The sequence below is a fragment of the Ambystoma mexicanum genome, chromosome 6p (assembly GCF_040938575.1).
Source record: "Ambystoma mexicanum isolate Mex_15411 chromosome 6p, UKY_AmexF1_1, whole genome shotgun sequence".
NCBI lineage: Eukaryota > Metazoa > Chordata > Amphibia > Caudata > Ambystomatidae > Ambystoma > Ambystoma mexicanum.
In genome coordinates, this window is record NC_090935.1 from 892,483,828 (window position 1) to 892,628,006 (window position 144,179).

The window sequence follows — 144,179 nt, forward strand, 5'->3', positions numbered from 1 at the left end:
GGATAAATACAAAAAAACAAATGATCATGGCGAGCCCGAATACATTATGACCCCCAGAAAAAGGATTTTTTACTGAGTTAACCGAATAAATGAGTTAGAGGGTAGACATCATAATTGTATACGGCAAAATAGTGCAAGACATTTAATGACAATGGTTTAGCCAAAGTGTGTCCTTTGATTGTCTAGAAGCATTCTGAGTTCTTTATGTTAATTCTTAGATTTTTGGAAAATGTAGTAGGTTGCGGGGGAGAAGAACAACCCTGACACTAGGTTGTGTGATAAATTTGAGAAACAACAGGTGTCCACAGCTTTGTGGAACACTCCCGTCCCCTGCACACCTATATGCGTTGAATAAACAACCAATATGAAATGTGTCTCTCACATATATTCCAAAATAGAACCAAGAAATAATGGCAAAGGATTCAGTGTTTCTTAAAAAATAATCTGCAATACGGATCTCTTTAGATATATGTAATCATATCAATTTCATAACAATTGTCATGTTTTGCTGGCATGGGGGGCAATTTGTTCCCTGTCCCTGCATTTGTTTCCCAGCCCACCAAAATGCCTCCCCAGACTGCCCAAAGCCGTAGAATAAAAAAAATACTCGTATAACGTTGCAGCTCCTCGCGTAAAAGAACCTGTAAACAAAACAAAAAACCTTAATTACCTGTGTTCAGCCCAGCAAAAGCAAATCATAACTATCACGCTCCGATCACCGCCCCCCTCCCCCCGCCCACCTTTCAAGCCATCCCTGGTGGTCTAGTGACCCTCAATCCCCAGTAAAAACACATTTGCCCCTTACTAGGGGCAGATTTTTATTAAGAATATTAGTGACCATAAAATCACTTAACAGTATAATTATAGGTTTATGGATTTTGGTCGACACCGCCGCCCAAACTGGTTGAAAATCCCCTGCCCCCTGCCCTCAATTTCTTTACATTTTTATACCACCAAAGGTAGATGGTGGGTTGGGGTCAGGCCATATTGGATTGTGTAAGGGGTGGGGAGGTCGGTGGTGGAGCGGCACACAATCTGACATTTAAACAAATTAGGTACAAAAACATTTGGAAAAAATGCAACTAGTACAGGTTCAATTTGAAGACATAGATCCATAATTATGCCAATGGCTAAGATATCTTACACTTTGGTCCAATTAAATGGTTATAATAAATCTTGAATATGATAAATATGTAAGAGCCATGACTGAAAATATGAAACTTCAATGAAAAGAATTACATATTGAGTACAACAATGAACTGAGTGAAAGCATAAAAAAGGAGAGAACTGTGACCATGTTTCTAGGTGGAAACATGTGAATGGAGCTACGAGACCCTGGGGGGGTCTCTACATTCAGAAAGTTAATAGCCAGTATATAAGGTATTCCCGAGGTGTCTACCCTATCCACTTTATCCTTTGCCAGGTACCAGTCTGTAATTCAAGACCTGGTAGAGTTTTGAAGAATGAACAACTCTGCATTAGAAGGCCAAAAGGTCTGTGAGTTTTGTCTTTGATCCCAGTAAAAGGACATTTGGATACACAGTCTGCAGGATGGACTGTGAAAAATACCTACTTGAGCTTGAGGGTATGCAATGAAGTTGTCAGATGAGGAGGTTCAAGGTTGGCAGAGTTATTGTGCAGCTGCCTGCAGAAAGCACCATGGTGGGGTCAGGCTGCTACCATGACAGCGCTGCTTGACTTCAAGTTGGCAGCTGACAATTTATAACTTATATGGCTCACTAGATCTGAAGATGGTGAGTTACTCAGAAGAGCCAATCACTTTGCCACGTACACACAAGGACTTGGGCACATTAAATAACACCCTTCCTTTTTTCAGTTCAAAAGGGGAAGGAAAATACAGGGAGGCTTGGGTAGAAGGCCTAGTATGGGAGTTTGGAAACAAGCGTTGCAGTAAAGAGCGGAGTAAAAGAGGAAGAAGGAGGGCGGAGGGAGTGGAAGGAGAGTAAGACTTAAAGAGAGGTGGATGGGAGAGGAAGGTGAAGATGTGTCAAAAGAAGGGAAAGGAGAGAAGCGTGAAGAGGGGATAACTAGCAAGGGGGAAAGGAGAGAGATGGAAGGTGAGACAAGAGAAGGGAGGAAATTACTTGGAGAACAGTTTGAAAGGTACTGACAAAATTGGTGTAGGAAGATGAGGGCCACAGATGGAGGAACATTTTGGGAGAGGTACTGAAGAAGAAAAGGGAGGTGGAGGAAGGAAGAGGTGCAGAAGGTGGACACTGAAAATAAGGTAAATACTGTGGAAGAAGGCCTGTGTCCGTTAAGAGGTTTGCTATCTGGCGCCTGGTTGTACATCTTAACATAATAACTAGTCCGTTAAAAGTAGAGAGGGGTAGTGGAAAGACGGGGAGGAGTGCAGGACCCTGGGTAAACCAACTTGACCGTGGTTTAACTCTCAACACCAAGATGAGCGGTGCCTCTCTTTGATTTCTGTCCTTGCCGATGCATCACATCATCAGTTTCTGGCCGCTGGAAATGCCTATCTTTGTCTTCAAGTCCAAGAGTGCCAGCACATCTTCAAGCCCAGGACAGACAAATGGTCTTTCTGGCCAGGAGAGCAAACAAATCTTCATGCCTAATAGGGTCAGTGCATCGTCAATCCTAGCAGGATCAACCCATGCTCATATAGAGCACCAGAGGGTGGACTAACTGAACCATTCACACTTGGCAATACAACTCTAGTTGAGTAATATTAGAATACGGAAAGTGGCATGGGAATAAAATCCTCCTGAAGAAAGGGGGCCTCCTCACGGTATTCGGAATGTCAGCAGAGGGAATGTTATGGGTGTGGAATGCGAACAGAAAACACTAGAAGAGAATACAAGGCAAGCAGTACGGTGGTTGTTGTAAGGGTGAGGACAGAGAGAGTTGTTACAGCATAAAGATGAACCAAAAAGAATGTAGTCACACATACTGGCTGTGTCCTGGTTCACTTCCTTAACTGGAGATGAGTTGTGGCAATGACAAAGAGCCTACACTTGACATTGATTGTGGTTGCCCTGGCTGAGCAGGTACAGGGTTAGTTGCGCAGTCGAATGGTGGCTCATTGGGACTCTCCAGGCCTGTATTGGGGATTATCTGGGCTGTGCGCGAGCCTATGAAGACACAGGAAGCCCCCTAGCAGCATAGCTGTGCATGCACACAACAGAACACGCAATCCAAGGACGCATCGTCCGGTGTTGCCAGTTGTTACCTGACAATTTGAGACATGATAAGGAGTTGACCTGTCACTGCGGGCACTGCGCTCTGTGCTGTGCCCGTCCCACATGCAGTGTAGCGACCGAAAGAAACACTTGCACACATAAAGAAGGGAGCATGCCGCAGCACACTTGGCTGTTAATCTTAGAGGGTTTAAAACGGAGATTACAGACATTTGTCCCTGTGAACAAGGTGACAAATACCAAGGGCACGAAAATAGGGAAACAACAGAAACAAATTCAAAGATTATGGCAAATATACCAGTCGCTGGGTTATTCCTAGGTTATTAAATGGAAAGAAAGATTCAAGGAGTATATGTTGGCAGTAAATGGTCCTAATTATTTGAGTAAAAAGAAAGAGGCACTGTTTCATTGTCGAGGTCGGCTGTACAACTACTTTTTTTAACTACCTGAATGCATCGAGATGGGCATCCGACTCAGTTTGATATATGCATAGCCAAGATGGACAAACATTACGAGTTGAAGGGGAATAACATTTTGGCATGTTATCAATTTGCCATCAGACAACAGAAATATTGTGAGACCATTGAGGAGTTTGTTACAGCACTGTGAGGGTTGGCTATAAAATGTTGTTTTGAACATGATCAGAAAGAGTACATTCGGGACAAGTTGGTGATCAACAGGAGACAAGAGAAACGGCCTTCTGACCTGGAGAGGCAGAAAGGTCCCCGCGTCTAATGGGAAGTAGCCCACTCACACTGAAGCAGCTATTTCCCATTAGAGAACCGGCCCTCCGACCTGGATAGCCAGAAAGGTCCCCTTGTCTAATGGAACTAGCCCACTCACACTGAAGCAGCTATTTCCCATTAGAGAATGGCCCTCCGACCTGGAGAGGCAGAAAGGACCCCTCGTCTAATGGGAACAACTAGCCTACTCACACTGAAGCAGCTATTTCCCATTAGAGAAACGGCCCTCTGACCTGGAGAGGCAGAAAGGTCCTCTCGTCTAATGGGAACTAGCCTTCTCAGTGAGAATAATCTAAAACCCATCAGTATGCAGGACTTGACCACTAGGGGTAAAAAGGGCCATTTCTCTAATGGGTACTAGCCTTCTCAATGTGAGTAAGCTAAAACCCATTATTGTGCAGGACTTGACTACTAGGGGTAAAAAGGGCCATTTCTCTAATGGGAACTAGCCTTCTCAGTGTGGGTTGATACTAGCCTACACAGCAAGCTAAAAGCCATTATTCTATGTCAAGACCAGAGGATCGGATTATGCTTTCTTCCTTTACTGAAAATCTCGAGAAGTATAACAAATCCTTTAACAATATAAAACATAAATGAGAACAACTCAGCCAAAACTACATTTCCCATAAAATAACTCCACGGATGTAGTTTGTTCTCTTTATGTCCATGAACTTCCAAGTCACATGTCCTCATTAACCATTCCCATCAGACTCAGTCCTTTACCCTCTCATGTCTTTCTGTGTCCTTCCTCTTTCTTTGCTGCTCGAGCAGCCAGATAAGTGCCTTTTCTGTTTACATGTACTCATAGAGGAATGGTGTGAAGGTCATTAATGTTATTGGTAACTTTATATTTTGTGGCTAGTACCTGATGGAGCGCACGCGCGAATGGGCTTTAGACAGTGTATGGCGGAGCATATCCGCATTTACAAGTATTGTAGGGTTGCGACTGCGACGGGGCTTCGTAGCTCCGGCAGCGCAACTCCATTAGATAGGCAGAGGGGGCACTGTATTCGCAATGACACAGAGGCGCGCCGGGACCTGAGAGGTTCCGGCGCTCTGTGGTCGCTGTTAGGAGCAGTTGAGGAGTCAGAGTGATTTGTTAGTGCGTCGTTTATAAAAACATACGCGTCATTGCCGTTACAGCAGTTTTATGACAATCTGTCATTGATAAGAAATGAAACGCTGCTCAACAGTGGCATCTGGTGGTCAATTGAAATTGGACCACAGAATAGACTGTTTGGGATAATCTGCTAGGAGCAGAAGCAGCAGCCTGAAATCTGTAAGTGCTTAGCACCTCACAACCGGCGCAGACCCAGGAAAACCTGATGAATAACACAAACCCACTAGCTGCAATATAGACAGGAGCAGGCCCAGGACTCCTGCAGATAACTCACCAATTGTAGAATGCATAGCTCCAGTGAACCTGAGGAACCCTACACCAGCAGACAGTGGTCTGCGGCCAATAAGGCTAGAGCAGTACAATGCGTGCTGGGGACAGGTGTGGGGGGCGGGAGCTTGGTGGAGGATCTCATTTCTTTCTCTCAGCGGATGGAAGCCCTGAGAGGTGTGGCCCCAGAGAGGCTTCGTGAGGGGCATAAGGGAAGAAAGAAGGCCCGAAAGTAGGCCCGAAAGTTCTGCAGCAACCTGACCCCCCCGGCTCGCCACGCAGGATCAAAAGTGGCAAAAAGAGAGTGAGGTCTTCGGAGCGGAGGGGCACCGTATTTACGGAAGACGAGTCCTACTCAGAGGACACAGAAATGGAGGAGGAATGGGACGACGCGTCCACAGATAGTTTGCAAGGAGCAGACACATCCCTTTCAAGCCCCCTGGTAGGCGTAAGGCTGTGAAGAAAAGGAAAAGAAGGGACGACGAGGAGATGGAGGAAGTGTTCGACCCTGACTCGCTTGTTCACCCGAGGTTGGCAGAACGGGAGCCACCCGCCAAGATTGGCAATTACATAAAGAGGAGGATAAGGTGCTCCCTATCCAAGTAAGCCAGAAGCAAGCTAAGGGCAGAATGCCCCAGGCCCTGGGTCTCAGATAACATGGCCGAGACGCCAGACGTTGATGAGAAAATGATGACATTTATGGGACGTTATAGCAGGGACATCAGGAGAGGAATTGTTTTCCAGGACAAGCTCCTGGATGTCCTGGGGCCAGTGACCAAGGTCTGGCAGGTGGCGGAGGAGGCCAAGCAACCTGAGCAGAGGATGGACCCGGACATTTTGGCAGGCTGGGCAATGCCAACAACGCAGTGACAACAAAGAGAAGAAGGTCCATCCTGGTAAAGATCGACCCAAAAATGGGGGAGTTGGCCACGGCAGAGTCAAACTCCAACAGTAAAGGGAAGCTGTTTGGAGATACCTTTATTAAAGTGATGGCAAAATTTGCCAGCACCTATGCAGCTATAGACAAGGCACAGGTCGGCTCAAGAGGGTATTCGGCAGCAAGGTTTTCGACAAGGCTGGCAGAGGTAGGGGCCGCTCTGTCAGCTGCTTTTTATCCTTCAATCCCTACGCCAGCAATAGAGGTGAGTAGAAAAATCAGCAGGAAGGCCGACCCAACCCCTTCTTTCAATCGAGAGGAAGGGGCAGGAGTAGAGGCTGGAAACAACAGAGGCCAACAGACTGACACAGGTGAGCATGAATACAGAAACACTCACACACGAGGGAGCAGATGGGACCCCACTAGTAGGTGGGAGAACAGCTCAGTATTCAGAGAAATGGTCAGAGTTGTCAGGAGATACATGGGTCGTAGAAACGGTCTGGGGGTTCAAGCTAGAGTTCTGGTGGGAGCCATTCCAGTGTGTGGAACCGAAACCCATAAGTTTAGCACGCAAGGAGGAAGATCTGTTAGAGAGATCGCAAGTTTAGAGAGGAAAAGAGCGATCGAAAAGGTGCTAGAACCCAGGCAGGGTTTTGTGAGCAACATGTTCCTGTTCAAGGGCAAGAAGAAACACAGACCCGTGATCGATCTGAGGAACCTGAACAGGTTTTTGGTATACAGGCATTTCAAGATGGAGGGCATACATCTACTCAGAGATGTTTTTCAGAGAGAAGACTGGCTAGTCAGGATAGACCTCAAGGATGCGTATCTGACGATTCTAGTGGGGCTAGAGGACCGGAGATTCTTGCAGTTCTGGTGGAGAGAGCAGAGGTGGCAGTTTCGTTGCCTACCATTTGACCTTGCATCGGCCCCTTGGGCATTCACGAAGCTGATGTGTGTAGTGGTAGCTCATCTCAGGGAGAAAGGCTTCAGGCTAATAATTTACTTAATGACTTTTGCCTGATGGGGAAGGACAAGCAGAGGTTAATAGAGCAATCGGAGCAGACAACCCACTTATTACAGGAGTTAGGTTTCCTGATAAACTGGGAGAAGTCAGTGTAGGTTCCGGTTCATACTATCGAATTCCTGGGGTTTGTCGTGGACACGACACCAGCAACACTCAGCCTACCCATGGACAAGATTAATACAATCAAGAAGGAGATCAGGTCGACGATTGTTAAAGTGGAAATATAGCTCAGGGGATTAGCAAGGCTAGCGGCGTCCATCCAAGCATACTTTCCGGGCCTGTTACATTACAGGACACTACAGCGCCTCAAGATTCAACAGCTGAGGAAGGGGTTATCTTACGAACAGAAGGTGCCAATCTCCACGGAGGCCAAACGGAACTGTGGTGGTGGTTCGACCACATGGAGGCTTGGAACGGGAGAGCAATATTTGGCTCTGCCCCGGACCTGGTCATAGAGTCGGATGCCAGCCGCTGGGGCTGGGGAGCTCGGTGTGGAGATCTAACAATGGAGGAAGATGGTCGGGAGAGGAACTAGAGCTTCATATCAATTGCTTGGAACTTCTAGTGGGTTTGTTTGCAGTGAAGTGTTGTATCCAGGGCAGGGTGAACTGTTGTGTACTGCTGAAGGTGGACAACATCTTGGCGGTATGGTACATAAACAGGTTAGGAGGGACAAGGTCCAGACTGTTGGCAGAGATGGCAAAAGACTTCTGGCACATGTGCTTAAGGAACAAAGTCAGCGGCACAGCGGAGTATCTCCCAGGGTTGCAGAATGTAGTCGCGGACTGGAACGCAAGACATCTGAGGGATGCCAGTGACTAGCAGTTATATATACAAACAATAGGTATGCCCCAGTGTGCGTGCGTGGGCAGAGGCAATATACACATTCAAAACAAGGAACCAAAAGAGGTACCCACGCTGGTGACAGTCCTAAATTCTGTCAATTATTTAAGTCAAATCTCCATATTAATACAAGGTGTATGCTTTCGAAAGAAAGTCACAAGAGCAAAAAAACAAAGAAAAAGTCCTAGGAGTACATGCAATAAATGTATTATACAAAACACATTTTTAGAATTTCAGAATGCTTTTTACACAAGTTTAAAAGACATAACAAAAGATGAGAAAAAGACATAAAACAGAACATTCATCATGTATACATCAGTTCACCAAAAGCGGTAAATTCATCAGAAAATGAGATTAGATATTTTTCAGAAAAACAAATTAATGAAAAAAAGGGGGGGCCAACAGGAAAACAATTGTACCTGTGGACTAGATATAACCAGGGTGTATAAAAAATTACCCTGGTTTGGACAGAGCGAAGTCATTCAATCAACTTGGGTCATATGGTTGTCTTGCCATATAATTAACTGCCAACGTGTATGAGAAATCGCAGAGTTGTTCCCATAGTACTTCCAGAAGGGAGGGGAACAAAGCACATGGAAAACACGTTTTGGCAAGCCTAAATAGGCATCAGTAGTTGGAGCCAACTACTGATGCCTATTTAGGCTCAGATTTCTCATACACGTTGGCAGTTAATTATATGGCAAGACAACCATATGACCCAAGTTGATTGAATGACTTCGCTCTGTCCAAACCAGGATAATTTTGTATACACCCTGGTTATATCTAGTCCACAGGTACAATCGTTTTTCTGTTGGGCCCCCCCTTTTTTCATTAATTTAGTTTTCTGAAAAACATCTAATCTCATTTTATGATGAATTTACCGTTTTTGGCGAACTGATGTACACATGATGAATGTTATGTTTTATGTCTTTTTCTCATCTTTTGTTATGTCTTTTAAACTTGTATAAAAAGCATTCTGATATTCTAAAAATGTGTTTTGTATAATAAATTTATTGCATGTACTCCTAGGACTTTTTCGTTGGTTTTTTGCTCTTGTGACTTTCTTTCGAAAGCATACACCTTGTATTAATATGGAGATTTGACTGAAATAATTGACAGAGCGACTAGCAGTTAGACAGGGCAGTCTTCCAGACCTTGATGGCGTTGAAAGGCCTGTGCAATACGGATCTCTTTGCATCCAGGCTGAACAGGCAGTTGGAGAGGCTTTTCAGTTGGAGACCGGATGGAGCAGCGGTGGCGACGGATGCGTTTTTGCAGACATGGGGTCCGGAGAAGGAGTGCGTGTTCCTTCCATTCGCTATGATCCCAAGAACGATAGCGCAGGTCAGGAGGCAACTAGCAACATTGATTTTGGTGACGCCAGACTGAAGGAGCCAGGTGTGGTTTCCGGATCTTCTGGAAATGTTTTGCGAAGACCAGTTAGTGTTACCGCAGTTCAGGGAACTGATTCTGGATCCAGTAGGAGAGTGTCACCCACTGAATCAATAAGGAGAGTTGAGATTGATCGCATGGACGATTTCAGGGACGCCTGGCAGAAGCCAGGCCTACCGGGAGAAGCTGCAAGGTTTATTGAAGAAGCATGGGCACCAGGAAAACATATAGACTGGTGGGGTCAAGGTGGGCCCGCAAGTGTGTGGCATGGCAGATACATCCCAATGCGGCAGATGTCACTCAGATTGTGAACTTTTTGGCAGCGATAGCAGAGCAGGGCGCGTATAGGACAGTGAATACATGTAGATTGGCCATTTCAGCAGGGCACCATGAGATTGATAATGTAGCAGTTGGAAAACATCTGCTGGTATGCAGACTCCTCAGAGGGGTGAGGATGTTGAAACCTCCTTTACCTAGATACACACAGACGTGGGATGTGAATTTGGTATTGAACATGTTCAATAGCTGGCCGGATAATGATAGATTAACAAGGAAAGTATTGTCTGCAAAACTGGCGACTCTGCTATGCCTTATATCATGTAAGAGGGTGTCATATGTCAGGGCTCTGCACATAGACAGGAAGTTGTTTAATCCAGAAGGGGTAACCTTTCGGGTTAACTTAAGTAACTAGACCTCAAAGTGTTTCGCGCTTAACTAATGGTATGCCCAGTAACTCAAATAGCATGAATATAGGAGTTAATTCGTGAAGGTTGGTTTCTAAGTCTGTTGTCCGTTAAGACAGTGTGCCCATTCGTATCTTAGCCTTACTTTCTTAAGAAGTCTTATGTTCAAAAGAATATATAAAGACTGTTACTTTTTCCCAATTTGTGTGGTTTAATTCAAAGTAACAAATTCTTGCATTCAGGTAGTTATACAAGATGAAAGACAAATTGCATGCACAAAGTTCTGATACGTTCAGTTCAAAGTTCTTTTTGCAAAAAAAAAAAATTGTTATGAATCCTGTTACATCACAGGGGAATTCAGTTACGCTTGGTAAATTTGGGTTTCAATAGCTGATAGTCTCTATTGTAGAAAAATAATAGTTGTTGGATTGTGTGTTTTTGATCACTGTTGCTCCACAGTTCGAAATTGCACTCTGTTTGTACCTTGAATGCACAGAAATAGTGATTTAGATTCTTAGCCCTCTGATTCACTGTTACTTCACAGTTAATTCGCAGTCTTTGAGGTTTGCAAGAATTCCATTTGTTACCATCACTTATGTAAATATTCTCATGTTGAGATTGTGCCTTCTTATTCTACTACCCGACATGTGTTTCACCGTCTGTATTCCGACGGTTCCTCAGGGGTATTATGGTAAAAATATTAATACTTGAGAGATATTGCCAGGTTGGCCTTGGTTGGGTTGTGTAATCGGTCTTGTTTGAGTTACTCTTGAGTGGCCTTTATGGTGATTTTGTGATGAAAAGAATAGGTACGAAATGTCGAGATGTCAAAATTCTGTGTGGCTTAATCTCAAACGGTGAGGGAACAAAGATGATTATGTGCGCTGCGGTCCAATTGCCGTCGTTAGCAGGAGAACGAAGACAGGCTTGGATTTGGTGTCATATGTGACGTTCCCAGACCAACCTAAATTATGTCCGGTCAGGTGTTTGAAGAAATAAGAGGAGGTGACAGGTTCTCTCAGACCCGCAAATGTTCAAATGTTTCACAGTTGTTTATAGCTATGAGGAAACCATTTAAGGGTGTTGCGGGGCCAACCTTAGCCAGATGGGTTAGATGGTGCATGACTCAGGCAGGCATTAATTTTATTTATTTATTTATTTATTTGGATTTGTATAGTGCACATCTGCCCAGGGGCATCGTGGCGCTGAAAGCATTCTTACTTGTTACAGGCATACATGGTATAGATATAGATACAGTGCTGAACATATATGCATGTTTATATACAGTTGTGCTTATTTACATACAGTTGTGAAAAAACAGTTAGGAAGGTGGGGTGGAGTTAGTTAAACAGCGTGGTTTTGAGTAGTCTGCGGAAGACATGGTAAGAGTTTCCGTTCCTAAGCGCTGTGGGGAGTGCGTTCCAGTTTTTGGGTGCTAGGTGTTGGAAGCTAGACCCCCCGGCTTTGCTTCTTTTGAATGTGGGTACGTAGGTCTGGTTGGTCATGTGTGACCTTGTGGGTCTAGTGGATGTGTTAAGGGTGATTCTTTCAGAAAGATAGGGCAGAGCCTTGGCTGAAAGGCATCTGTGGGTTATACTGATGTGTACGGAGCGCATTCCATTAGAGGGGCCATGGCATCCAAGGCTTTGAATGCAGGGTTTAGATTGGAGGATATTCTGAAGGCAGCTGACTTGTTGAAGGAGTCGACATTTAAACAATTTTATTTCAGACCTATTGAGGGGATGTCTAAGTTGGTGGTAGTGAAGCTTTGAACAAGCATAATCCGAGCCTCCGGTCTTGACATAGAATACTAATTTTCCATAATAGCGTTATAGAAAGTCAAGATTCTTTTAAAGACACAGAGGCGGAGGATTATCCCCCCAATGTAATCGTTTATTAAATGTATTATCTGTGGAACTGTTGAGTGGAATGGTGGGCGAAGGAAAGGACACATATTGTAATTATTTGCTGGAAGTGATATCGGAATATGTCAACAATTACCCACCCTAAAGCAATATGGTTAAGACATTTTTGTTTGGATTGCGTTGCAGGTACTGAAGGGACGAATGCAGGATCTTGAGGATCACGAGGTGAAGGTTTTGGCGCTGACCGGTTGGGGCGCAGGTTTACAGTTAAGTCGCAGTCAAAGAAGGAGGAAGGACACATTAGGACATGAGAGGATAAAGGACTGTGTCGGATGGGATTGGTTAATGAGGACATGTGACTTGGAAGTTCATGAACATAAAGAGAACAAACTACATCTGTGGAGTTATTTTATGGGAAATGTAGTTTTGGCTGTGTTGTTCTCATTTATGTGTTATTGTTAAAGGATTTGTTCTGCTACTCGAGATTTTCAGTAAAGGAAGAAAGCATAATCCTTCGCCTCTGTGTCTTCAATACTTGGCCACTAGGGGCAAAAGGGCCAATTCTCTAATGATAACCAGCCTACTCACACTGAAGCAGCTATTTCCCATCTGAGAAATGGCCCTAGCAACAAATTGTCTGTTTCTCGGATGGAAACTAGTATCAACCCTTGCAGCATTGCTCCTCCATATCCCACACCCCGTCTATCGTGGCTCATCTGCGCGGGTCCCTAACAGACAGTGGTTATGGACTTTGATGAGATGGGATTGGCAAGGAAGGTCAGGTGGTTAAGGAAGGTCAGGTGGTTATAATTTCAACCAATCAATGACAAAACTACAAAACACTGGAATTTCCGGGAAATTTAGGTTTTTGTTCATGTTTGTATTTTTGTTGTTAATATTTTAATACTGCTCGAGAAGTAAAGAGAAAAGCATTATCCAGGCCTGCGGTCTAGATATGGATTTTGTGTTCATATGCTATCTCACACTCCTGAGTCCTGCTATTTTCTTACGACAGTTCGTTCCGGTCCGGTTGAAAATAAATACAGACCGACAGAAGATGGTCCGCCGTAAGAGTTCTCCCAGAGTCCTATTTCTGTTTTTACTGTTTGTCGTTTCCTAGTACCTACTAAGGCGAGAGCACCCCGATAACAGCGCCCGAAAGTTTACCCTCCCCTACCCCAATCAACAAGAACGAACACGGAACTCAAATTTCGGCTCTACCCCTCTCGGTCGTGCTCTCAGACAATCTTTGTCACGTCACAGTGAGAAGCCCCGCCTCATAGGCGCTAATTCAGCCTCTACTGCTTCGGAATGCGGGTTCTCCTTCTGCTTATTGGCCGGAGAGAAGCAGTGTGTCACTCGGAGCTGTGAGTAGCATGTTTGATAGCCCACTTTCCGACAGCGGACTATGCCTGTCGTCAGTCGTGCTGCAAGGCCGTGTGCCAGTTTCCTGTTCCGGGGGCTTGAGAGGAGGAAGAGAATATTTGTTCAGTTGTTAATGTTCGGCTTCTTTCCTACCCTGGGGTGTTGATATGGAGGAGCGGGATCTCCGTGGAAGCCGCCGCCGCCGCTGCTGCAGAGCTTTGTGAAGGTGGTCGAGTGTAGTGAAGGAGAGCGATGTCAGGCGGGCTCGGGGCTGGATTGCTTTCGGAGTAGGGGAGGGATATAACGGATGGTTGGGTGTTTTCGTAGGGTCTGGGTTGAGGAGAGGCGTTCAGGGGCTCCCGTTTTGTTTGGGGAATCCAAGGTTTACAGTATGATGTTGGCCGTCGTGGTTTGGGGTTGTACTCTTATTGGGTAGCAGTCGGACCCGATAGCTCGGATCGATTGAGGACAGTTAACTGGTTAAGACTCCGTGTTGTCTGGGTTACCAGTATTTTTTGAAAGTGTATACATGTTTTGGATTCATTCTTGGTCCCCTGTATTTCAGTAAACCTACTTGTGGCCGTTTAATAGGAATATCACTGGTGGGCAGGGCATATAAAATGACACATTTGATAGTTTGCGCTTCTGGCTGCTGTTTGGGGTTCGAATTGACGGCAGGTATATTGTACTTTGTCGGCCCAAAATACACCTAGCAGTCTACATAAAATACACCCTTTTCTGACTTGCCCGAGTTACAAAGTTGGTAGACAAATGCTTGCATGCAGCTTTTTTATTTGCAACTCGCTTTGTTTGTTACAGCCCTTAAGCGGTTGATAGCTTGGGTACCGTGAACTTGGATATCACCATGTACAAGTATACTGCTTTGAAGCGGGGTCAACTGTATTATTCCTGTCTGGGATGGGGCGAGTTTAACCGAGGTTCTTATATGATGGAGCCACTAATTCAAGTACTTTATGGTTGAGCCAGGACGTCGTGTTTGGAGCAGGGTTCCGGGGTCGTTATTGGTGTTAATAAGGCCGGCTGGTCTTAGTTTACCTTTTGGGTTTCTGAGTCCTAGTGGCCAATTAATGTGGTACATTAAAGGAGCTGGTTCCAGTTTAGGCTCCGCGATCGTGCCTATGAGGGGCCGATCTACTATACACGATATCCCCGGGCATGCGGCTGTGTTTTCCTGGAGATGGCACTGTTGCTCGATCTCCTCCTCCGGGTTGGGTCTGCTAGTGGGGCGGTTACTGTGGCCTCTGCTTCCCTGCTGTTCGTCGGGGAGTGAGTCACCGGCGGCGGCACGAAGTCTGGCGGCGGTCCCCGCTTGTGCTGTAGTAGCAAGGGATCCTGAAAAGGCGCAGGGTTGGAAATGCCTCACTTTTCAGTGGGTGGCTTCTTCATGTAGCTCTCGTTGCATGGTCGCCTTGTTGTAGGTGCAATGGAGGTTCTCTTGCTGTCCCCTTCAAAAAACGTCCTAGCCCAGTGACTATCAATGGGAAGTTCTAGTGGGACCAGAGTGTCTGTAGGATACCACTGACTGCTGCCCTTTCTCCCGCAGGTGTGACTTTTGGAGCCCGTGTCCGGATGCCTCCCGTCGCCGCTGAGCCCGCCTCACAGCCATGGATCTGAGGACGGCCGTCTTCAACGCGGCCCGCGACGGCAAGTTGCGGCTGTTGGCAAAGCTGCTGGGCAGCAAGACTCCGCCCGAGGTGATGGCGCTGGTGTCTGAGCGCACAGGCGGTGCCACGCCGCTGCTCATGGCTGCGCGCTATGGTCACCTGGACATGGTGCGCTACCTACTGGCGCAGTGCCAGGCCCCCGTGGAGTCTGGCGGGGCGGTTAGCTTCGACGGAGAGACTATTGAGGGGGCCCCGCCGCTCTGGGCAGCCTCGGCCGCCGGACACCTTCCTGTGGTGCAGGCGCTGCTCGAGCACGGCGCCTCAGTCAACAACACCACCCTGACCAACTCTACCCCGCTTCGCGCTGCCTGCTTCGATGGGCATCTGGAGATTGTGAAGTACCTGGTGGAGCACAAGGCCGACCTGGAGGTGGCCAACCGGCACGGCCACACTTGCCTTATGATTTCCTGTTATAAAGGCCACAAGGACATCGCCCAGTACCTCCTGGAGAAGGGGGCCGACGTGAACCGGAAGAGCGTGAAAGGTGAGACCAATTTAACTTTAATTTAGGGAACAAGTGTCCAACTCGGAATACCCATAAGCCTGGAAGTGTTTTTGTGCTGAGGAGTGGCATACGGGTGACATGGATGACAAGTGTGACATGACAGGCAATACAGTAATGACAGTTGCAGGAATGAGGAGACTGAAAACCAGGATGTGAGGTGGAAAACTTTTGGCCACAAGCTTTATTTCAGTACCAGCCATGGTGCAAAAGAAAAACCAGCCATAACATCACATAAGGATAACAATACTATATTTTGAGGACAGAGGGAACAGGTGAGCGGGGGGCCCTAATCCCAATTGGGGGCTGCTCGAGGTTGATCCCCGTTGCCACCCTGAGGGGATGCTGACCGGCGTCTCCCCGGTCCCCCCCAAAATAGGAGATTATGAATTAAGTACAGCCTCTGGCTGCCAGGGTCCAGAAAATATTCCTGGTGAAGATGTCCATGCCTTCAATGGACAGGTGAACCCCGTCACTGCAGAACATGGCCTGGTTGTGTACCGAGATCCCATGTTTAATAAATTTGAGGTCTGAGAAAAGGCAGAAATTGGCCACAGCTTTGTTCAGTTTGCGCCTAGAAATCTCCATGGCTTTGTTGCACTCTTCCCCATGCCAATGTTGGCGTGAGATGATTTCTGACATCATCACTTCTGTTCGAAGTCTTAGCATGTGGGCCAGGGATATGAGGGCGGTGCAGATTTCAGCCAGAAGAAGCTTCCTGCCCAGCTGAGGCAAGTGATTGCCCCCGAGGTGGATGATGAGATACTCAGGGGGGGGGAGCAGGCCCCCAGTAGGCCAGCCAATTTGTCGTGTAGGTCTCCCCAGCGCATGCCTGGCTTGCCCCACCAGTAGGTGATGGTGTCCTGGAAATGCATGCCGTCCTGGGTTTCCTCCAGCCATCTGCTGGCCCTGGTGATGAAAGAGTGACCCACGGGACGGGGGCGGGGGGTAGCCTGTGGTTAGAAAAAATGGGGGGGTGCTATTAGATCAAGTCTTTCCTGATGTATCTTTTGTAAGCCCCCGATTTCCAACCCCCTTTATGGCTTTCTCTTGCAAATCCCCCATCCAGGCTGAAGTGGCTGCTCCTATCCTGAAGGAGTGGGATCCAAACTCAGTAGGATTCCATCCTATAGCTATTATGGTCTTCTTGAGGACAGACCTCACCTGGAATCTACTGAGGGCAGACCCATTTTTGTGTGTGAATAATTGCCCCCCCCCCCCCCCCCGGCTGGGGCGCTTGTTCATGAAGGCCCTGGTGGTGCAGATGGGGCAATATTCTGTTTCCTCGATGCAGTACAGGTGGTTGATCCTCCCTTTTCCTAATTGGTCAGTTTTGGACCCACACAGTTTCACAGCCATGGAGTCCTTCCCCAGGTGGATGTCGCCTATATCCAGCCCTTCCTCTGATCCTGTGTTTTTGGAGGCTATCTCGCTGATCCTGAACGCCCCAAAGTAGTTGAGTGTGAAGGCAGCTCTAAATAGTGAGGTCTCGTAGGCATTGTTGCATACTGCAGGGAGGGTGTCTAGCAGAATTTTTAATTTAGCAAAATTGCGGGGGCGCCTGGTGTCTGTCTTGACCCCTTCCATTTTGGACCAACCCTTGAGAGCATATCTGGTTAGTGCGCCGTGCGTGGGGTCTGGTGCCCCCGCTAATCTAGTGTAATATGAAAACTGCTGCCAGATGGGATGAAGCCCATGCCTTCTTTTTGCTTTGTTTGAAAGCCCACTCCATAAAGTCATTGACATGGCTCTCCTGTATATCCCTGATGTTGGTGACTTTTGTGATGTTTCCAAAATCAGTCAAGCACTTATTGTACATTTTGGCAGTTTTCTGTGCCAGCGCCTTTTTGGCCAGTTCCCCTAGGACACCTTTAGGCTCTCCTGTAGGAGTGTGGTGCCGGGAAAGGCAACCCCCTTTGCCCGGGCCCCGGAGGGGAGGGTAGAGCTGGGAGCGGGCATCTCATGGAAGAGCTGTGACCGGCTGGCTGGCGGGGGCTGCCTTGGATGTGTCCATGATGGCCCAAACTTCTTCTGGAACTGCTGTCCTCCTCTCCTCCTGGCTTCTGCCTGTGGGTTTAGTGCCTTGAAAGTGGAGAACTGAAAACGGGACAGTGTGTCAGCGGCCTTATTATCTTTGCCTGCAATGTGCCGCCCAATTATTCCAATGTTATTTTCCAGGGCGACTTTTGTCATTTCTCTCAACACTTTTAGCACCAGAGGGCAGGAGGCAGCACCCTTGTTTAAAATGTGTACAACCGCCATGTTGTCTGACCATGTGACCAGTTCTGTGTTGGCCAACAAGTCCCTCCATAGGTAGAGTGCCAGCCATGTGGAGAATATCTCTAGCAATGTGATGTTCCTGGTCCAGCCTCTCTGCTGCCAGCAGGGCGGCCAGTGGCCGGCGCACCACTTGTTACCAAAACATACCCCAAAGCCTCTCCTGCCAGCCGCATCCATGAACGGGGACCTTTTGTCTGCCCCATTCATGGGTTTGCGCCATATCACTTGGCCATTGAAATTGTTAAGAAATGATTCCCACATGGTCAGGTCTTGTGTTCTCTCCTTGCCCAATCTGTTGTGGTGGTGTGGCTTTGTAACCCCCCTCATTTTTAGTTCCAGGCTCCTGTGAAAGACCCGGCCTTGGGGGCATGATTCTGGTAGCAAAGTTGAGCTTCCCAACAAGGGACTGTATTTCCCGCAGTGTCGCCTTGTCCCTGCCTGTCATCCGCCTTATTGTCTTTAGAAGGTCCTCTATGTTGTCCCTGGGCAGGCGGAATGACAGGGTGGTGGTGGGTCCTACTGTCTTCGCGGGTGCCAGTGGAACCCCTAAATCCTGCATGGTTTCACTGAATGTTTTTATGGATGAGCTGCATAGGGGAGACCCTGCTGGGCCAGTGAAGAAGAAATCATCCAGGTAGTGTACCATTCTGGCTCTGGGCATGGCCTGTTGGAAAGCCTACTGTAGGAAAGAACTGAACTGTTCAAAATAGGCACACGCGATGGCGCAGCCCATGGGAAGGCATTTTTTAAAGTAGAATTTATTGTCAAAATGGAAGCACAGCCACTGGTAAGTGCTCTTGTGCACGGGCAGCAGCCTGAAAGCTGACTTAATGTCCGCTTTTTGCCATGAGAGCGTGTCTACCTGACAGTTTTTCTAGGTCGACAGCATCTTGCACGCAGCTGTAAGAGACAGCGGCCTCCGTGGCAGGGATGCCGTCATTGAAAGAGCTACCGGGTGGGTGTGATAAATGATGGATCATCCTGAACTCCCCCGGCTCTTTTTTGGGCACAATGCCCGGGGGGAGCATAAAAACTCAGTGAAGGGGGGGGGGGTGTTGGAAGGGGCCCTCAATCCTCCCTAGTTGTAGCTCTTTATCAATTTTTTCGCTTATTATGGTAGCTAGGAATGAGGCAGATTGTAGGTTCTTGGGTATGGTGGGAGATCCCTGGCCCTTGAATGGGATCTGGAAGCCATCTTTAAAGCCCTGAGCCAAGAATGCTCTAGCTGCTGGGTCAGGGTAGTTCTCTAACATTTTTAGCAGTTGGTCAATTTTTATTGGTGAGGCCCCTATTTTATAGCTAGTGCATGTTTTTGCCCTCAGTGACTTTTGGGCTGGGCCTGGAAGGAAAGGCTTTTGTGCAGTTGTTGCTGCTGTGGCCACCATTGCATGTGCTGCATTGGTGCTTGTATCTGCACTCGGTGCCCTTGTTACATGACCCTCTGTTGAAGTACCAGCAGGTCCCCGGTGTGCTTCCTTTGGCCCCCCCGGTGCTGCGGTTACCAGACTGCCCCTCATTATGCCCTGTTTTTTTGGGGCTGTCTTCGGAAGGGGGGTTTGTTTTCGTTAGTATTTATACTGTCTTGTTGAGGCCGGCGCTGGTTATGTTGCCTGTTTCTACCCCTTCTATTATACTGATGCTCGTGGTCTTTGCTGCTCTGGGCGCTCCTAGCTGAGTTTTCTTTTAATACATGAAAAAGATACAATTTAGGGTCTTCCTCCTCCCAGCCCAGGTCAGGGAATCTCTGCATCTCCTTCCTGAACTCTCTATCATAGTTCAGCCAAGACACCCCTCTCCCCCCCCCCCCCCCCAAGGTATTGTGAATCTCCAAAATTCTGTGGTGGTAAGCAATCAGTGCAGTGCCCTCTTCTGGGAATTTTTCTAGAATTATTGTGGATAGGATTTGAAGAGGCCTCCCAATTCTGAATATTCTTCTCCAGTGTGGGCCTCTTTGCTCTCTTTTTCTTCCTCTTTCTTATCCCTTTTTGAAATGCCAAAACCTAATTCTTCATATTCCAATAGGCAAAAAATGTCAATAAATTGCTTTTTCCAATCTTTCTCTTATTAATTTTCCGCTCAATGTGCCATTCAATGGTCTTTTTTAGGCTTCTATTTACACTTTTGCCGGCAGTGCGCCTCCCATATTTAGTCATATGTGGGATTGGAGACAGTACATCATTGCTAGGCCCAACCCATGCTTTAAGGTGGCCCTGGTCATCCTCGCCCCCAGATTCCGACTCTGTCTGTGCTGTCACTCTCGCTGCTGGAGCTGCTCGAGTCATCCCTGTGCCTCTTCTTTTTCCCAGCACCCGAACCCTTGTGCCATTTTAAAAATTGTTCTAGCGTAGGCCCCAAATCATTGCTTTTCACAGTACCTGATTTAGCTTTTCTTTTGGTGCCTGGGTGGGTGTCTGAAGCGGCGGGCATGCTGCGGATGTCAAGGCGCTGCTTCTTCCTGGCCGGCTGCTCCCTTTCTGCTGGCGCCTCCTCGCCGTCGACCTCCTCTTCCAGGGCGCCTGCGTCATCCTCGTTGAGGCTGGTGGATGTGAGCTCTGCCATTCTTTCCTGCACCACGTCCATGCCATGGACTGCTTCCGCTGCTTTGGCCCATTCCAGGAGTAATGTTTCTTTCGGGGATAAGGCGTTGGCCATCTCTTGCCTGTTTGGGTCTCTGCGTGCTGGTTTGTAATGGGCTGTCCTTGTGTTTCACAACTTGCTGTGTGGGTCAGGGTACTCTTTCCCCCCCCCCCCCCATCCCCCTTTTGTAGTTCCCAGGCGAAGAGTACTGGGGCTCTGTATCGTCCTGCTTCCAATGCAGGAGGACAGAAATGCACGCTGCCGCACTGGATTCTGGTGACCCCGCTGCCTTCTGGCCAGCAGTGAGTGCTGGGGCTCTGTGTCTTCCTGCTTCCGATGCAGGTCTGCCGAAATGTGCGCCTCAGAAAATTATGGTGTTCCGGTTGCCCACTGTCCAGCTGTGACTGTTGGGGCTCTGTGGTGTCCTGCTTCTAGTGCAGGAGTTAAGAAATGCAAGTCGCACAAGATTCTGGTGACCCGGCTGCCCTCTGCCCAACTGTAAGTGCTGGGGCTCTGTGTCTGCCTCCTTCCAATGCAGGTCTGCCGAAATATGCGCCTCGGAATTCCGGCTGCCCTCTGTCCAGCTGTTAAAGCCGGCGATCTGTGTAGTCCTGCTTCCCAAGCTGAAACACAGAAATGCACGGCCGCCGCAAATTCTGCTCTGCTCCTTAGCTGCAGGTTGCTTTTGACCTTTGACTCGGTCAGGTTTGGAATGCTGTGGCCTGTCTGTCAGCCCGCAGTCACCCGCTGTATCCTCAAGAAGGTATTTTTAATTTATCTTCGCCGTCGTAGCACGATGTCAGATTAGGACAGGTCTCATACAGCAGTTGTCCAGTTGTACCTTATCGTATGCATGTGCAGCATTGATTTCCTCGCAAAACACTGGCATCAGCCCCCCACTGTTGAAACAATCACCTGGCTGCAGCTGGGCTCTTTCCTCGAAGAAATTCGCTCTGAGTGCAACAGTGTAGCGCAGCGTTAGTTCCTTTAAAATCCCACTTAGATGGGAGGGGCTGGGGAGCTTTCAGCCTTCTCTCCTAGGACAGAACAGCAGCAGTGTGCCTCTCTGTCTTGTTGAAGCCTGCGGGGCTGGGGAGACCCATGCGCTGACGGACCTTCACTGCTGGAAATGTCAATGTCTGCTTTTTCTCCGCTGCCAGGAAAAAATGTCAGCTGGTCCCAGCAAACGGTGCTCCGTCTCGTCCTGGTGCTCCGTGTTGTCCTGCTCTTCCAGAGACCTGCAGCCGTCCTGCTGCTGTTCGTGGCTGACGGGGAGGAAGCATGAGAAGGGCCACCTTGCCCCCGCCAGATAAAGGCAAAATTCGGCCTGGGGGCAAGGCAGCCCTTTCTTTGAACTTCAAAAGGCCCCCGCTCAGCATCCGACAGGATGGGAAGGGGGGCCTTTGAAGTATGGAGGGCAAGGTGACAGGGGGCAGGGACTACCGGTTGTCACCTGCCCTTCTCACCTCACTCTCCTGTGCGGGAGACGCGCTGTCTGGGTTCCTATTGTTAAGGGACCCAGCAGCCCGTCCCCCACCATGTGCATGCTAAGTGGGGCAGCGCCAAAAGGCACTGCCCCACTGGACTTAGCACAAACCCCCCCACCTCCCAGTTTACGTCCCCAGGCCTCCCATCCGGGTGGGCCCGGGTGTATAAGAGTTGTGAAGTTGGCCCACGTGCCCAGCTATGGCAAATGCTGCCCCTGAGCCTTCAATAAAGTATTTATGGCGCTCTCTAAACCCATTATATTTGGTTAACTGTATTGTATGGGGATGCATGCACTGACAATGTATATATCAAATTACTTGCGTTTTTAGTGGTCGAAGCTGTAACTGCGTGGTGTTCGTTATACCAAGTAATGTGATTTCACGTGCCAGATCTACCTTTTATAGCTAGTAACACTTGCTATTGTTGTACACTGGTTTTGTTTTTCAATTTTAATGTGAAATTCATGCCTAAAATATGTAACAGTTCACTTAAAACCTAGGATTGTTTCACCTGTACCCCAACTAGATAACATGTGCAGGGGCGTAACGAAACCTACATTTGGAGGGGGGGGGCAACCCTTCAAATTTTGGGAGAGGCGTTAACTTCAAAGACTGCAGGGAATGGGCAAACTTATTTGTGTCGGGGCATCTAACGCCTTGACGCATTCTAATGAGACTATTCTAGTGCAGATGCAGTGTTAAAAGCAGTTAACTCTCTTAGGTCGGAAATCACCCACTTAAGGGCTGCTGTGAGAATGAGCGGCCTCCTGTCCCGTTTCACTCCCATGGCATGCAAGTACTAACTCCACGTCACTTTCAATTGCTTAAAAATGAATGAAGGTGCTAACCATGACATGCTTTAAGTTAGTAATTGCCGGGCGTTTAACAGCAAAGCCCATGTGCCGTTTAACATCTGTGACCTGCCCTGTTATGTCTGGCCATGGCTCTGTAGTCGGCCAGGCCAAGTAAACCTAGATCAATATTTCAGAGGGTGGAAGCCCGTCAGCCCAATGATGTTTCACCAATGGGTGTCCATGTCCATGATCTAGCCCGCAATCCAAGTTGCCTGATGGGCAACTCTGCAGCGCCCCTGTCCTCTATTCCCTTTTAAAATGTTTTTTTTTTTTTTTAATCCAAACACCATTTACCTGTTTGTGGCTGCAGCGCTGCCTGCCATTAGAACGCCGCCCGCCTCTTTGTTTTCCAGCCACCATGGTAATGGAAGAGGGGCTCCATATGGAGACCTGCCTTCTAACATGATGGCCACCGTGGCGTCCCGCTCAATGAAAGAAAATGCTTTTTCCCTCTTCTTTAAAACCCCAGGTTACCTACCGCTTTTGGTAACCTGTTCCACAGGCTATCCCTAAAAAGCACTTGGGCCCGCTTCCTTTTTTAGAGGAAAAAAGGATTAATGTAATTAATGCAAAAGGGCTAAAATGTGCTCAGTCTGGTGAGGGGTGTGTGTGTGTGTGTGTGTTTACTTGTCATCTAGTATCCTACCACATAGTTCAATTCTCTGTAGTTGTTAGCATATGGAGCATGATGTGGCAGTGGGACAAAAAGGTGGTATCGGGCCTAAGAGTGTCGGGTCCACATTTTCAGAGGACCATACCATTTATGTGGAACGCATTTTTGTGGGGGGGGGGGGGTTCCACTGAACAGATGGCACATTTTCGCCTTGTTCTCCGAGATCCTGAATCTGTGATTACTACGAAGGACATAGGTCAGGTCGAAATCTTTGTGGTAAAACTATTTTCACTCCTGTATGATTAGAAATGTAGTACCATCAGAGAGAAGCGTTCATGTCCTTTGGTTAGGAAGTGATGTGGACAATGAACCCAGGTACGTTTCTGAAGGATTTTCTCCCCTTTCCGTCCACCACCAAAAATGTACAGTTCACAACGAATCCCATTGACGATCCGTATAAACATGGTGTGTACACACCGTCTTGTTAAACTACAATTCTAGTGGTACAATTAATCGTCCTTCGATGACTGACTCCTCAATTGTAAATTCCTTGCATAGGGCTAGTTCTACTGTGGAAAATTAATCTTGAAAACAGCCTTTTTTTCTTGCATCTTAGAATTGTACGGACTGTACATACTTGACATCTTGCTTTGGAAACCTAGTTCTCTGATATTCCAGGAAACTTGCATTGTTGGCCTCTCGTTTGTTGGATGGGTTCACACTCTGCTGTGTGAAGGCTAAGCAGGTTGCTTGGGCGGTCATATGGGGGTTTAATTTGCGCATAAAAGAATGGATTGGGATATATTATGATGCAATTACCAATAAACGGACAATATTCGGTTGATCAAATTATGGGTTGAGAGCACTTCTGGATCTCAATGCCCTTGCCGTGTGTTTTTAAACTTGTATTTTAATCCTAAATCGGGCAATTTAATGTAGTTTTTAGGCTGCTTCTCTGATTTATTATGACAGGAAAATGGTGAGGTCTATTCTAGTGTAGCTGTGCTTGGTGACATGTCTTTACCCATCTCCCTATTTGGACAATGGGCGACTGCGCCATTGTCCAGAGAATGAGGGCATCTGATTCAGGATGAAATAAGATTGTGGGACTTACAATTAGGGAATGGGGACTTGGCATTAGGGAATGGGAACCTATCTGGAGACGTTCCACCCCAGTTCAATAAGAACTCCATAGGCTCCAGATCCACCTTGGATTGTATCTTTCTTTTACACGATCTTCGCTTTCTATGTTTAAACCTCAAGCTGATTGACTATACTCTAGTGACCACTGCCTTTTGGCCCTGGATTTGAAATCACCTATCCGGTTTTTAACGACTAAGCTTACGAATTTACTTGTCTTGTAGTTCGCTAAAATCACAATTTTGACCTTTGTCACTATTGGTTGACAATGAAGGTTGCTGAAAATAACTATTTCCAAAACATTGGGAAATTCTCAGTTCGAAGTGCCCACAAGCATACCGTTGACATGGTCGGTTTAAGTGATTTGCACAACCAAGAAGTTTAGATAAGCATGGTGATTAATTACAAGAAAGAAGCACACACCATGGCGCAAAGTTATGCATGCTTCATAGCGTGACAAAAAGGGTTTGAGCCCCTTTTTTAGGGACTCCTAAAGAGGCTTGCCACTCAAAAGATCTCTCTGGGCACAACTAAATCAAGCATCAACTTGGGAAGATATTTTTTCTTATTTGATTTCGTTGTTTGAAAAAGAATCTAAACAGACAATCATAATCAGCAAATAGTCGGATTGTATTCATATCGATTTCATTTCTGTCCAATGTATTGCAAAATGTAAGCTCTCAAACGCACTGGGCCCTAAAGACCTAGCAAATGCCCCTGTAAAATCGGACATACAGTTATGGTCAGCAATTGTTTGGGGTTTATTTGAAAACAATCTGTCACTTCTCTGCTCCCACCTTGGTGGGGCGCTTTAATTGTTCTTGTCTATAAGCATCGCGACAGAATGCTCCCTGGCATTTTATTTATTCGGCATTTGTATGGCACCTATACACAGGTGTTTTGTGCCACAAGACAAAAAAGGGGCAGGGGTGGGGCATAGGAAAATACAAACAATGACTGTTATATTGGCCTTATAACAATTCTACCATGCAAGAAGAGGTGGTAATTGCAGGGGGGTACAGTGCTGGGAAGGGAGGGGGTGAGGAAGTGCAGGAGAGGTGGGTTCAATGGGGTGAGCAAGTGCTGAGGGGGCCAACAAGGGCAAGTTCCAGGGGAGATAAGGGGAGTGGCAGATAAGTGCAGACATGGTGGAGCAGGATCGGTTTTGGAGCTGTAAAATGGGGATCCACCAGTTTGTAGGTTTCCCAACATTCTTTTATGGGATACGTGTCGCTATGTGAAAATAGTTCACATCGGTGTGTTCGTCATCACTGTCGGTGTGGCTCCTGAAATAGAATATCCCAATTTAGAGTTGCCTGTGAGTCTTATTAAAAAGATGGGGCTGGTCTTGGGAGTAAGGCCGGTGAGGAAGCAGTGGGATCACTGGTTCATGCTAGGGAGAGGGGGAGCAACTCACTGGGCAAGTGCTTCTTAGCTCGATAGCAGGAAGAGTTTCCCACCATTCTTCCTTGTTACATTGGCGGTGGCGTTCCGCGTGTTCTGTAGATGCAGCCCTCTGGGGCTTCTTATGTGTGAAGTCCAGTCCACTCGTGGTTGGGTGATGTTGTTGCATTATGTGGTGAGGCTTTACTGCTTGTCTACATGGGGGCAGCGGATAGCGTGGAAACAACGCTTAATCATGGTATCTGTAGTCTGCATAGGTATGCGTTCGGCAATGTCAAGTCTACCCGTACAGACTATCTTATTAGAGAAAACTGGCTTAATGGTAGTCTTGGTAGACCCCTGACACTTCCTAAAGTAGCAAAAACAGGCTTGGCAGTGTTGGCAGAACCCTGCCACTGCCTACTCTGAGATGGTATATGGGCGGATTCCTGCAGATGGGCATAAATGAAGATTTATAATCTCAGGCTTGTGTATCTGCTTAGATCACATGCTATGCATTGACGTCTAGTGGTAGCTGCAGAGTATTACATTTTTTGTTTTTAAAACTCTAAGGGATGTTGACGGGGAGTGCCAGTAATGCTATACCTAGAGTGATGTCTCCTGTACCCAGGGACCTTCACGTGTCGGTCCCTCAGGTTTTTTTAACAATAATTTGTTTTTAGCCATCATAGTCGGACGCAAGTTGCGGAGTTTCTTCTGGCTAAGGCCGTTACTTACACAAAGCTTACATTTAGACGTTCTTTCTATCCTTTCTGACGGCCGAACACCGCAAGATTTACGGCGATGGCTTTCAAGTACAAGCTCATTCCTCGCCGACAACTCCTCAGTCTCGATGATCTTTAACTGCAGCCTACTTGGGCCACAGCGGGCCTTGGCCCTGCACAGTAGGCATAGTGAGGGGAGGTCATAATTCATCTCACTTAGAGAATGCCTATTTCCCTATTCTTCCTTTTACATCGCCGACCTGCTAACTTTTCATACTATGGAAAACGCACCATTTACATGTTTCCCTTTTTTCCCATGGGAGGACTCGCACAGGTTCTGTAATCTCTACCTTCTTAGGGACCATTCCAAAAAACAGTGCAAGTCCTGCATACTGTTTGGGCCCATGACACTAAAGGACCAGAAAACTTAACGTTATGTCCACCATGCAGGCAGAGTGTGCCTCCAACTATGGCAGCATCAGTGTCCTAAGTGATGCTGAGGGCGGTCTGGACCAGGCGGGCTTTCCTGCGTGCGAGCCCCCGACTCCCAACAGACAGGCCGGTGGTTCTGCTGCAAAGGCACACGGCGACTCAAGCACCCTCACTGCATGCCACACTAAACGCATCCCATGACCGGCAGCGGACTGCGTCGTCCGTTAAGTCACATGTGGGGTCGAAGGGAAGCTCCGAAAAGTCCCTGTCCTCTGGGCCATCACGTTCGTCAAATAATTGCCCCTAAAACAGATGCCTAATTCTGTTTCCGACACGCCAAGCAAGGCAGACAAATCCATCGGGTTCGGCGATCGTGCGTCAAAAGACGTGTCAATGGCCCTTTTTATAATTCAAAAATTAGAACTCATTAAAAAAAAAAAAACCATCCCAGACACTCTCCTCAAATCAAAATCATCAAAAAACTCAATCTTTCGACGTCCCTGTCCTCAAAATCTCCAGTTTCAAAGGATAAAGAGCACTCTGCCCCTAGTGACCCTCTCTCGGGGGCAATGCACCACAAAAAACCCTCTACTTCAGAGGCTTTCCCTACCCGTTTCCAGTTTTATCAAGCTCCACTGAATGGACCCCAGAACAATTTGATAGAGTAATGAGGAGACGGTGTAGTCCAGCATAGTTAACTTTTTGTTTAAATCGACACCCTGATCAACTGTCCAGCCTCCAGGGGCCCTCTCAAGGCAAAGCAGCTAGGAAGCAGCCTGATGCCAAAAGACCCTGCCTAGACACTAGTACTTCTACCTCTCAAAATTTACCTGACAACCTATACTATTTGAACACTTCAGGTTCGCAGGACCCTGGCTCAATAGAAAACCAAGGGGATATAGATGATGCATACCAATATTATGATGTGTATATACATCATTCAACCCCCAGACCATCTTGACCAATCTGTGGCTGATTGATTCCCCTGTGGATAACCAGCTGCGGGATAATTATCTTTTAAAATCGAGACCCAGCAGGCTCAAGTCGACAAGGACTTCATAGAGGACATCCTCTGGGATAAATTTGCGGCACAGTTCATTCCACTGCTCCAATCTGTCCAAAGGCGCATTCAGCCTTCTTTACTTACCCCCAACCCTCGCTCTGAGAAAATGTTCAGACTAACTCCATCAGACCATTGTACATCAGGGGACAACTAATGCCTGACTCTGTGAGCACCACAAGGAAAAGAGTGAAAAGAAAAGCAAAAAAATGTACACACCGGGCAGGAAAGTAGCTTCCTCGGCTGCTTACCAAGTAGGGATAGCCAACAACACTACATTCCTGGCAAGTTATAATTGCCCAAGTGGGACGAGAACTCGCAACAAATGGACTCTGCCTCTGAAGACAGCTTTTAAAAACAGTAGCTGAAGGCAAATTGGCGGCAAGCTGCATCCCGAAAAAAAAAATCTGAACGCAGCAAATAATGCAGGCCGAATAGTCGCTTGGTACCCTCATTAAACTCCATGCATGGCTATGTCTATCAGGTTTCAAACTTGAAATTCAACCCACTCTTTTAAATATGCAGAGCCTAACGTCTTATTTGGAAAAGCGGTCGAGGATGTGCTAAACAGGAATATGACGTCCTCAAATCTCTGGGACGGCTCACAAACAAACCCTTTATGCGGAGAGGTGCATTTAATACATGCGTAGCTGTCCCCTAACTACAACCAAGGCGGGCAAACTTCATCTTGGGGTTCCCCGCAGGGGCAAACTCCCAATAAAATTTTGAAAGGGGCCACAGAAGGTTGCGAAGTAGAGGTAGATCCTCCCCCACCAGAGGCTCTACCCCACCGAAGCAATGAGCACCCGCTCCAGGTCCCATTCCATGCTTCAGTAAGAGGTCACATTTCTCATTTTACACATGCCTGGAGGGATCACGTTAGACAAGTGGGTACTTTCCACCCTGGCAGGAGGCTATTGCGTAAACACCACCCAACCATGTCAAGTCGAAGACAAACCACGCAGGAGGAACAACGCATTCTGCTGGAAGAGGTCAAAGCACTGCTACTAAAGGACGCCATAGAAATCGTCCCGGCAAGGCCAAACAAAGATATCTGTTGAATGTACTGCCTTGTGCCAAAGAAAGACCTTGCAATGCTCAGTCCTAGACCTGCGCCCTGCAAACACCTATGTCAAGCCTCAGAAAATTTGCATGACTACGCTAAAAGAAGTAATCCCACTGCTAAAACAAGGGGACTTCATGGCAACCTTGGACTTGAAAGATGCATACCTTGATATTTCAATGTTCCCAGCGCACAGAAAATTCCTGTGCTTCAAAATAGCAAATCAACACTACCAATTCAAGGTGCTACTCTTTGGCATAGCCTCCACTCCAAGGGTAATCACCAAGGTACGCTGGCACACTTAAGCAGACAATCAATCCCAGTGTACCCATATCTGGACGACTGGCTGATAACCGGGGATTCCCTTCAAATTTGCAAGCCAAATACCCAAAGAACAATCGCCCTTCTGTTCCAATTGGGGTACTCGACAAGAAAAAATAGACTTGTTCCTACAAGCTATCCTAAAAACAGAAGAAAGGTTAGTCTTCCCCTCAAATGAAAGTCCAAAACGGTTGCGCATGAGGCCAATGCAAGAGTGGTTAGATAAGAATTTGTCTCAGGCAAGCGGTCAGTGGGACGGATCTAGTGGTTGTTTTGCTAACCCTAGTACAAGCGCTACACTGGTGGCCAAAGGAAAATCTGTTAAAAGGAAAACTCTTTCACAATCCTCCAGTGCAAGCAATAGTTAGAACAGACTCCTCACTCTCCGGATGGGGAGCCCATTGCCTTCACCACACAGTGCATGTCCTGTGGACACAGATCAAAACCCAAAATCACATCAACCTTATGGAGCTACTAGCGGTACTCCAGGCCCTACAAACCTTTCAGGTACATCTAATAGGTCAAACAGTTCCAGGTTCTCACAGACGGCACCACTGCCATGTTTTACATAAACCAGCAGGGGGTGTTTCCAGGTTAGTACAAAAAATGTGGAAGTGGGCACTCAAGCAGAGCATGTTCCTAGTGTCTCAACAAGTTCAGGGTAACTCGATTCTCTAGCAGACTCTAAGCAGAGATGCCCTATCCGAAGAATACGAGTGGCAGCTCAACCGAGGAATTTATCTCTCTTCCCTCTGGGGCTAGCCTCCTTTAGACTGTTCAGTTTATTTACTTGTAGCGCACCCCATCCAAGGGTATCTGGGCGCTTAAGCTTAGTTACATGGTATGTTACAGCAGTTACAGACAAAAGAATATCAATATTCACAGATAATCCGCTTCAGCGGATGCAGTAGGTTACAGATCACCTAGCAGCCATATGATTAATTGAAGTAACAGAGAAGCAAGCAAGCATATTTACAAGAACAAAACCTTTTTACATGGAAAAATATTTTTTACAAGGATGTAGGAGGTGGTTCTCAATTATAGTTAACAGATGAATATACAATACATTATCTACATGCATGTGCTCCGGTCCTGGTCACTAGATTATGCAGAGAGATGTATAAAACACACAATGTCCAGACTTCGCATCCAGGTTTCCCCCACCCAGATCCAAGGGGAACGCCCTATGGATGAGCTGGTCAGGGAAATTAATCTTTTTGTTTTTTAGCAGTACCCTAAATTCTTCTTTCCCTTTACAATCTGTTTCAGTTAAGGGATTTTGTTCTTCATCTAACAAGTAATTATAGAATATGCCTAAAATTGGATCTTCCCTTTGTGCTTTGATCAGGGGTATCGAAACTGCATTGCACAACAGGCTGTTCAACTACTTTTGGAGATTTTGAGTGTTATTGCATCTACCTGTATGTCACCAAGTAGATGTTTAATAGGAAATAACTCTCCCATCACTGCTCCAATTGATCTGTTTTGTCATTCCCCCTCCTCCTTCTCCTCACCTGGCGTCTTTAAATGGCCTCAGATTTTTCTCCAACGTATTATTACATTATTTTCTGGTCCAATCTATGGCTTGAATCATCTTGCCATGTTTGAAAGGTTTTTTGTTATAGGTGAACATACCTTTTACCTACCAGCAAGGTAAATATTCTACAAAACTATTTCATGCATAATCCGACTCGGTCACTAGAACTATCTCTTTGAGTTTGTTTTCAACTGCGGTAGCTAAGCAGGCATACCAGGGGACATCGCCAGCTTCACGACTGCTACCTACGTATTCTGTGTTTCACTACAATCCTCCACTTATTTTGCGACCGTTGGCACCAAAATTCAGGCTACTGTTCTGGTTGTATGGGTGCTGATGGCAGAGCTCCTCGGCTAAGCAGCCATCTTGCACTGCTCCCCTGTCCCCCGTGTGGTCTTGTCTCATCAGCCATACTCTTGCCTCTAGCCACCACCTCACCAAATCCTTTTGATGCCAGCTTTGTTGTCCCGGGAAACATTGAACACATACTCGGTCCTCGCCAACCTCTTTAGGTGCAATTCTGGAAATCCGCTTCCCCCTACCCCACCCACACCCCCAAAGGTAGTGCCCATGCTCTTCCTCTTCCCTTCAGGGCCTGCGATTTACTGGACGTGATCTCCCAGGTTGGCGTCATTTCGCCTGGATCTTGCTTTTTTTCCAACCTTTGGGATGCACCTTTAAAATGCACATACCGTGAACCGCTCTATTGTTGCAATTGTCTTGTAGCATATTGCTGAATTTTGTCTATCATGTTGCTTTTCATGTCTTCACTTTTTATGTTCCCTTTAAATTGCTTTCCCTTGTTTATTTTACATTTTAATTTTCGGCCAATTCTTCGGTCTTGCTGCTACCTCTCATTTAGTCTTTAGCTATGTTTGTGGCTGCTCCATATTTCAGCCACTAGATATGTTACTGGATTAATCCTGTGCTTGCCACAAACCTTTTATCTCTGCCACCGATCTTTCTGTGATGTGACCTTGCTCGCTATCTCTCAGCTCCTGCAGAATTAAGTGGTAACACATATGTAACGCATTTAACTACTTCCAAATAAGATGCAGCTATAACTTTTTATCCAGTACATATGATAATTCATGCTTTACCTGTCTTCTAGGGGCTTGCTGAGGCACCTTTTTAATGCCAGTTCCTAAAAGCACAGTTCATGTCGGTTTGTATGGCACCGGTTTGGGGAGCCAAGGGAAGCTAGCTCTAGCTGTTGTCAAGCTAACTGTGCTTTTCTGGATGCTCTCCAGGAGCGAAGTAGCTACTAGCTCCCAGCAATTTCAAGCCCTGATCCTCCAACTTTGTAACTATTCTCTGGGCTCCCTCGATCTCAAACGGCAGTTTTCATGGGTAGCCCCAGCAGTATCTTGACCTTAGACATTCAGTTACCTTATCGAGGCCTTCTCCTCCACAGTGTTGGCCATGTCTGGTCTTGGAGCAGGCTTATTTGTGCATTCCTGAAGTGAATCTTGGGTATCTTTCAGGCTATGACCATCAATCTTTCTACTTCATTAGAAGTAGAATCTCCATTGTCAAGACATCGAACTAGATTTTTGCTCTGTTGAAATGAGTTCTGTCAAGATGTAGATAACATTATTTTTTATTTTCACGTATTCCTCCAAGTCTCCATCTGCAATTGACTTTGGGACTCCCCTCAGACGTATGTTCCACTGCAACTTGTTCTCTGAATCATCAGGTCTGCATAGGAAAACCCCTGACAACCCCATGCCCTCCGGCACTGGGTCGGTGCTCCTCATCCGGGCCAGGGGGTTGCATTTAAACTCCCGGCTCCCTCCAATCGCTGAGAGGTAGGCACTCTTCTCTCCAGTGGTGTTTTCTGGTCCGTGCAGTGACCCTTCTGGGGTGGCCCAACTTGTCTGCTCCACGTGGGGGCGGGAAAGTCGTGCAATTCTCAGGCTGGGAGCACAGTTCTCTGGAAACTCCACACTCACCGGGCACACCAAGATGGTAGGCGGGTATGTATCAAAGCCTCTGGGTTGTTCTATGGCTCTCCGAAGGCCACTCTATCCCCATGAGCAATCCAAAATCCTCTACCAGCTGCTTTCTGCGATCTTGTCCACAAGGCCATACTCCAGCCCCTTTTAGCCATACTGTGGAGTGCTTAATGGGGGTCTTAATCAGGGTGGGGGAAGGGGAGCCCTGGCTCTGTAGCTATGGAAAGCCCATCTGCCTCAGTCCTCCGTTAAGCCATGCCTCTGAGATTGGGTATTTTGAATGATTTCTGGCAGTTCCCTTCCACACCTTCTCCCTCTCCCAGCCGCCCCCACTTTTACAGCACTCTCATCCCCGGTTTAAGGCTTATTGATGTGATATGGCATTCAAAACGCACCTGAATTCCCTTGTTTCTAGGCGCAACAAGACAATGAAGACTTAGGGAGGACAAGGCAAACTATCGTACTAGGCCTTGTCATTCGGATCATGCAAGTGCGACAACAAGAGCGCAGGGAGAAGGGGAAATGCAAGCGAGAGGGTTGGGGGGGCCCGAAGTGCGCTCAGGGCAGCTTGGCTCTGAGTAAGTGCAAGGGGCGGAGGGGGGGGGGCGGGTGTAGGGGTTACAGTTGCATGCCCCAAGTGCGCGGTAGGCCAGGAGGCAGTGCAGAGGAAGACTGATCGTAGCGGAGCCTGGTACCCAGTGAGAATGAGGCAACCAGTCAGCGCAAAAGATTGTTACGTTGGCATGGGAGAGAAGGCAGAGGAGAAAAGGAGGGCCTTGAGCTGCCTCCGGACCTTCAGGTGATCTGGCTCAAGTCAGAGAGGGGCAGGAAGGCTATCCCGAGGGAGGCACCTACAGAAAAGGGAAATCTGCACCATTTCCCCACTCAAGCACCCCCCCCCCCCGCACCCGCACCCTCCCCGGCTCCCCTCTGCGTGGAGAAGCGTATGACACTCCAAGTTGGTAGCTGAGCAAAGGGCTCGAGAGGGAAGGTATTTAGGAAAAGAGTTGGATGTAGTACAGGCCTGGCCCCAGGTGGACTTGTGGACGATGTAGAGAGTCTTGCATTTGATCCTTGCAGCCACACGGAAGCCGGTTGGGAGATTTTAGGGCGTGAGAGATTCATCCCTGGGCTTGAGGCCATGGATAAGTCTCACAGTCCTGTTCTGGATTTGTTGCAGGGGGTGGAGTGTAGAGATGGGCAGATTTGAGAAAGAGGCTGTTGGCAGTAGTCCAGCCTAGAGCAAACCAGGGCTCTGGATACACTGAGTTTCTGGGGAAGGAGAGCAAAGGAAGAATACCTCTGAGGAGGTGCAGCTGGAAGTGGGACTTTATGGCAAAGTCCACGATGTGAGGCGTGTGGAGTCAAAGATGATGCCATGGTGTTTTGCCTCACTGGAAGGCGAGGGTAGAGGGCCTAAGGAGGGCAGCCAGAGAGGGGGCAAACGGGAGCAGGGTGTCCAAATGAGAAGGATGTCCGTCTTATTGGCATTAAGGCAAAGATTGTTGGAGGCGCACCAATCCTGAATCTCATTCAGCCATGAATGAGGGAAGAGAGGAGGCTGAAGGAACCCTGAAAGAGAGTGTCATCTGAATAACACAAAGTTAGAAGAGAGGTTGGAGATCTGGTGGGCTAAAGGGGCCAGATGGACATTAAAGTGCTAGGGTGAAAGGTTAGTGCCCTGGAGGACACCACGTGGAGAGAGGTGATGGAGAGAAAGGACACAAGTTGGACCTGGAAAGGATGGTCCAGGAGGAAGGTCTGCCACGCCAAGTCCTCATCCGTGATGCCCAGGTTCACACGGAGTCGGTTGATCATGGTTGCCTTGATTGACCGGGTCGAAAGCAGAGGAAAGGTCTAGGAGCATGAGGAGAGGGAGAGCTGGAGTCTAGTTTAGAGAGCAGTTATTCACAGGTGTTCAGGAGAGCAGTTTCTGTGCCTCTGGCTCTGAAGCCAGACCGATGGTCATGGAGACAGCCAACAGATTCCATGTGGAGAGTAAGCTGGGATATGGCCAGATCTTCCCAGGGGGCTGCACAAGTGAGTGCTCAAGAGAGAAGATCCTGTGGCGAAAGTGATTGCCACCCTCGCTCTAGCTGTGGTCGATTTCTGCAATGTGGCCCTTTGGTGGTTCTGGATGACACTTTCATAAACTTGTCTAGAGACCTCATCAGGTGTTGGAGGATGAAAAAGCAAGAGGGGAAGGGAGAGGTGGCCAAAAGGGGGCCAGGTAGAGGTAGAGGAAGAGAAGAGCGAGGACGGTATGTCCTGAGTTTTAGTGGTGAAATGAGAGGCCAGAGTTGTATAGAGGGACTGGGGCGGAACAGGAGAGGTGGAGGCTGCAATAGGATTGACCAGCTCCTTGCAGATCAATATTTCGGCCATGTTGGAGGCCGCTGAGACGCAGGCTTGGATATGGAACCTCTTCTTGGAGAGGACGGAGAGTCTGTATTGCCTTAGCAGCAGGCCAGTGTCGGAGGATGTGCCTGAAGCCCTCCACGTCCTCTCAGCCACCCTGCACTTGCGTTTCAGGGCAGTGAGGTCGGAGTCGTACCAAGAGTTGCACTTGGCGGTATAGACTTGAGGCAGAATCTCATGACTGGGGCAAGGCTCTCCAGAATGTTGGAGATAGAAAGATAGATGCAGGTTAGAGAGGGCTGTGTCGGTGTGCAAGTCAGCCTTAGGAGGAGCAGAGAATGTGGAGGCAAAGGCATCCACTGACGCTCTCTTCATGGGCCGAATGACCGAGCAGAAAGGTGGCAGTGCTGGGGTAGGCTTTGCTCTGGGGTGGGAGGGCAAGACGTTTAAGTTGAGAGGAGAAAGTGGTCGGTCCAAAAAAGCAGAGTGGTGAGAGGGTGATGTCAGAGTGCATCCAAGGTGACCTGGCCAGGTGGCCTGTAGATGGTGGCCACAGTCGCAGAGAGAGAGCCTGCAAACTAGGCATTCAAAGGGAGGAGTAGGCCTGCGTCAGAATGACAGAAGCAGGCACCCATTCCGGAAATATCCAGGCCACCCCTCCTCCGGGCTGGTTTGTTCTGGTCTTGGAGAGGATGCTGTATCCCTCAGGGAGGAGAGTGTCAAAGCTTGTGACAAAATTGGCCGTGAACCATGTCTTAGTGAGAGCAAGGACATCCAGGTCCAGGTTAAGGACTTGGAGTAGGTGGTAGATGTTAAAGGAATGTTTGACAGCAGAACAAGAGTTTAGTAGCTACATGAAGCAGGTTGCCACATGTGAAAGACTTACAGGGTGGGGTACAGGAGTGAGGTACACCCACCAGAGGCTCCAGAAGGGCCAGAGAGGCAGTAGACTGAGGTGGCCTAAGGGCCAGAGCTAGGGAGGAAGGAGGGGCAGAGGGGTTAGGAGTGGCAGGAGAAGGGAGGGAATTGGTGAGACGGGGGAGATTCATATCAAGGAGATTGCCTGAAGTCCCATTTTCCCATTTAAATAGACATTGATGATGGTCTCGGAGGAATGGAAAAGGGCCATGAGAACCTCCCACCGGGGGCCACCATGAATGGGGGAGGAGAAGGGGGGAACAGAGGCCATATGAGGGGTCCATCGGTCTGGGGAAGGAATGGCAAAGCAGTTGTTTGTTTGGAGAAAGCGCTGATGAGGATATCCGCGATGGGGAGGCCCGAGTTGAAGACCAGGATATCCCTCTTGAACTTTTTCCTTCCAGACATGGTGTGTAGTATAGGAGATGGAGTAGCAGTTTGAGAAGATGGGAGAGATTGAGAGCACCATATTGAGCCACATCATGCATATGGCAGCGGTACGCTATACAAATCGTAGCTAACTTTTTGAAAACTAACTCAAAACGTAACTTCTCAGATTCCCATGGGGATGAGAACAGTGGCTTTAGATATGCTCTCTCCACCACCATGTTTGCAGCCCAAATGGATTGTCCTGATCCCCCACAAAGTGTGGGCTGTGAACCTTTGTAGCTTTCTCCAAAAAATGAACACCTCCCTTCAACACTTAGTCATGCACAGTATTTTGAGTCTTCTCCCTTCCCCTCTGCCCATGCGCTTGCGCAATCTGAATGACACCTGGCCTAGTAAGTTGTCTGTCTTCACTTTGTCCCCCCTCCCTGCCTCGTCACGAACACTTGTGTATAGGCGCGCTACAAATGCCATATATCATATCGTAAGTTAAACCTATGATCTCTCTTCCCCTCTTTCTGCATGCCACAGCGGGCAATGGTTTTCTCTCAATCTTTTTTCTCCCCTGCTGCTTCTGGAATGCTTCAGCCGCTGCTTGCTGCTATTCCCTTCTGATCCATCTCCCCTTCATGGGTGCTTATGCTATAATTGTAACACTTTCACCATGCAAGAGGTTGTATTGGAATTTAGCACCATCTTCTATTACTGTGATCTCCAAGTCTAAGTTCATCAGTGAAGTTAGTAGCACATATTCAGGGCACAAGATTTACAACCGCCACTGACTAGTGATTGATTCTTTGAAAGTTAAAAATGGTGTGCTCTGTCTATAGAATTGAGGTGGCGAGTGATTTCTTTTATGGCTGGCTAGTTGCTTGCAAATTGAATTTGTACCCCGTTGGTATATATAATGTTCAGTCTGCTAAAACTAAACTTACTATTCATAGAATTTGATGAACATTATTTGTATTTTTAAAATAAGGTAAAAGAATGACATGGGGAAGGGGCTTGGAATTCTGCTAGCTCTTAGGATGGAATGCCCTGCCTCGGGTTGGTGCCTCTGGTTGGATTGTCCCCCCCCCCCTGCCCTTTAAAACTTTTTTAGATTCCTATACTAAAGTTCATCAACCTCACAGAAGGGGGAAAAAAGGCTGAGTCTGTCTTGCCAGGATTTATAACTGACTGGCATATGATGGCCCTCCCATATCAATATAGATTTCAACTACCAAATAGTCCCTATATTCACCAAGGAAAGGTGAACACATAAACAAGTTGGGTATAGTGAAGGTACAAATTGCATGTACAACAGTATGTACAGTAGCATTATAGAATTAGTTGATACAATTTTACTTCAATTGTCAATTGACAGTGAGGTAAAGGTTGGAAGGTTTATAATGAATCTGAACCTCTGGCAATTGCTCTAGGCAACCCTCCAGACCGAAAAGGAAATGCCATTTGCAAATTAAGCTTGGTCCCGCCACTTAAGCGGCAATCCAGCCGATGCTGCTTGGTCACATCCCTTCTGCTTGAGACGACCCCAGATGAGTTTACACATCCGGTGTTGGTCTTCTCCCTTTCTGTAATTGCTTGGCAGAGTAAAGAACGATGTTCTGGGGCTGGTTCCCAAAGCAGTGCTAGCGGTAAAGATTCATTCTAAAGGCACGTGATGGCCTAGGTATGCAGGAGAGACTCCTTGAATAGGTGCGTCGTGAGTTCTTTTCTGAATTGTGGGGGCAAGTCTGATGCCGACCGGGATGAGGTTTCGTAGTCTTTGGCGTTGGCAGAGAAGGCTTTGTTTTCTTATTTTTTGCAGTAGTGGATTTTAAATCTGAACCGTCATACTGGGTTTGAAGTTAACGGGAGCTCGGAGCTATTTAGCTCCTTCAAGCCTAGTAGAGCCTGGTTAGCTTGAAGCAAACAGCTACGTTTGGCTCCTAGGGCCAACTGGTGCCTTCCAAACATCTAAATGTGACATTAACTTCGAGTATTTGAGAATGTTAATGAAGAAAATTGGAACACATCAAATACACATCTTAAACCCAATGGTTCGTACAAAGGAGCATCTCTGGTAGCTCCTAGTTCCTCTGCGGTAGCTCCCTGCCTACATGGTGATGCCCGAAACCCAGTAGCTGGTTTAAGCTCCTGATCACTGAATCTCAATTTAGAAGCCTGTCCTGGCATCTGTTGCTGCACTATCTTAGTTTCTTTCAGATAACTGCGTTACTTGAGGGTGGCTGCCTTATGCAGCAAGACCTTAAAATTGATTTGTGGGAGCCTGTGAAGGTCGGTGAGTTCTAGAATGATGCAGTCTTATCTGCATAGGCCCTAGATGAGGCGCGCACAGAGGCGTTGCTAGTGGGGGGGGGGCTTAGGGGACTATAGCCCCGGGTCTTTTGGTTGTAGCCCCGGATAGAAACTCAGGTGCTACAACCAAAATTCTAGCTAGCCCCGAGTCCCACCAGTCCTGACATTAGCTTAGCCCCTGATCTTTTCCCGACCTAGCAACACCCCTGGGCGTGCGGCTGCGTGTAGGACACTTCTCAGGGGCACAAGGGAGGACTGGATGCCTTCGAGGATGGCATTGCCCCCATCCAGGTGCGATAGGACCAGTGCTTGAACGGTGGATCTAAGCTGTCTGGAGGGAGGAAGGGCTTGACTTTCCGCAGAAGGGAGAGCGGATACCAAAGGTTTTCTTAGCTGTGTGTCTTGAAGGAGAGGTGTTTGTCGATGTGGACCCTGAGGTTCTTGGTGCAAAAGGTGAGCTTGGGTGTGAAGCCATCTGTGTTCATGGTTGATGGCTGGGTCTGTTTGTCTGGGTGTCCGATGTTGATGAGGAGTGGATTTCATTCATGAGGAGTTGAGCTACAAGTATGTACTGGACATCCAAGACTGGATCAGCAAGAGGCTGGTTTTGAGCCTGTGAAGTCCTTGAGGAATAGCTGTGCCATTGGTGTACATTGTGTGTGGCTAGGGGGGCTCCCAGCGGCTCAATGTATAGATTGAAGATCATTGGGGGAGAGAAGTAGCATTGGCGATCAAGTCCATCTGAAAAAAGTGCTGGCTGTGGCGGGGTAGGACTTGAACCAGCGAAGGACCAGGTCTCTGATCCCCATGCGCCTATGTAGCGTGTCCCGAGCGCTTGGTGGAATGTTGTCGAAAGCGACTGCAAGGTTGAGTAGAACCAGGACGACAGGAGTTGCTGTGAGGGCATCGTCTACCACCTACATGGATGTTCTCATCTCTGCGCTTCAGTGTCTGAACCTGGATTGGTAGGTTTGGGTTGGTGGTGGTGTTGGTGTGTTGCTGCAATTGCTTGGCTACCACTTTCTTAATCTTACCTATGTTGTTGGGATCCATAGTGTGTTTCTTTAGTAGTTGGGAACCTGTTGATGATCTCAAGGCTGGGAGAGTCTTGAGGATGGATACTAGGAGGATGTTGCCTGTATGCGATTTGGCTTTGAAGGCGGCCAGGGTTTCTACCAGGTCCTCTCTAGGGAGTGTCTTGAAAGTTGCCTAGGGTGTGGAGATTTTGCGAGGAGGGACGTGAGGTGGGTCTGTGTATGCAGAACTGGTGTCTGTGCTGGCAAATCTTGCTGATTTTGTTGATGAAGGTGGTGATGGATTTTTCAATGGATTGTGGAATGGCATGGTTAGGTAGCAGGGTTAGCGCAGTGCTTGACCGCTTTTGAAGAGGGCTCTGCTTTTGTTGTCAATTTCTGCTGTGGTGTTCGGATAGTAGGCCTTGGCTGTGTTGATTAGTTGTCAACCGGTTGCTCGGAGTTCCTTGAGGAGTGCCAGGTCCGATGCAGTCCTGGAGCTGTGCCAGATATCTTGTTTCCTGATGACTCTTTTTGCTGAAGTTGAGTACTTTCATGTACCAGGGTGCGGACTGTTTTGCTTTGCAGGCGCGTTGTTTCAGAAGCGGGTGTCGATCGATGGAGGCTGAGTGGGTGGGGTGGAGTGCTTCAAGTAAGTCGCAGTTCGTTTGAGTATGTTGAGCTCATGTGAGGTGGAGGTTGACGACAGTGGTGTACAGGATGTTGAAAGGCACGGCCAGGTGATAAGACCAGTCAAGCTGGAGATGGGAGCTTTAAAGGAGGGAGGTAGTGCAGTGATTAGGTTGAGGATGTTGCCTTTCTCGAGTGTTGGTTCTTTCGTGTGCTGTGAGGCTGTCGAGGGCCCAGGAGAGTTTCCTTCATCGGTTTGGTGGCCGTGTTGCCTGGGAGGTTGAAGCAATCTAGGAAGTTTTTTGCATGCGTGAGGGACATGGCGGTGGACAGGTCGGCGAAGTCTCAGATGGTGCTGGTTTGGGTTGTCTGTAGTTGCAATGGAAGGTGACTGTCTGGGAGAGCCGAAAATGGCAGGAGAAGACTTTGAAGGAGCCAATGCTATCTATGTCGAGTCTGATGTAGGGCCACAAGGTCTTTGGGATGACTGCGAGGCCTCCGCCTGTCCTGTTCAGCTGGTCTGTGTTGGATGCTGTAGCCATCAGGGACAAGGACGTCTAGGGGGTGGGTGTCGGCTGGGTCTCAGTGATGAAGATGACGTCAAGGTAGTGTATAGTGAAGAAGTTGGCAATGTCTGCTGCATGGGTGATGGCATATGTTGGCGAACATCAAAATCCTTGTTGTGGATGAGGGGGTGCTAATGGGCTTGAGGCTGATGTGAGGTTGCTGCACTGTAGAGTCCATGCCTTAGACGAGCGGCGATGCCATTGGCATTCCCTGGTGATGGTGGGATGGCCTGTGGGGACGAAGATGGAACGCGTCTGTATACGTCCAAATGGGAATTGCCCTTTTCTTGTTATGCCCTTCACTGCGAACGCCGGGCGAGAGACACCCTTGATCTAAAAGCAGGAGGGAAGAGGTGTGGGTGGGGCTTGGGCCACGTGACCTAGATCCACCTGCACCTGCTCATCAACTGCCAGTACATATAGCATAATGTCTTAGTTACATTCCTCATTTGGCTTGACTACCCACTTTTCTTTTTCGAGAAGGCTAATCCATAGGCGACTTCAATATCTTGTTTACCCATTGCATCAGCTATATACCTGCTTTTTTCATTGAGTCAAAACTGGCAACCTTGTTTGTGCTTCCATCCTATTGACAATAAAATGCTCTTTTGGTGCAGTGTTTCAGACTCGTGCTTTGTGCGTGTGGCAAAATTCTTTAAGGCCCTTTAAATCTCTAGTAAGTCACTTGTCACAAGCGTATGTGGTTGAGAACTAAGCTCCAGTCCAGTCATTGCTTTGCATATAGCCGATTTCTGGTGACCATGCTATGTATTTGTGTTGAAGTGAGTAAGTGTTATCACTCCACTGGCAGGTTCTGTGTGCCAACAATGCTGCAACCACCAGCGTGGCACATTTCCTGTGTCACATGTTCCAGGAGGAAGAGCTATGGCTGTCATGTTGACGGATGGTTGAAGTTCAGGATTTCTTGTGTGCACTACAAAACCACGGCACAAAGTGGCCTAGAAGAGGGATTCCAGACCTTGCAGTTAAGGCTTGATGCATGCTCACTATTGGCTTACCAAGCAACTCTCTGTTTCTCCACCAGGATATCCATGTTTGTTGCTTCCAAGAAAGGCGCAAGCCCATGTGCATTTTGGCTTCTGAATGGCTGGGTATTTCTGGCCTTGTGCAGGTGAATCAGCAGGACTATTGGGGGGGGGGGGGGGTGAGTACCAGACTAAGAAAAAAAGTTCTCTTGACAGAGTGCAAGACCTTTGTGCACATTGTTCATTTGGGTTACAGTAAAGATCTCCATGCTGGGGTTTGAACTAGCTCCCAAGATCTCTGTGTGCGAGAATGCAGTATGTGTGGGGTTCGATGGTGAAGCTGGAGGTTGGGTACAAGTGGAATTTGTGTCGGGTAGTTAAGCGCCATGTGTTAGGCAGAAACCTGTGCAGTTCCCTTAGGGACCACTGCAAAAGGCTTAGGACTACAGGTGTTGGCAGTAAACCCCAATTGGTAGCAGTCTGTACCACCCAGATTTACCTTGTAGCTGTGGCTGAGCAGTCAGACTTCCCTCAACAAGAAGAGTTAGACAGTATATAGAGTATACAAAATAGTAGCACAAGCAAACACTGACCAGAGCTTTGGTATAAAAGTATATCATTATTTAAAAACACACTTGTAAAATACACTAACACTAATATGGCAAGCAAGTTCAAACACAGTCACTATCAATATATATACATCCCTGATTACTTATTGAACAAGTCTTAGTTAAAACACCACTTATTTGCAGACAGAGGTGAGTGCTTAACCTAAGATGGCACTCCAATAAGTTAGTTAAAAAGGGAGGGAAAAGGCAGAATTAGGAAAGCACACAATACCAACACTTTTAAAAGAACCACAGCAAGTCAGGAAAGGCAGAGTCTACTGTAGAGCAAGAAAGTGCATAGGCCAGGCCCACTCTTCGAGAGAGCAAGGCAGAATGTGTCCAAGATCACACAGTTGAATTATACTTTAAAAGTCTTTGCAGATAGTGCAAAAAGAGTTGGATCAGTTCAGAGAAAGTTAGTTAACAGGTCCCAGGTCACCCCAGGATAGAGGGTCAAGGATTTACGGGACACCTTGAACAGTCTGTTGCAAGGGAGACCAGGAGGGACACTACCTGAGATGGTGAGAAAGCTCCAGCGGGGGCAGTTGTTCCTGGCAGCTGGTGCAAGTCGGTGCTTCGTCCAGGGGAAGAGAAGATCTCGACGTGGAGGAAAGCTGGAGGTCGTTGCACTGCCAGGGAAGAAACCAGCCGCAGAGTTTCCCGGTTAAAAGGTACTACCCTTTTATTTGTGGTAGTGGTGAAGCTTGGCTATCCGGCCGCCGGGGTATTTGGCACAGGCGATTCTACCACGAGGCAATCCAGGAAGGCGAAAAGGGGGCGGGCTGGTTATCCCCACCAGTTCAAAGGAAGAAGACTCTCCGGGATGAAGATCTTCTCGGTCGTCGGGAAGTGGTGAGGCGGTTCAGCAGGGCTCCACCAGTGGTGTCGTTGCAGGTCGGCTCAGCTTCTCCCTCTTTGGATTCTTTGGTCCTGTGGCGACTTCTCAAGTTCCAGTCCCCAAAGTCCTGCTTTTATGCAGGAAACGCCCATTCATCAGACTAGCTGTCACTCAAACACACTGGGCCAATCACACAAGTGCAACTCAGGGTGCCTAAACCCCCCCCCCCCCCCAACCACACACACACACACACACACACACACACACGCCCCCCCCGTAGACCCAGACAGTGGCACCACGTTTTTGCCCGCCAAAAGTGGAACAAAGGGCTTGGGTTGGAGTTACAGAGGCGAACACAAACGCCATTTTAAAACCAAGTCCTGGCAAAAAGACCCAACCGGGGAATAAATATTAAATAAATAACCCAGCGGTATCTTTAACATTGCACCAAAAAAGTGGTGCGTTGAAAATGGGAAAATCCCATGGAAATATTCCGGTGGAATATTTTGCGTGGTAACCACTGCCACCAGCTAGAAACTTGACGAGGGGGACTGCAGTGCCCCCTCGAAAAACAGACCCAGGGGCACTCTACCCCTACCAGTACTTCCACAATATGATAGTTTGTACTGGTTCTGTTCACAATTTAAGACTAGTAAAGCAAATGGTGAAATGGTGACTTTACATGCCCTGGGAGACAGTAGTCAGTCCCAGGGTATGGAGTCTGTTTGGGGTTCACTATGACATGCCTGTGTTACTGCACTGAGGGTGCTGTGTAACACACTTTACCAAAAACACATGAAACCCTATGGAGTAAAAGACCCCATAGCCCATAAAACACATTACAAAGTCAAAGGATATCTCAAATCATGTCTAAGAGTGGGAGAAAGAGTCTCACTCTTAGCAGGAGAAAAAAAAGAAACCCCAAAAATCCAGCAAAGCTGCTGGGGGACTCACTAGGTTTGGGAAATTAGCCTTACCAGAGACATCTCTCCTAACACCATGAGTGTAAGAGATCGTGTGACTTTCCTCCAGATGAGGGGTGTGTGTGTGTGTGTGTGTGTGTGTGGGGGGGGGGGAGGGAAGGGGGGGGATTGCTGATTTGGCCGGCATACTGCCCTTGGCACCGTAAGTGTCTCTTGAACCTGGTCCTGCACCCTCACCAATTCCTCTGCTGCAGTTAGCCGTAACGGTGATTCCAGGAAGGTTATTCAGTTGCCCGTAATGAGTTGGCGCTGGAGTCCTATCTTGACACCAGCACCTGCTCATTGAGGCCTTGTCACGGTCTCGAAGACTTTATTATGAGTTGTGTAAGTGGGTGGTATGTAGAAACATGTTTTCTCTCCGACCCATGCCCTCCCTTCTGGCTCCTGCGTGCCAATGGGGGAGAGGAGTACTGGGAGAGTTCAAGGGTTCCGTGGGGTACAGCTGCAGGACTTATTGCTTGCCATGTTTTCCCCTCCCATATGACCCCTCCCCCCCCCACTTGACCTCCAATCAATTTACCAACCTCATTTCACTTTGTCTTCATTTATTTCCTCTACACTTGAGACTGTAGTCTGCCAAGTTCCTTATTGTTAGTAATACTTTCAAGCACTTTGAAGCTTGTAGGAGAGGCATTTGGGGTGCTAGTAATTGGATTTTGGTAACGTGTTCCATTTCGCCAACATAGGCTTTGATGGCGTGGATTGTAAACCGATTAGCCTGTGTCAAAATCTATAGCATTTCTGGCAGTATGGTCTGCTGTGATGTAAATATTTGATCTTTCTGAACCTTCAGTGGATCTGTACTGGTGTTTTTATAAACCTTTTAACAAAATGTGTTTTGTTTGCATCTTTCATGAGTTTGGTTAGTGATGGTAGTTTGTTGCAAAATAAATTCTGCCAAAGTAAATGTTGTTGGCAAGCCACAATACTGTCTTGTGGTGAAGGTCTGTTTTCCAGATTTGGTCGTCTATGGAAGAAGTGCCCATTTTGAATTGCAATTGGGGTCGGATGCCTTTTTTAAAATGTAGAGGTTTGATTTATAAACAAATTTGAGACCTTGAGGAATTTGAATATGTAGCTAAAAGTATGCAATTGGGCAAAGATTGCATTTTCAACCGTTTCTTTTGTTTGCTTGTTGGGCGCTTATACAATATGAATTTACTGTATCGAAGCGCCCGCAGGGAAGGGAGCAAGGGTGGGAAAAGCATTAAAAACACAATTTAAGAGTAGGGGGAGGGTGGGAAAGGTGGTAAAAACGTACTATGCCTCGAGTATTCAGAACGTGCAAGTGCAGCACGAAAGAGGGGGCTAAGTGCTGGGGTGTCCGAGCTCATGGGCGAGACACCGATTAAGTGCTAGGAATGTTTAGTGCTACACGGGCTGAGGCTGCGGGAGATGTACATGTGAACCTCTAGGGCGGAGGGTGTGCAGCTGCAAGTGCCGTGGATAGACAGGAGCTGGGCAGAACTGGTGTGGGAGGTCCGGGCCCTGAGGATGCATAAGGGCCCAGGATACCAATTGCAGCAACTGTGGGATTAGCACAGGAGAAGAGGAAAGTCTTGAGGAGCTTCCGGGATTTAAGAAGATCCTGCTCAAGGCGCAGACGGAGGTGGCTATGCCATAGAAGGGAGCCCGAAGAGGAAAGTGAACGACCACCTACTGTATTTAGCAACGCGCTTTGCACACAGTTGTTGCCAGAGGAATGTAGTGGTCTAGAGGGAGAGTATTTAGTGAGCTAAAGTTGAAGATAGTGTGGTCCTCGGACCCAGGTAGCCTTGTGTATGATGCAGAGGGATTTGAATTTAATCCGTGCAGCAACCGGGAGCCAGTGAGACTTTTTAGTGCAGTAGAGATGCGGTCCTTGGGCTTAAGGCCAAGGATAAGTCTCGCTGCCCTATTCTGGTTTAGCTGGAGGGGTCACGGAGTGAAGATGGAAGATTCAGGGGGAGGCTATTCCAGTAGTCCAGCCTAGAGAGAACCAGGGCTTGGGGTCACATTGAGTCTCTGAGGGAAAGTGTGAAAAAGTAAAATTCCTTTGAATAGGAAGAGCTGAAAGTGGGACTTGAGTGTGAGGGAGGAGTTTAAGATGACTGAAAGGTTTCTGGCTTCAGTTGAAGGCGCAGGGGGAGAGCCCAAGGAGAGCGGCCCGAGTGTGGGGGAAGAAGGAAGGAGCAGGGGTCCCGATCTGAAGGATCTCCCTTTTACAGGCGTTGAGGCAGATTGTTGGAGGCGCACGCACCAGGAATGGATGGCAGATGGAGGGTGCAAGAGGGTCAGCATGGAGTTTGAAAAATGTGTTTTTCATCTGAGTAACACTGATAGCTGAGCAGGAGAAGGGGAGGAGGTGATGAGGCGTGCAAGGTAGAGAGCCGGGGGGAGAGTATAGAGCCCTTGGGGACACCACAGGTGGAGAAGGAAGGGGGACAGAAGGAGCCCAGGATGTCTTGGGAAGAGTGGTTAGTGAGGAAAGAGGTCAGCCAGTCCCATGCCTGTTCAAAGATGCCAAGGGTATCGTGGAGCATTTGTAGGAGGATGGAATGGTTGACTGTTAAAGACAGAGGAGCGATGGAGCGGGCTGAGTACAGCTGAGAAGTTGAGTCCAAAGATGAAAGCAGTTCACGGGTGTTCAGAAGAGCAGTTTCCGTGCCTTGGATGCTGTGAATCTGATGGTCGTGGAGACCACCAAGTTCAGTGTGTGAGTTGATTTGGGGCAAGGCTCAAGCAGGTTCCCCAGGAAGGGGTGACGGAAATGGGTCGGTAGCTGGCAATGCAATTAGGGTCTGAGGATGTTTTTTTCAGGAGTGGGCGCACAAGGGAAGCGCTTAAAGGGGGAGGGGAAAGGTCCAGTGGCAAGTGATTGCAGAAATCAGCAAGAGCAGGGGTAAGAGCTGATCTCATCCTTGATGGTCCTGGATGAGCAAGGGGAGGCCTGTTTAGAAGAGACCTTCATGCAGCAGACAACTCTGGTATCTTCTTCAGGGGAGGAGGCAGGGGGGAAAGTGGGGGGGGGGGGTGGTCAGAGTGTATGAAGGCATCCAGAATGTCCAGCTGAGTGGGTTGGCCCAGAAGGGAGAATGGAGAGGGAAGTAGAGGTGCAGAGGTCAGTGAAAAGAGCCAGGGGAGTCCAGGAGGAGATGGTGAAAGTGTGGCACTTTGGTGATGACTTGATTTTTCTACGACAAGTGGTTTGTACAATGGACACTATGCCCTTGCCAGTCTGTGGCTAAAATGTAAAACATTGAATTATTTTCATTGCATGCTTGTTTTGTGTTTAGCACCTTGGAAGAGAGGGTTGATCGAGAGACTGGATTAAACGGATAGGCGACCCTAATGTGGGGTGAGAATTCTAGAAACTGAACAAAAGCTGTTGAATTTGAATCTAGCGCTACAAAAAAATAGGTCGTCGCAACAACCTTGCTAGGCATTCCTGTTTTGGGTGTGAGGCGTTTGAAAGCACTGCCTTCGCCCGCATCTTCTTGTAAAAAAGAAATGACTGGGCTACTGTCTAGTATGTCTGGGAATTTATGCCAGATTTGACAGGAAAACTGACAATTCAGGCGTGTATCCTATAAGCCAGTTGTGTCGTATTTTGTTTTTGGACACTGTTTCAATCATACTTGATTGATTTTGTGGAAAGTCTGTAGAGTAGTAAGTAGTCTTCTCTTCTTTGGGTAGCCTCTTTTTGGTTATTTACACAGACTTGTACATCTCATCGTCCACAATAGCAATTTGCAGTGACATTTAATTTGCAGGTCTAACAGTTGCTCTTCCATTGGTTCTTTGGCTAATACATGGAGTGCCGTGTGTGTACAACCAAAGACCGCATTTTAAAACCGCTAAATCTGTGATTTAAAAAAAAAAAGCATAGTTTCAATATTACTATTTCATTGAGCACCCAAGGCATTCTGATAAAACAACCTTGGACTGGACTGTTCCATCGAACAGTAGCACAGTGCAGACTATTTATCCTAGTCAGGCCCCCTTTAAAATTAATGTGGAACAAAGACTGTGTGAAATACTAGCATGTTGTATTAACCCTAAAAAGCAATCCATAAAATATCTATTTTGTTCTTTGTGGGGAAGAAAAGCAGTACCCAATTAGTCGATGCCTCTTCTGGGTTTGAAAATGCAAATTGGGAGCTGCTCAGCTCCTGGTTATAGTTTAGAAGAGCCCGATTTGCTTGCCTCCAACTACCAGAAGCTGCATTTGGTTACATGAACCAACTGTTGGCTGTGTGTTTTGGAATCTGTGTAAATGAGCATTAGAACACATTTGGAAGACCTATTAAATATAGGTCATATTTACCGGAAAGAAAGTTCTAGTTCATATGGGAGATATAGTTGCAACATGTAATACAATAGATCCTGGTTGCTCTGATGTAACTCCTGCTTACTGGGAGTTGCCAAATAGCCACGAGCTGCTTTTAGAATCTTCTTGAATCCTTATTGCGATCCCTGCTTTGAAAGCAGCTGCTATTTGATAGAATGTAGCTTTACAACTTGTAGGAGAACTTGATGTTCCACCCGTAGCTTTTTGTGTATTGTAAGTTTGGCATTGCCCTGCTAGGGGGTTGCATAGCAAGGTGCTGATAAAATAGTACCAAGTAGTTGTGTGTTGTCTTGAGTGTAACTACATGGTATGATGCATCCTGGGCAACTCTCATTTTCATATTCAAGGTTGCAAAACCCATCTCACAGCAAATGTTAGTGGATGTTGGCTAAAGACAGACTTAACGTTGTTTTGAGGGTACTTTCAGAAAGCAGTAGGGGCATGCCATGCTGGGAAATTAAATTGTCCTTGTAGTTTAATGATATTAACTTGTAAGTCTATTTAAAAAGACTGAGTTGAATACATTGTGGCCCGGTTTTGAGTTTGTGTTGTGCAACTGGTAGTTTTGGACAATGTTGTGGCAAATGGTGCATGTGGGAATGGGTCTGAACAAAAATGTACTTTCAGGTACTAAGACTATATCTTGCTAGTAAGTTTGCATACTAGACCAGAACCTCTCAGCTTGTTGTATGCAAGTTCTCATCCTGTCCCATTTCAAAGGCGCATCGAACGATTGACTAACAAATTGAACTCTGCATGCCTTGACTTAATCATGGGTCATGGTCTGCATCTGATATTATTGGGTGATGGTGCAATTCTTTTCCCTGTTAGCGGATGTGCTACCTGATAATCTTTTTTATATATATATGTATAGTCCCCCCGCCCCAGCCACTTGTGTGCCACCAACTTCTGTAATAACCAGGCTCTCTGCTCAAGCGCCCTTTTGAGGCCTGCTCTAAATGAGCAGGCCCAACGTCTTTCTTTTACTCGCCATGTGACATTTTCTTGATGGTGTATTGAAAGGGAACTGGCCAACAGCTTTCTGTTCATGATTCCTGCCTTGTGTTGCTACTCTTGTAGTCTTTTCAGGTTTCTGTCTAAGTTATTTACATCAGCAGTGCGTTTGTACAGGGATATGTGGTGTTTCTAAGCTTGTTTTTTGACAATATAAACACTGCCTTTATCTACTTTTAAAAATTAGCATTGGTAAGATGTTCATGTGAGCTATTATATTTTTACTAGGTTCGTGTAATGCTGGATTAGAAAGGCTTTCAGCAATGATGACACCTGAATGCTCTTGGTTCTCCTTTGCAGGGCTCAAAATAACTGGTGTATCATCAATTTCACGCCATAAAATCAAATTGTCGTTGGATATATATATATATATAATAGCCCTGCATGTCGGAGCCTAACCGCCACCGAGGCTGTGGCACAGATTTCTGTAGACAACACAAGACTTTGAAGAGAATGGGATCCCTGCGCTTAGTGCAAAAGAAACCACTACCTCCCAGCTCCGGATAGATGAGCTTACTATTGGATAGCAATATATTTGTGGGTCTACTTCGAGTTTCCAGGAACCAACTCTTATTTCCTGGTGTGTATGATCAACCTCACGTTATCAATATCTTCCACACAGAGATACGTTTCTATACTTGCAATATATTTTTTTTATGCTGCCTAACATATCAAGATTGCTCCCCGTTTACCATTTTTGATTTTCTCATGTAGAAATGAGTATTAAAAATAGAAGTCGCACAATATGCAGTTCCCACTTTGAGCAAATACTCTTAAAGGCCATCTACAACAGATAGACAATTCAGTATTGGTAAGCCAGGGGAAAGGCGAGATTGAAGACCAAGCGCCAAATAAACCTATAAATGCAAAGGGCTAAACTGTCAAACGGCCATTGCTTCTAAGGGCAGCTTAACCTAGAAGCAATCTAAAGCCATGAATCCAATGACTGATGAAGCTAATCCCCCTGCAAAGAATTGCTCTCTTCCGTCCCCTGTGCTTTGATGGATTCACCATCCTGGCCAAAGAAATGCAAGGGCCAGCGCAGGTGAATGTGCGTTATTTGTATCCCCATCAGTGTTTCACCAGCACAGAGATGGTTGGAAGGATTACCCAACAAATAAATCATGGTGTCTCCTGAATGGTGTAACCATGGAAAAGAAAATGCTGCAAAAGGTTTTTTAAATGGCACTTCTTTCAGCCTAGAAAATGTTGAGTCAAATGTGCATTTTAGAAAGATTGGTTAGGTTCAAAGTTTTAGGCACAGGCAAGTCATTGAAAAGCTGCTTGCTTCTTTATAAGTTCAACTGTAATTTAATTTTGCCTCCTAAATTATTTCAAAATGTCAGTTTTAGGCCCATAAATGGAATATCTTTCATGGCCAGTGCATTAAATTGCCGGCTTGTGAACAAGTTGTAGCCTCCAAACTCTGCCTCATCTGTCTTCAGGAGCCTGGTCTACGGCTGCCTCTAATCTGTGTGTGACTGCTGTTCTAAGCAACTAGTTGCATAGCTTGTAAGCCCACCCCCATTGGGATCCTTTGGTTCCTTTCCAGCCTCTGGTGGATGCCATCGAGTTGGCACTAGTTTAAATCAGCTGGACTTCTTCAAGAGGTCAGTGTCCTATAGGAACAAGAGACAGTCAACATTTTTACATTTCAAATGTCAATCTTGGAAACTCCTCCAAGAAACCGTTCTGTCTCACTGCAGACTGTGATCACATCACTTTCAGTTTGACTCACAGCGAGGTCAATGTACAATCGGATCAGTGGCCCAAGTAGGAGCACTTACTCTACTTTTGAAATTTGGGAGTAAAAAAGTAAGTCCTGAGTAAAGGGCGTGCTTATAAAACTGTTTGGCTGTGCTACTGGATACCTGCGCCTTCTGCTGTTGCAGTTATCTGCCGCTCACGTGTCTCCCTCTGTGGAGTCTCTTTGTGGACACAAGCGGGTCGGGGCGTGTTTGCTACTGTGTAAACAGAGTTCTAAGGACTTTCAATACTTAAACTTCAAAGGAAACAAAGGCTCTGTTGCCTTAAGAGCCACGGATCCTCAGTGTTTGGTAGCTCCGCCCGTTCAGGAAGTACAGGCTATTTACTCCCAGCAAAGCCGCCCTTGTGCCGTGAAGCCTGCGCGAGTAAAGGGTGCGCTTACAACGCTGTTTGGCTGTTTGCTGTGCGCTGGACGTTGGTGGCGGACTATTATTGTCCATCTGTGCGACATAGCTGTGGACCACTCATTAGGTGCCAAACTGTCTTTGGGGGGCCGGGGCTCTGGTGGTTCAGACTGCATGTGATGATCCTCCCTGAAGGGGTAAGTTTGTTCGCCAGCTGATGAGCCTCTTCTACTGGCCCTGATTTTGTGTGGAAATCTCTTCTACAAACTGTAAGCACTCTAATGTTGGTGCGCGGTACAAATATACTTTAACATTATCACCACCGGAGTGGTCCCTGGCGCTCTGGCGGCTCTGAAAAAGAAACTGGGAGGAGGGAGGGTTGAGTTAGTGGGAGTAAGCTGGAAAAGTGCAAGAGAGGCATGATGTGCTGTTGGCGGCCTCAGCCCGGTGGGTCCGTTGGCTACGCTTGGGGTGTTTTCCGTTCGGTAGCCGTTGTGTACTGTTGAGCAAATCTGTTTTTTTTTTTTTTTTGTTTTGTTGCTGTGTAGTGAAGTTTGTGCGGTTTGTTGTGTTATAGAGTTGTGGTTGTGTTTGTTTAGAGTTTGAGAGGATATATGGGGAGGGGTGTAATTGTTAGTCGGTTATTGATTCATGATTGCATGGCACGCTTGGTGCCGGCATGGCTGGCGAATCGCATGGCAATCGTTGAATCACATTACTATCTAGATGTGACGCAGGCTAGATTTAGGAATTCCATATATGTGCGGCACATGCCAACAATCTCACCTCCATCTAGGTGTGGCGCGGGCTAAGCTTGAGGATTCCATCTAAGTGTGGCATATGCTAACAATCTCACTCTACAACTCTGCGGGATCCGAAGCATTAGCTCCTTGTACCGTGCCTGAGTGTAGTGAATGCAGTGAAGTAGCTGAACTGGTTTGGAACTTACTATTGGTATACTTGCTTGTAAACTGAAGAGTCTCCTGGCGTTGCCGCTGGTAGGGTGGCCCTGAATCTTTGGTGACTGCGGGACTTAGTCCTTTGAACCACGCTTCTGGTATTACAATTGACACTGCCCTCTTATCAGTGCTGTTAAATGACTTACTGCGAGACTCATTTGGTATCTAGTGGGCTATTACTTTGCTATCAGTTTAGGTCCCAAATTTTGAGCTTCCCAGAGAATCCTGTCTGGGTGTTCTTGAAGACAGTGGTTGCTATGTATGATATACGCAGCTCTGTGCAAGGAGCCCAAAACAGCCGGAACAATCAGATGAATGGGCAAGAAGTCACAGTGCCCCGAAAAAGGGGGGGGGGGGCGGACACAAGTTCAAGTTTCTTCAAACCGTACAAGACAGGTGAAGGTATTTTTGTCCCTCCCCCTAGTATCTATCCGACAGTCGCCTACGGGGTCAGGCTTTCAGAGACTCAGTAGAATTGAGATATAAAGGAAGTGAATCAACCCCTTTAAACCATCCAATCTGCGCTCATTTTCAAGGAAATTTGGACTAGACTTTAAGGGCAACCAAGATGAAAAAAGTGATTTCAAATCATCTTGCGACATCCTCAGTTACCGAGGAATTGCAGTATGAACGTTCATCTATCCAAGGAGAGTCCCCAGTAGAGTCTGGGGATCCTCCACTTTTAGTCGGTTATCAACCTCAGTGAACCAACAGACGAAGATCTCTTGGAACTAGAAACGGTGGGGCCAGAGAATGGGCCCATTGAACAAGAATTCATTAGCGATGGGGAAAGAGCTGTTTTATGACAGTCTTGTGCACATAAGTCCATTAACCCTCCTGCAGATGCGCAAACAATTTCCTTCACGCATCCAGTAAATACATGTCAGGAACTGGCACTGCCTTCAATAATGGCCTTAAATTTCGTCCTAACAGTCACTGGTCAAAGTTTTGGAAAACTTAAAGATGGAAGTTCAACAACATAGGGGCATGTTATTGGAGGTCACAAGAACTGGAGATAAATGAGTCCACTATGGTTGCTCTGAAATCGGCCATCAATAAGTCAATGGGGGAAGCTGAGTGATCTCCAAAAAGAAGTCCAAGATCAATCAGTAAAAATGGATCTTTTGACAGTCCTATGTGGAGACATAATGAAGATGTTGGTGATCATCTCAGAGAAACTCGAGCATGACAGAAGGGCCGAGAACCAAGAGAAAGGCCGTGCCCCCACCCCCAAAAAAACTAGCACAGAATCTTTTATACAGGATACTCCACTCTCAGCTTCGGTAATGGAAGAGTTCCACTAGTGGTGGACAATTAAATCTTGCAAGTTGACCAAGAGCGGCCGATTAATATATCAGGAGACTCCGATCGGGCTGTTCCACGGAGAAAGAAAGTGAATGGTAAAACGAAAAAGAAAAAAAAAAGGGGCAAGAGCAACATTGGAAGCCCCAGCTCAGCTGAGTATTCAGGGAAAGCAAAAAAAGGAGCGCCAGTCATCAGAGTCTGACCAATTCTTGAAAAAGTTAAGAGGGTATGAAAGGATGAAAAAAACCAGGAGATCCCGTCAATAAGGGGTAAGGGGAAAGTCTAAAGGCAATCAAATGGAATAGTCAAGAAAATCACGACTTGTTGGAAAAAGGAAAATCTGTGGGAAAAGGAAAATCTGTGGAAAAACTAACTGTGGGAAGCCAATCGGACAAAGTTGAGCCACAAAAAAAAAAAAAAAAATTGCCCCTATATTCCTTCTGGCGAAATTAAAAAGTAAACCTTATAATTCTTCGGTAAAAAGTGCTCAGATTTTTTTAAAACGCTAAGTGATGGCACCGCAAGCCTGGGGGTGCCCCATGGTATAAACAATAAAGTGGCTGTAGCAATCACGGAAGCGGCCACAGACTTGTGGGACACAGAGCTCCCGAACAAGTTCTGAAATGAACTCTCATGAGATTCACGTTTTGGAGAAGTCAGCGATGGGTAATGGAAGCAATCTTTCGGAAGGTACGTCTGAGAATACTAAGGTGGCAAGAGGTTCTCGGATGTCTTTCCAATCGTCGCTATCAAGTAAAGGATTACAGAAAGAAAACTTCAGTCTACCCAGAATAATATGACCCTAAATCGATCTAAAATCTTGCGAGAAATGAAGACGATACCTGCCTTAAAATATTTTACAACAGCTGACATTGATGTAGTGAGCGTTCCTTTTTGGGCCCAATACAAATACTGCAGAAGTTACTTTGAAATCGAGACTGGGTGTGGATTTGGTGAGACAACGGCATGGGACCAGAGAGGTCTGAGGATCTCCCAGGTATGTCCAGCACCAATAACTCCCAACCCAGTGTACCTGGAGACCCAAAATCGGCAGTCAAGAAATCAAGAATAAAGAGGGAAATCCTTTAAACCCAGTAAATATGTGGGAAATGGTTCTGGAGATAATTTCACAGGTTTTCCTTAAAATGGGCATGCCCCAGCAGAGACTCTAGGGAAGAAACAAATGTATTCTCATAGAACACCAGCGGATGTACAGCTTTCTCCCAAGAACGAGGAAAACGCAAGTCATCTGAGCTAATATTCCAAGAGACGTGGTTAACATGTTCAGTTGGGTTTGAAGGTTTCTCCATTTTTTTTAAATTTATTTATTTTTTCAGCAACTGGCTCTGGATTCAGAGGGGGTGGGGGGTTGTTTGTGGCTTGCAGCAATGAGATCTTTTAGATTTTGAAAAGTGTAATGAATGTTAGTGAAGGCATTCTTATGGTGAGAGCGACCGAGCGGTAACCAGGGGTAAGAGCTGGACCATTGTAAATGTTTATTGGAACCCCAATGTCGTCTCTATCCGATTTCCCCCCCCCCCCCCTTCTACTTGATCTCTCGGATGGCCTGGTGGAATGTTCACAGCAGTTTCTGTTAGATAATTTAATTATAGCGGGTGATCTCAATTCTCAATGTATCCCCACTGTGGACCCAATCTTGGGAGTGTGGGGGGAACCCATCAGAAGATCCCCAATGGAAACATTTGGGTAGACTTTATGCAAGAATGGGGTCTCCAAATGTTTAATGGTAACATCAGGGGGGATATCCAAACGCCCCATCATGGCGTAGAGGGCCGGCATTTTCAACTATTGATTATCTCTTTGCCACAAAATGTATCTTTGAAACTTGTTTGGGTTTGCAACTGGGGAGGGAAACAGTGATTATCATGTAATCCCAAGGGCACCTCTGTGGTTTGAAGGGGATCCCGATGCATTGGTTTATGACCAGGAGCTCTCCACGAATAGAGCGGGTAATGTTGTAAGGAGATTTCACAAAGGGTGTAAAGTGCTAAATTGTGAACTGAGGGGTTTGGTACACCAACCCTCTGACCAACAACTTTCAAACCTTTTGTAACCCTGGTGATTTCTATCTAATTTGGCCCCAGCTGAGTCCAACCCACAGAAACCAAATGGGATTCACAAACATGCATTTAATGTTGAAATTACTGTACAAAAGACGCAACTTGGAACGCAAAGAGGGAGGTTAAAGAGATTTTGTACAGATTTGGAGCGGCTTAAGGTCTGAGAGTCCTTAATAACTATAGAAATTGTCTTGGAACGCATTTGCATCTTATGTAGCAGCAAGAAGGGGAGAGAATGTTATCTGCTCTCTCGCGGCGAAACTCAAGAAATTTCTGGGCAATGGTAGGGATGAACAAAGTAAGTCAGAACCAAAAACCGGGATGCTGTTATGCCAGGGTTTATGACTTTCCTATTGCTGTAGTCTGGGATAGAAATACTCTGATTAAGTGGTCCCTTGATTTTTCTGCCTCGGATCTGGAAATGCTGATAAGGAAACCCTCAGCTTCCAGAGCTATGGGTCCGAATGGTCTGAGTAATTCAATCGTAAACATGGACCCACCACTGTGGGCAAGGGTACTAAAACATTTTTTTTTGACAACATAATTTTGCAGAAGAGCTTCCCTGACTCATGGAAAAATTCCTTAGTTTTACCTATTTATAAAAAAGGGGGATAGACTGCTAGCGACAAATTACCGTCCAATTTCCCTTTTTAGATGCAGACAGCAACATTTTTACAGTTCTCATCTTGGGGGAACTGGAAGCTTGGTCAAAAAAGAAGGGCGTCCTACCAAGGCAGCAATCTGGCTTTAGAAAGGGTCTATCAACTTATCTTAATGGGCTGGTTTTGAGTTGTCTGACCATGCCTTCTTTTCAAGAAGGGGGTTCTCCCCTATTTGGGGCATGGTTAGACCTCTCCCAAGCCCTTTGATACTATTGATAGGAATCTCCTATGGAAAAATGGGATGCTTGGGGCATTTCTCCTACTCTAGGTCAATCCTGAGAGATACATTATAACAGCTATGCGGCTGAGGCTTTGTAGATTAGGTCTATTGTCAAACCTGATCAGGATAGAGAGGGTTCCGACAGGGTTGCCTGCTAGCTCCTTTTCTTTTCATTCTGTATATGGCAGGCCTAGCAGGGTTTAATATCCCCGGTACTTGGAAAAACAAAAATTAATTGGTTGGCCTATGCGGATGACGTTGTAGTCCTGGATTATTCCCAAGTATGGCTGTAGCGTCTTCTGTCTGCCATAGAAAATTATGCCCGAAATAATAACCTTACCATCTATCCAGTGAAGTCCAAGATAATGAGATTTAAACAACCTAGAAGGATAGTAAAGCACTATGTCTGGAATCTGGACCAACTCCCTATTGAGACTGTCTCAGAATTGACCTATCTGGGAGCAACAATCTGCTCTTTGACAACGAAATGTAGCTTGCTGCGATCAATTGAGATAAAAGTGGTAAAGTTGGGAGCACAAATGAGAAAAATCGGATCCCATTTTGCAAATTCTCCATACTCCCTCTTGTGAGATTTTATAGAGGTAAAGTAGTACCGATAGTCCTTTTTAGTTTGGATTATAACTCTTTAGCCATGGATATTGAGTGGGACACATTTGAAGCTAAATTGTGGAAACGCACACTTGGATTACCGGATTGCGTGCCAATAGTGTCCCTTCGTTATGAATTAAGTCTTGCGTCCCTCGGCTCATGGCTGCAAAGGAAGTGGTTGAAACTGTACAGATCAGTCTTAGACCCTGCCAAGAACTCCCTATTCGAGGAAATTGCTCGAGATGCAACTTGTTAAAAATGGGGTTTCTCTCCAATTCAGCAGATATGCTAGGAAATATTAGCGAGAGCGGACTGTGATGCTGATCTCTTCGTCAAGAATCCAGATAAGGTAAAAGAAAAGATGAAACCGTGTGATTGGATAGATACCGTAGACCGTATGAGGAGGGCAAAGAAATCTGCCTCCTTTACAGTGGTTGACAAACTATTATCTATGGTCCCTCCTATCTTAAAAAAAAATATCACCTGATCTTCGTTTTGGATTATCCTTAGATTTCGCTTAAACCTACTCACGACTCTAGAGATTTTGGCCACAAGAGGTGGCGAGGGGAAAATAGTACCAATTGTGATGAGTGTCATAACAACGATACTCAAACATCTAATTGCCCGGGTACTTGGAGTATGAGGGTTAGAAGATTTGGTAGGTTTATTCATCACGTTTCTTGGCTAAATGCCAACGAATTCTGGGGGAGATTATCCTCGGGTCAGGAGTCTGGTCTCTCAATGGAACTTGTCAGAGCCCCAAGGGAACTTCATTTGATCTGTGATTGAGATTTGATGTGGAGAGAAGGCAGTGATTGGTAATCGGAGGCTTGTAGTTCCGAGCCAGTGCTTCCCTTTTTTCTTTGTTTGTCTAATGGATTTGTTTCTGCAAAATGCAGACTTTTGGAGATCTAATAGCTCCCTTATCTTGAAATGTGCTGTCTTCTACTGCTTTTGTTTAGACCTTTCATGTTTGTCTTGTCTTATTTTAGTGTTTGAGATGGTCTTTCTTTTAATTGAAGAATTTAGCTAATTGGGTGTGCAAATCGATCGACTTGTTTCAGTTTTGTCTTTTGTATGTATTACTTTGCAAGTGTTAAAAGTCAAATGTTGGCTATTGAACGATAAAATAAAAAATAAGTAGGAGTATTTTATATGTAAAAAAATGTATGTGCAAATAAGAAATATTTCTTTGCACTACGGCATTGCATTGATCCACATTAAAAGATACATTTGACCTCTACCCCAATTAGTCGTTTTTACCTCTGGCACTACAAATATTACTAGACAAAACGTATCCATGGAGCTATTTGGGTGAAAGCAGGGGCACAAGGTCTTATGTCCAATGTGCAATGTTCATTGGGAGTATTTTTTACACTCGCCGTATTTATAGGGCTGATCGGAATAATGTGAGATTTGCAAAACGTTTGTATGTCTAAGTAGAACATGTGCACCCTGCTCGTTATAGTTGCAGCCAATAAGCATCTGCTTTGAATGACTAACATTCATGACTAAGCATTTTTCTTTCATGCTGTCATCAAGATGCAGGAGTTTCAAAAGTGAGAATTATTTACCTCCACTAGCCATGATGCAGAATTCAAGAACATTCAAGAGAATATAGTTTTCATGAGCTACAATGTCATGAAGATCAGCATGAAGCATGCCTCCAAGCGCAACACCTGGTATGATTTCGACCTAGTCTCTCTGAAACACGGGTGCAGAGTTGCTGAACGGAAGTGGTTGGCTTCAAGCTCGAGAAGTGGCAGACCGGCCTGCCGCCTGGTCCAAAGGCAATACAAACTCTATCCGCTTGAAGAAGCGGGCCCATATCCAAGCCTGCATCTCTGGGGCCACCAATAACTCCGCAGAATTGTCAAAAATCTGCAGGGAATTCGCCAATCCTACTGCAGTCTGTACTTCCCCTATGTCATACCAGGCCCTCTGCTCTGCACTGGCCTCCCACTTCACAACCAAAATTCAAACATTCTGTCCTCGCTCTCCCTATTTCCCTCCCTCACCCGCTCTCATGCCTCCCCTAGCCCCCCACCCCTTTCTCCTTCCCTCCTACTCTCCTTCTCACCCATAGCACCGGATGAGGTCTCTAAACAAGTCTCCTCCAGAACTATCAAGGACATTGCCTCCCTTGTTCCATCATTGGCTGATTTCTGCATCACTCATTTATCACTGGCTCCTTCCCACAACCTCTCCTTAAGCCTTTAGCAGACGCTTTCTGTCAGGCTAACCTCCCCCTATCTCCATTACCCACGTCCTTGGCAAATTCTTGGAGATGTCGGTCATTTCCAAACTGATTCACTACATTGAATCTGTTGGATGTCTCCACGACCACCGATGGCTTCAGAACTTCCAGAGGCACGGAAACTGCTCTGCTGAACACCCATGAATACTTGCTCTCAAATCTCAATTCCAACACTCCCTCCGTTCTCATCCTTCTTTTATCTGCCGTTGATCATGCTACCCTGATTAATAGGCTTTGTGATACCCTTGGCATCAAGGAATTGACACTGAACTGGTTGAACTCCTTCCTAAAACCGCCTGCTGGATTGAATGTTCGTCCCAGTGGCCTTGGGCTGTCAAGCATTGGCACCATCAAGATACCTTTCGCTTCATGGTCTATTTGTCTGGTGGCAGAGCTTTGGTAAAAGATGTCCTCTTATCTGGTCTGATATCGTGAGATTGGCATCGTGGCAGGAGACCCAGACAACAGATTCAATATATAACAAAAGCTTTTGTTTAAGCAATATGCCCCTCGTGGCCGGGGCATTAGCAAGTCGGGTAATGCCCCGGGGCCCATAGTTATAGGCACGAGCGAAGTGAGGGCCTAACGAAGGCTCTGGGGCCTTACCAGACTCCGTAATGCCCCAGCCGTGAGGGGCATATTGCTATTAGTACCCCGGCCTGCAAGATCTGCGATACCGGGGTACAAAAAGCTTTTTTAAATTTTTTATTTTTTTTTCTGTACCGAAACGCTGCGGCGTTTCGGGAAAATAAAAAATAAAACTAAATGAATGAGTAAATGGCCGCCGGGGAGGGGAAAACTGAGTCCGTTTTCACTTTCCATGGAGGCCATCAGGAGGGGACACGCTGGGAACACTTCTGTTCCCATGCATCCGCTCCCAAAAAAATAAAGATAAGGTAAGGGGGGTTTGCGAGTTCGGGGGGGGGAAAAAAAAGGAAAAACATACCTGGGTCCCCGGCGGGCGACGATGGAATCCTCCAGCCGTGTGGAGGCTTGGAGCGGGGTTGGCCCTACTTCGAGCCTCATTGGCTGAGGGGCTGCCACACCCCCACTGGGGACAAAGGCATGGAATACGAGGGATTCCCGGCCCTGTAATGCCCCGGCGAGGGCCAATCGGAATGGTCCTTCCATTCTGATTCTCTCTCGCTGGGTACTAATAATGAACATGTCGGGATGGAGCAAAGCCGTACTTGCCATATTTTAAGGTAGGATTTCCGTACCTAAGGAAATTCTGTGTCAATATGTTCAACTGAAGTCTGTTTAAAACCTATACTTGCCCTCGCAACTAAGACAAAAAAACAAGGTTTTCGGATGTCCACCATAAACTGAAGTGTTCTCAACACTCTGAGCTATTTCCAGCTTGGGCTTACTATTCAGCTTCTTTTCCCCAAATGTCAATTTTGTTCATTACAATGTTCAATTTACCTTCTTTTGGGGAAGCATTAAGTTCCACAATTTTGTCAGGATGCCCTTTCCCAAGTTCAATACAGTTTCAGGGCATCATGTCTCAGGCTTTCTTTCCCCAAGGTAATATATGGGTGATACAAAAAAAGTACCTTGGAGCTTTGGTTTCATATTGCAACAATTCTTTAAAACTTAGGATTCCCATCCCCAAGTCTGGTATACACCAATGGTTGGCTTCTTCCACAACAGTAAACTTCCTTTTTAGTATATAGGGGTCCTCTGGTCTTGGCACAGTTTTTCAACTCATGGTCCACCCATTACAAGTCACACAACCAGGAATTTCAGGTCTCCTTGAGTAGCTCAATATTCAGCCGAACAAGTAGTTTCTCCAATGCAGCTCCACAACTTTAATATTATATCATTGTTAATTATTTAGCAAGTTTGTTCTTCCCCTTCTTTCAGTGTTTAATAGATGCAGGTTTTGCTTCTTTCATTCACTAGAGTACTCAAAGTGTAGCCTTATGTTTCATTCAATTTGTTAATCACTAAATGCAACTTTGTTTCTTTCCTTCAATTCTGTATTCAGCAAAGGCAGCTTTGTGTATTTCATTTGATGCAGTAATCAATAAAAGCAACTTTGTTTCATTCAGTTCGGTATTCAACTTTACTTGTTTCTGTGGACTGCTACTATATTCACGGTCCTTGGAGTGCCACAGAGTTAGTGTCCCTTACCCGGTTCCGGCAGCTCCTATTGACCGCTTCTCCCCGAGCGGGAAAGCCTGTTTGCCGGGTGCTTCTCTCAGCACTCTCCGACTCTCGTGCACAGCTCCACCTCCCCTTCGGTGGGATCTCCGTCCTGCACAGTCGCACCAGCAGGACTCCTGGGTTTTTGGATGGCTTCTTCCCCTTTCCCTGCTTCCCACTTATGCTTCAGCCTTATTATAAACCTGTGGTCCTTTAATGAGCTGCAGGTGTATACCATCAATTAATACTGCCTGACTTGGATTACATGGACCTGCCTGACCTTCATGCATTTTCTTTGTCCCACTAACAAAGCGGTGAGAGTAATTGGTGTTTATTACTCAGTTCATTCTTCCTCCTCTCAGTACTAGAGTGGGGAAAGTGTGTACTATCCATGTTTTCTTCCTCGTCTCAGCACTGTTAGTTACCCCAAGAGGGGGATAAAGGGAGATTGCCTTAAAAGGGTCAGAAGAGGGTTAGGCAAATTGTCATAAAGACAAGTGGGATATTGTGTTTTGAGTCCAAGGTACCTCCTCACCAGTCTTTCTCACGTTCTATCCAACATGTCTGGGATGATAGCTTCTCTTCTTCTCAGAGATGGGGGAACATGGTGCACAGTATTCCGTAACCACTACTGAAAGGAACATGAAGACTACTGCCTTACCTAAGGGCATCCTACCTCCAATCCCCAGGGACACTCTGTCCAGGTGATCCTCCCTCACTTGTCCAGCCCCAGAGGCAGGGTCCAACGGTGATGGCCTTTCCCTGGCCACCTTCTCTGAGGATCCCTGGGAACTAAGCTTGAGGAGATCCTCGGGTTTCTCCCACATAGCAGATGTGCAAGTACAGTTTAAACGGTCAAAACCCAATGATGTCCTTTTTTTAATGTGATATTTCTAGTGTAAACGTTGACACAGCATTTTAATAATTACATACTTCAACTTTTCAGTCAACTATTCTATAAACATCATTGCCCCAAAGCATAAGCACATAAAACTGTAAACCCCCACTTAGTTCATTCGTACATTTTCCCCTATTCTGTTGTGAATCACTATTAAAACCTTAACGCCACAGTCTTAATGATAGCATTAGTTAACACCCGATCTGACGGGCTGGATTGGGTGCTAAGGCCATTTGCACCCTGGGTTACCAAAGCGGCAACTCTGGGTGGTAAAAAGCATTGTCGTTAGTTTAAATGGACATGTGCGATGTCCCATTGAACAAAGAAAAATCCTTTCCCAACATGGCTGCCATGGAAAGGGAAGGCGGGTGCTCTGTAAGGAGCGCCTCTTGCCTTTCCATGGCAGCCATCCAGAGCATTTAGTACGGTGGCCCCTGGTGGGGAAGCCAAATGCGGGCTGAGATCAAAGATTTCAGGCCGCGTTCTGCAGAATCTGATTGGCTGCACACTCCGCCCTGGGGTACTAATGTCAGTTGATCACTCATTTTTGACCAAAACCATTCACTTTCCAGATACTCTGCATTAGTTACACATTTCCCAATTTGTCTTTCTGGATATTACGTGTTGCTGGACAAAAAAAAATAATTTGCCAGCTTTTTTGGGCACTCAGATTTTATACATAATCGACCTGCTCTGTCTATGCTCTGCAAACTTTATCGGTCCACTTGGTTTCTACTGGGCCTGCAGGGCAGGACCATTTGTGTATTGTCTGACCTGGATGTTTCACTCACAACACATGGTGGGCCTTGCCCAGGGTGTTCTTTTGTTCTCTGGCCGGAACAACGGCACCTTTCCCAGGGGAACATGACCTACCTCCTCTATGGGTGGGGTGAGGGCTGGGCGTTTCATTGGGGCCTTTGCAATACAATGGGGAACAGAGATGATTACTGGAATTCCTTTGATCTCAGGCCAATCTGGGATTGGGGAGCCGGGCGTTTAGGATGATGGTGTAACTGAATGGCACCATCACTCTGAAGGAGTCGAACATGTTAGATTAGCCAGGTACCCACTTCCTGACACCAACCCTCAACCCCCTTAATTCTAGGAGCTGACATCACAAGGAATAACCCTTGTTCCAACAATACTTTGATCCCTGCCAAACCTTCTGTATAGGGGGCAATCTGCTTTGACTACTGGGACGAGGATCTCCCCAACCCCCATGATCTTAATTGAATCATCTGCAAGAACCACATTTTACTGGAGCCTTATTTGGGTAAATAATACGTTTCTATCCATTGGAGGGTGCAAACCGTCTTCCCTACCTGCTTTAGGGTAACATTTTAATAGGCTTGCTGGATGGAGTCCCGACTTCTGCTGGAGCATTCGTACTGAGTCTTGCCTGCTTAGCCCTGCAAGTGTCCCATGCAACCTTCCTGGTTGGAAAAGGCAGACTCTCCTTGGACGACTTTTTTCAGGGACCCAGGCAAGTGTCCCACAACACCTCACGACCAAAAAGCTTCCTTTTGTGTGTCTGCGGTATGGAGCTGCTGCAAGCACTCTACTTCCTTTGCAGGCAAATGCCCAGTGGAGTGGCCTTGGACGCTCTTTCAAGCTATGCTGACCACCAGATTGCCTCTTGCCCTAAGCTTCTTTGAACCATGAGATGTGCAGCTTGTTGAATTGCACCACATGGTTACATCCTGTTGAGCCTACTCAAACCTGACGTGACGCAACAGAAAATTCACAATGAAACCTTGGAAGATGTGTGTGCATATATTGGTGGTTGCATCCCCTTAGCCTTATGTGCCCTAATGACATTTAATACCCTGCGTTACTGGGTTAAAGATCCATTATTGAACTGGTTTGACTTTTCTACAAAACGGTTTTCCTGCAGACCCTGGTGCCTCGTTACCCAAAGGCTGCATTGGCTGTGCATCTCCTTAAATTGGCTGGTTGTTGGTGTTTTTAACAGTTTATTTTCGTATAACTTTCGTTTTGGTAGTTACTGTGCTACTGTGTTGGATCCTTCCAATCTTTCGCACACCCTCCTGAATACTATAGCCTGTCCTTGGCCTATTCCACCTTGGAGGCGATGGAAGAATACCATTAATGTCATGTCTTTTTCTCCCTTGGATTGAGACCACTGCTATTATAGTAGAAATGTGTGGCTGGTTAGGAGTTTAGAAAACATTACCCATCCCTGTACTACTGCTGGGCAGTATTCATTTTGCCACGCTTTCTAACCCAGTTCTTAAAATGTATTCTTTATAAAAGTAAAGCTGGTATCAGATCAGTGATATTTTATGCCTGTGATCATATGTACATTTAAAGCATCAAAGGAATTCAGACATTGAATAGGTAAACGATGAGCTCAGTTAAAATGTGTTATTTTGTGCATTTATGTATAGGAGTCGCATGCATTATTTCCAAGCCATTAGTTATTGTTCGAGTGAAAAGGTGCTCCGGGTAGTAGTCTGTCAAGCTAACCAGGCTCTCTTAAACTGCGCGCATGAGTCAAAAGGTTTCCTGTAATTTCAGTCCCTGCCCAAAGAGGAGACCTGAATCTTACAAATAAGTCTCTTCACTTGAATTGCTCAATTCAATGGAGGTATGTTTGGCTATGCAATGTTTTTTTCCCCCACCTTTGGAGAAAAATGCACGAGCTAGATTGGAAATTAAGTACATTTTTACTCCATAGTGTTCCCTTTTTACCACCAAAAGTAGTACGTTAATTACTGCATGACAATCTGGTGTACTGCCTGGTTGCAAGCTTTTCTGACTGAACCTTGAATTGGACGCTTTCATGCTTCATACTGGTCTCGGTTAGGATGGATGCAAAAGTTAAAGTTGCATGCTACTTTCCAGCCAAGTCGCTCACCACTTCAGTTCTATGCATAACGCCGTTCACCATTTCTTACACGCCAAGAGTAAAGTATCAATAGCCAATGTCTAGTGGCTAGTACACATTTTGCACCCTGGTCTAGATCACGGGACAAGTTGTAAGCTACCAGCTGGGGATATAAAGCCACTCCCCCCTCCGTTCTTCACATGCACACAGAAAAATATGTTGTTCTCGCTAAAGCTCTGCAGTCACTCGTCAATGGCTAGTGAGAAGTGCGCATTTTGAGGTCTGGTCAAGGTTCCGTATGATCTGTTTTGGCTGATTCGATGATGTTGATCTTGAATAGGGTTCTAGTCATCTGGTATTTTAACTATTGTTTAATTATTCATTAAACTGTATGGTTTACATATTTTTGGCTTTTCTTGTCAGCCTGCTTGCTTTTAAAGAAAGGAATGAAACGTGCTAATGGGGCAAGACTCTTCAGTCCAGTAGTATGTCCGAGTGTACAATTCACACTTGGCACCCAATGGAGAACCGTCAGGTGGCCAGGAACACAGGTTCTTGTGCAAAGAAAAACACTGTTCTGTGCAGGCAACCAGCATCTCGACCCACTTGCATCCTGCCTTTTGTTTGCTTAATGCATTTATTTCCTTGCTCATTGTGGCCCGTGTTGTCCCATTCCCACACGTTTTCCATATAGCTGCCACCCACCTACACAACTTTCTCTCGTGGAATTCCTTTGCTGCTGCACCCTCATTTACATGAACAAATGACTCGATTGCCATCTTTGTAGTTTGCTTGTTTTTTGGGAGCCACGGGATTTGGTGCATGCGACCTCGAGTTACCTTTAATATAAAAGCTTTTGGCTCCATAGCTTGCTGATCTTGTTTGCTGCCAACCTCTACTCTCATAGCTCAATTCATATTGCAGGGGTATGCAATCTTTGGCTCTCCAAATGTTTTGGACTACAACTCCCAGTAGTCCTAGCCAGCATAGTAAATGGGGAGTTATCATGGGAGTTGTAGTCCAAAACCTCTGGAGAGCCACAGGTTGCAGCCAACTTGTCCAATTGGAACAGTGCTTCATTTTTGGAACGACCGTCCTGCCGTTTTCTTCTCCACTTGCTTCAGAAACCCATCTTCCATCTTTTCTCCACTACCTATGAACTTCCTTTGTTTCCTCGCTACCTCTTGCCAAGTACCCACAATGTGTTGCACCTATACAGAAACCATAATAGCTAGGCACACCCTTTTTGGGGAGGGGGTGGGCCTTTTACCAATGTAAAAGCCCAGAAAATTGACATTTCATATTTTTGCACACGAAGATGCTTGCTCGCCCAAAAAGTGATCTCTACCATTGGCCACCAAGAGTATTGATTTTATGTTTTATTTAAGATGTGTCTCAGTGCTAAAGTTCTACAAGCAGTCACCTTGGTTGTTGTGTTGGCACTTGGATTATGCAGCCAAAGTACGAGAAGTCTTGAATGGTGACCAATTAAATTCAACCTTCAGCCGAGCTAAACCAATCTGAGAGTGTTCGCAAGCGACTCCCCTCCTACCTTGAAGCCGTCCTCGTCTTATGTCCTGGCTTCCTCCAATGCTTTTCCATGGAAACGACAAGGATTCACATTTCAACTTCCTCAACACTGCTCATCCTTGTGAATTCTGATTCTTGTTGACCCCTTGGTTGCTTTTGACACAATTGACCACCCAGATTTCCTCACAGCCCACTCGGATCTCGGCATCCAGGAACTGCACCTACCTAGAATTCTCTTGCCTGAACCAGTCAATCGCCATTTCTTTCACTGTTTCTGATAACTTCTGAAAGCACCTAGCTCCCCGTGGTGCACCTCAAGACTCCTTCTGTTTATGCGCGAAGCCTCTTTTGGTTTATTTTACCACCCATTTGTTGAGGACACCCCATCCTCATCTTCACACTTTAGCCTGGCCTTCTTGAACTGCTCAATGGCTCTTTGGCATTGCATGGCACTTTGTTGGCTAAAACTGAATTACTCATAGACTGAAATTGCCGAATGTCCTGCTAATAATCCCCTGATCTCCAGAAACTTGGGGGTCCTCCTCAATGGTGATAACTAACTCCACCGGTTCATGATCGCATCTTCTGCTGCCATACTTGATTTACTCTACTAGTCCCATCGAAGAGCCTCATCACCACTCTGGCACTTGGCTTGCCTTTACTATTGCTCCTGCCCCTCCTTTGTTTCTACCTTTACATTTTAACCCCTTGCCAGCCATACATCACCTTTTTTTTTTCTGTCTGTTCCCTATAACCTTTCTTTCTAATGGATTTTGTCCTTTCACGATTCCTCATTTTGGATGCATTTGTATCCTGCTTTGCAGGTTTTTTCGACCGCTCTGGGTTCTGTGCATCATAATCGTCTATGCCCTTCAACTGCTACCATTCCCATGTCAGACGTGATGTTGATGGTGTGTGTATATATAGAACGCACTGCGCCTTGTTACCTCGGTTCTGTTTTTCCGCATGCACTCCAACGGTCTGACTCTCCTGGGTGAACATTTCTTTCTTCAACGTACGTCAAACTTTGGTTTTTGGTGACTCGCAATGTCTATGCGGAAAACTGGCTTCAAGAGATGTGCGGAATGTGATTTGAAGATGCCGATCACTGATCTGCGCAAGATAGGTCTCTGGTGTCTAGACGAAACTCAGAACGCCCTCGAATGTGGCTTGTGAGGGTCAGTAATGCGAGGGGGACAACTGCTTGTAGTTTTCTTAGTATTGGACAATTTATTCACAGATTGCAAAGAAAACCTAACTTGGATCCTACACTAGTTGGGGAATCCCCTGGTGGAGTAGACTAGGGGAAAGCTCCTGGCATACACAAAACTGCCCCTCGCACTAAACGCAATTGAGCATAAACAAATGAAAGATTACCAAATAACCAATTACTTGATGACCTCTACTTGGCCTGGGTAGATCTCATTCCCCAACCATGTCCAAAGTCAATATCTTGAGTTCCAAAGAAACAAATGTCCAATGAAACGAAAACCCACTGGTGATGGTTCCTTCTTGGTTTGTTGAAAAGTGTCCTTCCCAAGGTCCACAAAGAAAACTGCACCAATTGTAATCCTGGATAACCTCCTTCAAGATAGAATGGATAAAGTTCAAACAAAAGTACCACTTCTGCTTTAACACTACTTTATTCTGTACCCTCTGCAGTGTCTTTAATCTAAAAGAAGCATCCCCACGAGTTAAAGGGGTTGTGTTCTCCTTGGCAACTCCCTTCTGCCAATGATACCGTGAAAGCAGGCTCCTTTGCCTCAGTTCACTACTACAACTTCAACTACATTCAAATAGCAATGTTCTGACAAGACAACCACAGTTGACTTTGAAAAATTTATTAGGCAACTTAAACCAGACTCTTCGACCTCTACAGTTAGGCAAGGCACTTTTCATTCCTGTATGGGTGCTCTTTCCTGTATCATAAGAGGGCGGCCTGTGTCTCTTCTGTCTGTCTTGCAGCTACCACAAAATTGGACTTGGCTTCTAGGCTGCTTCTCTCTCAGCTCCAACAGTCTCCGTTCCACTGGTCGTTTTAGTTTTTAACAAGCACCCAGCTCCCTTCCCTAGCTTTACTCAACTTCTGACTTCTAGTAGTTGCCCCAAAGCTGTAATGCACTCTTCCAGCCTTGGATCTCCTTGTCACCCTTGTGTCAGATTATGGCTTCAAAGCATTGGTGTTAAGGTCTTAATTGGGCTGGGTTCCCCTTTAAAAAGGACCAGTCTACTGGCTTGGGTAATGCTTGTTGTTTTAGTAACTTCAGCAACTTCTACAACTACTTGATAATTTTTCTGAATGTTAAGAGGCCGGTTTCACTTTAGAAACCAGTTTGGGTACACGCAAGCTTTGTTAAACTTCTACTTAGACTTGCGTTCACTTTTGTTCATGCAGCGGTTTGCTTGAATGTGGATTGGGCAAGAGTTTCTTACACGCAACCAGCCCTCCAGAAAAGGTGTGTATTCGGCCTTTTTACGCACAGAAAGCTTGTCCATACAGCCTTTTTGATTCTTCCTTGCGTACCAATTACACAGGCTATTTATGGCAGCACCCCCCCTATATCGTGGAGCTCACTGGTGATAGCCTGGGTTGCAAATCCACTCTTTACTTTAGCAATCCACACAGTTCCTTGAAAGAAGCAACCATGCTGGTCGTATTTATTTTTTAATTTACACACTCCTCCGTTAATCCTATCAAGTTACTACGTTCTGAGTAATGTACACAGGAATTTGTTTTTTTTAATTTGTTCAACTGCTTGCATTTTGTAGGTTAGTGCTACTAAAGCATTTTGAATCATGAATGTGCTTTTCACGTTGCTTTAGGACACATGTAGTATTGTGTAAAATGAAAATGGTCTTAAAGGGCTTCATGTCTGCTTCATTTTCCTGTGCGTTAAGAGGCAGTAGCATGGGAGTTTCATATCTTTTTTTCGAGGGGATTGAGTCCTCCGATGTATTCCATATCTATAACAGTAATCGCCACAGCTGTGCTGCTTCGGAAAATCTTTCTGCGTCCTGCGTTGATGACGTCGATACGCCATCCTCGGACCTCCTCCGACGGCTGACGTCACCAGATGTTATAAGTAGGACGCACGACACCCGTAGCCTCAGTTCCATTTTTTCCGCGAACGTGTTCGCTTTGGAGATCTCGCCGCGCCTTGACTCTTTGGAGTTTCTGTTCTTTCGGTTCTTCGAACCTGTTCGTTTGTGTAGTATTGTACGGGATATCTTCCTCTTCTTCCACCCTGCGTCCGGGCTTCAAGAAGTGTGGGGACTGCGGGTCCAAGATGTCGGTGACGGACTCGCACGATGCCTGCCTCTGGTGCCTCGGGGAGGCCCACGACACAGATGATTGTCGACTGCCAGTCCCTTACATCAAAGGCCTTGAGGGAATGTAAGAAGCTGCTGTTGGTCGGTAAGGTGTCCAAGCTCCATAAGGCGAGGTCCACTGGGCTTTCGACGGATGATTCGAGGGGCGACTCTCCACATCGTAGTCGTAAGTCTAGGGAGGGGGTCTCGGTCCCGGAGTGGGTCCTGCCTCTTCTAGGGACTCCTGGAAGCGCCGTCATCGGTCGACTTCCCCGTCCTCATCCGAGGACTCTGCCCGTCAGCGGGTTTCTTATCCCACCGAGCGTTCCTCTCCGGAAGAGTGGGCTTCCTTCAGGAAGAAAAGGTTGGCGATTCTTGAATCGCAGGGCTCCGGTCCGTCCGCGCCTCCGAGGGATCGGTCGTGATTGCACTGGAGACACCGCTCGTACGCCTTCGGGCTCGGGTGGTCGGCATGATTCGCGGGAGAGGTCCCGCTCGGACAAGGGTAATCGTTCAGTCATGCCCGTTCCAGGTCCCGGTCCTCGATGTGCACAAGCCCGTGTGCACCTGTGAAGTCTTCGAAGAAGACGTCGACGCCGGTGGCGCCAAGGTCGTCGACGGACTCTCTCGAGGGTACGCCTCCGAGGAAGTCGTCGATGCCCTTGGCGCCCAGGCTGTCGAAGGACACGCTCGTGGCTTCGCCCCCGAGGCCTGTGTCAAAGCTGTCGATGTTGTCGGCACCGCGCTCTGTCGACACCGTTTCACTCTATGCCTTTCAAGGCTGTGGTGTTGGTGGTACCCCGTGACATGGAGGAACCCCCTAGAAAGGCTCTGGCCAGGGCAAAACATGTCTTTCTCCCCTATTCAGTGCCCACTTTCCAGCCTATGGATTATATTTCCGAGGTGGAAGAGGGTTCTGAAGATGGATTGGTTCCGGACACGGTACCAGATGAGATTCTTTCTGGTCATAGCCAGATTGAGGACCTGCGCCAGTCACTGCATGACGCCAGTGGTCTGGACACCTCTCCGGAGGTGGAGTTCTGTAGGCCTGAGCCTGGCACCCATGCTGAGTCATCGTACCAGCACCTTATGTCGACAGTCACCGACTACTTGGGGTGGTCGGCGCCCCTAGTTGATTTTGTGCAGGATGACCTTACGGATATCCTCGATCAAGGTCCACCCACTGACCCGGTACTGCCATTCCATATGGCTCTGCAAAGAAGGGTGGCAGTGGCTTGGAGTGCTCCGGAGAGTCTCCCGGCAGTGGGCAAGCCTTTGCCACGAAAATACCGCCCAGCCAGTAGTGACCCCTGCTACTTGACCACACACCCCACTCCGGAGAGTTTGGTGGTGCCGGCGGCTACGACCCCAGATAAGCAGGCGTCGTATCCTTCCATCCCTCCTGATAGGGACGACAAGTGTTTTGATGGCTGGGCGAATAAAGTGTTTTCTGCTGGGGGTATTGCGCTTCAGGCAGCCAACTCTGTATGTGCCTTGTCTTGTTTCACGCACACTTTGTGGAACTGTATTGCCTTAGTGGCTGAACATATTCCCGAAGGGGACAAACGGGGATGGTATTCTTGCTATTAAGGATGGCGAGGATGCCGTGTGAGTCCATTCAGTCGGGTTTGGACATGGCAGACTGTGCCAGCTGGTCCATGGCGGCGAGCACCGTGATGAGCAGGTTTGCGTGGTTGAGGAAGTCTGGGTTTGCTCCTGATGTGCAAGCCAGGCTCCTTAACATGCCCTTTGATGGTGAACATCTTTTTGGCAGCAAGGCTGACTAGAGCCTTGAGAGGTTGCAGACCTCCAAAGCTGCAGCAAAGTCGTTGGGCGCTGCAATCCGCCAACCTCCGCCTTTTCATCCTAGGGGACAGCAATGGAGGGGAGGTTCCTTTCGTTGTTACTTATCCTTTAGTAAAGCGAGAGGAGCTGCAAGTCAAAGGGGCTTCCGTAAGAGTGCCAGAGGTGGAAAACAAGGTACTCTAGGTGCCAAGGCCGAACGTGCAGTTGCCTCTTTGCCCTCGGGCAACGCCGCAGCCGCTTCTGCTCAGTCATGAGGCTCATGCTTCACCGGTTGGGGGGAAGGCTGGCGCAGCATCTGGTAGAATGGCCTGCCATTACTTCGGATGTGTGGGTTCTGGAGATCATAGCCCACGGCTACTGTCTTCCTTTCCGGCAGAGGCCTCACGACAATCCACCTGGGAATCTCTTTGAAGAGTCTGGATCCGCTTCTTGCGCAGGACATTCAATCCCTGCTGGAGAAAGGCGCCATAGAACTCGTGCCTGTAGCGGAGAGGGACAAGGGTTGGTAATCCCCATATTTTTTGATTTCGAAGAAAGACTGGGGATTGAGACCCAACATGGACTTGTGCGGTTTGAACAAACTCCTCAGGAAGGACAAGTTCAAGATGGTTACTCTCTCTCTCTCAAGTCCTCCAAGCCCTTCAACTTAAGGACTGGTTGGAGTCTCTCGACCTCAAGGACGCTTATTTTCATGTGCTGATCCATCCCAAGCACAAGTAGTACCTGAGGTTCGCGGTTGGCGACTTGCACTTTCAGTTTCGGGTCCTGCCGTTCGGATTGACCTCCGCCCAAGGGTTTTCACCAAGCTCATGGTAGTGGTGGCAGCACATCTCAGGAAAGGGGTGATTCAAGTCTACACCTACCTGGACGATTGGTTGATCAGGGCGCGCTCTCCTGAGCAAGTCCTGGATCATCTGTCCGTCACCTGCCACTCTCTCCGCAAGCTGGGCTTCTCCCTCAACTTAAAGAAGTCCCACTTGACGCCAACTCAGCGGCTCCAGTACATCGGAGCAGTGCTCAACACGTCCCTGGGGCTGTGTTTTCCTCCCCAGGTGAGGGCTCATCACGTTCAGCAGATGGTGCACAAGTTTCAGCTTGCCCAGAGTGTCCCAGCGTTCGAGTTCTTGAGATTGCTCAGCCTCATGGCATCCTGCATTCTTCTGATGCCAGAGGCCAGGTTGCGGATGAGATTTTTGCAATGGGCACTCAAGCTCCAGTGGTCTCAGTCCTCCGGCAGGATGTCAGACCCGGTTCAGGTGCCGTCCTCGGTCGCCCATGCCCTTCTGTGGTGGGCCTTTGAAGGCAATCTGATGAAGGGGGCTCCATTTTGGCACCCTGGCCGGAGGTGACGATCGTGACGGACGCATCCCTCACGGGATGGGGAGCTCATGCCAACGAGTTGACAGTCAGCGGTCATTGGTCTCCGTCGGAGTCCAGACTCCATATCAATCTGTTGGAGCTGAGGGCCGTCGGGCTTGCCCTGAAGGCTTTTCTGCCGACTGTGCGAGGAAAGAATGTCCTGATTCTGACGGACAACACAGTGGCCTTGCACTACCTCAACAAAGGGGGGGGGGGGGGCAGGGTCACTTCCTCTGTGCAATCCAGCAGGAAGTTTCGATCTCGGCAGTTCATCTGGCCGGTGACGAAAACGAAACGAGACGGCAGATGCTCTGAGCAGCCAGAGCACAGACTCTCACAAGTGGAAGTTGGCTCAGGAGATTCTCTCCTGGAGATCTTCGCCCTTTGGGGGACCCCTCAAGTGGATCTTTTCGCCTCCAGTGTCAACTAGAAGTGCGAAAGATTTTGCTCGTGGGAATTTCCTCCAAGAGGAGATTTGACGCGTCCGTGGTGGAGTGGGCCTTCCCACTGCTGTATGTGTTTCCTCCAGTCCCTGTCATCCCTCAAGTGCTGCGGAGGTTACGGAGGCTCGGCTCCCGAATGATCCTCATTGCTCCGGCGTGGGCCAGGAGGACGTGGTACCCGGACCTTCTCGACTTGTCCATCTGCCCTCCACGTCGTCTTCCCTACCGAGATGATCTGCTCTCACGGGAGGCGGGGGGGTCAGGTTCTCCATCCAGAGGTCGGGTCCCTCAACCTTCACGCTTGGCTTCTGAAAGGTTGAGGTATAAGGATTGGGACCTCCCTGAAGACGTGATGGAGGTGTTGCTTTCCTAGGAGAGCTTTAAGCTTTTATATTTCACGCATGTCCCGGGTCAGAGTGGACGATGAACTCTTCATTGGTTACACTGGAAAGCGTTTGGGACAAGCTGTGACTAAGCAGACTTTGTCTCGCTGGTTTTATTCTGGCAATTGCTGAATGTTACCGCTTAACGGGTAAGGACCCTCCGGTAGGCTTACGGCCCATTCCACTAGAGGTATGGCTGCCTCTACTGCCCTGCAGAGGGGTGTTCCTATTCGTAACATCTGTGATGCAGCTACCTGGGCTTCGGTCCATACTTTTTTCTACATCACTACTCCCTCGATTCTATCCGGGGGCAGGATTTGGCCTTTGGCAAGGCGGTCCTTTACTTTGAAATTTGATTGGGCATTCTAAATTTCTTTATTCTAAATTCTTTTCCCACCTCCTTAAGTTGGTACTGCTTTGGGAGTCTGTCATAGATGTGGAATACGTCAGAGGACCCAATCCCCTTGAAGAACAAGTTACTCTTACTTGGTAACGTTCTTTTGATGGGATGGTCCGACGTATTCCATATCGCTCCCTCCCTGCCTTCCCCGCTACAGAATTTCTTATGCGATTGCAGTTTACGTTTCCGCAAGGCTTTCTGTGGTCATACCGGCAGACGATTGCTGCCACACGTTCTGGGGGCAAAAACTACAACTGAGGCTACGTGCGTCCTACTTATAACATCTGGTGACGTCTGCCGTCGGAGGACGTCCTCGAGGACGGCATATCGACGTCATCGACGCAGAAAGATTTTCCGAAGCAGCACAGCTATGGTGATTACTGTCATAGATATGGAATACGTCATCGGACCATCCCATCGAAAGAACGTTACCAGGTAAGAGTAACTTGTTCTTTCTTTTCAAAACGGAAGCACATCAATTGATTTCTTGGCGTTTTAGGAGCGCCTCCCAGCAAGCAGTTTTTGGAATTTGTGAGCAGGAAAAGCTTTTGGTGTTGTATGGGATTATTTTGTTTTAAGATTGCATGTGTTCGCGTGAATGAAAGGGCACTGTACATAGTTTGATTTCTTAGAGTGCAAGAATAGCTAGGCATGTTGTCTGAACTCTACTTGACTACCTTTCTGACCGCCCACACTAAGCAGGTATAATGGAAACCGGTAGAAGCAGTGCTGTATACATTTCCAGTGGCATACATTGCCTGAAAATATAGCAGCCCTATTGAGAGGTTAATTTTACAAAGTAGCCTAATTTATCAGAGCTGCTATAGGCATATCATGGCACAATGCCAATTATTCACAGCAGGACTGATTGCATCATGTCCATATTTCTTAGCAGGACTGACCTGTTAAGCAATGCAGGTACTGTCCAAAAACATGTTTGCTGTAATGACACAGCACCATGTGTCGGCGTTTTCTGCAGTGAGAGAACAGTGTTGAGCGCATTCTCCTGAGCTGGTGTGATGCACAGTGGGAGAAGATGGCGTTGCTGTCACATAGTCAATCCCTCCTTCTACTTGGGTCTTGCGTTTTTCAAAACTTCAGCTTCTCCCATGTCCAATAAATTTCCACTGCCAAAAATCTAGCACGTTTGAAAGCTTCATTATGAATCTCTTGACTTGCAAGTAGGATAGTCCAAACAGGCTTGGAGCTTTTGACAAGCCCGTTATGTCAGGCATACCTTACATGGAACTGCCAGTGCCCTAACCCGAAGTGGCTTTCAGAGTCAACAGCCTGTTGGGGGAAACGTAGCTCAGTGGGGTCAATAACTCTGCTGCAGAGATCATTGTGTAACCTGTTCGTTCAAATCTTGTTGATAGGCGAGTTAATGCGTCTGCATCAGAGATGTGTTTTAAGATGAAGAAAACCTTCAATTGTAAAAACTGACTTGGCAGTTCAGAACACGTTTCATCAGGGATGCTATATCAGTAATGGCTCGGAACGCCACCTCACCATGAAGAAGACATCATCAGGGCTGCTATACCTGTGATGGCTCAGAATACACACCTCATCTGGGCTGCTATTCTTGTAACGGCTCAGAAGTAGAACACGTGCATCCCATGAGAACTGCTATACTTTTAATGACTCGGAACAAATGCATTCCATCAGAGCTGATATAACTATAAAGGCTCAGAACAAGCACATCCCCCTGAGGTCTGCTATACTTGAAATTGCATGTAGTGCTGATAACACATCTGCATTATGCACGTGCTGCATATGGTGAGACAGTACAACATCCTTTCATCGCAGATGTTTTTTCACTGGGAGTTTTACTGCAATTTTCCTTAACAAAAAAAATTGCATTTTTAGGTGATATAAATATCTATATATTTCCCCCTAGAATAGCAAAAACGGGGGGAGTGGGTTTGGGGGTAAAACGCCCGCGAAAAAAACATCTGGTGAGACAAACTTCTAACTCTAGAATTCCCAGCCTAACGGCAAAAAGTTTGCACGCATCTGGACGAGCATCCAATTTAAAAGCTGCACTAGATTTGTAAATGGAAAAGGCATATTCAACTTTCTGGATATTTATTGGTGCTACATCAAAAGACCAACAGAAAAACAGGAGAGGAAGAGCCACTCTGAACCAAAGCAGTACTGGAGTACAAAGTTTGGGTGAGGGAGGGCAGAACGGACAATACTGGACAACCCAAAACATGTATTCGAGCAACAGGAAGAAAAGTGAGCTACAAGAGAGGGCTACAAAGAGTGTAATGTCTCTTTCTCTCTTTCTCCCCCCCCCCCCCCCCCCCCATTAAAGTCTTCACTGGCTCCCGGTTGCCACACGGATTAAATCAGACCAGTGCCTGGTGTTATCTCACACTGACCAAAGCATGAACCGGGCAACCACGAGTTATAGCCCATATAACTGACTAAACTTTAAGATCCCTGAATTCCATGGCACAAGGTGCCATTTGACCAACCCCAAAGTAACGTCTTGAAATATTCAAAGGGAACTGACTGGGCCCATCATTGAGCGACCATTGTGTGAATTGCATTGCAAGGTGCTGGGAGAGATGAATTGTATTTCAAAACGAGGGTGGAGACCGTGGAGCCGGAAAGCACGGAGTGGAGTCGGTGAAATGTGTTTGAAGTTTAGAGTGCCCCCAGAACCTCCTTTGTGTCAGTCTTAAAGCCTGCCAAGTGCACAGTATGAGTGATAAAATATAGTCATATGGTAGATGAGCCTTGTAGCACCCACTTGATGACGGACGGATGGGGCAGGGCTGGGAACAATAGACCGGCATCCCTTATGGGTAAAGGTGAAACCTGTATAAAGTCCATCCAATCGGCTGCTTTTATACTGTATGTCGTTGCGATTATGACGCTGTGTACCTTTTTTAAAAGTTTCTGCTTGTACCCCTCTGGCAGAACATTCTTGGAGTTCTTTGCTGTCACGCTCCTCTGCATGTGAGATTGGCCTTTCTTCCCTAGCGGGATGTATTATCTCTGGTGTGAGCCTTCAGGGACTTGCCTTCAATGGCGAGCAGGTGGTTAACCTAAAACCTAAATTTTGCTAAGGATGCAGGCTGCATCATAGCCGTGGGCACATTAATCTAACGCCATGCCTGGCTAAGGCAGTCTGGGTTCAAAATAGAGATGCAGGCCACGTTGCTGTTCGGTAATGCAGTCAAAGATGCCCTGAAAAGTGCCATACGAATAAGACACCCTAAAATCTCAACCTTTTGTCCAAAGGGGGTCTTAACAATCAAGGCAGCCAATGACAATTGTGGGGCACCTGAAGGGGACAGTCCTCCAACTTGTGATGCAGACTACACCCAGCGACAAAAGCAGTCGTCTCACTAAGTGCACAACCCCGAGCCGTACGCCATACACCTATAGCCACCCGTAGCCACAGGGTGTCGAAAGACAGAGGAAATCAAGCATCTATTGTCCAGTCACAATCACCGCAAGACAAAATTTAGATGCCATCTAAGCCCATTAACGACACCGCTCAGAAGTCCCTCTTTTGCGCTCCCCACAACAAAAGCCGAAATCTAATCTCTTGACGTGAAGTTCCGGCATGGCGAAAATGCAACAGATTAACATGTCCCAAAAATAAATGCTTCTCAAAAGTAAACAGTCTAAATCTTTAGGTATTTCGAGACCTGAAGAAGCCACATCACAGGAGAAACATTACACACCTTCAAAGACCACATTAACAGATGCTTTACATCATGAGAAACGTGCCTCTATCAAGAACCCTCCATCAGGGTCACACCCATTTACAGAATCCACTGAGCGGACTACATACAAATTTGAGAGCCATGAAAAGAATTGAATGTTTTGTGGATTTCATTGATGGACACCCAGAGGAATTCTTACACTCATAGGGTTGTGGAGAACTTCCTACTAAGATACAAACGCTAGACACCTCCCAACCAAGTACTTCTAGGTCAACCTATGATTACTTGTAGTCCAGATAGTTCAGTGACCCCCACACATCAGGGTGATGGGTACTCACAGGGCGACCAGTACACCCAAGACCAGTTTTGGGACTAGGAAGACCCAGTAATATAAATATATAAATTACCATCACCAGAGTACCAAGATCAGCCAATTGCTGATTCGCCAATAGATCATCAGATGCAGTATAATGAGCTGCTAATTAAAGCAGCCCAACACTTTAAAATTGATACACAAGAAGCCCTAGAAGATGCATACTTTGTGGGTGACATTTTTGGAGATAGAAAAGCAGTAACGATGAATTCCCTCATTGTGTCCTCCCACGTATTCCTCATCTTTGGTATTGGTTATCTAGCTTCAGCTGCTTTGGAAAAACAATTTTTTGGCAGATGGCGCTGTGCATCGATGTCGACTCGAGGGCCTCTGTCTCGGATGTCCTCGAAGGAATATATAGCACGTGCAGTGCCTGTTGGCTTCAGTCCTGTTTTCTGCAAATGCTTTAGCTTCGAGAAATACGGCACGCTTCTTCACTTTCGTGACAACTTCAATTCAAAAGAGAATTGAGAAAAGGTCTTCGTCAACACAGACAACCCCGAAGACCGGGTTCAAAAAGTGTGATTGTGGGTCGAAAATGTCATTGACTGATCCACATTGCATATGTTTGTGGTGCTTCGGGGTAGACCATAGCACCTCAGACTGCTCCGAGTGCCAGTCGATGACAGGAAAGGTCTTGATGGAACGTAAAGGGGGAAATTGAAGGTAGGTTGAATCCCTACATCTCCTACCGCGGCCAAAAAACCTTTGACCGACGAGTTGAGAGGCGGCTCCTCTGTGAAAGGTTAAGCAGTCCAGAGCGAGGAGTGGCTCTCACTACTCCTCATCGTCCTCTAAGTTTTAAGAGCAGGCACCATAGGTCGCCTTCTTCGACTTTGTCTGATGCTTCCCCTGAGAAGGTATCTTGCCCAACTAAAAAAATCCACTCCGGCCGCGTGGAAGGCCTTCAGAGCAGAGATGCTCAAAATATTTAAAAAAACAGAAGCGTCCAAGCCATGCTCCCACTGAAAGGGCTCAACCTAAATCCTGCGTGCCTTGGAGCCCGGGACGAAGGCCTGATCCACATCAGGACCTGTTGAGGCATCGATCTGATGACTTATCATTGAAGGATTAGTCGAGCTGAAGTCGAGGTCGTCTCCTCCATTGACGCATTCACTGGCGGCACCTTCAACGCCAGCCAAACCCTCTACTTCAACGTCAGCTGCACCATCATTGCCATCAACGCCAAGCGCCTCACTAAAGACTATGGCGCCAATGAAAAAGGTCTCCAGCGTCAAATCCATTGTTTGTAAAAACCCCTATACCTGAGAAGACTTATGTACCTCTGCCAAGAAAAGACTATTTTAAATGACGAGGCTCCATTTGGCCTCCAATATGGTACGCCAAATGTACCAGAGTTTTATAGCCGAGAAGTCCAGGTTGAGAGACCTCTATGACCACCTACTGACAGCAGGTGGGGGGTGGATACCTCACCTGAGTTGGTGTTTGGGAGCCCAGAGGCTGGGGAGCATGCTGATGCATCCTACGGACAAACTCCTATCCAAGGTAGTGGGCTACATGGGTTGCAGTAGGCCTCCATTGCCATTCGAACAGGATGATTTAACAGTAATCCTAGATAAGGGTCCTCGGTGAGATCCTATATTAGTTTCATATTGCCTTGCAAAAAAAGGGTGGCTACGAATTGGGAAACACCAGAAACCAATCTGGCTATAAATAATAAAAAAGAATTTGACCAAGAAGTACCACCCTTCCATTTTAGACCCTGACTACCTGTCGAAACGCCCCACTACAGAGAGTCTGGTGGTGCAGGCAGCTACTGGAACATCTAGGCAGGCGGCTTACCCTACCATCTCGCCAGATGGGGACGACAAAAGAGCAGATGTATGGGGAAGGAAGATATTTTCTGCAGTGAGTATGGCACTCAAATCTGCCAACACTACATGTGCCCTTGCAAAATTTACTTTCACTCTGCAACTGCATTTCTATGGCGGCAGAGCACATTCCCGTAGGGGATGAAAGAGACTGGTTCTTAGCTATAGTTGGAGACTGCAAAGAAGCCATGCAAGTCTCTTCAGTCAGGTCTGGATTTTACTGGCGGCATCAGCAGAGCCATGGCTACTAGCACCATTATGTGCAGGTTTGCATGGTTGCAGAAGTCTGGTTTTGGCAATAAGATTGACTAGTCTTGAGAAGGTGCAGACCTCGAAGGCGGCAGCCAAATCTTTAGGTGCTGCTATTATGCAACTTTGCCTTAGCAACCTCGGCCTTTTTGACCTAGTGGACAACCTTGGCAGGGTAGATCTTTTCCCTACTACTCGGTTGGAATGGCAAGAGCTGGTGAAAGGGGCCAAAGATTTCCTTGTGGTGGAAGAGGTGCAAAGCCAGCTCAAGCAGGTGCAGCTTTACCATCTACCACTGCATCAGCCACCTCAAAACCTCCAAGGTCTTGAGTCACAGTTCACCAGTGGGAGGCAGACTGTCTCAGCATCTAGAAGAATGGCGAGACATGATTTTGGAGGCTTGGGCTTTGGAAACTGTAGCCCACGGTTACTGCCTTCCTTTTTATTCATAGACCTCAGAACAATCCACCGGGGAACCACTCTTTGAGGATTCCAGATACGCTCCTTGTGCAGGAGATTTTAACCCTGCTAGAGAAAGGCGCTATAGAACAGTGCCTGTAGCGGATAGGAACTAGGGTTGGTATTGCCCATCTTTCCTAATGCTCAAAATAAAGGAATCCCAGGCATAAACTAGGGGTTTTCTACCAACTGTTGGAGTTCAGCTGCTTCGCTTACTTTACGCTGGCGATATGGCCTTGATGGACCAAACTCCAGTAGGCCTACAACGGCAGTTGGACGCCCTCCAACAGTACACTAGGACAAACGGGCTAGAAATAAATACCGAAAAAACTAAGATCTTAAGTTCTGGCAACTCCAATAGAGGGAAAAACGGACATAACTGGTTTCTGGACAACACACCAATCAAGTTTCAGCGTTCAAATACCTAGGTGTGTGGCTTCGCGATTCCCAAAATGAAACGCCAATGGTGGACTACTTAACAAGGAAAATTAAATCCTTGGCCAGTGAAGCCTTAGCCTTGAACAAGAAATTCGGCCACTTCGCTTTACTGCTAGTACTAAACTACTACAAAGTGAAGGTGGTTCCATCTCTGAATTATGGAGCAGAAACAATGTTTGACGTCCAAAGACAGTATGGCCCTGGCTAGAAGGCTTGATTTCGAAAATCTTACTTGGTCTTCCACAATCTACACCAATTGAAATCATTTGTCGTGAGCTAGGCCTGCAATCCTTACAAGCCACAACAGAGTGGAATAATATGGTATTATAAAGGAAATGTTTTACATTTCCTCGACCCTTGGTTCTGGATATAATTAACACAGAACTAATATTGCAGAAATGTTGGAATATAAACATCTGGGCAAGAAACATTGAGAAATGGGGTGCAATGGAATGTTCTCAAAGTTTTGCAGACTAATCCGATGAGCGAAGACCTAAAAGATTGGATCCTAAAACTAAACGCTTTACCCTCCTACCTGTTAAAGTTTCCAAATGGAAAGTACTGAGACCAATTTCTCAGAGCACGTTTAAACCTGCTACGCACACATTAAATCCTGGCTTAATGTTTTAAGTCCTTGCAGAATAACTGTTACATCTGTAAAAAGGCCTCAATTATGGAAACATTGAAATCTCTACTTTTATTCTGTCCCGCATTAAAGATGAGGTAACTAAGCAATTTGGACAAGAAATGTCAAAATACTTGGCATGGGATACAGAAGACTGGTGGTCCATTTTGATGAATAGCAGCCAGACTGCTCATCTGATAGCAGTTGTCCCATTTCTAAACAAAGGTTTTCAGGGCATTTAGGGAAGTTTCTTTCTTTGTCTGCCATTTTTGTCCTTTTTTTAACTATGCGATGTGATAAAACGGAACCACATTTCTGTCTTACGTTTGCAAAAAAATTGTAATCGGTTAAAGCAAATAAAAATATCCAAAAAGGACTGAGACCCATCTTGCATTTGAGATCCTTCAAGTTCAAGATGGTCACACTTTCTCAGATCCTTTAGGCCCTCCAACTCCAGGAATAGATGGTGTCATTGGACCTGCATGATTGTTTTTTTTTCATGTGCCCGTCCATCTCGAGCACAGAAAATACCTGAGGTTCGCAGTTGGTGGTTCTCTATCAATTTCAAGTTCTGCCATTCGGGCTGACCTCCACCCAGAGGGTATGGCGGTAGTGGCAGCGAGTCTAATGGGGGGGAGGGGAGAATTGGGAAATGTACCTCTACCCGTACCTGGACGATTCTCTGATCAGGGTGCGTTATCATCGCAACGTCACCTGCCACTACCTTCACAGACTGGGCTTCTCCCTCAATTACAAGAATTCGAATATGACACCTTCTCAAATTCATCTGAGCTGTTCTGGATGCATCCTTGGGAAAGAGCTCGCCACCCGAGGTGAGGGCTCAAGAAATTCTACAGATGGCCATCAAATTTCAAAGGGCCCAGTGCTTCCCGGCCTTGTGTGGGGTGTTTTTGTTTGTTTTTTTTATTTTCTTTTTATTTTATTTTATTTTTTTGAGGTTGCTTGGCCTTATGGCATCCTGCAGTTTTCTGGTGCCAGAGGCCCACCTGAGAATGAGATCCCTTCAATGGGCTCTCAAAACTCAATGGTCCCAGTTATTAGGAAAGATGTCGGACCTACTTCAGGTTCCAAGCAGGGTCGCACAGGATCTTCTGTGGTGGGCCTGTGAGGTCAACATTATGAAGGGAGAATCTTTTTGGCAACAATCGCCGGAGATAACAGTAGTGACCGCCATCTCTCATGGGTGTGGGGAGCCCATTGACAGTCAGCAGTCGTTGGTCTCCTCCATCGGGAGTCCAAACTACACATCAATCTTTTGGCGCTGAGGGCAATCAGACTAACACGGAAGGCCCTCCTGCACTCTATACGGGTAAGAGTGTCCTGATAATGACGGATAACACAGTGGCCTTGTACTATTTCAACAAGAGGTGGTGTAGTGTCGCTACCACTGTGCAGAGGGGGCAATGCAGCTCTGGTACTGTGCAATTCAAGAAGGAATCTCCCTATCAGCAGTTCACCTAGCAGGAGAGGAGAACGCAGCGACGGATGCTCTGACGACGGATGCTCTGAGCAGGCAGAGCAGTCTCCCACAAGTGGGAACTATGTCAGGAATTCTTTGTGGAACCCCTCAAGTGACTGTTTAGATCCCTATTGCTACAGGGCATTTTCCCCTAGAGTAGCTCTAGGAGACGGGATTGTGGTGGACTGGGAATTTCCACTCCTGTATGTGTTTTCTCAAGCCCCTGTCATTCCTCACATGATCAGGAGGTTGAGAAAGTTCAGGAAACACATGATCCAAACTGGCCCGGATTGGGCTAGGAGGACGTGCTACCCAGACCTTCTGGACATGTCCATCTGTCCTCCAATATGTCTTCCACAAAGAGGACCTTCTCTCGCAAGAGGAGGGTCGGGTTCTCCATCCAGAAGTCAAAACACTACATCTTCACGCTTGGCTTCTGAAATGCTGAGATACAAGGATTGGGACCTCTCGGATGACATAATGGACATTTTGCTTTTGGCCAGAAGGCCAGCAACAACGTCTTTGTATCATTACTGTTGGGGAATAAATTCTGCAACTGTTGCAGAGAAAGGAATGTAGATCCTTTCTATGTAAAACACCTGATGTTTTATCCTTTCTGCTATCTTCAGCCAATTTGGGGCTCCAGATTAGTACTATTAAAGGATTTTTGTCAGCGTTGTCTATCTTTAAGCTCCTGCTAATGTTCATACTTCAAAATTCCACTGGTGACATCCTTTCTAAAGGGACTCACCAATGTGTTCCCCCTTCCCCCTCCCCCATCTCCGTTCCAGGTTCCAGTTTGGGATCTTAATTTGGTTCTAAAATGTCTAATGTGTGCACCTTTTGAACCTTTACAGTCTGTCCCTTAAGGTTGTTAACCATTCTATTGGTAGCTGTAACATCAGCCCGTAGAGTGAGCGAGTTGCCGGCACTTCGTCCAAGCCACCCTTTATTATCTTTTAGAAGGACATGGTTCTTCTAAGGGTTAGACCTTCATTTTTACCCAAATTATTTCTTAATTCCACATAGGACAAAACATTGTTTTGCTTTCTTTCTTTCTCCAACCCCCTCGGTCAGGATGGTAGCTTTTGAAAAGCAGTCCTGTACTCGTTTCATGAAAAACATTAAAATCAAATTCTACTCCCTTCAGCAAATGAAACTCTGCCTTAGGAGTCTGTCAAAGATGAGGAATAAGTGGGAGGACACAATTATTTTGAAGAACAAGTTACTTACCCCTGGTAATGTTCTTTCGACTGCATGTTCCTCCCACGTGTTACTCATCGCCCACCCAACTTGGACCACAGTAGAATTTCCCATGCTATTACAGCTTTTGTTCCTTCAATGCAGAGTACGGTAATTCCCGTGGTTATGTGGGTATTTCTACTGTAAGGGAAAAACAGAACTGATGTCATCGGGCGGTGTGCATGCTATATATGCCTTCGATCTCATCCTCGAGACAGGAGCCCTCGAGGGACATGGAGTAAACGCCATCGACCCATAGTGCCCTCTGCCGAAATTCTTCTTTTTTTCTGAAGCTGGATAACTAATATCAAAGATGAGAAATATGTGGGAGGAGCATCCAATCGAAAGAACTTTACCAGGGGTAAGTAACATGTTCTTCTGTTTGGTAAAGCAGCCGATGATGCACTAAGTGCAAAAGAGGAACATGATCTATGAAAGTTGTTGGGACAGATCACAACAAACCGTTAATACAATGGGGTGTTTAATACAGGAGGTTCCTTTTGCGGGCAGAGATGGCCACGTTCAATGGCATACAGTCGGGGACAATCCTCCTGCTGGAGTAATCCCCAGCTCCCCCCCATCCCTTACAATCACATGGATATAGAAGGGCTAGAGGTAGAGGGAAGAGCCTCCAATAGTAGAGGCTCTTCCACCTCAACAATATCAAAGTACAAGTTCCTGTCCATGCAACTCCATGAAAGAAGGTTGGACACATCCGATCAGTGGGTGTTAACTACAGTGGCAGAGGCATACACCATCGAATTCATACAAAAAAACCTAGAATCATCCTCCAAAACGGCAGATGTCGGCACAACACACACAGATTCTACTGGACGGGATCAAGTTTCTGTTCCAGAAAAGGTGCCATCATGCAACTCCCAGCACACCAGGTAAATGAGGTTATCTGTACACTGTACTTCCTTGTACCAAAGAGACTTAATTATATGCCGTATACTAGACCTCCGTCCAGCCAACATGTATGTGGAATCACAAAGGTTTTGCATGACAACGCTACTAGAGGTAATTCCACTCTTAAAACGGGGAGATTGCATGACAACATTGGACATGAAAGATGCATACTTTAATATTTCAATGTTGCCAGCACACAGAAAATACTGCAATTCCAAATATCACACTACCAATTCAAAGTACCCCTTCAGCAGTTCATCAGCACCATGGGTGTTCACAAAAGTACTAGCCATAGTAGCAGTACACCTGCGCAGAGAATCCATTCCAATGTACCCTGATCTCAACAACTAGCTCATAACCGAGGAAGTGCCACAAATTTGCAAAGATAACACCCAGGCAATCTTGTTCAAATTAGGGTTCTCGATCAACTAGAAGTCAAGTCTTGTCCCCAGTCAAGTAACAAATCCTGGGAGCAAGTATTTAAACACAAGAAGAGTTAGTTTTATTCTCAAATGAGAGTAAAAAAACATGCTATTCCAGGTACTTCACTACGTGGCCGGTCGTCTGATAACCATGCGCAAGGCAATGCGCCTGCTTGGGATGATGACTTCTGCATTCATATTGTTTCACCCGTGCGGCTGTGCATGCCTCTGCAAGATTGGCCAGCGAAAAACAATGGTCTCAGGCAAGCAGTCAGTGGGAGGAGCTAGTGGTTGTTTCACACACTTTGGTACAAGCTTTACGCCAGTGGACAAAACCTGTTAAAGGGACACTTTTTCGCAAACCCATCAGTACAGGCCACTTTCACAACAGACGCCTCACTCCTCAGGATGCGGAGCGCATTACCGCAATCACAATGCACATGGCGTGTGGACATGGACAACATAAAACCATATCAACTTACTAGAACTGTAGCAGTCCTCAAAGCTCTACAAGCATTCCAGCAACACTTGGGAAGGCAGACCATTCTAATACTCAGACGGCACCACTGCAATGTTCTAGCTCAACAAACCAGGCCCAACTCACTCGAAGTCTGTCCCGGTTAGCCCAAAAGATTTGGTAGTGGTCTCTCGAATGCAACTTTTACCTAGCAGACCCTTAAAGCAGAAGTCCACAGCTACCCGCAGAACACGAGTGGCAAATGCACACAGCTATTTTAAACAATGGTTCTATGTTGTATTTTTGCTTTGTAGGTCGCCTAGCAAAAAGACTGTTTTTCAGCCGATTTTTAGGGGGCTCGTAAAATGCAAACATTTGAGAACCCTTTGCAGCCCCCCCCCCCCCAACCTTGCTTGCGAGATGTCTGTAATCGGGGGAGGGGTGGGTTCAGCCCCCAAATTCCCTCGGCATCCCTATCCACCTAAGCATACCCCACTCACTATACTCGAACACGCAACACACCCACACACATGTAAACGCACACTCGCACAGACATTTACCTGGTCTCCCGCGATGGCTCTTCCTGGTCCCGATGTGCCTGCACGAATGTGACAGTTCGATTTAGGAAGACCGCTCTGTGCGGTATTTCTAACCCAATGTGTTTGGTTTATTTATTTTTTTTAAACTATTTTTTTCACTTAGTACCTAAACAAGATCTTCACCCAATGAGGGAATCTACCTCTAGACCTATTGGCAACAAAGCAAAACTCACAATGCCCAGACTTTGCATCCAGGTTTCCCCACCAGGATCCAAGGGAAATGCCTTGTGGATGAGTTGGTCTGGGAAATTTGCTTACGCTTTTCCACAAAATAGTTCACAAGATGCACCAAAAGCAAGTCACTCTTGATCCAAATGGCTCCAATGTGAGCTCAACAATGGTTTCCACACTCTAGAACCATCCTTTAAGTAAACCACTTGAGCAGCAGTTTTAGGGGTTGCTTGATGCTCAGTGAGTAGTTGTAAATTGATTTTTAATCTGTTTTGGGCCTGTTTCATGTGCTCCTGTGGAGGGGTTAGTGTGTGTGGGGGGGGGGGGGGATTTTCAATCGTTTATGAGTAGTTTGTGCTATTCTGGGTTTATCCTGTGCTTTGTGTCCTCCGACCCCATTTTCTGAGCTGGCCTGTATCTAGAGGGTGCAGTCCCTGGGGGTAGTACTTTGTTTCTGGGTGTCTCTGCCTCTGTTCCTGGTAGCCATTTCCACTTACCTTCTGGACTTTTTCCATTTTTCTGCTGCACCGGTGTGACCTCTCCCCTGCCCAGTGCCTGTGATTGGTTGTTGCCCTCCAGGAGATGGGCTCTTAACTACACCCGCTAGAGCAGCCCATTGCTCGTGCAGCCCCTTCGGCTAAGGGCAGCTCCCAAAGTAGCAGCTCCAGGCCGTGTTTGTAGTGTTCGCCTGAGAAGCCAGCCGTCAACACAACCATCAGCCACTGACGAGATAAGTGTAAGTGGGGAGTTCAGCAATCGCTGTAATCCGAAAAGCCCTCTTTAATACCTACACAACCTAGCATATCAAAATTAGCTAGCTAGTAACGGGTACCGTTCAGTGGTGTTATTTAGTGTTGTGTCCCATACTTGGGCGTTCTCCCTCTATCCAGATACCTCAAATCTAGGTGTTTTGCACTTACTGTTGTGCCTTCAATTTAGGAGTTCACACTGTGTCCAGGTGAAGTTTAGCCATGTGTCACACTTCGAAGAATTATGGAGAGTAGTCGTTTGTCAAATCAGATAGGACTGTGTAGATTAGCCACACAGAAGAATTTAGCGAGTAGCCAGAGCACTAACCACTCACTTCTACCTCCTCAAACACACAATACATGCCCACTGGTCTAGCAAACCTATACCCTAACACAAACAGCACAGTTAAAACTAACTACTCTGGACACTGGACCTTCACCACAGACACAACAAGCCAATGCATACAGACTCCAGTTTCTCCTGGTTCTGACCTATCCTATCATTCTTCCCTCACTAACCAACGTTTTCCTCTTTCTTGCAGAGCCACGTGAGTGCCTGGAGTCTGCCCTTGGGTGGTATCGGTGTGCGTTATAAATCAACATAACTGGGGCACAGCTATCTCTGCAACCACAAAACTAGCCCACCTCTTCATCCCCACCACCAAATAAAGTTAACTTCCATTCTGCAATTGTCACCCCACATAGACTCACTGAGTTGTGAATTGTGCTGCTCAGCCATGTCTCGCATCAAGATAACTATTAGTTAGCAATAGCTCACAACTAGGTAGAATATACTCCGTGCTAGCTAGTCCAGATGAAATTGTGTGTGTATATATAGGCCAGTGTCCCGGCTAGACCTAATTGTGAAGATTCGCATTGCGCCACATCTAGACAGGATTGTGAAGATTAGCATGTGTCACCTCTAAATAGCGATGCCACTAACCAACCCCACTAAACATTCTCACCCCGCTCCAAACACATCTCAAACTCTAACTAAACAAGACTATGCCTCTAAGCACAACAAACCACACACTTCACATTGCAACAACAAAATATACTACAACCAACAAGCACACCTAAGCTCAGCGAACTGTGCAAACTGAACTGAGGCTGCCAGCAGCACATCCCTCGCTCTGTTGCCTTTCTCCTACTCAGCCCTAACCTTCCTACCTTCTTCCCTTTCCAGAACCGACAGAGCGGTTGGGGAGTGCGTTACAAATAAACATTAATCTACACAAACTAGTAATGTGCAAACCAATCAAGCTTCCGTGCCCATTCAACATGCTGTCCCAACACAAGGAGGACGACATTCCATCCATACCCTCAAACTATGACCTCGTCAGCTTGGCTCCTGAAGTCCTAGTCTTTGAATGTTTAATCCGTTCACAAAGGTGTATTGACATCTTAAGAAGCACGGAAGCCTAATGCAAGACACTGATGGAAAAGGTTTGGCATTTGGTGCAAATCACGCAACATCAATCCTATTGACTGTTCTCCCTCGCACATAGTCCACTATATGCTTTATCTTCTACACTCTGGGCTAGTCTTTAATTCTCGGGGTACACTTGGCAGCACTGCTTACACCAATCTCAAAACAACGTATTCTGGTGGAAGGTACCAAACATCAAAGCATGGAATCAAAGTGTTCATGGAAGGAGCTAAAGGACTATATACTCCCATTTCAAATCCACCACCTGGTTGGGCCTCAATGTTGGACTCTCAAAACTCATGGGTCCACCTGTTGAATGAATGCCCAAAACCAGTCTAAAACACTTGATTTACAAGACTATCTTTCTAGTGGCGATCACTTTATAAGACGAGTCAGTGAACTTCTGGCACTCTGTCCAAGATTTCGTCATTCTCATTCATAAAGACAAGGTGGTTCTTAGAACCCATCCTAGATTTTCACTTAGTCAATTTCAAAGTTCCATGTAAATCAATGTCCAGCTTTTTTCAACACACAAACACTTTGTTGGGGTCCACTTTTTAGCGTGGAAACTGGTAGTTATTCATGTGCCGTTTAATGGGTGGCCTCAGATTATCTTTTCTTCTGGAGTAGCCCTCATAACATATGCGGACTGCTATCCTTCGGAGTGGGGTGCGCGGATCTTCTGCCCATAAAGTGGGGGCGGAGATTAGTGTCTGGGTAGGACTTGGGGCCACATTTCAAAGAGGAACTATTTCGTAGGTCATGGGACCTATTTTCTTTTATTGACCTTCGTGCGAAGTGTGTGGACCCCAAGTGATGGATCACTCTTGTGATTGCTGAATAAAATAATACAAAAAATTGGGTTATTTTGGCCCAACCGTTATCACCTTCTCCTTTCAGGTGGTCTTGTTTTGTTATATTTTAGTTTTTTCTGGCTTTTCTTAAGGTTGTTGTCCCATCTACCTTCCGAGCTACACGGAAGGTAGATGGGATGACGGCTCCTCTGACCTCATCCTTTTCCTGATCTTATCAAGACAGGCCAAAAACCACGGTCCTGAAGAAGATGAGAAAAAATAATCCTCAAAACCGGTCAACCTCTTTTTTAAAACCAAAGATATCCCAGGAAATCAATCCGGATACCCCTCTGAACAAAGACCAAACAACATATTGTGTTATGGAAGAAGTTTCTCCCCAAGAAAAACCATTATACCACGGACTCCTGTACTAAAAACGATCCAAGTGGCAAAGGACGAAGTAGAGTATATTACAAAGGCAACCCTGAACAACAACCTTAAGAAAAGCCAGAAAAAAACAAAAATATAACCAAACAAGACCACCTGAAAGGAGAAGGTGATAACGGTTGGGCCGAAATAACCCAATTTTTAGTATTTTATTCAGCAATCACAAGAGTGATCCATCACTTGGGGTCCACACACTTTGCACGAAGGTCAATAAAAGAAAAAAGGTCCCATGACCTACGAAATAGTTCCTCTTTGAAATGTGGCCCCAAGTCCTACCCAGACACTAATCTCCGCCCCCACTTTTTTATGGGCAGAAGATCCGCACACCCCACTCCGAAGGATAGCAGTCTGCATATGTTATGAGGGCTACTCCAGAAGAAAAGATAATCTGAGGCCACCCATTAAATGCCACATGAATAACTACCAGTTCCCATGCTAAAAGATGGACCCCACGAAGTGTTCATGTGTGTTAAAAACATATTAAAATAACACTTCAGGATAAAGTATAACCAATCGGTTTCCCTGAGTGTTTCGGCAGCTTTTTTCAACATACAAATTCGACAGAAGAAAGCCTCCATACCCTAGATGTAAGGAGGGTGGTCATGTACTAGCTAATCAAAACTAAACCGCTAAGGAAAACAATCCACTTTATTTCCATAGCAATTGGCAGAGAAAGAAATCCTGTCTCTTATCTCAAGGTGGATAGTGAAATGCGTCCAGCTTTGCTACTCCATCCAACAACAAAAAAAGACAGGAGCCCACTGTACCCGAGGCACAGGGGTTACTTAAACATTCATTGTAATTGTTCCTTTAGATGCAATTTTCAAGCAGCTACTTAGTTCCAGTCATACCTATACTTGGCATTACTGCCTATGCACACTCTCTAAAGCAGATTCACAGGTGGGACAAGCGATATTAAAACAGATCTACAAGCCTCCAGAAGGCACACATTACTCACCATAATAGTATTTCTGTTGCTTGGATGTACTTGGATTCACGTGCACTCGCCCTTCCTCTCATCCTGGAGTTGAAGGTGCTTAGATTTTTTTTTTATTTATCTTGTGCTCGCCCAAACCATTTGAGGGACCCCGATGCATGAAGGACCATGGGTACAATAGACATCACACTGGGGATAGTATTACAAACGCCCTGTCAACGTCGCTTTTCGATTTTCAAAAACAAAATGAGTCGTGCAGTACTTTGCGACTACCACCAGATGTCGGCCTATGCATAACATGTGAATCTAAGCCAATAAAAAATCAGAAATAAGATTATGGTAAGTAATGTATGATAGATAAATATTCCTGCATCCCGTCCCCTTGCCTTCATACTGATAGGATACCTGGTCCCATGGGCGGAACAAAGCCTTTTTTTTTTTTGGAACATAAGACTTTCCCTTTAGAGGCATGCAGTGTGTACTGGGCTTGGGGGGTGGGGAGGGGGGTTGAGGGGGGCGCCCAAGCTGACTCTGCCCATATGCCTCGCTCGCCAGTCCTTTTTACCGCTGGACTGTTGCTACTTTCCATATTTTTATTTTGCTGCAGTGACCTACCTCACCATCGTACCCTTGTTGCAGCTGATAATTGTTTTTTGTTCCTGCGGCTGTTTTTGGCAGGAAGTTACCTTCATCAGACGCTCATAACCAGCTTCTGCCTCTTGTGTTTGGGCTATTCCCACCAGTGGGGGGGAGGGGGGAATCCTGTTCAGCCTGTGCATCACTTTGTTCCTGGGCATTGCAACACTGCTTAAGTCAGTGGCAGGACCTGTTCGGAGACTCTTCTGTGACGGATTATGGATTTCGTGGGTGCTCGGAAGGTCGGCTATCTTCATGCCCTGATCAGGTAAGTTCTATTTGTTTACACGTACCCCGCCCATTTGGCTACTTTCCAGGGTTCTTTTTTGGCGTGAGGGATCTGTTGGACCATACTACAGTTACCCCCCAGAGGCCGGCAAGGCTAGTACCAACCCACTGGTCCGGGGCTCTACGAGGCCCTTTAGCAGCATACCGGCTGAGGGCTCTTTTGGGCCTATTGGAAAAGCTACCGACTGCCGGGTTGACACCTTGAGGTCTGGTATCAGACGACAGCCTGTAGGAGCGAGAGTTGCCGGTGGAAAAATCTGAGTGTGGTGGTGTCGTCTGGACATTGGTCCAAAATTCCAACAGTTCCCGTCACCGGCCTACAGCCCGAGTGCCAACAGACCTTTGCCTCAGGGTGCCACGTTGGGCAGACAGGAACACGTGTCCCTACCAAAACACGCCATGCATTCAGCCCTAAAATGGCGGGCGGCCACAGCCTTTCTTCGAAGTCCAAAATGGTGGCCCTCAAGAAAATGGTGCCTGCTGGGCAGAAAACATGTGGGGCCAAGGGCCGCTCTTCGACTGCTCCAGTCCCTCAGCAGAAACAGTGTGGCAACTGGGTGGTTTCCCGCATCTTTGTCCCCGGGCAAACTGGCATCCAGACCCAACTCCAAGGGACTTAAGTCACCAATTGTCTTACCGCCAACGGTCTCGTGCATCATTTTACCGCGGACTGCATGGCGTTCGGCAGAGCATGGTGCTGAGCCACCGTCCTCATGGGATTATCGGCCGCAGCAACTGTACTGGGTCGCTGCAGCACCACTCAATAGGATGCCTGCACTGGACCCCTTACAAACTAGTCATCTGCGATGGCAGCACAAGAGGACAGATTTTTGGTAAGTTAGACTCATGAGATCTGGTACTTTGGCGGAATATTTCAAAGGGCATATAAGGGAGTGCATTTCGCAACCTATAGTGCCTCCTGGGCCTGCCCCACCAGCAGCACTACTTCCTCCACTGCCACTTCTGTCCCGCCCCCTCTAGGTACACAAGCACTGTCTCTGCCACATCTGAGCCTGAACTAGTCTCAGCAGCTGCTGGTGATGCTGCACCAACATTGGAGGCTTCAAAGGCCGCGCTCCACCAGCAGAGAAGCCAAGGAGGGAACCCCAGCCATTACTGACAATGTTCAGGACACTAGTGCTGATACCGACTTGGAGAAGGAGGTCCCTTGCTCCATCAATATGCTTGGCTGACTTCCTGGGTGTGCCTCTGGCAGAATATCCCTAGCCAGAGGCCGGCATACTGTTAGAGGCCCTCTGCTGCCCAAGCAGATCAAGGTTGCAGTCAAAGGAGGATGTCCTCTGAGAGTTTAAATTTGTGGGAGAAGCCTCACTCCCTTCTGCCGACGAACACAAAGTTGCAGACCAGAATCCGACCCCTTCCGTCTGAAAAGCTGTGCTTAGCTTCACAACCACACCTGAATCATCTGTGGTGGTGTTGGTCCGTGCTGTTTCGGGCTCTGGTGCCACAGTGTTGTCTACGGCCCTCTTGAGCAAGAAAGACCAGCTCCTTGAGGCTTATGGGAAGGTCTATTCTACTGCCTCAAAGAAAGGCCAATGCTGATGCCTTGCTAGCAGCGGGTAATGGAAAACTTTGGAAAGAGCTGGCTGATTTCTTGCCATACTTGCCACTGTACAAGCAACAGGCCTTCAAGTCTGTGTTGTCAGAAGCAAAGACGGTGGCTTAGGATCTGCTCAAGTCATCCTTTCACAATATCTACACAGCTAGTCGTGGAATGGCAGTGGGTGCAGACATTGGAGTAGCTTGGAAGCACGCCGCCATATTTGCACTGGAGGTACAGGATTGCATCATCTCCCCGTTGACAGCCAAGATCTGTTTCACTCCATGGATGAGGAACGCAATATGCTCAAGACTGCCACGCAGACAGCCAAATCCCTGGCCTTCCTCACAAATACTATCCTGTCACCCTTTCAGCATTCCTTTGCCAGAGACTCAAGGTAGAAGTCCTTGGCGGCTTTTGGGGCTACCAAGATAGGAAGGCAACAAACTGGGAGCACTCTGCCAGCGGCCACAGTAGGAAGCGGTCAAAACCTGCTCCCAAGGGTTCTTCAGTGGCCACTCTGCGGCTAAGCTCACTGATCCAAAAAAGCAATGACCAACCAGATCTGGTCCACTGCATGCTGTTAAGCATATCACAGGGAACCACACCAGAAATTCCACCAGTTCTCCATTGGAAGGCACCATTCTCAATATTTGGGCCGTGTCATTTGTGGCAAGCTCATTACGGCTCTGATCCAGGTATTACCCCTTCCTGGATGACTAGCTTTTCCGGGCTTCGTCCAGCCAGGAAACTTTGGATTCAACCAACATCCTGGTGCCTAACGGAGGCAGCTCTTAGGCCGTGTAGGCTAATACTGACCCACAGGTTGAGGGCTCTGCGAAGCATCTTGCTAACTGAGGGCTCTTCGGGGGCCTCTTGGAGTAGCTACAGACCTCTGGGTCGAGGACTCTTTGGGTTCTTACAGCAGGCAGCCGCCTGAGGGTTGAGAGCTAGTGGTAGCATTTCCACCGAGGGCATGGCGGTGCCTTCCGGTTGTTGGTCTGAGGTTCTTTGCTCACCTGTCACTGGGCACAATACGGAAGGTCGTCGGAAACTTTTGTTTTAGGACACCACGGTGGGGGTGGGGGTGGGGAAACAGCCCTTGTATCCCTACCAACATGATCCACATGCTTTGCTGAAAGATGGAGGTGAGCCAGGGCCAATCATCACAATCCTAAATGGCATAAATACATTGCAATTACAAGCAATATTCTTTGTTTTGCTAGTGTTCCTGATGACAATCTGCCAAAAATAGGTCCTGGTTCAAAAGGACAGCTCGACAGCGATGTCCTATACAAATAAGCAAGGGGGGTATGAGATCCTCCTCCCCTCCTTTGTCAGCTTGCTTCATCGATCTGAGAATGGGCCCTGGCACACAATGTACTGCTCAGGGCGGTCCATCTTGTCTGGGCTCTAAACGAAGGAACGGATCTCCTCGGCTGGATGCACCATGCCATACACGACTGATGAGATCAATCCCCTGGCTCTGCACCCAATCTTCACAACGAGCCGGAACAAGACGTTTTTGCTGCACCTCTCGGGGCAGCACACTCTCCTGGAGACGTGCTAAACATTTCCTGGACAACTGTGTTCCTCTATGCCTTCCGACTTATTGACCCCGAGTTTTGGCCAAACTGAAGGAAGCCACAACTGCACCCTCAGACTAACTTTGCTGCAGTATCCCATCTGATTTTGGAACTCCGAACCGGTGAGACTAAAGGGGGCGGGGTCCCGACGGGGTCCCGTTCCGTGAGACGTCCTCAGCAAGGCTGCTACATGGCCCACGCAGTAAGCTTTTTGCAGAACGATTATTTGGATAGCAGTTTCAGGTCTGACCCTAGATTTGGTCAGGCAGTCTTGAAAAACTTGTTGGCTCCTAGTTAGTCCCCTCCACCCGTGAGTTGGGCATGCTACATAATCTCCCATTACTATGTAGGAAAGCGGATGGGACATAGGAGTAAGAAAGTTACTCACAGTAGATACTACTGTATTCCAGGTCGCTAGTCCCCTTCCCTCCATCCATCCACCAACCAGCTAAATCGGGTTAGTGATGCTTTGTAGCTGACATTCGGGTAAAAGACTGGCGAGCGAGGCATATGGGCAGAGTCAGCGGGGGCAGGCAAGCAAGCCCCGGCATGCCCTGCGTGCAGTGCAAAAAAGGCTGTCACCAGCCCCGTGGGATGAGGTATCCCATCTGTATGGAGGAAAGGGGGCGGGGGTTATGGGCTGGGATTTTAGTGGTCACTACAGTGAGTAACTTTCTTTTTAAAGAGATCACGAATTGACTATTTAACTTCTTTTGATAGGATGTATGATATCCTTCAGATACACCAATATCGCAATACAAAAAGGCATGGAATGCATTTTGTACCCTAATGATACTAATTTGTACGGCAAAAAAACCCAACCTTATTTAAGGACTAAGATATTTATTGGATTCTGTTCTGTGGGACGTCCACCCTTTTTTGTTTAGTTATCCATTGTGCGTCCTATTATGCGTTATAATTGCTAGGTGTCTATTCGGACGTACCTGCGGCCAAGTGTCCAAAAGCACACAGGTGACTCTGAATCTGATTGCTGCTCACTCCTGCTCAGATGTTTTGCCCTTTGATAAGTACAAGCACTTTTAAGAGACCACAAACCTATTTTCTTATACCATGGAAAAACTACGAGTTCTATGCAGCCTGATCTGTTCTTGCAACAGTGTTTTCTAGATCTTCTGCAGAGCACATCTGTGCTGCCTGGGCCACTAGATGTACTTTCCACACCCACATGAATTATTTTAGTTATGTAGTTGTAACAGTTTTCAAGGTGGAGGGCGTAATTTTCATAATGAATGAAGAAACGGCAATCGAAAGGCAGAACTTGAATAACTTAAGCTTTAGCGGTGTATACTGTTACTTGTCAAACATAGCTTTATTCAGCTATAAAAAAACCATGAAAGCATAATCGCATCACACAATTCATATAAAACAAAACCAAGAAATTATTCATCGAAAAAGTACATTAAATTCCAGACCCAGCGACTACATTCTACACTATAAAGAGAATTTGGGGATTAACACAGCGGTCCAAGCTCGCGCGAACTTCTTAACAAGGCCCTAAAAAACAAATTTCGATGTAAAAGACTGCACTCAATTTTTTTACAAAAATGTACTGCTACAACAGTCAGTCTGACGTCCATCAGACTTAAAAGTGGCAGCAGATAACATTAGTAGGCCCTTGTTTCCTGGGCAAAACAGTAAGTGTAATCAAGGCAATCGTTAGCGTGGGACAACTTTGCTGTGAATGTAACCAGCCTTAGTGTGTTACACAGCTGAATGAATTAAGCTCTAGCATATCCAGGTCCAACACAGTATACGTAAGACTTGAAGCCCTCTGTCTGTTATAACTCAAAGTAAAAGTATGAACATCACAGGCAGCACCACCTTCTCAGACCACCTTATGGGCCATTCCGCCAGGTCACTTCAGATGCAGTCGCAGTCTGCCCCCCTTCGAAAGACATGAAATACATCGCCCTATATGACCTGACTTGACAATTTAAGACCTTAACCAACTGCAAAACACAGTGGGCCATTTATGGGATTAAGTGCCCATGTGGACTACTCTACTACTCTATATTGGTAAGACCAAATGTGAAATTAGACAGAGAATATGTGAGCATAATTAATGTCTAAAAAATAAAATAAATAAAGTGTCAGAAAAACCTGTCTATACTCCCAAGATTCTGGAACCTCCTCCCAGTCAACATCAGACTTGCCCCATCATTTCTACAGTTTAGGAAAGAGCTCAAAACCTTACTTTTCAAGGAATGGCTCCTTCTCAACACCTAGGTCCACACACTGCACACCCCTCCTTACATGTGACTCACTGATGTGCTCCCCACTGTTTGTAGATCCCTTGTTGCCAATTGCCCACCCTCACCGGTTAGCTCCCTGCTCCTTTTTCTCTGCTTGCCTCACTGTTTCTCCCCCCTCTGATTTTAAAGTGCTCCGTTGCTTCCTGAAGCTAGATCCACGCTCCAATATCCTAATCTTGATTGGTTAAAAACGGAGCATGAGTTGAGTAGGCCAATCGCATCTAGTGCTCATTGCCTTCTTTTGACTAAACTTATAATTAAGCATGATTGAAACCTGGATCTCACCTGTTAACACTACAACTCCTGCCTCTTATTTCCTGTAGAATGGTATTTGTCTGTGCTCTGGTTTATGGGTAGAGGTGGTTGTACCAGCCTATCCTTTTCCTTTGTTGCTTATTCGCCTGTATTGTCCTCTTACTCATCAAGTATTTATTTTTTTCTCCCTACTAAACAATTGCCTCTGGATTTTCTAGTAATCGATCATCGGCCAGACCCACTATGTTCCTTTTTTGATGACCTGGATGGTGTCTTTGCTTTCTTTTCTTCTTTATATCCCCTTCTTTCTCCTTGGTGACTTTACCCGCCATCTCTTAACTATCAGTGCATCTTTGCCCTTCCTACCTTTACTCCAATCCTCTTTTGCGATATCCTACTTCTCACTCGTCTCGTGTTATCATTTTTCTGACTCTGATCACCCAATCACCATTTTTCTCCTATAGGCCTGAAGGATAGCGTGGGGGCAACGCATTTGTCTCGGAAGCAATGCAACACAGAGCAACACTGGATTGAATCCTGGCCCAGCCCTTAGACTGGACTCGAGTGTTAATACAAGTTTGAATATCACCTTTTTTATTCTACGCTTCTTCTCAAAGCATTTCCCCCTTATTCCTCATCCCACTGAGAAATGCACTCAACACAATCTAGGCTGCTTCAAGTATTCCTCAGTTCTTTCAAACTCTCTCCAGCACCCTCCTCTTTTGTCTCTTTGCTGACTCTGCCCTACCCTCTCAATTCTGATCTTTCTAAAATTATTTCACTCTATCCTGCTCACCCATTTCATCCTTCTTGCAAACCACCTCAACCCTGGGTAATGCCATACCTACTTTTCCTTTGGACTTTTCTCACCATGCTGAGTAACATTGGAGGAAATCTAAATCCTCTTTGGATCTTTATTTTCTTTTGTATGATTCTACTTTATGCTCTACTAAAAAAGAATATCTCATCTTATTCTTTCCCTTCCCCCTTATTCATGCCACCCGTTTGAACTTCTAATTCTCATTCTACACTCCCTGAGCCTTCTGTCTTTTCCTACTCCTAATTCTACATCTACAACTTGCCCTTTCTCCTCCCTTTCTATTTCTGGCACTACTTGCTACATTTCACATAACCACCCTAATGCCTCCCCTTTTGCCCCATTCCTTCCCTTAAACACAAGTTTTTTCCCCTTTATTGGACTAATTTTTGATCGTTTGCTTTCCTTTTTAAACCTGCAGTTGTCTTAACCATTTTCAAGTAACGCTCAATTGAGTCTTCTACTCATGCTATCGCCCTGTTTATCTCCTTCCTTATTAAACTGGTTATCTTTACCCAAGCTTCTATAGGTTTTGCCAACAATTCCCTTTCTTATCGATCTGGCTTTCTTACACTCCATTCTACGAAACCACTTAATGTGACTAACCTTCTCTCAGCTTGCCATGGCATTGGTGAAGTAGGATGGTTGAACATGAGTCTGGGTATGCCGATGTGTGGAGGGGAAGTGGACCGCCCTGGTGCAGATATCAATAGTGCAGAGGTAACAAATGACTGCTGGGGAGTGGGTGGCGGGGTGCGGGCCTTAACTTTGATACATTGTGATGGGCACAGTGGGCCATAGAAAGGTGACTGTGCACCTTAGTTAAAAAAAACAGCTGCATATGATACCCTACTGCAAAACTGTATGACATTTTGATTGTTAACTCTGTACCTCGAGATGCATAGTTAAGATCGTTTTATAATTGGTCATTTTTCCAAATCCACCAGGTACTGGAGGTCTGGCTTACTGGTTAAAGCGATCACTAATTAAAATGTTTGCGCCCACTATGATTGTGTGGTTGCTGGGAGTACATTTCAAGGACCACTTGACCATGCAATGCTGTTTTTTTTGTTTTTTTTTTGTTCTTGTCGCATTCCTAAATCCGATACTTTGAATGGTGGAATGCAGCTCATTGTGTACAATGTATGAGTCCATCTGTTTAAACCTTTTGCAGTCCATTAATTTAACAAGTGAAAGTGCATTTTAAGCCTCCTACTTGGAGATTTGTGGTTGTCGAATGTTTGTTAATTTTATCTTTACATCCTAACATTCTTATTTTTTTATTTTTGTGTAGGTAACACTGCTTTACATGACTGTGCTGAATCTGGAAGCTTGGAAATCATGAAAATGCTTCTCAAGTATGGAGCAAAAATGGAAAAGGATGGTTACTGTATGACACCCTTACTTTCAGCCAGCGTGACTGGTCACACAAACATTGTGGACTTTCTGACACAGCACCCAAAGACTAGCACTACAGAACGTATCAATGCCTTGGAGCTCCTAGGAGCCACGTTTGTGGACAAAAAACGAGACCTCTTGGGTGCTTTAAAATATTGGAAAAGAGCAATGGAAATGAGGTACAGTGACCGGACTAACATAATTAGCAAACCTGTTCCACAGACGTTGGTGATGGCTTACGATTATGCTAAGGAAGTAAATACTGCAGAAGAGTTGGACAACCTCATTGCGGACCCTGATGAGATGCGAATGCAGGCCCTGTTGATCAGAGAACGCATTCTTGGTCCCTCTCACCCAGATACATCATATTACATTAGGTACAGAGGTGCTGTTTATGCAGACTCCGGAAACTTCAAAAGATGTATCAATCTTTGGAAATATGCACTGGATATGCAACAAAACAACCTAGACCCTCTTAGTCCAATGACCGCCAGTAGTTTGCTGTCTTTTGCAGAACTGTTTTCTTTTATGTTGCAGGACCGAGCAAAAGGCCTATTGGGTACCACTGTTACATTTGATGACCTAATGGGAATACTGTGCAAAAGCGTCCTCGAAATAGATCGGGCTGTTAAACAAACTCCGTGTCCCCCTGACCAAATACAGTTGAACAAAGCTCTTTCTATAATTTTGCACTTAATCTGCTTGTTGGAGAAAGTCCCTTGTAGTCCAGAACAGGAGCATACAAAAAAGCAGAACATCTATAGATTTCTCAAGCTCCATCCAAGAGGAAAGAATGACTTCAGCCCACTTCATCTTGCTGTTGACAAGAACACCACATGTGTGGGGCGCTATCCTGTTTGCAAATTCCCCTCGCTACAAGTGACCGCAATTCTTGTGGAATGTGGGGCAGATGTGAACGTTAGGGATGCCGATGATAACAGCCCTCTTCATATAGCTGCCTTGAACAACCATCCAGACATAATGAACCTCCTTATCAAGTCTGGTTCACATTTTGACTCCACAAACTCGCAAAATCAAACCGCGAGCGATTTGCTTGATGAAAAGGAGATTGCAAAGAATTTAATTCAGCCCATTAATCATACCACACTACAGTGTCTTGCTGCACGTGTGATAGTCAAACACAATATAATTTACAAGGAAGAGATCCCTGAAAAATTGGAGGGCTTTGTTCTGCTTCATAGATGATGGCTGCCTGTGAATCCTTCGGTACTGTAGAAGTATGAGTTGGTGACATACTGTTTATTACTAGAGCACTATTGATCAGATACACCAGCGTTTGTTCAGCTTGATGCCTCATACACACATTGGCTCTGACATACATAGCATCAGTTTGCATTATTTGCTACCTAATATCAATATGCCACATACACTATTTTGTGAATTGACCAGAAATGTAATGCCATATTCTAACTCTTAAAATTGTTTGCCAAAGGCCTATTTATGCTTTGTTTTTGTTTTGTTTTGGTGAATGACTTTTTTAAATTTTTTGTTCCTTGCTCTTTGTTGGTACTCCAATTCACCCCTTGCTGGTTTGTAGATTTTATACAGTTAAGCTATTTCCTTCTCCTGCCCTTATATTTTTAATCCCTCATTTTGTTTATATGGACCATTGCTAATATGTATGTGCTTTATGGGTGTGCTGATGTTGCAATTACCATAAGTGCTTTACCTTCTCTATGCACTGGCTCGGACATGACTGTTGTGTGGCAGCATATTTCTATGCATCAGTTTAAACTACTTCAACTGAAACCTTGTTTTTTGCTGAGTATTGTTGAGGCTTTCCGGGAAGGTTTCATTTTGACAATATTTTGGCGTTATATTGAATTCTTGACATGGTGTGCTAAGCCTGGGGGAAACTGTCTAATTGATTCAGTCTCCCTCCTCAAATTGAAGTCCTTTGAATGCGTTATATTGCTAAGTGAAGGGTACTTTTACTACAAATCAATTCTCCTGCTTGTGCTGACACAGTTCAGTGTGTGATTAGATGTTCTAGAGTTTGCTCAATTTGAAATGTAGTCGCACAATTTACAATAAAAACACAAATCAAACTAGCACATAATATTCTTATTGCCAGGACAACCCAAGCATGTCATGATGCTTTGAGCGATCCTTTTAAAGTCTCCAATATTGTGACCAGCCCTCGTTTTCATTTTTCTTTTTCATTTCAAGGTTTTGCATGCATTAGCCCTTGTTCCGCTTCTTATTCGATGCAAATTTAGTATTTCATTACCATCTTGCTTTATGGATCCAAATGTCTGTGTTCACGCTAACAGAAAGGGCTCTTTTAGAGTTCACAAAGCATAAGGACTAGTGAAGAGATTCAGGTAGTTACTGTAATACAGCACTTTATTGATTCCAAATAACGATATGGTATTAGTCCAGCACATGTCTTAATTAAAATATTCTGAATTTAAGTTCTCGTATTTGTTATTAAAATGTTAGAAGTGCATCATGTACAAAGGAAGTCTATGCAAAGGAGAACATTAACTTGTTCATATATATGTTACACACGGTTTAGGAAATCACAAAAGATTGCCTTTGTTTCCTTGCCTGGCGGGGTCTGTCTTTTTGAAATTCCAGGGGTATGGGCACCTGACTTTAGAGTAAGAATTGTGCTTTTTCAATGTCGCTTGTATTATGCGTTCGTGGTCTCTTGGGTACCTTGAAATAAAAGTAGGACACTGCATGCAATTGGCATTAGTGTTGGGTGGGGGAGGCAAACTACATTCCTGAATGAACTTTTTGTCCATGCCTCTGATGGAACCTTTTCCTACATGCCTCACATGGTGTTTTCTTCCACTACTAACTGGACAGCATAGCACTCCAATGTGAACAGTATACTTGCCCTTTTTTAGTCTGTATTAATGGTTCTGAACCAGGGTCCTGCCTTAACCTTAGTTTTTGCACTAGCCCACATGACCACTGGCGAAAATATTGCACTGATCTTTAATATTTCACTACCATGCATGCATTAAACTCCTTAGGATTTATTTTTTATTGTACTTTACATTTGTTGCTTGAACTCTCTTCCAGACTGCTACAATTAGAGAGAATACTAGCATCACTGCATATTCTGTGTAAAATATTGAATTTTAAGGCGTTCTTAAAGAGATTTTTCCTGAAATAAATCTGTTGCACTGTGACAGAAGGAACACTGTCATCATACGCAATATACATTGAAGTAATGTCTAATTCTAGAAATTATCCCCACCCTTGCATTTCACTACCAACATTTCTACTTTGCCAGAAGTAAAAAAACCTTTGTATCAAGTTTATTATTTTTTTTTTTGTATTCATTTACGCTCACTGGCTGAGAGGATAGGTTTGTTGGCTACAGGTGAAATTAATAAAATACCTACTTATTACTTGTTTTAATCCGAAGTGTCTGCTCTACTTTGCAGCAATCTTTACTTCTTGTAACATTACTGGTTAAGGCATACACAACGCGTCTGCATTGCTTGCAGGGATTAAGTGTACATATGTTTTTGTGCTTGCTTGTTACGCGCCGGTAGCCCGCAGGCATCAGGGCACGGGAACCAAGGAAGTAAAAAAAACACATCATTCTCTTCATTGAGTTAGGTTAAGATCCTCGAGGGAGGGACTCTATTACTCATTGAAACAACAAGGTTTTAAGCTGCTTCCTTTGCTTCTAACAGTAATGCCATCGGCAGCTTGTTCCAGATGTCTACTGCTTTCACCGGGAAGGGTTTACCTTGCCTAGATACATACTTAGCCCCAGGAGTATTCAGAGTGCCCCTGTCGGCTGATCTTAGACATCTTCCAGGTGAATAGAAGGAGAAGGAGAAAAGTAGCGAGAAAGTGAACTCCCTTGCAGTGTTTGAAACCCCTCCGCCAAACAACATCTTTCTGTTGCTGCATGGGATTAAATTCAACCAATATATTCATGTAACTAGATTTGAGGAACTTTTTGGTAGTATCAATATGCGACCAGTTGCAATTCGAAATGTTGCATTGGTGTGTCTGTGTCAAAAAACGGAGACCAAGAGTTCCCCCTACTCATCTAAGTGGAAAAACGTGTTTTGAACACCCCCTGTTACTGCAAATCATAGAAAATGAGTGTTTCTGTGCCCTGGGTGTTGAAGCAAATGGGTTAGTATTATTCTGTAACCTCTTCTTGTCCACCCACTGTTGCAATAAATGCATTAATGTACATCACATCTAATTATCTTGAGCAAACCGAGAGGCCACCAAAGGAAGACAACAGCCTGTTGCACAAGCAGAAATTAAAAATGGCTTTTGCCTGGTGGTATTCACCCCAGACCTACAGTATATGTAACCCAAAAAAACAGTAGTATGAATCAAAACAGAAGCTTTGTTTATACAAAGGGATAAACGCACACCTTAAACATTCATGTTCTTTGATCACAAAAAATGTAAGTTTAAATCTGGGTGGTGGTGTAGGAAAGAAGGGGAAGCAAGCGGATAGAGCGGTGGAATGATTAGCAAGGAAAAAGGGGAATCAAGAAGTAGTGATAGCAAAAAAGGGGGCAGGGACAGAGGCGTTCCTGTCCTAACAAAGTACTAAGAACAAATCATAGGGCTGAACAGTTAGTGCAGCTTGAGATTGGGGAACAAAAAAACACTTAGTCAATTCCAGTTAAAGTCTGAATAAGAAATGCAAACAAAGTAGTGGTAGTTCATCTCGGGTATAGCTTTGTTAACCAAGGTCAGGTTTGCCAATGCAGTGGGGGAACTGAATACAAAGTGAAAATCCTGGTGAGGGGGTATGTAATACCACCTACACGCCCCTCACAATTGTTGCGTTTCGGCGGTTAGAAACCATGTGAGTGTGGAGAAAATAAAGTATTCCGCCTTCATCAGGGCAGTGTTGACCAAGTTCTGCAAAACGGAGAGAAAACAATAAGCGGCTAAGAATAAGAAGCTTTGAAAGAGGCAGTAACTGCCTATTTTGTTGATATCCAATAGGTTAATCAAGAGTTAGTTGTGAAAGTATTTAGAAAAAAGAGTAAACAGGAAGAAAATCTCCACTAAAAATATCTGGCTGTTAGTTATCCAGTGCTTTCTACTGTGGCTACTTAATCAACAGTGAAAGGGATAGAAAAGGAGTGCAAACTTTCTATCCTATTATTCCCATGTCCTTCTGCTTCAAGACATACACCCTCTCACCGGTCGTGCATCACACTGCCGAAATGGGTGTGCAAGGAAAGTAGCGGAATGTAAATTCAATGTACCTTTGTAGCCAAAGATGGAGGAGGCATGCAAAGCCGAACTGGGTCGGAAGGCCCCCCCACCCACAGGGTATCTTTGGGCTGGAAAGAATGTTCCGAAGAGGGTTCGTGCAGCTTAGACTATCGTCCGCTCGGGTCGGAGGCTGTGTTCATCCTGGCAGGACACAGGGTAGATGAGTATACCAGAGGTCAAGAAATTGTAAAGTAAGGTGGCATAATATCCAGGAGATGCTGGCAGGGTCCAGCGTGTGTGGTACTTACCCAAACATGTGGTGGCCTGTCGTGGGTGTGGCTGGAGAGATAAGTGTCAGGAGCACCCCGAACCCGTTGGTTTTCGTGCAGGGAGGACCTGCCGTGGGATGTCGGTCTTCAAAGTGGCTGGAGAGGTGTCTTGAATCGGCACCAGCCAAAGTTTGTTGGCGTGCGTGCAAGAGAGTCCTGCCGTGGGGCCAGACGGTGTGGTGGGGAGTAATGAATCCTAGCCAATAGGAGGGTTGGTAAAAAATGGAAGGAGAAGAAAAAATGAATACACTGCATAAATGGGGATGATGCAGTGTTAAATGGGGCTGGGGGTGGAGGTCCGGGGGTAATGCACCTTGCAAAAAGGATATTACCTTGCCTATATGGGTGCTGCTGATCGCGTGCGGTGAATGCTCCTCCGACTGTTCCCGGAGTGGAGAGCAGGCTGTCTGCGGGAAGAGCCAGCTGCCAAGTTATGCATCCATGCTCAGTGGGGCAGGAGGAGGTGCCTGATGCCTGCTGTGTGTTGGTTGGTGCTGGGGTCTGGGATGCAGCGTCACCTGAAGCTGTCCGGGCTGCTCCCTCTGCTGAGTCATGGACTGACGGGACAGTGGTCTGGTAACCCAGCAACCCTTGATTCAGGGCCTGAGTCAGTGGGTGTGGCCAGGCTCGGTCCGGGTAGTGGGAGCCTGCGGCTCACGGAAGGAGGCGACCAGCACTGGCATGTCTCCGAGGTCAGGCTCAGGGGCATGAAGTGTTTGAACCTGAGGTCAGTGTGTGTCCAACTTTGGGTAATTTCAGAGGGTGAAATTGCATTTGATCGGCAGATTGTGCGGGTGGGGTGGCCCACGTGTTAATTTGTGCTCATGCCTGGAAGAGTGCTGAGTCACGTGGAAATTACCTAAATGTTCTCCTTTTTAAGTTGTGGGAGAGCCGGGGATGCAGCCTGGTAGTACCGTCCCGAATGGGCGTTGCTCGGCCCGTCTTGGGTAATAGGAGCAGTGGGCTGCCACGGGGGCAGTATGAATCGGCTTCATGTTTTGCCAGGAGAAACACAAGATATGTAGTAGTACTACCCAAACCCCATGCGGCCATCTGGAAGAATAAGATTGTGCATGGTCAGAGGGGTGGCATGGACCTCAATTGATGACCCCCGGGTTGCCAGAGAAAGGTGTCTGGATGGAGTATGTGGAATTATAGGTCCTGCGTGGACCGCTGGATGGTTTCAGTTATGCACGTGATCCCCCATTTGTTAAATCTGGGGGTTGTGCAGTTCATTGAGGCCATGTTAAAAGGTATCTAGTCTATGGATCCATCTACTTTCCAGGTTAAGGAGCCTGGTCTGGATGTTGGGGCCAGAGTCCACTTTCTCCAGAACCCACCATAAGAGGTCGTCTGGTGAGGCGAGTCGCAGTATAATGCGCTACCATGGGTAATGTCATGTGTTGGCAATGGATCCTGGATCGGTGTTCGGAGATCCGGGTTCCTACCTTTCGCTTTCTGTCCTACATATCGGTGGCCACATGGGCATTGGATACAGTAAACCACCTGGCTGCTTTTGTAGTTTGTGTGGTGTTTAAGGGTCCATTGCCTTTCATCAATAAGGAATGACTTGATTTTCTTAGTGAGTTTGCATACTGAACACGACCCGCAGGGGTAGTGTCCAATTGTCTTACGAAGGTACCGTAGTCCAGTGCATGGAGTGTCTTGTATGTACATTGAGTGTACTAAATGTTCTGATATTCCTAGCTCTCTTAAAAGCAAATCTCTGTGGTGGTTCCTCTGGTAGTTGTAGCCTAACTATCAGCCAGTACTTGTGGATCATCCTTTTGACTTGGAATGAGTTTGGCCCGTTTGTGGTTACACATGTGATCCTCTCTGTTTTGTTCCTTGTCTTGTGATGGTCCAGATTCCAGGAGGGTGTCCCGATTGGTGAATCTTACTCTTTTTTTGGGCAGTAGATAAAAGTTTCTTGGGGTAACCTCTCTGCCTGAGTCTGTCTGCCAGGAGGTCGGAATTGGCATAAGTCTGACAGTGATGTGCAATTCCTTCGGATGTGCAGGAATTGCCCATATGGGAGGTTTTGTTGGACATGATTGGGATGATCATGAAATGGAGGTTGTCATTACATGCGTTGAGCCAATCCAAGAAGGCTTTGAGAGATGTTTCATCCCCAGACCACAGAAAGATAGGGGGGAGGCAAGAGGGAAGAGGGGAGAGGGGAAATCAAAAATTGTGGGACAGGCCCCCCAGTGGGTGGGGCAGTAAGGGTTGGGCACCCTGGGGCCAGATTGGCACACCAATGTGGCCCTCTGCACCAAGGGGAGTTGGGTTACCAAAGGAAATGGTGGAATTTTTTTTTTTTTTTTTATATAGGGGGGGGGGGGGGGGGGGGGGCTGTGGGGCACCCCAAAGCATCAGAATTTTCTAATGGGATGAGGTGTTGACCCCCCCCCCCCGCAGTGGAGTGTGTGCCATGTCATGCAGCACTCCCTGGGACCAGATATCTGCTCCTAGGAAGGGACGCATGAGCCCAGGGAGGAGTGCAGGACTGCCCCCCCCCCCCTTATCTGCCCCCGGGGAGGGCTACATGAGATGCGCCACCCCTCACCGAAACACATCGCCAACAACAGATGTCATACCTTCTCGTGTTCCCACAGGTGTCCCGACGAAAAAAGGTACCTCGTGTGGGTGCACCTACTGGGGCGCAAAAGTAAAAGGGTAACCCCCAAGCCTTTCGCCACAGCACAATTTGTTCATATGGGCAACCTACAGATTTGGGCCTAGGATGTCAAAGCCAGCAAGGAAAACAGGGAACCCCATGCATTTCCCAAAAGAGGACACACGTGGGAATCCAGAGGTCTGACTTGCGCAAGTTGGCCCAGAATCTACTACCCAGAACCCCTGGCAAATTCCAAATTTGGGGGGTAAAAAAACACAATTTCCAGACATTTCACTCTGGTCAACCACCGAAACACGCTGCCAACAACAGATGTCATACCTTCCCGTGTTCCCACAGGTGTCCCAACGAAAACAGTACCTCACATGTGTGGGTGCACCAATCTAGTCGCAAAGGGAAAAGGCTAACCCACTGATAACCACAAAAGGGTTTGGGGAGATAACCTACAGATTTGGGCATAGGGTGTCGAAGCCACCAAGGAAAACTGGGAACCCCATGCATATCTGAAAAGAGGGCACCAGTAGGAATCGACAGAGGTCCCAACTTGCGCAAAGCGGACCAGAATGTTTTACCCAGAACCCCCGACAAAGTGAAAAATGTTATTTTTTATTTTTATTTATTTTTTGTGGCACATTTCAGACTTTGCCGGAGCTTCTGGGTAATGCATTCTGGGCTGATTTGCGCAAATCATACCTCTGTGGATTCCGACGGGTGTCCTCTTTTCAGAAATGCATGGGGTTCCCTGTTTTCCTTGGTGGCTTGGACACCTAAGGCCCATATCTGTATGGTGTGCTTGTCTGGAGAAAGTGTCAAATTCAGGTGTCGAAACAGACTGGGGTGGGGGGGGGGGGGGTGTTACCTGTGTTTTAGGCTTTCCCCTTGGTGCCCAGGTAGGTGCACCCACACATGTGAGGTACCGTTTTCATCGGGACACCTGTGGGAAGGTATAACGTTTGTGTGGTTTTCACAACATTTTGACCCATTTGCTGGTGCCCTTTGTCACACAACCCTTTCATTTCCCAAATGTGACCTACGTTTAGTCGCTGCTTTAGGCACATACACTTTTGTAACCTGCACAAGTCACCGTCCCCTTGAAAAGGTCTGCCTGTGCTCTTTCAAAAAATGTATGCTTGCCGTTCCTCACCACTTTGATTTTCCCGATTTACACATGCTAAGTGCGTCTGTTCAGGCCGTGAGCGTAAAACTCCTGTGTACCATGGCTCAGTGTTTGGCTTGTGGTATTGCTTGTTTTGTAAAACACTACAAAAAAATGTGTGCTTTCCTAACTGCAAGAGTTGAGGAATGTAGCGGAGCATTGCTTTTCTCAAAATTCATAGAAGCCATTGCCGTACCAAGCCAACCATGTCCAACAATTAACTTCTTTTTTTTTTCGGTCATTTCCCGCTTTTCCCCCCCAATCTATGGCATTTTCCCCTACCTAGTTATTGCCTGCCTGACCTACACAAATCACCCCTTCCTAAACTTGGAATTTTGTCTTACTTTTCAGAAATATATGTTTCTGTCCTCCAATTTGGCTTTCCTACCCTTTTCTTCCATTCCGTCCATGCATGTCAAATTGGCAAAAATGGCCAAAATCGCGTACCTCTCACAAAACAGTTGATAACCACATCAGAATATTTTTTTTTCGTTTCCACTCAACCTGTTCTTGAATGCCAGGAAATTGGCGAATTCTGCACAGCAAACCATTTGTTCCTAGCTCTTACAAGGAAAAAACCACAGGCTTCTTTGTACATCATTTTATTGGCATTGTTTGAAAAACCCAACATTTTTGCCCTTTTTTGCTTATTTGCTCTCATCCCCCTACAGCAACCTAGGATTCTTGGGTGGTGTTACGACCGCCTACATGTGTGTGGGGGGGGGGGGGGGGGGGAGGAGCCAAATTTGGCCGAGATATCTCATGTAACAAAGTTACAAGGCATTGAATGGCCACATACTGAAATCAGCAAAAAAGGCCTTGGCACTGGGGAGGGTGGGGGGGGCAGGGCGGGTTCTATACCCATGGCAGTTAAAGGGTTAATCTAAAATAATGAATTTAAAATATTTTGCAAACAAAAGTCAAACATTCATATCCATCACATTAGCATCATATGATCATGTCAAAAAGAACAAGTTAGACACAAGCGTTGTTCCCAAATAAACAAGCACATTGTATTAATGTATACAAATGTAAATGACTATACAAATAAACAGATGTCACAAAATAACAAGGTAAATGAAAAATAAATAAATGAAAATTGAATGAATAAACGGCAGATTCGGGGGGGGAGGGGTCAGGAAGGTAAGTAAGGTTTTTGGAAAAAATAGGGGAGAGAATTTTTGACATGGAATGGTAAGCCCTTTGCCATAGTAAAAAAATTGTATGGTTTATAACATTGCTTAAATACGTGTGAAAAAAATGCTCTTCTTACCCTTCACAGTTGGTCATATTTGCATAATAGCAGAAATGTACTGGGTTAAATCCCGTCTGGAAAAAAGAGTGCAGAGAAAAGACAAGGTGTAAGCTAACTATTGTGCCCTTAAAATATGGGTTTGTGTGGTTTGAAACGACATAGACAAGTTGAATGGAAAATTGATCCCAGTGCATTGTTCTAATACATGTGTGTTGTCCGTATGGCTGTTTACTTGTCTTAGTAACTCAATAAAAATGAGAATTGTCAATGGCTCGCCTTTGCTCAGCTGACAGTTATGCCAAAAATAAATGAGCTGAAAGGGCTCATATTTCTAAAGTACACTGTAAACCTTGCGTGTGGTGCCATGTTAAGCACAGACCTGGACCCAATTGGGTAAGATGGTGGGTGGGATATGAAAACCCCAAGGGCTTACCTGCAAATAGTTGTTTTGCGCGTCTCACGTCGGTTCAAAATGGACCTCAGTCCCCTGCTCTTTTTGGTTTATCTTCATTGCCATGGAGACCTAGTAGTTCTACCATGGTTTCCATGGCCTATGGGTGCTTGTCGGCCATGTTTTGGGTGCTCTGCTATTAGACTATAGGGATTAAGTTTTTGGTGCCATCACGATTTGCCAAATTAAGTTATTGTATTTCGAAAGTTTGCCTGAGAGTGTTATGTCAGATTTTATCTTTTTAGCGAAGCAGCAAGGTTAAAATCAGATGAATCAGGTACTTGGTCCTCTGGCGCGACTCTCCTCCCCAGCGCATGCTGACTTCAGCAGGTCTACAGCCTGCGAGGGGCTCTTTCATACATCCAGCCCCATGCTCTTTGCCTCCGTTGCCTTGCCCCTGACCACGGCTGGGAAGGTTGTACTGCGTGCAATGCACTGACTCCATGCGCACTGAAGAACAGGCTAGCTAGGTGGAGGGAGCTCTTTGAAAGGTCTCCTCCAGAGGACTTAAAGGACTTCGTCAGAGATCGAGGCCCTAGGGAGGGCGCTGTTGTCCATCGCACCCCATAAGGGTTACTCCTTCCCAAGGAAGCGCCCAAGCAGGAGGAACCTCTCTGGTTTTCGCACACGCACTGAGGCTAGTCCCGCTACTGGCCTCGCGACCGAGGGGGGTCAGTTGATCCTTCCGGACACAGTGCTGAGGGACCGCAAGGTTCTTTTACTGGGTGTACACCCGAGGGGCAATGCTCTAGTACTGGCCTAATGTCCGGGGGGGTGGGGGGGACCCTGCTGAGATCAAAACGCCTTTCAGGCCCGGCCTGAGATGCAGGGTAGGTCTCGTGCTCCTCTGCCAAGAGTCTTGGAGGAGGCTGGGCCCAGGGAGCCAAGCACCACGACTTTGGCACGCAGCTCAACAAATGGCTGCTGCGCCAGACTTGGCCTCTCGTCTGAGGCCACTCCTAGGAATGGGGCAGGTGTGAGAACGAGTTTCAAGGTGAGACTGGTCTCAACCAGGCACGTGGCCTACAGTTTATTCAGTGGGCTGCTGGTTTCCCTCGCACCCCATAAGGGCCACTGCTTCCCAAGGAAGCACGGGAGTGGGAGGAACAGATCTCCTTCTTGCACCAGCACATGTACTGTGGCTAGTCCAGCTACCGGCCTTGCGGCAGAGAGTTAGTAGATCCTTCCGGACGCAGTGCTGAGACTGCAAGGTTCTTTTTACTGGGTGTACACCACAGTGGCATGCAGCTCGACAAAATTGGCTGCCACGTCAGACAACATGGCTGCTCGTCTGATGCCACTCATAGGAAGGAGCAGTCAGGAGAACAAGTTTCAAGGTGGGACTGGTGCCAACCAGGTATGTGGCCTACAGTTTATCCATCAGGAGTGCAGGGCAGGTTACCCCTGCAACCGAAACAGTGCGCTCCCGCCCCAGCAGCATCCAGCCACTCTGTCAATATCACCTGCCACCTCTTCAGCCTCCGGAGACAGGTTCTTCGAAGGGTTCCTGGCACTGATGTGAACCCTTCAGATGGGGGGCATCCTCCGGGAGGCAGTCAGGGGCTTGCTCCCTCCAGTCACTCTACTGGCACCCAGTCATTCCTCCAATGTTGCTGGCGCCTCAGGCCCCAGCGCAGCCCCCGCTGGCTCTTTCGATTCTGGCTTCCCTGCCTCCCACAGTAGAGGTGGTTCCACACCAGCCTCCGCTCTGGTCTCCACACTGCAGCCCACGGCGCCCAGCACTCCTCCACCCGCTCCAGACCAGCCGGACACTCTGGGGGACAGACTAGGAGGAGGACCCTGACAAGCAGTCGTTGACAAAAGCCTTCCAAGAACAGCTTGCAGGTTTGGCAGAATATTGGGGCCGTCCTCAACCAGAAGTCAAGCAGCCCGAGGAGGGGGGGTCTTGGCAGAAGTCCTCACCCTACACCCCCTACCAGAACGGGTATCCTAATGCAGAAAGAGGTTGTTGCTTTGGCCAATAAGGGGTGGCTCATGCCGCACTCGTCCTTGCGTGTTAATCAGTGCCTTTACGCCAAGTATAGGCAAATGGAGGGGGGGGGGGAGAAATCCACTCTTGATGTCAGCGCACTCTTAACCGCAATCTTTGGTGATCGCTACGGCGTCACTCTATTCTAAGCCTCAGTTGTCCTCTGCACTGCTAGGCAAGGAGGAGAAAATCTTGGCGGTGTACGGGATGAAGCTGTACTCCAACACCTCTCAGTACCCGCACCAAGCCAACGCGGATGCCATGCTGGCAGCCAATAACCAGAAGCTTTGGTGGGAAATAGCAGACTTCCTTTCGGTGCAGTGCCAAGCACACTTCAAGGCAGGGCTAGGAGAAGCCAAGCTGGCAGCACAGGACATAATGGGGTCCTCCGTGGCCCACATCGAAACCTCTGGCTGGGCCATATGCATTGCCATGGACAGGAGTACTGCCTGGCTTCGGGTTCCGAAGTTTAACGCTGATGTCCAGGAACGCATAACGGACCTTCCATTCGAGGTAGTGACCTTTCACTCTGCCACCAATGAGGAATTGGATAAAAAGAACAGCTTGCAAACTGAAGTCTTTATCTAGCCCAATAAAGGCCATGCCCAAGGCGTACACCCAGTCGCATCAACGCTCTGACAAGTAGCGGCCTTTCGGCGGGTTCTGGGCTTCCAGTAATGGAGGTTGATGCAGCCTGACCACTCTCCGAGTTGGCATTGGTGCAAAGAACAAAAAAGGGGTGGGGTGGGAGGGGCAATGGATTTTTCCATTTCCCCCTCCTGCACAGCAGCCTCAAAGGGCAAGAAAGCATGACGGGTCCACGTGTCTCTGGTGGGAGGGGATGGGGAAGGGCAGGCTTGCCTTTCATGTGCAATGTTGGCGCCAGAACTTTTCGGACCCCTGGATCCTCTCTGTAGTATTCTCTGGGTACTGCCTACCGGTCCCTCTCACACATTGGGACGGCAAATCTGTTGGTGGAAATTCGGTCGCTTGTCTAGAGCCAGGCAGCGGAAGATGTCCCAGCCTCCCAGAGAGGATTGGGCTTTTATTCTAGGATTTTCGCCATACGAAAGAACCAGACTGGCCTGAGAGTTGTGTTGGACCTATCCACCTTCAACCTCTTCCCTCTTGAAAAATTCTAGATGGTTATGCCAGCGCTCATTGCAGAGACACTAGACAAGGGAGATTAGATGTGCTCCCTGGAGCTGAAGAACACTTATCTACACGTCCCGATTTGGCAACCTCATCGTTCCTTCCTACGCTTCAGGATCATGGGCTGCAATGTCCAGTACAAGGTGCTACCCTTTGGCCTCACCTCAGCCCCCAGAGTATTTACCCGGATAATGAATGCAGTGGCAGTCCTCCTCGGGGCCCAGGGCCACCACATCTCCTTGTACCTGGACGATTGGCTAGTCAGGGTGAGATCTCCAGAGGCGGTAAACCACACTTCCTCCGTACTTATGAACACAGTCCATGACCTGGGGTTTACAAGCAACCTCAGGAAGTCTCAGCTGCAACCTATGCAGAACCTGACCTTCCTGGACTGCATCTGGGACACAAGCTCAGAGAGTCTTTCCCTTGAACGATATCTACCTTATGGACGTCCACTTTCTGGGCAAGTCCAACCTTGAGGCCGACTGGCTCAGCAGACTGGGATCGGACAATTACGAGTGGCAATTGAACGAGCAGGTATGGCTGGAGATCTTCAGCAACCGGAGGTGCCAGCAGCCTACGCAGGGCCCCGGCTCCTGGGGTGACGCATTCCAGATACAGTGGGACGGCGGACAGCATATGCCTTCCCTCCCACACCCCTGGTCCGCAGGGTGATCTGCAAGATGAAGGAATGTTGTCACCTCAGAGTCAGTCTGCCCGCTCCATGGTGGCCGGTGAGACCGTGGTTCTCTGAACTCCTCAGCCTCACGGACAGACAACCCACTCACCTTCCGAAGGGGCCAGCTCATTTTCAGATGCAGCAAGGGGGCAGGGTCTTCCACCCCACTCGGCAGAAGTTAACCCTTGCAGCATGGTTCCTGAACAGGTCATGCTCAAGCACCTGAGCCTCTCGCAGGCTAATCTAGAGCTCATACAGGGGGCCAGGAGCAAAGCTAACGGAGCAGTACTAAAGTAAACTGGCTAGGTTCTGTCATTGTGCAGACTCTAAAGTGATCAACCTCCTTACGTGCACACTGGATGAGGTGCTCCCCTTCTCTGCGCTCTTGTGTGCTCAGGCGTACGAATGCCGCAGCTATTTGGCAGCCATAGGGGCCTGCAGAAATTCCAAGGAGACCCTCTCCTCCAACCCGATAGTCAGAAGACATTTGGCAGGTCTCTCCAGGCTCTACCTGCCCCTCAAGAAGCCACACCCCATGTGGGACCTCAATGTTGTGCTGCGAGCCAGTGGCATCTGCGGACATCAGGCTGATCACCATTAAGACAGCTTTATTAGTGGGCCTCACCTCTGCTCGCAACACCAGTGTGATCTAGGCTGTGGTGCCCTCAGAACCCTATACCACTTTGCATTGAGATAAGGTGGTTCTGCAGACTCGCCTTGCATTCCTACCTAGGGTACCCTTTCATTTTCATTTAAACAAGGAAATGGTCTTCGCTATGTTTTTAGCTGACCCTAGGACGAGGCTCATGCACTGTCTGGATGTCGGATGTGCTTTGAAATGCTATCTGGACAGGACCAAGGGCTTCCGCAAATCGGACGCACTGTTTGTAACCTTCAGGGGATGTGGGGGTCAAGGCCCAGGTATCAGGTATCCAAGGCATCTATTGCACGGTGGCTGGTCTCTGCCATCAAGGAGGCCTGCGAGGGGCAGCACAGGCCATTGTCAGCCAACATGCATGCCCACACTGTCGGAGGCAAGGCCATTGCATTCCAACGGCAGGTACCATGGCAGGTAATCAGTAGGTCCACCTTGGCCACCCTGTTGGATTTCTGTAAGAGTTACTGTTTGGACGCTGGCTGTAAGTCAGATGCAGCTGTCGGACAGATGGTTCTAAGGAATCTATTTTCTTAACGACGGTCTCCTCTCTCCACCCTGGGGCTGCATTCGGTTGTAATCGCCCATGCAGTAAGGAGGAAAGGGAACGGGATGTAAGAGTAATTAAGTTACTGTTATGATGTTGATCACTGCTGCATGGAAAGCTATGTAGTGGAATGTTTACTAGTTCAGGTTCTGATGATGTCACAGACTCTATGTGAGTGTTTATGTTTTGTTCAAGATTCTATGTTTGTCAGTTGAAGCCTCTGGTGGGAGGAGAGGAGTCCTCTGTGTTGTGGGGGCCTTAATATCCTGTATCTTAATAAATACTTACCATGAAGACTTACCTGTTTCCAGAGCGTCTTCGTAACAGTTACTTACCGTAGTGACTAACGTACTCTTAGTCCACAGTCACTCTTTTCTCCATACGACCCATCTCACCCCCCCCCCCCCCCCGGCCCCACAAAGAATACTGGTGTCCTTAATTGGGCAATGGTAAATATTGTCGACGCATCAATGGGGACTGAGGAGTGGTGCCGGTGGGTGGAGTCAGGGGAGCGCATGCTCCCAGGGCCGTGCCCCTGGACGCCTCTAAATTTAAATGGATGGTTTTTTCTGGTGAAAAAGGTTGTCTCCCATCCCTAGTGAGGGATGCCCATGCAGTATGGAGGAAAGGGGACTATGGACTAAGAGTACGTTAGTCACTACGGTGAGTAACTATTCATTTCTTGGCCCCCGCATGCTGGAACGAGGACACAAATGTATGATGCTGTCCGAATGATGAATCCTTAAATTGTGGTTACTGTGTTTTTTCAGAAGGCTGTGCGCATTGAACAAGGTCTCTAAAGCTGCTCTGTCCATCTGTCGGATAAGTGGAGGGATTGCTTTGCAGTGTTTCCTGATTGTGAGCACACCATGTAACTCCCATACACACTAGCTCTTGTGGTACATTTAATGCTGTGAAAAACTGCCTGTCCCAAGTTTCTTTTCTCCTTGGTGGCAGGACCGCGTGGTGTACTATGGAAGGAACAATGGGGCGGAGAAGAGAGGAGAGCAGAGCAGAGTAGAGCAGAGTTTGACATCAGGGCGAAGGAAGGAATCCGGATAACCATGCAGTATTGAAATCTGAATGGAAATTGTTGTGCTGTAGGCTTAACTACTGTAAAGGCAACAGCTAGTTGTGGGGCAGAATAAATTGGGGTGGGGGGGTGCCAGGAAGGGGCACCGTGAAAGAAAGCTGTGGCAAAGGGAGTGAAGCGCTATATCCTGGGATTCGGAAATTGCTTCCCAAGAGCTTAAATTGAGAATCCCTGCACATAGGAAAGTGGCTAAAGCACACAGTGAACATTGTGAAGCTAAATGAAGAGATGCTGTCTTTTGGAGCTGGCAGTGAAAGAACATTGAGCGTATGTGTGTAGAGCAGCGATAGACAAAATGCAGAATCGGTGTGTCTCGAATTAAACCACTATGTCGCGAACAAAGAATTATTAACTCTGACAGGTTCAGGGCCACTGGAGAATTTTCTGTAAAAGTATGACTGATGTGACCCCACAGTTTACTTTTGAGTGGCCTGGTGGTAAAAATATTGCGGTAATGTTTTTCAACCAAAATAGATTAATATGAAGTGTTTTTAATGAGGATATTTTTTTATACATATTGGGCTAATTTTACATGTTATGAATATTGGATAAATTGAAATGAAGTGTGCTCGAAGACTTGAACTAATCTGTTTCTCGATGTACATGGACTCAGTAGATCTAAAATTGCTAACTTGAATACACATTGTGAAAAGATAAGCTGATCTGTGTATGATTTGAGTACACAGTCTTCTTGACTGGGTCCCTGTAGGGACACTTTCTTTTGCACAGAGCACCCAGGACTGGCATTCCCAAAACATGTTTGTGGAACAAGCCGAGAAACACTGCAGATCTGAGTTGGGGGAGAGAACGTGTCTCAAGTTTGAGAACCATTGGACAGTGAAGCTGAGGAACCTTACATTCCAGAAGAGGGAGTCACTCTGACCCAAGATCTATTCCGTGACAGAACACTAAAATAAAGCTGTATCTCCACTAGGGATGTAACGGTATACCGTTAAAGATACCGTGAACCACTTAATTGAACAATAATAACCGTCACATTGTTTATACCGTTCATACCGTAAAGTGTGCTTTTCAATCTGATTTGGAAAGGCTGCAGTAAGCAAGTGCTGCGCAGTCTTGGTCTTGCACTGTTGGATTTGCCGTCTGCCAAGTAGTTTCAGTTGGAGCAGTTTTAATGCCATTCCATAAACCACACGTGCCTGACACAAAATCAATATGTTAGCAATAGGAAGAATAGATTCAGTGCCAAGAAGGAAAAGGGTCTACTTTGGGTTGGTGGCTTTGGGGTTTATATATTTATAATGGATAATGTTCTCTAGACATATGGCAATGGGGTATTTCTCAGGTTCTATCATTGAATTTACATATAATCGGTCACACTGCAAAATTTCACTCATCTCTGTGGGTATTCCCTGCTGCCATACCAAAGGGTAACACGTCTGTGATTACTGAACACCTTTTGGCCCGCAAGTAAACTAAAGGGGGGGGGGTGGGTGTGTGTGTGTGTGTGTGTGTGTGTGTGTGTGTGTGTGTGTGTGTGTACCAGTAGCCAGTGGGAGAGCATAAAGCCTAAATGACCACTTAAGAAAAGCTATTCAGTTTGCTTTGCCAGTTGCAGCAGGGCTCCCCCCCCTCTCCTCCTCTCCACACGTGTGTTTGGTGGAAGCAAGGCATTTCAGTGGAACGTATGTTGAAAAGCCCAATTCTGGCCCTGGGTGCCTGGTTTTGTTTGTGGCGATAAATCTGTCAATTTATGACCTTTTAGAAAATATTTGTTAATATTAGTTAACTCCACCTGCTATACCGCGATAACCATGATATACCGTCATTTGGCAAGAAGGTGATCGTACCGTCATAAAACTAATACCGTGACACCCCTAATCTCCACTAGTATGGGTTCCAGGAAGAACCAAGCCCTCAGCATTTTAATAATCCTGACCTTGCTGAGGTTGATAAAGGCTTGAAATCCTACTTCTGATATGCATGGTGCATGTACATATGTAATTTTAAACATACTCTTTATTGTGTTAAAGCAAACTGTAAGGATGACTTTATATATGCATTACACCTTCAGTTCATGCTCTGTTGCAAGCATTTAATTTTCTTTAGCTGTTTGAATGAAACGTGTATGAGAACCATGTTCATATATTGGTGCTGCTCAGAACAATGATGTTTGCTACCAAAATAACAATTTGGTAACTATCTGGGAATATGGCTGCTGTCATTCAGGGTTGGTGTGTGAGCTACTGTTAGCATGCCTGCAACACTGAAGAGCAAACCTTTACAGTAAGGGATCCAGCAAGCCCTGCCCCTCTATCCATTGCTTCGTGATCAGTCAATGGTGGTCTTGATACTTGGGCTACTGCCCCATGGTGGTGTTGGGCCAGAGAAATAAATTGTGGCACCTGGTTTGAGAGTTTTTATGTTTGCCACTGATGTTCATGGTTTCATCTATGCTCTTCTTGAAGAGCAGTTACTTCATAGCTACCTCTTCTGCACATTTTACTTTGGATTGTTGTGGCAGCTGATGTGTTGTCTGGTGTACTCATTTGAGCTTTGCAAGTGTGCACCATGTTGGGCCTAGGTTTTCTAGGCTGTGTAGGTCCACAACCTGAGTGCAGAGTACATCACCCATAGACATATGGACAATTCATGTTCTCTGTAGGTTTTGCTCGCTAAACAGTTTTGATGTGTAGATGAGTTTTTATTTATTTATTTTTTTGGCATTTCTCAGATTTGCTTAACTACCCCGCCCTCCATATCCCCCAATCTCACCCCACAGTTTTAGTACTAAGAAGCACTAGTAACGCTCCACCATAATATTGTATATTTGAGAGGCCTTAGGTGATGTACAAAATCCGAAGGTTTTGAGGGCACATTTGGATTAGGTAGTCATCCTCAAGTATTCAAACAATGTACCAAATTTCTGTCCTGAATTTTCGCTCCTCCCCCTGTAGATTATATGTAACCCATTCCATGGCTAAGACATGCCAAAGTTGGTGCAGCCATTCATGAGGTTGGAGCCACCTCTCTCTTCCAGTTCCGAGCGATCACGAGTAGGGCGGCCAAAATATAAATCATAAATGCCCTTCTTCGTGGGGCCATACCCTTTGTCCAGAAGACACTCCCCTGATTTCTGCTTTTCATGCAAAATGGCTTCCTAGCACACTTTTTAGTTGCAAGGAGATTGGAAAGAAAACTCATTGGGTGCCATCATGTAACTTTGTGATGCAGGCTTCACTTGTCTTCAGTTTGTACACTTTTTAATGGCGTTCCCCTCTACAGGCTGTGCAGTAACCTTCTCGAATGGCTCAAGATACGATCACAATGATGAGAAACACCTTTGAATACTTTTTTTGTGTAAGCAAAGTATGGCTATTGTGGGGGCGGGACACTTAATCGCCTTAACCCAAGCGGGCCCACCACCTGAGGAACTGTTGCATGTTTTGTACATTTTGTAGATGCTCTGGGAGGGAGGCACCCGAGCCCTTTGGCGAGGGAATGGCATCAATGTTTTAAAAATGGCTCTGGAGTCTGCCATCAAATTTATGTCTTATGAGCAGGTAAGGCCTCTTGTGGTGAGGTGTGAAGAAAGGAATCGCGACAGCCTTCTACTGCATATTGCTGTATTGTTGCAGATGTTGGGGTGTCACACAGATGTCACAGTTGCACTGGTCATGCAGGTTGAATGGCCTCCTGTTTTAGTTGCTCCTGGAAGGAAGTACTGGGTAGCCTTTCCTCTCCTTGCCCCGAAGCTCACTGTCGCCTAAGCTCCGGTTCTCTCCAGGCTGGACTACTGTAACAGCCTCTTTCTAAATCTACCTGCCTCCACTCTCCGCCCTCTACAACTAATCCAGAACAGGACTACAAGACTTGTCCTTAGCCTCAAGCCCTGGGATTGTATCTCTCCAGCTCTGAAATCCCTTCATTGGCTCCCAGTGGATGCAAGGATTACATTTAAAACCCTCCCTCTGGATTGTCCACAAGGCTTTCTGGGGCCTGAGTCTAAAATATCTTCAACTATCCCTCCTCAAATACCTCCCCTCTCGAGCCCTTCGCTCCTCTGCCTCCCTCTGGGTCAGTTGTTTTTCAAAGAAACGAGCTTTGGGCCGATCTGTCTTCGGCTGGGGCCTCCCTTTGGAGCAGCCTACTGGCTACCTTGAAATTTGAGAACCATCTCTGGTTCTGGAAGCGCCTCAAGACTGTCCTCTTCGCTTCCACCTTTGCCCCTCTTCTCCCCTTCTGACCTGTTTTTCTCTCTTGGCACTGTGCACCTGGACACCCTCTGTCCTTCGGGCCCAGGTACCTGCTCACCCTGTCTCCCTCCTGCACTGCCTCCGGGCCTCCCATTGCACTGGGTTCTGTATCTGTGCCCATACAGTCCCCCACTCTTCCTCTGCACTTATCAGATATACCATATCCGACTAATCTTGCACTTGCTGGCTGCACTACCACCTTTTCATTGCCTGTATTTATCCTTTTATTTAACTTATTCTTTTCTCTCCTCTGCACTTTCCACTTATCCCCCTTGCACGTGCTTCCCTCTTTTCCCTTCTACATGCACTTGTGCGTTCTCAATGTCACTGGGCCTAGTAAGATCGTTGTTTTTATTTTTTGTTCTCCCTTGTTCCCCTCCCTTTGCTTGGTTGCGCTCTGAAGCACTTGTCTATGAGCGCGATATAAATAAAATATAATGGCTTGCTATTGCTGCTCAGGCGACGCTTGCTGTCCAATCTCGGGCGACGCTTGCTGCCGTACTGTCAATTTATGTATTCAAAATGTCAGTAGTGCAACCGCTGCTCTTGGTTGCCTCAGAACTGACAATTCTTGCCTTTAAAGCCTATCCACCTGCACGCTTTAGCACTGATGATTCCTATGTTATGTGAGGCGTCACCTGTGCAAGGTAGAAAACTGTTTGTGATTGTTTAAAACATGCCATTTTATTAAAGTATAAATAATGTTAAATGCCTATGTCTCCATGCTGAGGATTTCCCTGCTTAATGAAAGGGAAACGCTCTAACACAAGATGTCTGGCCCTTGCAATAAACCTTAAATACGAAGAAAATATATGGCAATTCAAATCGCATCCGCAACATTCAGTTTCTTGATAAACTCTCAAACCCTGGGTGAGTTTTCTTCCCCAGGATTCAAAGTGAACTCCCATGTTCATAAATAAAATTAAACAACCAAGTCCTTGAAGATTGGATAGTCTCAAATCAGTTCTTGATGTTTCAATGTCAAGGTAAAGTTTTCTTAGCCTGAATTCCCATAATAGCATGTTTCTTCTTGGTAAAAGATAGGTGGTGTCAATCTTTACAATCAGCAAGTCCCCCCCCCCCATCCCCAACGTTGCCTTCACCTCTCTGCCAACTGTTAGCCCAATTAATCACCAGACGCCTTGGTGCCACTCTCTTGTCTTCAGTTAATGCTTCCACACTTGCATCTCAGGCAAGGTTGAACTGCTATTGGGTTCACATTAATTGTTCGATTGCTTTTTGGCTCTGAGAAAGTCTGCTTTCAGTCTTAGTATGGGGAGACTCTTGTTTTAGGCACTGCTTGCTCTTCTCTTACATTGTAGATACAATATTTAATCTTTTATAGCATAGAGTTTAGTCTTCCCTTGAAAAGCCCAATTAAGAACACACGACCACTTCTTTGTACGTTTTACAGTTTTTTTTTTTTTAAAGGGTTTAACAATGGACTCTCGCAGTGTTTGCTTTTCACGTGAGTAAATTATATTCGGTTATTTATATAGCGTTCTTTCCCCATTTGTATGGCCTCAATGTGCTTTGGGGTTGGAGTGCCCTCAGTGACTGTAGTCAATGTGGGGGAGGTTCTAAGAGTTTTAGATTAAGAGATGCTTGTGTGCATTTTCACTGGTTTAGGACTTAATTGGCTGGTTAGGCTCCACTAAGCAACCCAAAGTTCTCCAGCAAGGGGTCTGGCATGGATTCACATGCTCATGAATATTTCCTGTCGTCGGGCTGGGAATCCTTCGTAAAAGAAACGGTTCCACTTCTGAACGGTCTTTCTCCTAACAACCGATCACTGAGCTCTGGGTCATACTGCCCTCAGCCAATGACTGCCCTCTACCCAAGTCCCTCCTGAGGCAGCCATCTTCAGATCTTTACTGCACTTTCAAGTGTTGGGAGTCCTTGTGCTTAGCTCTCACTGCGTTTTTTTTTTTGCTTTTTGCTCTATTTTTCGGTCAATCGAGCCTTGTGCTCCATTGATCATCCTTCCGATTAACAGGCACCTGTTTTTCGGATTTCTTCAGCACCCCCTCAAGGGTGGATTTCGTTGAGTTTCTTTGTGGAAGCTTCAGAAGATTCTTCAGGACTATGCCGCGTGGACCATGTTGGACGAGAAGGGTTCCCCTTCCAAGCTGTTTTCCGACTGCGGTTTGAGGAATGTTTACATGGACGATAAACATTCCCAGTGCCTGTACCATCGCATAAAGAGGAAGATTGTGCTTTTTTGCTGTGAACTCTCGAAATGCGCGTTGAAGGATCGCGGTAACGGCTGGAGGAGTGGCTGCAGGCTGAGGCCTGTGCCCTGGGTGGTTCCCAGGAGCATGCCTCTCCCTGATCTGGGAAAGCTGGGTGGGCTTCTAGTCCTTTGAGGGCACCCCTCCCGTGGGGATCCAACAAAAGGCTAAGCACTGGGCGTCTGCTGCCATCGGGAACGCCATTGCGGCCAGGGTGTGTTTGACATCCCCAGCCGCATCGGTCTCCAGCCAATGCTCGGGATCTTCATACAAGAGTAAGTCGGATCACCCAGGCAAGCTGAAGGTGTCCCTGGAAACGACCAAGGAGAATACCAAACCTGGTACGGCGTCTGACCTACCCTCAGCAGAGAAGGTCAAAGGGGACCAGACCTTGAGCCGTGCCTCAAGCCAGCCCTTAAGGAGAAGGCTAAGCAGGACATGTCTGGGGCGACCACGAAGGGCAAGCAGGACACGGGGCCTGGCCTGACAGTGAAAGTCCAGGAGCACCAGCGGAAGGCGGCTCCTTCCATCGAGCTGGTGGTAGCGTCCCTTTCGAAGGCCATCCGATGGCAAGCGTGTCCCTCCCTACTAGGAGGGTGTCTTCATTCCAGCCCATTGAGAACACCCTAGAGAAGAAGATGCCTGTCATCTCCCTGAGACCGTCCCCTCTGGATGCAAAGATAGGGGAGCTGTTTAAGTCCTCCGGGGCATGGATAGATCCTCTGCTGAGAGGAGGAACTAGTCTACCTCCAGACCATCCATGAGGAGGGTGGTGAAGAGATGTCTGAGTCGCGCCATACGACGAGGGTGACGACGACGACGACGACGACGGAGATACTATTGAGGAGCCCCAGGACGATGAGGACCCTGGCACTACTCCCGCGACCCCCAGCTGCCGGTCCTTACACCACCTAGAGATATTTCCATGGACATTCTCTCTACCCTTCATACACTTGTATCTGAGATACAGAAGGAGATGCCAATGATGCTGCCACCTGCTCTCCCAGCAGCGCTGGTGCCGACTGCTCTGCTGACTGGGGAACCTCCATCCAAGAAGGGGAAGAGGCACCTGCTGCCCCCTTGCCACCTCCGCTACCCCCTACGGGCCAGACTGAGTTGGACACAGCGACGACTGGCATGGATAATGACGACAGGATGGGGGGACCTTCTGTCGCCTCCGCCCAGATCCTCTCCACCGGACGAGATGGGATCATTACATTCGATGATCTCCAGAGCATCAGAGCTCTTCCAGCTCGCACCTTAGGAGAAGGAGGGCTTCTTATACCAGTGCTGTGAGGCGAAGAGGAAGACCGTCTTCTCAGTCCCGCTCTTGGATGACATTTGGGGTGAAGCACTGGCACTTGGGAAGAACCCTTCTACGGCCCCAGCGAAGAGGACTGCTTAGAGAAGTACAGGTGCCGGACTCCGCGCCTAAGTGCTTGTGGGCCCAACCGTCGCCAGACTCTGATTTCTGCAGCGGCCAAGAAGTCGTTGTCTAGCTGTCTTTGTCAGCGTCCATCCCTCAGACCGTGAGGGGAAGAAATTGGTTGTGATGGGGAGGTGGGCTATCTCCTCTGCAGCGACGACCATCAAGGCCGCCAAAGCCCTCGTAGTGCGGTACGACCGGGAGCTGTGGTTCAAGCTTGCACCTCTGCTGAACTTCCCAACGATAAGAGGGCAGAGGCGTTGGAGATTCTTCAAGAGTGTGAGGTGGTGTTGGACCACGCCACCACGGTGGCCGCGGACATTGTGGACTCGTTTCTGCCAGATGGGCAATCGTGTTTGCCTTTGCTGCTGTGGCTGGCTCAAGGCCACCAACTTTCGACAGGAGGTCGAGACAAGGGTTTTGGACATCTCCTTTTTGACAGAGATAATCTTTTTGGGAATGTTGTGGATGATTATCTGCAAGCCATCAAGGTGGAGATGGCACGTGCCATAGGCTTGCTACAGCAGCGATGGCTGTCCTTTCTCCCCTCAAGAGGCAAGTCTCCCTGATCTTCAAATGGTTATGGCAGGGGCCTCTCTTCTTACCGCCAGCCCTCCTGTTCTTTGGCCCAGGAAACCAACAGGGGCTGCTCTAAGGCGCCTTCGGAGGAGGACCCCTCACCCCCCAAGGCGGCCTGTTGACCCCCAAGCAAGAATGAACTGGCTGGGATGTCAGGCACCCACCTGTGCACCCAGGTGACAGGCCAGCTGGTGAACTTCGTCAGTGTGTGGAAGACCATCTCCACCGACTGTTGGGTGCTGGACGCTCTTGCCCATGGACACACTCTAGAGTTCCAACTGAAGTGTCCCCAGATACTTCCCGTGGCCTGACGGGAAAACCACGTCCCTCAGCTTCTGCTGGCGGTTCTGGGCATGCTAAAGAAAGGGGCGATCGAGCTGGTTCCACAGCGACTCTGGGGCTCCGGAGTATACTTGAGGTACTTCCTCATAAGAAAGAAGACTGGGGGCTGGAGGACCAGTCTCGATCTGCGACGACTGAACAAATAGTCCCGAAGTTATGAATTGTCACTTCAACACGTGCTCGGACAACTGGAAGAGGGATCTGGAGGATGCGTACTTCCACATCCCCATTCATCAAGGACACGGCAAGTTTCTGTGATTCGTTGTTCAGGGGAAGCATTACCAATTCCAGGTCCTTCCCTTCGGGCTGAAGTTGGCGCTGAGAGTCTTCAAGTGCCTGGTGCCGGTGGTGGCCCATCTGTGACTACAAGGATCCACGTCTACCCGTACTTGGGACGACTGGCTCATCTGGGCCAATTCAAGAGATATCACCGTCGACCACATGGTGAGGACCCTCCGCCTACTGACAGATCTGGGGTTCTCAGTGAATTATGCAAGGTCTTGACTCTATCGCAGGATGCGCTGCTCCTGGCTTAAGTGTCATGTCTGGCGTCACCTTCAGAGGAGAGAGTAGCGGCCATCCTGGGCAAGGTGTAACAGCCACTAGCTCTGAAGATCACCATGGTGAAGGCTATCAAGTCTCTGCTTGGCATGATGTCGTCATGTATTTATCTCATCTGACTCTGCAGGTTACGGATGCGCACACTGCAGGAGTTCTGCGACGCCTGTTGGATTCAATGAGGAATGAGGGGGTTCCATTGGGCAGTAAGGTGGTGGGACGTGCGCTTGCATCTGACCGGAGGTGTGGATTTCCAGGCCCCACCACACCAGGAGACTGTCACGACAGATGCTTCCCTGGAAGGATGGAGAGCCCACACTGGAAGTCTGCATGCCAGCGGCCACAGGCCGCTGGAGGAGAAGATGTTGCACATCAATATTCTAGAGCTACGGGCAGTGTTTTGGAGCCCTCAAATCGTTCCTTCTGTCCCTCAGGGGCAAGGTGGTGCATGCCTTCACAGACAATACCACTATGTTTTTCATCAGTAAACTGGGGCACCAGATCCCTAGCGCGCTCCAAAGAGGTGCAGGATTTGTGGCCATGGGCTGTCACCCAGGGGATGTTCCTAATCCTGTTTCATCTGGCAGGAGTAAAGAACGGAGTCGCTGATTCTCTGAGCAGGGAGCTTCGCTCTTGCCATGAGTGGGAGCTTCGGCTGGACCTAGTGGAGACCCTGTTCCTCAAATGGAGCAATTCCCAGACCGACTTGTTTACGATGGTGACTAACACCAAGTGCCAGAGGTTTGCCAGCAGTTTTCCCCTGCACGGAACATGGGGGACGCATTCTCATTTCCTTGGAAAGGCCTCCTTCTGTATGCATTGCCGTTGTTACATTGAGTCATCAGTCAACTCAAACGGTGCCGGATGATCCTCGTTGCACCCGTCTGGCCGAGGCCGATGCTACCTGGACCTTCTCAGCATGTCAGCGGCCCCACCAGTCAAGCTGCCAGCTCGCCAGAGATGGAGGCCCCATTCTTCACAACGGTCTAGGGTCTCTGAACGTGAAGGCCTGGCTCCTGCAGCGCCAGAATTTGGTGGCTACGATCTCCCGGCGGACTGCAAGGAAGATCTTGCCCTGGCTGGAGTGTCGTCTACTTTGAAATGCTATGGACTCAAGATGGTTCCCAGAAGATCGACCCTCTGAGGGTCAAGGAACTCAATGTGGTACTGACTAGGCTCATGGGATGTCAGTTCGAGCCTATGCATTAGTTTCCACTCAAGTTTCTGTTGTGGAAAGTCTTTTCTTGTGGCCATCACCTCTGCGCGATGAGTGGGTGAGGCCCAGGCCCTCTCCTGTAAGCCACCTTACTTGACTTTCCATGAGACGAGGGTGGTGCTGCAGACACACCCCTCCTTCATGCCCAAGGTGCTATCAGACTTGCATCTAAACAAGCCCTTGGTGGTGCCTGTGTTTTTTTTTTTTTTTTTTTTTTTTTTTTTTTTTTTTTTTTTTTTTTTTTACACACGCCTTCGTTGTCTGCTGAAAGGACCTTGCACTTGCTGGATGTGGCTAGAGCGCTGAAGGTTTGTGGCCCGCACAAAGTGTTTCCAGAAAACTTCTCAGGTCTTCGTGAACTTTGGTCCTATGAACCATGGGATGGCCCTGTCTAAGGCTTCCATTTCCAGATGGCTCTCTGGCTGTATCACCCGCTGTCACCGGTTGGCAAACGGACCGCTGCCTGGCTGTCAGAGCCCATTCCACCAGGGCAATAGCTGCTACAGCGCGTTCCTGTCCGGTGTGCCCCTGCTGGACATCTTCAGGGCTGCTATGTGGAGGTCGACGCACACCATCATGAAATTCTACTGCGTCGACAGCGATTTCAGGGAGGAGTCTAGAGTCGGCCAAGCTGTGCGGTGCAACTTGTTCGCTTGAAGGTGAGCCTTATGAGGAGGCAAGAAATGCTTATGTTGAGCCTTGCCGTCTCCTCTGGTTGTGCTTGTGTGTACTGCTATGTATTCTTTATTCATAAGCATGTGAATCCATGCCAGACCCCATGCTGGAGAAGGAACAAGTTACTTAGATGTAACTGTTGTTCTCCAGCATGGGTCTGGTATGGATTCACATGCAAACCCTCCATCCTACCCCTCTGCGGCTCTTCTCTTGGTCCATCTGCCACTTTACGTGTTACCAAATCCTTAGATAGCTGCCTCAGGAGGGGCTTAGGTAAAGGCCAGTCCTTGGCTGGGGCCAGCATGACCCAGAGCTCAGTGATTGGTTGTTAGGAGAAAGACAGTTCAGAAATAGATTTTTAATTTTACCGAGGATTCCCAGCCTGACGACGGGGAATATTCATGAGAATGTGAATCTATGCCAAACCCATGCTGGAGAACAGTTACAGGTTAGTAACCTATTCAATCAGGCATGTGGGTGGGTGCTTTTGGGGGTATGCAATAGACTATTGTTGAAGATTCAATGTGTGGCCAGCTGTACAAAATTTTATTTTCGTTGGTAGTCACTGTATGCTAGTTGCAGAGGTGTGGCAGGTGTTTCAGTGTGGACATCTATGTGCGCTGCTAGACCGGATGGGCATAGCCATGGCTGCATTCTACAGTGCATGGATGTTTGGCTGTACCTGCGGCCTGATCCACAGATGTGCTTAAAAAGTATATGTACCGTATGCTTTGATGTAGGTCAGCTTCAGCGTTCTTTGTGGCCGATATGGTCTCATGATTCGTGGTCTCTCTGGTGCGAAAGTGTGGGTGGCGAGGGCAGGTGAGGTTTATTGCATTGTGCCCCATGAATACTGCTGGCTGTCCCTGGTGTATTTGACTAGTAGGGGTGCTGTTGCGCTTGGGGATGATAGTTTGTCAGGTGAGCCGATGCTAATGCTGTTGTTCGTGTTGTAGTTGGAGGAGGTGTAAGGTTAATTGTGGAGTGCCTCAGCGAATGCTGCTGGCTTTCATGTGGTATTCATCGGGTGGGAGTGATGTTGTGCATGGGGTGAAATGCCAATGCTACAGCATCAATTCTGTGATTGTTGGGTTCAGCAGTGTAGTTTAGAGGTTAGGGGGGGGGGGGAGTTGGGAAGAGCCAGGTTTTAGGCCCTTTCTGAATTTTAGGTAGGGAGTTCTCTGGTGCCCCAAACTTCACGAGCGCCTCTCAACACACCACCCCCCATCACTCCCTGTCCACTCGCCGCGCGGAATATCACTCAAGCCAGGTGAGCTTTCTGGCACTCCAAACATCACAGTGCCACACCATCCCTCTGCCCACAGTGGAACTCCCGATACTCTCCTTCCACCTTCCTCTACCACTCCATCATTGTGCCCATCGAGAAACTCCCCACCTTCTCACCCTACCTCCAGTGCCTCCCTTTCCCTCAACCCAGTTCACAGCTACTGCTCTGATCCTAAAAGAGCTGGGCTTTGCCCAAAGAGTCACCTGTCCCACTCATAATAAAGGTTGCATCCTTGACTGGATAGCTGATCACAACTGTGGAGTAACCATTACAGACACTGTTCCCCAGATCTGGACGGACCACTTTCTACTTCTATTTACAGTAGATACTAACTTAGCCACAGCCAAGTCCACACCTGCCCCTCCTATACCCACGAGGAACAAAAAGCTAATAACCACAGAAAAATTGTTGCCAATCATACTACCCCAACTAAACTCGCTCGCTCCCAACTAACACGGAGCCTGATATGCTAGTTGATCAATTCAATGAAACTATGAACTCAGCCCTTGATCACATAGCACCGCTCAAATTACGGACTAGTAAACCGAAAAAACATCTCAACTCATGGTTCACCCCCCACCTAAAAAATCTCAGGTTAACCAAAAGAAAACTAGAATCCAAATGGAGACTTACTCCTACAGTAGAAAACAAACTAAACCTTGCAAAGATGATATCCCAATACAAAAAAGATATCCTACTAGCCAAACAGGAAACATACAATACCAGAATATCCCAATCTAAATCAAGTGTCAGAGAACTGTTCAGTATCTTGAAAGAGCTGGAAACACCCATCATTCCCCAAGAAAACTGCACCAAGGACAAAAAATGGTGCTCAGACATTCAGTTTGCCCTTACCAACAAAGTAGTCAACCTACAAACTAAAATCGCCTTCAAAAAAGCATCTCTCACACCTCAGGACGCTCTAACCCCAGCACCCCTACTTAAATCTAAACAAATAACACGTTTCTGCTTCTCCAAGGTATCTACCATTGAAGTCGAAAAAGTGATCCTGGGACTTAAACCATCCAACTGTAAAGGTGACCAATGCCCTGCCCAATTAATTAAGGATGCTGCGAGAGAACTATCGCCATTCATAACTAAACTCATCAACTCATCCTTCACTACTGGCATTGTACCGAAAAACCTTAGAGTCGTGGGTCCTGCCACTCCTAAAGAAGCAAACCCTCGACCCTGCCATTCCCACCAATTTTAGGCCTATCACGACTGTACCCTTTCTTCTAAAAATTTTAGACAAAGTGGCATACATGCAAATACAAAATTTCCTTGAATCCAACCACCTGCTCGGAACCCGCCAATCTGGATTCCGTCCCCAGCATGGAACAGAGACTGCCCTTATCGATCTCAAAGCCCAAATAGCTCAATGTAGGGACAATGGCCAAGCAGCCTTACTCCTCTTGCTAGATCTCTCAGCAGCGTTCGATTTAGTCGACCATACAGTCTTATGCAGCCACCTAGACTCTGCTGCTCACTTCTCTAAAGAGGCCATATTATGGATCAAATCCTTCCTGAATAACCGCACCATGAGAGTCTTCTCTCCATCAGCCTCAGCTGACCCGATCCCTATAACGTGCGGTGTACCCCAGGGATCTTGTGTATCACCAACCCTCTATAACATATTCACAAAGCCGCTCTTTGACGAAATGGATCATCTGGGTATCGCCTACACCAACTATGCAGATGATACCCAGATCCTCCTTCCGCTTTCATGAGATTACGTCGTGGATCTGGCTTTAGTGAATAAAATTTACAGCATCGTTCAGGCATGGATGGCCACACACGGTTTATGCCTGAACGACGACAAAACTGAGCTCATAATCCTAGGCACCCCGACATACATAACTAAACTTAACACTGACTATGCCAGCTTCATTATCGATGGGAACAATATCAAAGTAGCAAAGGAAGTCAAGACCCTAGGCTTTTACCTTGACGCCACCTTAAACTTTGGCAAACAAGTCAACTCCCTAGCCTCTTCTACAGCATATACTTGCAAACTCATTAGAGCCAGCAAGCAATTCCTCTCTAAAGACAGCTGCATCACGCTTGCCGGAGCCCTTATACTGTCCAAACTGGACTACTGTAATGGTCTCTACATTGGGGCTAACAAACAGACTATCCAAAAAATCCAGGTCCTACAGAATAATGCCCTGAGAGCCGCGCTTAAGATCAACAGGAAAGAGCATATCTCCTCTATAAGAAGAGAATATAAATGGCTATCCACTCAGGACAAAATCCAACTCAAAATTGCCTCCCTTACTCACAAGTGCCTCAATAACATGGCACCACCCTAGCTCATGGACAGGCTACACTTAAGAACCTCACCTAGACCAACAAGAATGGTCAATGCGAATTGCCTCTATGTCCCTCGCTTTAAATGTGCCACTATTGGAGGACATAGCTTCGCAGTCAAAGCAGCACAGCTTTGGAACTCCCTACCCCATGACATAAGAGAACCCCAGCCCTTTGCGAAAGTCGGGCAGAATTTGACCAAGTGGCTGAGAGCTAATGACATCTAACTAATCCGACCTGCTTGACCTGACTGTCCCTACTAGCGATCCACCTGCATGCCCCAGCTCTGATACCACGTTCTGTATTTTACACCATTGTATATTACTGTACTTACTCCACTGTATATCACCTCCACATTGTTAAATATTCCTGTACCCTTATCACCTCTTGTCTGGACCTAGCTCCAGCCCTGCTCATTCTTGCTTATTGTATACTGCATTATGACCATGCACATGTACCTGTATATATTTTATTTATTGCAGAATGTACTATGATTATGTAGATGTACCTGTAACAAAGTTGAGCATATTCTTGTCTTGTGCGCCCTGATGCTCCAGGGCTTGGCGCGCCCTACAAATAATAAACTAAACTAAAACTAAACCCCTACTCTACCCCTGCTGACAGACCCCCCCACCTCATATCCCTTCCCTTCTCTGAAAGTAGCTTGCCTCGCCCTTCGCAGAACTGTTGCTTCATTTCCTCCACCCTCTCACACTCCTATGGCACCTAAACCCTCAAAATGCAGAATGAGTGACTGGTCCTCTCCCTCGACCCTCTACTCCTCAACCCTTCTCCATCGGACCAGACTTTCCCACCCCTACCTCCAGTCCCTACCTGCCCCATCCCTCTCTCCACCCCCTTGCCTTCTCATCCAGCACTCCTAAACGCCCCAGCGCCCACCAGACTCGAACCACAAGCAATCTGCCTAGATCCCCCACCTCATGTGCTCCACTCACCTCCCTTATATTCCCCCTGATCCTCCCCTCCTCGTCCCTCACATACCTACTGCTGCCTGCCTACTCTTCCCCCTACCCCCACATAACCTCCCCACACATCACCCAAAGTGCACATTCATCCAGTCCCCCTTCCTATCCCCCCTCTCCCAGTCTCCACCACCCTGAATGTCCGGCACCCATGTCCCTCAAACACCCCCTGCGATGAGCGCCATGAAATCCACCTCCCCTCACAAAGTCGCATGCATCCTTTTTAATGCTTGCTCCGTAGCATGGAACAGACACAGCATCCTTGCCGCTGACAATCTTGACCTAATTTCTATCACTGACACCTGGTTCTCTGACTATTTTGTGCCAGTGGTGCATGAGACTGTCCTCCAGCCCCCCGGTTACTCGCTAATCACCCGCAATGGACCCTCCTGAGGTGGCGGAGTGGAAGTCTTCTACAAACCACATTTCTCTGTCCCATTAGTCGAAACCCAGGCATGCAACGCCTCCTGAGAATCCATTCTGGTAAAACTCTCTACCATCAACATTCTCCCACAGCTTCTGACTCATCTACAGACCATGGATACGACAGACATTTCACCAATAATCTCTGCGACTCTATTGCCACCATTCAGGTAAAGCACCCATCCCTTACATTCCTGGGAGACTTTAATATCTGGTTTCATATGCCCAACAATCTCCTGACCCATCTGCTTGTCGACCGTCTCGATTCACTCAACCTCTCCCAGCATACAACTGGTCCAACCCACTCAAGTGGGCACACCCCTGAAGCGATCTTCAGCTCCTATGACTGGGTCTCTTTATCCAGTCTCAAACCACTTATCTGGGCAGATCACTTTGCCATCCCTTTCTCAATCCACAAACCAGCCCTACCTCTGTGGCCTCCCCGTACTCCCTCAGGCTTGTCATGGAGTACTGAGCCAAAAGTGCTCCCAGATGAAGCTGACGCCCTGCTACTCCGTCCCCCTGCAACGCTGTCCTGTGGTAGACCCTTAACCATCGAATCCTGGCTTGAAGAATCACTAATCTGCTCACCCCTTGCAACCTCACGCAAAGGACTGTTCCCCCAAATGGGTCACTCCACTTCTGAGGGCACCCAAAAAACAAAATGACTCTCTTGAATGCGAATAGCGAACTTCTAAAACCAACCCCACCAGATCCACGTTCGCCCTCCGCCATAGTAATTACAAATCTGAGATCCGTAAGGCCAAAAAAGCCTATTAGAATAAACAAATTCTCAACTGTGCCAGCAGCAAAGATCTTCTCTGAATTTGTGAAACCTGCTTGCACTTCTGCCCAATCCACTCTCACACAATCACTCTGAGACTCCCTCTCGCTACATCTCTACAACATCACGCTTGACCGGACAGCAACTCTTCACTCCAAACATTCCTTGCTGAAATCCTACCCTACACTGACCCTTCCTGATTCCCCCTTGCCCTGATGCCCCCTCAACTAACCTTCAACTCTTTCAAATCAATCTCCAGAGACTAGTTCCTTGACCTACTAACAGCCAGCAGACCCTCGAGACCACCCCTCGACCCTTCCCCTGTCTCTGTTCTGAAAGAAATATTTTATACATGCGCAGGAGAACATGCAAGAGCTATACCGAACGACTTCTTCACCTCTGGCCTCTAAGGATTACAGACCGATCTACAACACCAAATTTCTAGTGAAACTCCTTGACCGGACTGCATACTCCCAGCTCAACTGCTTTGTAGAAATAAACAATCTCCTTGACCCCGCACAATCTGGATTCAGACCTCGACATGGAACAGAAACCACTCTGATCTTGGATGATCTCAAGGTCATGGCAGATTCCGAGGGATGCGCAGCACTGATAATCCTCGCTCTCCCTCTCTGAAGCCTTTGACACTATTAACCATTCAATCCTCCTTGACCGCCGCCACTCCCTAGAAATCTGTGGCTCGGCACAGCACTTGTATGGTTTGCCTCCTTCCTCAGCAACAGTAAACACTGGATTACCCCAAGGTGCATGCCTCTCTGCTCTCCTTTTCAGCCTCTATCTGACCACTCTACCACAAATCATCCGTGCGCGCAACCTCCCTTGTTACAACTATGCTGAAGATACCCATATTATCCTAAGAATTGCAAAGCTAAAACCAGCCCATGCCCTGACCTTGCGGCCTGTCTCTGAGATATTGACTGATGGATGTCTTGTAACCACCTCCTTTTGAACCCTGATAAAACTGAAATCGGCAATACCACCCTTCTCCCTCGGACCACCTCCCCCTCCTTGCGATATAGACAAAAATCTAGGCTGCACTATTGACTCAGGCCTAACCCTCTCCCATCAGATCAATAATGTTTCAAAATGTTGTCACTATCACCTCAAACATCTAAGATTCATCTTTCCTTACCTCTCCTACCCCAACAGATTTGCTGCTATTATGTTTAGACTGGACTATGCCAACTCCTTATACCTGGGAGCACCGGCTTGCCAATTGAACAAACTACAAAGAGCCCAAAACGCTGCCGCAAAACTCCTCGCCCTAGGACACGAACACATCTCTCCTGCTCTTTGAACCCTCCCCTGGCTCCCAGTCGGATGAAGGGCCACCTTTAAGACCCTATGCATAACCCACTGAGCAGTGCTCAAGACTGGCCCAACATACCTACAAGAAAAGATAAACCCTACCTCCCACCACGCACCCTCAGATCAAGCACTGCCCTCTATCTAGCGAGTCCAACCTCCAACTCTGTCAGGAACAGAGGATCTGCTTTTTCAACCTTCGCCCCTACACTCTCCCTACTCATATACGACACACCCACAACTACATGGCCTTTTGTTAAGTTCTAAAAACCTGGCTCTTTCCATAATGCCGAATATGACCATCTAAAACTACTGAAACCTTGCTACCTGATGACATATGTTTAGAAATTCTGAGAAATAACACCACTGAAGAGGGCTAATAAATTGCAAATGTTTTATGAATGTGGCAACTGCAAATGCGGACCTTAATTCTGGAACAGCGAGCCGGTTAGAACAAACCCTCCTCCCCTACACTCACCTATCCTATCACTACGCTTCCTCTCTTCTCTACACCAACACACAACTAGAATGCAGCTACACCCCTCGATCAATTTCGGCCTAGCTGCTCACATCCCAACATTACCTCATGAACACCTCAACACTGATAAAATGCAGCTACACCCCTTGAATTCGGCCTATCTGCACACGTAAGTGTCCTAAACAGGCCTAGCGCTGCCAGAACCCAGTCCTGGTGACCATTGCCCTGACTGCACACATTCTGCTGATATACCACCACACCTAATGCTAGGATGCAGTTACCATCGTGCAGTACCATCGTGCAGTCTCTTCAGCTGCACACCTTATCGGTGCACCCTAAGCCACCTGCTCTCTCAACTGACCTGGACTACGGTCCTCGAGAGTGTTCAACCTACTAGTGCATTGAGGTCATACCAATGATATATAGAGTGCTATATAAATGTCAAATAACATAAAGCAAATATATTGTGCAATTGTCTGGGGAGGAGCTAGATGATCTGTAGTCAAACTAACCCACTTCTCATTGAACCACATAAATTGATACTTTATGTATAATTTTGCAACAGTTAAAACACTCCTGTATATTGTATTACAACCCCTCCCCCTCCCCCATCCTAGATGATTGGACAAAACCTCTTCAAAGAAATCCCATCTTTCTCCAATTTCTATGTTCACATTGGTAGCCATTTTCTAAACTACCATCTTCAGCTCATGTGTATGATGCACCTCCTTTTATGATTTGTCTGTGGTAGGTCATGACCTCATCAAACAGTTGCATAGATACTTTAGGCAATATGAGGAAAGCTGAATAAACAGATTTATTGGGTATTTATAAAAAAGGGTCTCTTTGAACTAACAATGGCTATCTGCACCGGCTCACTGGCTCCATTACAACATTCTTATATAAATAACTGCCATTTCATCACACACGGCACATCTTGAGAATTCAATTGAAACTCCTGGGTTTCGATTACTTTAGCCTCGAGCATTGCTTCACCCTCCTTTATTGCTGATCAAAAACAAATAGCTGAAAACCCTCTGTCAAGCTCCCATACATTCAAGAGATGACATCTATTTTCTACGATACTATTGGCCCATAAAAACCATGGCCGACTCCTGTAGCCGACCTGACCGTCGCTAGGTTCGTAGTTACTTATTACCCATCCTCTGACCTCAAACTCTGCAGGACCAGTTTCTCAAAGTCAAACCCTGACTGCTGTGTTTTAATCTGTTTACGAAAATGCTCACTACATGTGATTCATAAATCCCCTTTGTTTTGTCAGTGCATGCATGTTTAATAAATATGATCTTTCCTTTACAGTGGGTTCTTCAGGACAGGCCCCCTTTCTCGCATGTGCATTATGAAAACTCCTCATTGCCTGCTTCTGGGCACTCCATAGCACATTATGCCAATGGTATTTATATTTCATTTTGTGGGTACTGAATTTTATCTTTCTATGGGAGTGGCATCTAATATGTACCAACTTTAACCAAAAATTAACACTAATCTATCATATCCCATGCACAATCAACTACACTGGAAACAAATTAAATTGCAACATTTGTTGTGCGCAACATAACTCCCCTCTTGATTGTGGGGGCCTTTCCTGCCCACCCCAACACCCCCCCCTTTAGTTAATACTGTAACAAATCATAATCGTCTTCTTGGGGAACAACCTTACAATCCACCTTTCATACCAGTCCCAATATGGGCATACTCCTCTGCTGAACAAACCCAACTCGCCACCACCTACCCCACCAACATTTCCGCGATCTACTCACTGCTCCACACAATCATCACAACTTGGTGGAGGACACAACAACTCAGTCTGAGTACCCATGTGAGATAAAATGGTAGTGATTCTAGCTTTGGACAGAGTCACAGTCCTCAGCAGCTGTTTTCTGTACCTGGGCAGAACAAAATAATTTGGGTAGAAGGATCTTCACAGCTACGCTCATCCAAGATGGCACATAGGAGAAAGTCCAACCACGAATCATTTGTAATTCCTGCCTCATTTTTCATGATCACTATCCAAGGCAGTGATATTTTGTGACACAGTACCATTCTCTGCTTAAGTGGGAGGCACAAATGTGTGACATGTACTCCCAATCTTTTGACACACACCCCCCTCCATTGCTGTCTGGTCGTTGAGGATGTAACCGTTTTGCACAGTTACGAGCCGCAGGGCCCATAGCTCTTCATTAATGACACTAAATGCTGACTCCAAGGCATTGATAAACAATAGGAGTTCATATCTGGTAATCTGAAACCACTTGGCATTTGCTGCTGTTTGGGTGCCAGAAGAGAAGCAAAACAAATGTCTGTATGACTAAACAGCCAGTACTGTTATGGAATGTCCATTTAGACTTTTGATGAAGCCGCTGAAAATTAGTTTGTTTGGTTTGTTGCAATAGTTCCTGCTTCCGGGTCGAACAAAGTCATTTGTAATGATGAAGGGTACAACGAGGGCACAGATGTAGCTTTGGGCATTGGATCGGCCAGGACCAGGTGTTCCTCTGGGATTAGGAGGACTGGCACATGAAGTGTAGAGAAGCTGCACACACCTCACCAGGCTGGAGGCAACTGCCAATAGGCGTACGATCCACAAATGGTCCAGCAGGGTAGCTGCACCTCCAGCCAGATCAGTGATGCTAAGCATGCGGCTGCATTTGCTGTTTGTTCCAATTGGCACTGTGTCAGCGCCCTTCAAACACAGAGCAAAATGGGTATCTTAACAGGTTTTTCTGGTTCTTTGAGCCACCTCAGATGCTTCAAATAACTGCACACATTCTTGGTTTATTCTGCCACCCTTGCTTCAAGAAGCCCCTCATTTATCCATCTCCGCAACTCTTCACCCCTTGCTTTCATCTATTTTTATTTTGTTAGAAAAAATAGCCCTATCCAAACTCAATTGGGTGCTTTGTGTGCACCAAATTCTTTTTTTTGAAATCTGCAACTGAACACTTCATTGATCTGCAAAGCAGATGCTGTAATTGATTGTCCTTTAAACTGCCCCCTGACTCTGCACAATGCTAGGTGCACTAGGCACAATGCATCTGCTACTTTGTTTACGATTAACACCCTAGGAACACCAGAAGCATGGGGTGATGAGAGCAGATGTAGTAATATCCTACTGATCTCTATTTCAATGTTCCTCATATGGCTGTATCATACATTGTCTACTGCAAAACCATGTGCATCTATTGTGGGAGTTATGTCATCATCCCCATTATCCAGGAAATCATCATTGACACTTCCTTTTTACTCTTGACAATACATCCTCCTATTCTACAATCCTAGATACATTTAAACTGGACATGTATTACCATCTTCAAACATAAGTGGATCACACTCACTTTAGCATACATTATACATTTCAATATTTCTTCTTTTTGTAAACTGAGGAATTCAAGTCCCAGAATTTTGTCCGCGCCCCCTCTTTTCACTGGAATGAACAGTGGATCATTAGGGCATATTTAACTTTGTGCCGGTATCCCTTCAGATATCACTAATATAGATCCAATTCTTGTTGCTCTCCACCTTCACAGCAGAGACGTGTAAATAACACAGGGTGGCCCGTTGAAATGCTGCTCATTCCAACAGCGCACAAAGGTCTGAACAAAGTAGCAGTGGCTTGCGTTGATTGTTGGTTTCCTTGCCATTTTCTCCTGTAGTCTGTTGGTAAGTGGACACAAGCTGTGAAGATACATCTTTACACCTTTGGTTGAACCCCCCCTAAGGTACTCCATAAACTCCTCTCCTAGGGCCTCTGTAGTCCTGAGTGTGCCTGATGGAAGTGTGTGCCAATGAAGGAAGTGTGTGTAGCCTATGCCCTGTCACGATCTTGTGGGGGCTCAGTGGTGTTTTTTTCCTGGCTGATTTTTCAAATAAAACAGTGCTAGGGGTAAGCAATAGTACCATATGTTTTTTTTTTTTTTTTTACTCATTGCATTCTTTTTTTTGCGAACCGAGCTTTATGGACCCCATTATGTTTCTATGATCCTGTTGGCCTGCAGGTGGTATACGGAGCACAACCTGTACTTGTTTCTTGAAAGTAAAGTAATTTCTGAGAACACAGCATTAAAGTGGGTTCCATCGTCTAATTTTAAGACCTTGCAAATTCCCCACTGTGGAAATACCTCCCTCACTAGAAACCCTGCTGCGTACTTGGCATCAGGATGTATGTAGAGAAAAAACCTCAAGCCACCGAGAGAATGGACAACCACGATGAGGTACTGATAATTGTTGCACCTGGTGATCATATTCTTGAGGTCCACATGGAGCTCCCTGAAGGGCCCAGAGGGCCTACGCAAGACTCCCCTTAATGACCTCCTGGTGTTCCCAGGATTTAATTATTTCAAACTACACAGTTCCCTATGAAACTACTTACCTGATCCTGGAGATTCGGTATAAACCATTCTTCCTGGAGCTTTGCTGCAGAGAAGTGTGACGGGTAATGTAGTTTCTCTAGAGCTAAAATAAGCAGCTCTAGGGGCATTACTACTTCCCAGTCAAATCCTGTCTCCACAGCAAATCAGTGGTGAGAGAACACATCCTCTTTTTCCAGAGCTTCTGTTCTTCTCTAGGGGCATTTCCTTGTAGCTGTATATTTGAATCACCGGGACTGCAGTGTATGGGGTTGGCAATGGTACCTACTGGGACACGTTTTCCATTTTCTGTGAATCTGTAAAAGTTAAGTATGCTGCTTCGTTCGCCGCCTTGTCTGCATCATCGTTTCCAAGAACTATTGGATTAGTATGGTTAGTATGCACAGCACATTTAACTAAACTCTTCTATGCCACCTTGATAACCTCCAAATGCACAGTGGAGGTGACATACGCAGAGTGAGAGTAAATAGTGACTGCCTTCCCTTTCCTCATTTCTAGCACCTCTACCAGTGCCACTAGTTTGCCACTTGCATGGAGCATTGCGAAGGCAACCGTCTCTTCAATCTGACCCAGTATTCGACACAGCTGACAATGGCTGCACCCGTATGCCTCACCAGAATCCTGATTGATTGTTGAACACCCATCAACAATAAGTACCTCACCTCCTGCCAATGCCTCCTCTTTGACATTCCTCCTCTATTCCCCCCCCTCATAAGTGGTACAATCATTAACAATATCAGGCTGCACTGGCTCAGCTACAATTGTCGCAGGATTGACTAGGTGACACAGCACTGGATATTTTGATGCATTTGATAGATTTACCTCGTACCCTGAAACTCTTTGGATCGTCAAAAGTCGACTAGGATTTTTCTAAGATCACATGCGCATCCATACTAATGGTTGAAGAATTTTGAATCGCAAAAGCTGCTGCCACTGAAACTTGCTCGCAAGGGAACTGTCACTGCATTACTAGGTCTAGCAGAACGCTAAAGGTTTGTGGCCTAGCCATGTTTGCTGGGTCAGGACCGCTGTCATCAACTGCCCATTCGAATAGTATGGTTTCTTGTAATTCGGGGTCGCCAAGACCGGAGCATTACTGAACACCTGAGTTCCCAAAAGCAATCCATTTCTTCAGACCAATCTATCTGACCTTTTTCTCTTCTGCACTTTTTAAGCTCCTGCAGTAAGGGCCTTGCATAACTAGAGTAATACAAGATCTATAATAGAGCCCCAAAAACTGCTGCATTTGTTTCGCTGTGGCTGGCTGAGGTGTATTTTAAACTGCTGTGGCTCTCTGGCATTACCTTTCTTCCCGTGGGCAATATTACATGCCCCAAATAAATTGCCTTTGTCAGGCAGTACTGCAGTTGCTCTTTGTCCACTTTTTACCCCTGCTCTGCAAGCACGTTGAGAGCTTAATTGAGTCTCCTAGACACTGCACCTCTGAAGTGCTAGAAACTAATAAATCTATATGTGTACAGTACCCTAATTCATTCATTCAATTCCCCAAATCCATTTGAGCCATCCTGTTAGACACTCAGAGATTCACAGTACCCCTGTGCTTGAATCTCTGACCACAATGCCTAAATGCTGTAAGGTACTGAGAATTGGGATCTAAGGGGGCTGAGAAAAATCAATCACTGTGAAGTGGGACGACCCAGTAGGGATTTCAGAGAATGGTGGCAGAATTCAGTACCACTGAAAATTCCACCTCAACGTTATTGAGGGTGCACAAATCCTGGACCATTCTCCAACTGTACCCCTTCGCTTTCTTCACAGTGTACATGGCTGTGTTGCATGGGGACACAGAAGGTTGTATTAATGCCATAATGGTTCAGAAATCCCTTTACCTCGCTAGAGATGGGGGAATTGCTTAACCCATGGAATTATTTCACCAAGTTTCAATTTTAATTGCACTGCTACAAACGCTCTTTAGCAGCCCTACATCATGAGGATTGCTGGTCCATAAATGGACTGGCACCTTTTACAAATCTTCCTTCCAATATGGGAATGTATTTTTAATGTTGAGGATGGTCTGTGGTAGGTCCCTATCTGGCAAGGCCCCCGATTTCATAAACCATCTTTCCTGTGTCTTCGAACAGTTGCTCGTCTGACACATCCCTTCATGATAAGGTTCAATCTGTGTTCTATTCTCTGCATTCCTCATCTGCCTGAGAGTCACCCTCTTCTTCTTAATCACTACTGACTAGGTCGAATCGTAACAATGGTGCCTGGTGTTACCTCCTGAGGAAGAACAGGCCAAAACCAGAACTTAATTGATACCCGCCATGTCTGATTTCTGATCCCAGGAACCCAACTCAACAAAACCATTAGCCCATAATGAAACAAAACTGTATTTACAGGTACCCTCTTTATCGCTGTCGCTACAGTATGCATGCAAACGCGCAGCTTCTCTTGCCAGATACAAACCTGGAGTCGAGCATACTATATCTTCCTCCATGAAAGCAATAGACATCCGCAA

General features: G+C 46.9%; 1 protein-coding gene across 2 annotated transcripts; it reads left to right on the forward strand.

Annotated features, from left to right (window-relative positions):
- The first annotated feature begins 13,156 nt into the window (after positions 1 to 13,156).
- Positions 13,157 to 103,779, forward strand: FEM1C (fem-1 homolog C). Of its 2 annotated transcripts, none has more exons than XM_069625514.1 (3): positions 13,157 to 13,363; positions 14,926 to 15,530; positions 101,241 to 103,779. In XM_069625514.1, the coding sequence occupies exons 2-3, from the start codon at positions 14,987 to 14,989 to the stop codon at positions 102,548 to 102,550; spliced, it is 1,854 nt and encodes a 617-aa protein (XP_069481615.1). In that variant the 5' UTR covers positions 13,157 to 13,363; positions 14,926 to 14,986; the 3' UTR covers positions 102,551 to 103,779. The 2 variants fall into 2 exon arrangements, with proteins under 2 accessions (XP_069481615.1, XP_069481614.1); XM_069625513.1 differs by having other exon boundaries at positions 13,354 to 13,587.
- Positions 103,780 to 144,179: the final 40,400 nt, after the last annotated feature.

What these genes read in the sequence shown, in the direction of transcription:
- FEM1C (XM_069625514.1), top strand. Translation starts at nt 14,987, where the DNA reads ATGGATCTGAGGACGGCCGTCTTCAACGCGGCCCGCGACGGCAAGTTG. An exon ending in GAACCGGAAGAGCGTGAAAG is followed by an intron (nt 15,531 to 101,240) that starts GTGAGACCAATT and finishes ATTTTTGTGTAG; the next exon opens with GTAACACTGCTTTACATGAC.